The sequence below is a fragment of the Oncorhynchus masou genome, chromosome 13 (assembly GCF_036934945.1).
Source record: "Oncorhynchus masou masou isolate Uvic2021 chromosome 13, UVic_Omas_1.1, whole genome shotgun sequence".
Taxonomy (NCBI): Eukaryota; Metazoa; Chordata; class Actinopteri; order Salmoniformes; family Salmonidae; genus Oncorhynchus; species Oncorhynchus masou.
In genome coordinates, this window is record NC_088224.1 from 53,320,414 (window position 1) to 53,449,975 (window position 129,562).

At 42.5% G+C, this 129,562-nt stretch overlaps 3 protein-coding genes across 3 annotated transcripts; 2 read left to right on the forward strand and 1 right to left on the reverse strand.

Moving 5' to 3' along the window:
* Positions 1-23,807: 23,807 nt before the first annotated feature.
* Positions 23,808-25,250, reverse strand: LOC135551487 (gem-associated protein 7-like). The gene is made up of 2 exons (XM_064982701.1): positions 25,152-25,250; positions 23,808-24,895 (listed from the first exon to the last, which is right to left on the reverse strand). The coding sequence occupies exon 2, from the start codon at positions 24,874-24,876 to the stop codon at positions 24,490-24,492; it is 387 nt and encodes a 128-aa protein (XP_064838773.1). The 5' UTR covers positions 24,877-24,895; positions 25,152-25,250; the 3' UTR covers positions 23,808-24,489.
* Positions 25,251-57,065: 31,815 nt separating this feature from the next.
* LOC135551488 (keratin-associated protein 10-4-like) lies at positions 57,066-94,156 on the forward strand. Its single transcript, XM_064982702.1, has 13 exons — positions 57,066-57,287; positions 57,389-57,421; positions 58,220-58,277; positions 68,336-68,478; positions 68,633-68,767; positions 69,084-69,313; positions 76,084-76,115; positions 77,077-77,219; positions 83,484-83,584; positions 84,528-84,757; positions 92,619-92,947; positions 93,173-93,229; positions 93,385-94,156. Exons 1-13 carry the CDS (start codon positions 57,263-57,265, stop codon positions 93,654-93,656), a joined length of 1,788 nt encoding a protein of 595 aa, XP_064838774.1. The 5' UTR covers positions 57,066-57,262; the 3' UTR covers positions 93,657-94,156.
* Positions 94,157-98,719: 4,563 nt separating this feature from the next.
* On the forward strand, positions 98,720-121,541 carry LOC135552574 (calmodulin-1). Its single transcript, XM_064984277.1, has 6 exons — positions 98,720-98,917; positions 115,874-115,904; positions 116,330-116,473; positions 117,601-117,707; positions 118,624-118,759; positions 119,376-121,541. The coding sequence occupies exons 1-6, from the start codon at positions 98,915-98,917 to the stop codon at positions 119,402-119,404; spliced, it is 450 nt and encodes a 149-aa protein (XP_064840349.1). The 5' UTR covers positions 98,720-98,914; the 3' UTR covers positions 119,405-121,541.
* The last annotated feature ends 8,021 nt before the right edge of the window (positions 121,542-129,562 follow it).

The following is a 129,562-nucleotide window of genomic DNA, read 5'->3' on the forward strand; positions in this document are numbered from 1 at the left end:
TCTTTAATAAAGTGAAACCTTCACAAAAAAACAGGTAAACAGAAACTGAACGTGGCGCAACCGTGGCGCACACAAACAGAAAATAAACAATTACCCACAAACACAGGTGGGAAAAAGGCTACCTAAGTATGATTCCCATTCAGAGACGATAGACAGCTGCCTCTGATTGGGAACCATACCCGGCCAAAAACAAAGAAATAGAAAGCATAGAATGCCCACCCAAATCAGGGCGTGAGAGTATGTAGGGCGTGAGAGTATGTACCTTTCAGTGAGTAGGCTACTGTATGTACCTTTCAGTGAGTAGGCTACTGTATGTACCTTTCAGTGAGTAGGCTACTGTATGTACCTTTCAGTGAGTAGGCTACTGTATGTACCTTTCAGTGAGTAGGCTACTGTATGTACCTTTCAGTGAGTAGGCTACTGTATGTACCTTTCAGTGAGTAGGCTACTGTATGTACCTTTCAGTGAGTAGGCTACTGTGTGTACCTTTCAGTGAGTAGGCTACTGTATGCAACTTTCAGTGAGTAGGCTACTGTATGCACCTTTCAGTGAGTAGGCTACTGTATGTACCTTTCAGTGAGTAGGCTACTGTATGTACCTTTCAGTGAGTAGGCTACTGTATGTACCTTTCAGTGAGTAGGCTACTGTATGTACCTTTCAGTGAGTAGGCTACTGTATGTACCTTTCAGTGAGTAGGCTACTGTATGTACCTTTCAGTGAGTAGGCTACTGTAAGTGTAAAGCGAGTACGAGTACCGCTCCCCCTGATTCAGCTCTTACCAAGGCTCAAACCCAGGACCTCTGCCTTGCAAACACACGTGACCACCCTCCTGAAGTGTCTTACCCAATTGCGCCACCAAAATTACTCCAGGCTGAGGAGTGAGTTTCATAGACTCCCATCTGCTACATATGGAACCTTCAGTTAGAGTAGGCTACTGTAAGGACCCTTCATCACGGGAGCAGTGGTAACTCCACTTCTGCCCCCAGGTTTCCCGTCCTCTGGAAAAGACGTCCGCTGTCCCACGTTCCCCCCTCCACATTCCGACGGGGGCGGAGGAGCTTTTAAAGTAATATCTCACCGCTCTCTTAACAAGCCGACCGGAGTCTCCCCCCCCCCCCCCCACCACCCCTCGATCCTTTTCCTGTCCACTACACTGACTGGGGTCACATTTGGAGAAGAGGGGACAGAGACTAGGGCCCTTGATCCCTATGTACCCTTCACTTCAAATTGTTACCTATATCATCATCATGGCATACCTTAGTTTTCAGCACACACACTTTATGTACAAATATTGTACGGTATGAACATTGTTGCCCCTTTGTGTGTGTCTGACATAGGAAAAGTCATCAAAGAAATGGACCTTACACACAAGGGCTTAATTCTGTTATGGTTTGATGAATTGAACTTCAACACGCCTGACAACCATCCAGAGACATCGCATCCATGTCACTGCTCAATTAATCGCTGAATTAAAGACGTAATGGATTGTAGAGTCAGGTGGGACTGAAAATAGCATAGCCTAGGCGTGAAAGCAGGAAGTGAGGTGGGAGCAGTAAAACTGTATTGACGATGGCGTATCTTGGGTCTTAAGTGATCCTTGGCCTCAGCAATAACACAAACAGCTGAAGTAGAGCTGTTCAGCGTGAGTATAAATGCTTCTCAGGCGATAATGGGAGGATTTATGAGCCACTTTATACCTGTGACAAAGTTCCAAACTCCTTATCTGTTCCCAACTAAACATCTGTTTGTTCAGGTAACCTCATTAAACTGAGAACTGCACACACATGATGCAACACACACGTTCTTTTGATGTCACTCTGTCAGTATATGAGATGGCCGATGGTGTGCTCTAAAGCCTATTGTGCACTGGTATTTCTGTAGCGATATTGCCTGAAAAAAGTCCCATTGAAAATAGGCAACTTGTACGTACAGATGTAGGATCTTAATTTGATCACTCTTTTGTTGCTGAGAATTTTCCTGCACGGCAGGAAATGTAAATGTGTATTCGAGGTTTAAAAGGCTTCTAAAGTTTGTCATTTTCACTTTAAAATGTCAGACTTGATTTGCCCAAACAAAAAATGTCAACACAAGAAATGCCCATTAATTATAATACACATATTAATTCACATTTCCTGTTGCTGCAAGATAATTTTCCTGCTGTAGCAAACTTTACCATATGAATACCCTACATCTGTATCTTGTGAAATTTACCTTAATATGGTATTCAAAAATACATTGAAGATCAAAATTAAAGTATTCATCTTTAATCGTTTGAAGGAAAGATAATTGGAAGTGCACACAGTCGCTATTAAAATGTTGAGAACAAATGATACTGGGTTTGGCCTCTGAAGGAATGACACTGCGAGAGAAAAAAGTGGAGTGGATGATTTGTGAGTGTTGCGTGCTGGGAAGGACAATTTGATCTTGATGTCCGAGAGTGGACTGCAGTGTGAGGGATGAGGAGGAACAGAGGAAGACTTTAACATGAAAGATTTGGGGTAACTCATGGCCCACAAAACACAGACCATGCACAGACTCTCGTGCACACAAAACCACACACCAATAGGCACACACTCTCACACGCACATGGTTAGACAAACACATGCTCGCATGGTCAGACAAATGCGCTCACACACGCACACAAGGAGCTGATGTTTTGCATTCGCTGGTGATGAATTCCAAAGTGCATTTTTGCAGAGATAAGATTCCATTCTCCTGAGCTCACTGTTTTCAAGACAGAGTAAAGGAGAGGGAGATGGTGGCAGGAGGGGGTCACACATGGCAACACCCCGCTGGCCTCCCTCCCCCTCGTTCATTTAGACTTCCCCTCCACCACCACCTCACCGGGAGACTATGAGAGCCAACAGGTTTCCTCTCTGTGTCCTATTGACTGAAACCTTCCTGCAAATGCAGGACAAAACCTGCTGTACCAACACTTTCCTTTCAGGTTATATGATGACTCACTTTTACTTTCTCCCTTACACACACACACAGAAATACGTGCACACACACGTGCATGCACATGCACACACTGACTGTCCGACATCCTGCCCCTTTTCTCCCTCAGAAACACATTCCAATTATCATGCAAATGCTGAAGACAAGGTCGTTGAGCAGGCAAACGTGGACCAGGGTGTGTGTTGAAGATTGTGTGGGTGTGTGTATGCGTGTGGGGGAGTGTTCGTCCTTGTTATCAAGACAATAATTTTATAAATGTGTACGGAGGTTAGAGGAGTGGATGTGAGAGATAAACAGGGCACGTATCTCTCTCTCTCTTTTTCTCTCTCTCTCGGATCAAAGAGTTCTGATCACGGAATTCCGAATGCGTCGTACCTCTACATGTAAATGTGTCATACATCTACATTTAAATGTGTCTACCGTGTCCACAGTGTGGCCGGATTCCCCTTTCCCGCGCTATATTCAAATTGCAGCATATATTCTACAGACGGTGGAATAGGCAGAATATGATAATAACACAACAACAATTGAAGGAGGTATCTAACTACTGAAGCTAACTAGCCAGTTAACTTCTGTAGCTTGCCAGCTAGCTAGCTGGCAAGCAACGCCAAAGATATTGCAAACGGTTTAGCATATCTCTAGCCCCCCCCCAAAAAAACATATATTCTAAATATTAGCTAGCTGGCCAGCTCACACGTATTTCTTCCAACACTATACTGAAAAGGTGCCTCTGTCCCAAAACACACGTTTTCTGGAGACTTGTGGGGCAGCGCTGATGTCGTCGCCCACTGTGTGCGCTTTCGGTAGCCCGATTGCGTCCAGACAGAGGAGAAATCCGCATGCAATGCCTCCTTGAGTACCTCCTGAAGTGGTAAGCCAGATCTGAACACAATCAGATCACAAAGTGACTTTTGTGCATCTAGACCCGTCTTTTCAATGCGATCTTCGAGTCACGTGTAAGTGTCAAGTGTAGACACGACCTCTGTGATCCCCATGACCTCTCAGAAGCGTGGCAGTCAGACCGCACTAATTCCACCACAGGGGACTTCCCCACTAGCAGCATCCAAGCTGTCTAGAGCAAGCCAAGACTTTTTATCATCCATCTGGTCAAACTGTCTATGCAACACACACACACACACACACACACACACAAAATGACTGCCTGCATAGGACAGTGATCTCTGAGAGGAGTAAAGCTTTGGCTTGATCGACTTCTCCAAAACCTGTCCACTCTCATCAACAATCGTCAGCAAAATATCTCACAGAACATTGAAATAGCAGATAGCTTCTTCATTCAAGGTTATACACAGTTCTGTGTTGCCTTGACGACGACCCCAAAACTATGCCCTGTGTCTGGGGTGACAGGGCTGTGGTTCTTCCCCTTCCTGTGTCTACTGTAATACATACAGCTCTGAACCAAGGTCAGCTATTTATGTTTGAGGTATTTTCAGACTTCCAAGATCAACATGTGCATGTGTGAAGCAGTGCCAGAGAAGAGTGGGTGATGAACCATTGATACATTAGCTGTATACTTTTTAACGCAGGTGCCAACACCACCGTTGAGGCCAGACTACGTCTCCCTTCCTTGGCAAGCTGAGCACACAGTGAGTAGCGTTATCAACAGTGGTGTGTCTAAGAGTATTTTCAGAGTCAGTTTGACTCACCTCACCCATAGATGTTTTTTTCCCTTGGTCCTCTGTTCCATTCTCATTTTTAAGGGTAAATGGGCTATATTATATATCTATGATAATAATAGTGACACAACAATTGTGAGACAAAATGATAATATACATTTCAATTACACAAGATTAGTATGTGCTACTTTAATATTTTGTACATTTGGGTGTGCTAGCTTTTATTCTTCTGACGCATCTCCAGATACACAGTGTGGTCTTTGGCAGACCAGGCTCCGTATACACAAAGCGTCAAAGAGTAGGAGTGCTGATCTAGGATCTGTCCATAAAATCCTATTAATTATGATCTAAAAGTCAAAACTCATGCTAGATCAGCATTCCTCCCCTGAGACGCTTTGTGGAGACGGGCTCGGGACTATGTAAGCTTCGTCACCCTCCATTTCCATGGTGCCCATGATGTTTGTTCTCACAGACAACATTCAGCAGTCAGTCAGTCAGTCAGTCCGGCCATCAATGCAATCTCCCCATCTGTTTATCTGTAGTGGGAACGACAAGTACATAAGCCGTAAACATAACTGTCCTTAACAGACAACCAGGGATGAGGAGAGGGATGTTCGCATCTCTGTATGTTTGTGTTAACTGGTATGTGTATGTCTGTCTGTGTAGCTGTGTGTAACGTAATGCATGTTTCTCTCTGTGTGTGTGTAAGCACATGTAGAATGCGTGTTTGTGTGTGTGTGTGAGTGCTTGCGTTTGCACAGCCTATGTGTACAATGTGATGCCCATGCCTCAATTCATGGAGTTGTGTGTGCATTTCCTTATAGTATGTATTTCAGTAGTGTGTGTGTGTGGAGGGGCTGGAGGAAGTGGGGGGGTCTGTAATAACAGGAAGCTGGTCCTCTGTGTTGATATAAACCTGTCTGTTTGACGGGCCATCTGAAATAAATAAATAAGAGCCCAGAACCCAAACTAGCGGAATGTTCTTTAAAAAAAGAAACTTGAGGGCTCCCTCAAACCCAAACAGGAACACCTGCAACTCGCCCCGAGCCTGGTCCGTTGTCACGACAACCACTCGCATTGTGTGTAAACAGTTTACAGTAGAACAGGGTTGGGAGCAGGGAGAAGAATGTAGAGAAGTGGGGGGGATTGGGATGAGAGAAAACAGTGTGTGTGTGTGTGAGAGAGAGAGAGCGAGCGAGAGAAGCACAGGTTGAAGAGTTCTTTGAGTAGGAGTGGTGGTTGGGACTGAATCAGATGGCCTTGTAGCGGGACAAGGGAATCGCTATACAGTTCCAGTCAAAGGTTTTGACACACCCACTCATTCAAGGGTTTTTTCCTACATTTTGAAATAATAGTGAAGACATCAAAACTATGAATTAATACATATGGAATCATGTAGTAACCTAAAAAGTGTTCAACAAATGAAAAAATCATTTTAGATTCTTCAAAGTAGCCACCTTTTTCCTTGATGACAGCTTTGCACACTCTTGGCATTCTCTCAACCAGCTTCATGAGGAATGTTTTTCCAACAGTCTTGAAGGAGTTCCCACATATGCTGAGCACTTGTTGGCTTTTCCTTCACTCTGCGGTCCAACTTATCCCAAACATCTCAATTTGGTTGAGGTCGGGTGATTTTGGAGGCCAGGTCATCTGATGCAGCACCATCACTCTCCTTCTTGCTCAAACAGCCCTTACACAGCCTGTAGGTGTGTTTTGGGTCATTATCCTGTTGAAAAACAAATGATCGTCCCAATAAGCACAAACCAGATGGGATGGCATATCCCTGCAGAATGCGGTGGTAGCCATGCTGGTTAAGTGTGCCTTGAATTCTAAATAAATCACTTACAGTCTCACCAGCAAAGCACCCCCACACCATCACACCTCCTCCTACATGCTTCACTGTGGGAACCACACATGCACACACATGCAGAGATCATCCGTTCACCTACTCCGTGTCTCACAAAGACACAGTGGTTGGAACCAAAACCCTCAAATTTGGACTCATCAGACCAAAGGACACATTTCCACCGTTCTAATGTCCATGAACGCCTAGTTCACGCAGTCTCCTCTGAACAGTTGATGTTGAAATGTGTCGGTTACTTGACCTCTGTGAAGCATTTATTTGGGCTGCAATTTCTGAGGCTAATGAACTTATCCTCTGCAGCAGATGTAACTCTGGGTATTCCTTTCCTGTGGCGGTCCTCATAAGCGCCAGTTTCATCATAGTGCTTGATGGTTTTTGCGACTGCACTTGAAGAAACTTTCAAAGTTTTTAATGTCTTAAAGTAATGATGGACTGTCGTTTCTCTTTGATTATTTGAGCTGTTCTTGCCATAATATGGACTTGATCTTTTACCAAATAGGGCTATCTTCTGTATACCACCCCTAACTTGTCACAACACAACTGATTGGCTCAAATGCATAAAGAAGGAACATTTAACATATAACACCTGTTAAGTGAAATGCATTCCAGGTGACTTCCTCATGAATCTGTTTGAGAGAATGCCAACAGTGTGCAAAGCTGTCATCAAGTCAAAGGGTGGCTACTTTGAAGAATCTCAAATATAAAATATATTTTGATTTGTTTAAAACTATTTTGGTTACTACATGATTCCATGTGTTATTTCATAGTTTTGATGTCTTCACTACTATTCTACAACGACAACAAAAAAACATTGAATGAGTAGGTGTGTCCAAAAGTTTGACTGGTTCTGTATATAGACGAGAAGAATGCACAAATAAGAACAACAAGGTTCCCAAAAAGGCTAAATTAGCAGTTCTTTGGAAGATGGTTCGCCCCCTCATTTGACCTTTAAATGGTACAGAGGGCAAGGGAGGGGCGAGAGCTCACCTGAGTAGCGTCATCCATCCAACTCAGGGTTAGATGTAAGTTCAGCGGTGTCATAAAGTATGACCTTCCACATACAGTGCCAGTATAATTAGTTACAGACCCATAGATGTACAGTACAGCCAGATATCTGTTTTTTTCATTTGGGTGAACTATCCCTTTAACTCTATGGTTAGTTCTATGGTTGTGTAGTAGCCTGGTTGCCAGTCTGGAGCAAGACATGATATTCCTCTTGTCCTTGTCACATATGGGCTTCCTACACAATGGTTGTTCCATTTGATTTTAATCACTTTTTGACCATTTCACTTTTGATTTGAACGAAACCTTCCATACATATTTGCCCATGGTAGAAGTGTGGTCAGAAAGTAACTTTGTGGACCTGAATGCCAAAACATTCAGGAGATCAAAGTCCACCCATTTTGCATACCCCACCATACCATGAGACATCCATGTCTTCATCACTGGAAAAGATTAACGGGGGAGTTTGATATAATTTAAAAGTTTACAAACAGGGTTGTCAAACAATTAAATAATTTCTTTAAAAAATATGTTTTTTAATAAAAATTGCCATTTTTTTATACCTTTAACATCAATTATCTAAAAACGTATAAACTCAGATTGGTTTCATTTTCGCATATGTTGTAGCTTAAACCCTAATTTATAATCTGAGATGAATGTGTTGTGCCTGCCATCAGTTGAGACAGAGCATGCTCTTTAGTACAGGGTGGTTGTCATTTTAATTATAGAAATATAATTCACAGAATGGACCTAAACCTAAACCTGGACCTAAACCTTCAGATCACTGCAATTTAGCTTGTACACCATTGAAATTGTAATTTAATGTAAAATTGAACTTCCAATTACTACCACAAAGATGGCCGTCGGCCCACCCAACGTTGAATGTCAACTTAAATGCAAATATCTATTCTATTATCTATATTTCTATGATTTCAATAGGTTTCTATGGAAAATTGGCAGTGTAATTTAAAACTGATATTCCCATGAAAGTCAACATTCTCTGATGGGTGGACCTCCAACCAATTTTACATTTTATTCAACAGATGGTGGGCACAACAAAAACACCTCAGATTATGTAAATGGGACTAATCTACAACATATGCAAAAATTGTTTTTAAATAATTGCCATTAATGAAAAAATAACCATTTTCATTCCATAAAAAAAAATGATAAAATAGTATGACAACCCTTTTTTAAGCTTTTAAATTATTTCAAACTCAACCGTTTCCATTTTTCATTGACGGAGACATGGATGTCTCATGGTATGGCAGGGTATGCAAAAAGGGTCAACTTTGGGCACCTCTAGGTCCAAAAAGTCACTGTCTGACCACTTCTAACATGGGCAAACATGTATTGGAAGTTTTGTTCAAATTAAAATTATTGAAATCAAATGGAACGACCCCAAAGCTTCCCAGAGTAGGAGTACTGATCTAGGATCAGGTCTCCTCCACCTGTCCATATAATGGTATTCATCTTAGATCAGCACTTCTACTCAGAGGTTTCGTGGATATGGGCCATAACTCTATTAAAAATAATTTATTGTAATTGTATAGCTCTTTTCATTACAGAAAATAATCTCAAAGTGCATTAAAAGCAAACAAACAACACATTTAAATTGAGATGATGAAGATGGAGATGGAATGTCTCTAGTTGGGTTCGGATGACGGAAAGTCCGGGAGACAAACATTCCTGGAGCTCTTCATCAGTGCACCACACCAGACCTGCTTTTCTGACGGTCAGTTCCTCCAAACGTCGCTCCTCCTTAGATACTCCGCGACCGGGAGGTCCGTGGGGCGACGCACAATTGGCCTAGCGTCGCCCGGGTTCGGGAGGGCTTGGTCGGTAGGGATGTCCTTGTCTCATCGCGCACCAGCGACTCCTGTGGCGGGACGGGCGCAGTGCGTGCTAACCAAGGTTGCCAGGTACACAGTGTTTCCTCCGGCACATTGGTGCGGCTGGCTTCCGGGTTGGATGTGCGCTGTGTTAAGAAGCAGTGCGGCTGGTTGGGTTGTGTATCGGAGGACGCATGACTTTCAACCTTCGTCTCTCCCGAGCCCGTACGGAAGTTGTAGTGATGAGACAAGATAGTAGCTACTACAACAATTGGATACCACGAAATTGGGGAGAAAAAGGGGGGGGGGGGGGAAAGAACAGTCCCCGAGCCTCCTCTGCCATCACTGGACACAGCATACAGTCCTTGTTGTGGTTCATCCTGACAGATGAAACATAAAAAGCAACCGGGATGAAAATATACTTTTCACCCCAATTCTGCAAATTTGAGTCAAGAATGTCAGGATGTCTCTACTGACAGTGACATGCCTCTGCTGCCTGTAGGGAAGCTGCTGGGTCAGAGAGGACCAGGGGATGTATGCTCCTGCAGTATCAGTGGGGTCCAGTGGGTAGTAAAAGTGCCACTCAGAAAGACAGAGCAGGTGATTGTATTTCTCCCCCAGACTGTGGGATAAAACACAAGCCTCATCTGATCCATAAAATACAACAGCCAAGCTCACAACTCATGAGGCTGAAGGACACACTGGATACAGAGTGTCATTGTGTGTGAGTATGAGTGTACATGCCTGTCTGTGTGTCTGTATACAGTATGTGTGTGCGTCTCAGAATATGTGTTTCAGAATGTGTGTGTGTGTGTGTTATTTCACTCAGTCAGAGCCCTAGCTCCAGATGTGCGGGGGTCACAGGAGGAGTTTAGCTCTCCCAGATGTGGCCAGGTGTTGCCTGTGGCATCACGCCACCAGACCCATGGCTTCCCTCCACACCGGGCTTCATCTAGCGGTCACAGGGTCATGTCTGTCTGCCTGTCTGTCCAATCAGCACTCCAGAATGGGAGGAGAGGAGCACCAGGGTAGGACAGGGCCAGGCTGAGGTCCAGCTTCGCTGTGGCAGGAAAGGGACACTGAAGTTCTACACCACACACTAGGGCTGAGGAGGGAGGGAGGGAGAGCTGGGCAGGTTACGAGGAAAGGGAGTATTAGTAGAGGTTTGGGACCAGTCAAATCAAATCAAACTTTGTCACATGCGCCAAATACAACAGGTGTAGACCTTACCATGAAATGCTTACTTACAAGCCCTTAACCAACAATGCATTTTCCCGAAAGAGTTATGAAAATATTTACCAAATAAAAAATTATAAAAAGTAACACAAAATAACAAGGCTTATACAGGGGGTACCGGAACAGAGTCAATGTGCGGGGGTATAGGTTAGTCGAGGTAATTTGTACATGTAGTTAGTGGTAAAGTGCCTATGCATAGATAATAAAACAGCAAGTAGCAGCAGCGTAAAAACTAATTGGGGGGAGGTGTCAATGTAAATAGTTTGTGTCGGCATCCCGAGTGGTGCAGTGGTCTACTGCATCGCAGTGCTAGCTGTGCCACTAGAGATCCTGGTTTGAGTCCAGGCCGGCCGGCCACGACCGGAAGACCCATGGGATGGCGGACATTTGTCCCAACATCGTCCGGGTCAGGGGAGGGTTTGGCCGGCAAGGATGTTCTTGTCCCATGGTGCAATAGCGACTCCTGTAGCGGGCTGGGCGCAATGCACGCTGACATGGTTGCCAGGTGACACATTGGTGCGGCTGGCTTCTGGGTTAAGCGGCCATTATGTCAAGAAGCAGTGTGGCTCGGCGGGGTTGTGTTTCGGAGGACGCACGACTCTCAACCTTCGCTTCTCCCGAGTCCGTATGGGAGTTGCAGCGATGGGACAAGACTAACTACCAATTGGATACCACGAAATTGGGGAGGAAAGAAGACTTTTTGTCCTACAATTGGTGCTCCGGTCCTGCTTGCCGTGCAGTAGTAGAGAGAATAGTCTATGACTTGGGTGACTGGAGTCTTTGACAGTCTTTTAGGGCTTTCCTCTGACACCGCCTAGTATATACAGTAGGTCTTGGATGCTTGGTCCCAGTGATGTACTGGGCCGTACGCACTACACTCTGTACCGCCTTACAATCAGATGCTGAGCAATTTTTATTTTTATTTTACTAGGCAAGTCAGTTAAGAACAAATTCTTATTTTCAATGACGGCCTAGGAACAGTGGGTTAACTACCTGTTCAGGGGCAGAACGACAGATTTTGTACCTTGTCAGCTCGGGGGATTTGAACTTGCAACCTTTCGGTTACTAGTCCAATGCTCTAACCACTAGGCTACACTGCCACCCCATGTCATACCAGGTGGTGATGCAACCGGTCAGGACACTCTTGATGATGCAGCTGTAGAACTTTGAGGATCTGGGGACCAATGCCAAATCTTTATTAGTGTCCTGAGGGGGAAAAGGTGTTGTCGTGCCCTCTTCACAACTTCCTATAGTCCACGATAAGCTCCTTTGTCTTGTTCACATTGAGAGAGAGGTTGTTGTCCTGGCACCACACTGCCAGGTCTCTGACCTCCTCCCTATAGGCTGTCTCATCGTTGTCGGTAATCAGGCCTACCACTGTTGTGTCGTCAGCAAACTTAATGATGGCGTTGAAGTCGTGTTTGACCACACAGTTGTGGGTGAACAGTGAGTGTAGGAGGGGACTAAGCACACATCCCTGAGGGGCCCCAACGTTGAGGATCAGTGTGGCAGACATGTTGATGCCTACTCTTACCACCTCGGGGCGGCCTGTTAAGAAGTCCAGGATCCAGTTGCAGAGGGAGGTGTTTAGTCCAAGGGTCCTTAGCTTAGTGATGAGCTTTGTGGGCACTATGGTGTTGAATGCTGAGCTGTAGTCAATGAACAGCATTCTCACATGTTCTTTTTGTACAGGTGGGAAAGGGCAGTGTGGAGTGTGATTGAAATTGCGTCATCTGTGGATCTGTTGGGGCGGTATGCGAATTGGAGTGGGTCTAGGGTATCTGGGATGATGATGTTGATGTGAGCCATGACCAGCATTTCAAAGCACTTCATGGTTACTGTCGTAGGTGCTACGGGGCGGTAATCATTTAGGCAGGTTACCTTTGCTTCCTTGGGCACAGGGACTATGGTGGTCTGCTTGAAACATGTAGATACTACAGACTCGGTCAGGGACAGGTTGAAAATGTCAGTGAATACACTTGCCGGTTGGTCAGCACATGCATTGAGTACACGTCCTGGTAATCCGTCTGGCCCCGCGGCTTTGTGAATGTTGACCTGTTTAATGGTCTTGCTCACATAGGCTACAGAGTGTTATCACACAGTCGTCCGGAACAGCTGGTGCTCTCATGCATGCTTCAGTTTTGCTTGCCTTGAAGCGAGCATAAAATGCATTTAGCTCATCTGGTAGGCTCGCGTCACTGGGCAGCTTGAGGCTGGGTTTCCCTTTGTAGTCCGTAATAGTTTTCAAGCCCTGCCACATCCAACGAGCGTCAGTGCCAGTGTAGTAGGATTCAATCTTAATCCTGTATTGATGCTTTGCTTGTTTGATGTTTCGTCTGAGAGCGTAGCGGAATTTCTTATAAGCGTCCGGATTAGTGTCCCACTCCTTGAAAGCGGCAGCTCTAGTCTTTAGCTCAATGTGGATGTTGTCTGTAATCCATAGCTTCTGGTTGGGATATGTACGTACGGTCACTGTGGGGACGTCGTCAATACACTTAATGATGAAGCTGATGACTGAGGTGGTATACTCCTCAATCCGTCTGTGCTAGCAAAACAGTCCTGTAGCGTATTATCCATGTCATCTGACCACTTCCGTATTGAGCAAGTCACTGCTACTTCCTGCTTTAGTTTTTGCTTGTAAGCAGGAATCAGGAGGATAGAATTATGGTCAGATTTACCAAATGGTATGTGTCTCTGTGTGTGGAGTAAAGGTGGTCTAGAGTTTTTACCCCCCTCTGGTTGCACATGTGACATGCTGGTAGAAATAAGGTTAAATGGATTTAACTTTGCCTGCATTAAAGTCCCTGGCCACTAAGTGCACCACTTCTGGATTAATATTTTCCTGTTTGCTTGTGGCCTTATACAGTTCATTGAGTGCGGTCTTAGTGCCGGCATCGGTCTGTGGTGGTAAATAGACGGCTACGAATAATATAAATGAGAACTCTCTTGGTAGATAGAGTGGTCTACAGCTTATCATAAGGTACTCTACCTCAGGCGAGCAATACCTCGAGACTTCTTTAATATTAGACATTGTTCACCAGCTGTTATTGACAAATGGACACACACCCCCCGCCCCTCGTCTTACCAGACGTAGCTTCTCTGCCCTGCAGATGCATGGAAAATCCTGCCAGCTCTATATTATCCGTGTCATCGTTCAGCCACGACTCAGTGAAACATAAGATATTACAGTTTTTAATGTCACGTTGGTTGGATAGTCTTGACCGTATATCATCCAGTTTGTTTTCTAATGATTGCACGATGGCCAATAGAACGGATGGTAGTGGAGGTTTAATTTTCAGAAGGCAGCCCAACGAACAAAATAGCACAGTTGGATAGGAGCCCGTAAAACGGCAGCCATCCCCTCCGGCGACATTCTCAATTAGGAGGGTATTGGGGGGGGGGGGTGATTATGAGGGGGCGTGTAGGTGCAGAGGAGGTTGGCTGGAGGGTAGAAAGCAGTGGGGCTAGGATGGAGGAAGATGTCATCTCCTCGTTATCTAGGTTCAGTGTTTACCCAGATTCCAGCTCTAAGATACCATCAGTAAATAAGCGGCCAGGGAGACGTGCTCTGGGACCCCGCCAAAAATGACCCGCCCCCCTGCCCTCCCCTGTAAACACACACACACACACACACACACACACACACACACACACACACACACACACACGCTCTGACACACACACAAGCCGATGCCAAACTATGAGCTCTGAGTGACAGAGGTAGAAGACCATGGGGTGGGGGTTATGGGGGGCATTTCTTCTAGCACTAAACAGACCAGGCCAAGCAGCACAGAAAGCCTGGATAGGCCTGGACAGAGAAACAGCTGCTCTGAGTGGGATGAACAGAGTAATAGAATCAGCACTCACTTAGACATATAAAGGCGTACCACATTAAAACAGTATAACAATGATAGATCATGATCATATCAATTATAAAGACTCAATTATAAAGTCTCTTCCTCATTCTCCTTCCCACTCGTCCCTCTCTCTTTCTCCATTCTCTAGTGACGGACCACATTATCAACATAATGGCTCTTTCAAAATGACAGTGTAACGTGGTTTGATTCACTTCATATTGACCAAGTGGTTTTGAGTCTGCCCTCTCCCCATCTCTCCATCTCAGCCTCCCTCTATTAATCTCCCCATCTCAGCCTCACTCTCTCCATCTCTCCCTGCGACAGAATGATGAGACGGTAGAGAGCAGACAAGGTTGGGTTCCCCTGGTAATTTCGGAGGGGACGGAAGTAACCGCGGCGTCCCACCCTGGGCCCCGAATGAGCCCACTGATGATTGACCGGCCTGCGTGACGAAGGTTGGCAACCCCAATTTGAGAGAGGGAGGAGGAGGAGAAGGATGATAAGAAGAGGTGGAGGAGGGGACGGCGATACCTAAATCAGTCACTCGCTAATGGGCAGATGTCCTGGTCTTTGACAAGTAAATTAAGCCTCATGAAAAGAGGGAAAGAGAGAGAGAGAGGCCAGAGGAAGTGAACGAGAAAGACACACACTACATGACCAAAAGATTGAGGACACCGGCTCGTCGAACATCTCATTCCAAAATCATGGGCATTAATATGGAGTTGGTCCCCCTTTTGCTGCTATAGCAGCCTCCACTCTTCTGGGAAGGCTTTCCACCAGATGTTGGAACATTGCTGCGGGGACTTGCCTCCATTCAGCCACAAGAGCATTAGTGAGGTCTGGCACTGATGTTGGGCGATTACGCCTGGCTCACAGTCGGCATTCCAATTCATCCCAAAGGTGTTCAATGGGGTTCAGGTCAAGGCTCTTCCACACTGATCTCAACAAACTATTTCTGTTTGGACCTCGCTTGTGCACAGGGGCATTGTCATGCTGAAACAGGAAAGGGCCTTCCCCAAATTGTTGCCACAAAGTTGGAAGCACAGAATAATTTAGAATGTCATTGTATGCTGTAGCGTTAAGATTTCCCTTCTCTGAAACTAAGGGGCCAAACCCAAACCATGAAAAACAGCCCCGGACTATTATTCCTCCTCCTCCAAACATTACAGTTGGCACTGTGTATTAGGGCAGGTAGCGTTCTCCTGGCATCCGCCAAACCCAGATTTGTCCGTCTGACTGCCAGATGGGGAAGCATGATTCTTCATCACTCCATAGAACGTGTTTCCACTGCTCCAGAGTCCAATGGTGACGAGCTTTACACCGTTCCAGCCGGCGCTTGGCATTGCTCATGGTGATTTTAGGATTGTATGCTGCTGCTCGGCCATGGAAACCCATTTCATGAATCTCCCAATGAACAGTTCTTATGCTGACGTTGCTTCCAGTGGCAATTTGGAACTCAGTAGTAAGTGGTGCAACGGAGGACAGACGATTTTTACATGCTTATGCGCTTTAGTGGTCCCGTTCTGTGAGCTTCTGTGGTCTACCACTTTGCGGCTGAGCCATTGTTGCTCCTAGACGTTTCAACTTCACAATAACAGCACTTACACTTGACCGTGGCCGTGGCAGGTCTAGCAGGGCATACATTTGATGAACTGACTTGTTGGAAAGGTGTCATTCTATGACAGTGCCACATTGAACGTCACTGAGCTCTTCAGTAAGGCCATTCTACTGCCAGTGTTGGCTTATTTCTTATTTTTTTAATTGAACCTTTATTTAACTAGGCAGGTCAGTTAAGAACAAATTCTTATTTTCAAGGTCAGGCCTAGAAACAGTGGGTTAACTACCTTGTTCAGGGGCAGAACGACAGATTTTTACCTTGTCAGCTCAGGGATTCGATCTTGCAACCTTTCGGTTACTAGTCCAACGCTCCAACCACTAGGCTACCTGCCGCCCCCATACCATCTATGGAGATTGCATGGCTGTGTGTTCGAGTTTATACAGCTGTCAGCAACGAGTGTGGCTGAAATAGCCAAATCCACAAATCTTTAGGGGTGTCCACATACTTTTGTGTGTATATATATATATATTGTAGATTGAGATTGCAGTCTGGTCCGGGGAGGGGGCTGGTGGGCTTGAGTATGTGTGTGAGATAAATTATAAGCGATTATGTGCTTTTGATGATGTGTAAAAAAAAAAGATGAGTACAGGAAGCAGAGTAGAGGGGAGAATAACTCTCCTGTAGTGTAGCAAGTACTGGAAGATGAGGGGGCGTTGGAGGGAGGAGGAGGGACTGAGTGTCGGGAACCGTCCTCCCTTCCGTTCTTGTGGGATCGTCTGAAGATCAGTGCAGCGCTCCAGTCACAGACACAGCGTTAATGACCACAGGAAGAAAAACCTTTAAATGTATGTGATTCTGTCCCTGATAGTTTATGAGACTGCCACTTCTCAGTGCCAGGGCGCTTTCCCTTGGAGATAAATTAACACACATCTCCTTTGCACCTCTGTTAAAATAACCAGATTCAGTCATTTAAGGGAATGCAAGAATGTCTAATGCGTTCTTGCTCATCGAACAGGAATGTTATTCAACATAACAAGATGTTGAAATAAGAGGCCTTGGCATAGCAGGGTCCAGCCTGGGCCCTTGCCCACACCGAGCTCCAACAGGAAACTGCTTCTCAGATATTGCCTGTCTACTTCCTGTTATTGTCTAATTAAAGGATTATTGCAGTGAGATCCTAGCAGCCTGGAATGGTCCGTACTGTTGGACCTGTAGTTCTTTGGCCTGGACGTCTGCAATGAGGTTCAGGAGTGGTTGGGAGACCAAGGAAGGTCCCAACTTGACTCGAAATATGAAACATTTTTATCTTCCCTTGGCCTATGAACATCCTAAAAGCCTGTGTCGCTGATATCAATATGGATGACTCCATTTAACCCGTTTGGAGGGTTGGATGGACCCATTGACATCATGCTTATCCACAAACATACCAAAATGGCAGCTTTGCTTTCCTGCCTTCCCCTGATTGGCTGAGGAATGAACTTCATAGCTTGTGAAGCGATCCAATCATCAGTTGGGAGCTCTGTTGGTGGGTCATCAGCATCATAGTCATTAGCAGCATCTTCCTGTGTTTAGGCCTGTGGGAATGGGAGTGGGACAGTTAGGGCTCTTTAGGCTTTGATGTAGATAAAGTAAGATAACTTTAATCTCTGACTAATTAGCGAACCCCCTTCTTCGTGCTTTTCTGTCTAGACAGAGTACATGCGACCCCCCTTCCGTCCTTCCCTATTAAGTCACTCAGGAAGCAAAACTACGTTCCCCCACTTTACTATGATGTGTTGGAAAGCAGTCAACCAGCAGCTGATATGCTCAAACCATAGACTGTCTGTCAACACGTTCAAACCTAGGGAAGAAAGAAAAGTTGGAATTTTCATTTATGAACATGTTTCATATACATAGCAAACATACTCAGACAACACTAATAGATTAAATATTTCCCGGGATATGTTTGGTTCAGGAACACATATTTTACACAGATATAGTATTATATAGTATAATATAAATGAGCAGGCTTGAGGCCTCCTGGTATGAGCTAAGTGGGTTTGTTTGGGTTTGGGGCCCAGACGTCTACTTGCCTGGGTCTCTCTGCTGGCATGGTCCCCTGCCTTGGTCTTTATCTCCCTGGCCACTTGAGCCGGGGAAGTGAGCCTGCCACATGGAGCGCCTGGCCCTCACAATCACTGGAGCTCCTCCAACATTCCCTCACAGGCTAGTCAAACAAACCTGGGGCATGCCGCCTGCCCGTGACTCAGTCAGTCCCCCCTCGGTCTGCTCTGCTCTGACTGCTGCACAGCGCCACAATGGGCACATTCCAGTCAACATCCCCAGTGGCCCAAGGAGCCACCGTCTTAATCTCCTGTATGGAGAAACCAAACAACAACATGTCTGATGGAGGGTGCTGTGACCCAATCACCACTGTGTTTTCATATAAGTGCAGGGCTTTTTCCATGGAGAAACTGTTTTGCTTTCCATCCACATAGAGCACATGTTTTAGGTAGCACCTCTTCTCCAGTTGTTTGATCACAAACCGCTTGCCTCTCTAAAGACAAAACAATAGGCCGGAGACTGGAGAGAGCATGATCCAGGCCCCACAATAGGACAGGCTTTGGTCCTTTCAGAGCCAAGATTAACAGCACAATCGGAAAGTATTCAGATCCCTTTACTTTTCAACATTTCATTATGATACAGCCTTATTCTAAAATGGCCTCCATCATTCTTAAATGGAAGAAGTTTGGAACCACCAAGACTCTTCCTAGAGCTGCGCCGCCCAGCCAAACTCAGCATTCGGGAGAGATCGCCCTTGGTCAGGGAGCTGACAAGATTCTCTGGTCTGATAAATCCAAGATTGAAGTCTTTGGCCTGAATGCCAAGCATTACGCCTGGAGGAAACCTGGCACCATCCCTACGGTGTAGCATGGTGGTGGCAGCATCATGCTGGGGGGGGGGGGTGTTTTTCAGTAGCAGTGACTGGGAGACTAGTCAGGATCGAGGGACAGATGAACAGAGAAAAGTACAGAGACATTCTTGATGAAAACCTGCTCCAGAGCATTCAGGACCAAACTGGGGCAGAAGTTTCACCCTCCAACAGGACAATGGCCCTAAGCACACAGCCAAGACAACGCAGGAGTGGTGTTGGGACAAGTCTCTGAATGTCCTTGAGTGGCCCAGCCAGAGCCTGGACTTGACCACAGTCAAACATCTCTGGAAAGACCTGAAAATGGCTGTCCAGAGACGCTCTTCATCCAACCTGACAGAGCTTGAGAGGATCTGCAGAGAAGAATGGGAGAAACTCCCCAAAAACAAGTGTGCCAAGCTTGTAGCGTCATACCGAAGAAGACTTGAGGCTGTAATCTCTGCCAAATGTGCTTCAACTATGTACTGATTAACGGTCTGAATACTTATGTAAATGTCATATTTCAATTGTTATTTTATTTATACATTTGCAAGCATTTCTAAAAACCTTTTTTGCTTTGTTATTATGGGGTATTATGTGTGTCTAGATTGATGAGGAAAAAATACAATTTAATACATTTTAGAATAAGGCTGTGGATAAAGTAAAGGGGTCTGAATACTTTCCGAATGTTCTGTATACCCATGTATCTGCCTCTGTATTTTGAAGTGGGGAAAGAGGAAACAGATCCTTTCCCCCTCTCATGGTTGTATCATGTAGGACTGTTATACCAACGTGTTTCTTTCCACTACGACACTGATGTTATGTAGGTGAAGGAGCTCCTTTCTGATGAACTCATGGACACTCATTTATTGGACACAACACAACAGCGTCGATGTCCTAACAGCTTTAAAACAGCTACACAGCCCATTGCCAGTAATGGCTATAGGAATGTGTGGACAAAGAGCTGTGATGGGATGGTGAGGCTGCGGCTGCGGCACTGATGTGTTCCTGAAGCTGCTGAAAGGGTTTCACAAGAACCCAGCAAGGTGAAACCGATCTGTTTCAGGTTCCATTGACTCTTCAATTAGGTGTGTGAATTCCTCATCTGACTGCTGGCTCATTGGTAAAAGACCAAGTCCATATTATGGCAAGAACAGCTCAAATAAGCAAGGAGAAATGACAGTCCACCATTACTTTAAGTCTTAAAGTAAGTTTAAGACATGGTCAGCCAATCTGGAACATTTTAACTACTTTGAACGTTTCTTCAAGTGCAGTCGCAAAAACCATCAAGCGCTATGACGAAACTAGCTCTCATGAGGACCGCCACAGGAAAGGAAGACCCAGAGTTACATCTGGGTAAGTTCATTAGTTTCCAGCCTCATAAATTGCAGCCCAAATAAATGCTTTAGAGTTCAAGTAACAGACACATCTCAACATCAACTGTTTAGAGACTGCGTGAATCAGGCCTTCGTGGTCAAATTGTTGCAAAGAAACCACTACTAAAGGACACCAATAAGAAGAGACTTGCTTGGGCCAAGAAACACGAGCAATGAACATCTATCCTTTGGTCTGATGAGTCCAAATCTGATATTTTTGGTTCCAACTGCAGTGTCTTTGTGAGACGCAGAGTAGTTGAACGGATGATCTCCGCATGTGTAGTTCGCACTGGGAAACATGGAGGTTGTGTGATGGTGCTTTGCTGGTGACACTGTCGACTATTTATTTAGAATTCAAGCCACACTTAACCAGCATTGCTACCACAGCAATCGGCAGCAATACGCCATCCCATCTGATTTGCGTTTAGTGGGACTATCATTTGTTTTGTCAACAGGCTGTGTAAGGGCTATTTGACCAAGAAGGATAGTGATTTAGTGCTGCATCATATGACCTGGCCTTCACAATCACCCGACCTCAACACAATTGAGATGGTTTGGGATGAGTTGGACTGCAGAGTGAAGGAAAAGCAGCCAACAAGTGCTCAGCTTATAGTACCAGTCAAAAGTTTTAGAACACCTACTCATTCAAAGCTTTTTCTTTATTTTTACTATTTTCTACATTGTAGAATAGTGAAGATATCAAAACTATGAAATAACAAATATGGAATCATATAGTAACCAAAAGTGTATTTTATATTATTCAAATAGCCACCATTTTCCTTGATGAAAGCTTTGCACACTATTGGCATTCTCTCAACCAGCTTCACCTGGAATGCTTTTCCAACAGTCTTCAATGAGATCCCATATATGCTGAGCACTTGTTGGCTGCTTTTCCTTCACTCTGTGGTCCAACTCATCCCAAACCTTCTCAATTTGGTTGAGTTTGGGGGATTGTGTAGACCAGGTCATCTGATGAAGAACTCCATCACTCTCCTTTTGGTTAAATAGCCCGTACAGAGCCTGGAGGGGTGTTGGGTTATTGTCCTGTTGAAAAACAAATGATAGTCCCACCAAGCCTAAACCAGATGGGATGGCATATTGCTGCAGAATGCTGTAGTAGCCATGCTGGTTAAGAGTGCCTTGAATTCTAAATCACTGAGAGTGTCACCAGCAAAGCACCCCCACACCATAACACCTCCTCCACCATGCTTTACGGTGGGAAATACACATGCAGAGATAATCCATTCACCCACGCCGTGTCGCGGTTGAAACAAAAATCTAAAATTTTGACCCATCAGACCAAAGGACAGATTTCCACCAGTCTAATGTCCATTGCTTGTGTTTCTTGGCCCAAGCAAGTCTTCTTCTTATTGGTGTCCTTTAGTAGTGATTTCTTTTCAGCAATTCGACCATGGAGGCCTGATTTACAGTCTCCTCTGAACAGTAGATGTTGAGATACATCTGTTACTTGAACGCTTTGAAGCATTTATTTGGGCTGCAATTTTTGAGTCTGGGAACTCTAATGAACTTATCCTCTGCAGCAGTGAAAACTCTGGGTCTTCCGTTCCTGTGGCGTACCTCATGAGAGCCAGTTTCATCATAGCGCTTGATGGTTTTCGCCACTGCACTTGAAGAAACTTTCAAATTTCTTGAAATGTTACGTATTAACTGACCTTCATGTCATAAAGTAATGATGGACTGTAATTTCTCTTTGCTTATTTGAGCTGTTCTTGCCATAATATGGACTTGGTCTTTTACCAAATAGGGATATCTTCTGTATACCACCTACCTACCCCTACCTTGTCACAACACAAATGATTGGCTCAAACGCATTAAGAAAAGAAATTCCACAAATGAACTTTTAAGAAGGCACACCTGTTAATTGAAATGCATTCCAGGTGACTCCCTGATGAAGCTGTTTGAGAGAATGCCAAGAGTGTGCAAAGCTGTCATCAAGGCAAAAGGTGGCGATTTGAAGAATATAAAATATATTTTCATTTGTTGAACACTATTTTGGTTACTACATGATTCCATATATATTATTTCATAGTTTTGATGTCTTCACTATTATTCTACATTGTAGAAAATAGTAAAAAATAAAGAAAAATCATTGAATGAGTAGGGGTGTCCAAACTTTTGACTGGTACTGTACCTCATGCCTTATGTTAACCAGTAATGAGTAATAATTGCTATTTCTCAACCCCAGCTCTCCTAAACCAAAAACTGAATCCGTGAATCCCTTATGAGGCAGTCATAGAAGGAAAACACCTACATTCCCTAGAAGTAACTACACAACAGTTTTAATGGAGGAATATATAGGCAGGGGCAGGGTGTGACTAAGTGGATGTGGCCATGTATTTTTGTAAGTTATCACAGACACTTGACAGGAAATAAGAGAGGGCCACAAACAGGAAGGAGCGGAATGTGCTTCCTGTTGGATGGTGTTAGACAGGGCAGATTCCTTGTACCATCGTGACAGCCCCTCTCCTCTTGTACACTGCCGCACAGGGATGTTTTTCCACTGGAATCAGGGAGAAGCAGAATCCAGGAAAGAGAAACTCAATGGTAGATAACATTGAGAAACAGTGTGCCCACTATGCAACAAAAGAGGCAGACCAGACTCAGTCCATAACACAAAAATAGGATTATCATAAAGTGACCAATTACACTCTTCACACTCAAAGGAGACAGTAAACGAACTGTACACACAGCAACTAGCTGTATCATCGCTTAGTTGCCGATACACCACTGCAACGAGATTAACGGTCAGACCACTTGTTTTTCAGAGCTTGGACGGCACACACATCGAGAGTGCGGGCTGGGAGGGAGTTGAGCACTGCTGCCACTGCCTGGGAATATGAAATTATCATTGGTCGCCCTCGAGGGCTTCCTGATTTAATAACAAGGGCCCTATGACGTCACACGGTTTTACTCATACTTCCGGGGGGGGGGGGGGCTGGATGCCTGTGACTCACCCTCTCATTGATGATTGTCTCCACAAAGCGGTCAGTATCATTCAGGCACAACAGCAGAGGGACACTGCACTGCACACCGACCGCCTAATGCCATTCCAATAACAGTATTTATTGGAGACGCACACAAAACACACCTTTTAGGAAGATTAAATATTACTGATGCCTCTTCATAAGGGCAATTTGTGAGGATGACAAACTCTACACTATTGATCACTCATAAGGAGTTTCAACTGACAAATGTGTAAACTTAGATGTCACATTGATCCACACATAACATATGCAAAGAGCTTTGACCTTAAACACAGTCATTTATAGTGCATTAAACAAGTGTCTTAAAAGACTGGGCAGTCGAGATCAATTAGGCTAAGTCTACTTTCTTCTCATCCATATCAACTTAGAAAACCAGAGGTTGCAACAGCATCTGGGCTGACTGGCACAATACTGGAACGTAGGCCAACGTGTCAGGGTCCTATCAAAATAAAAAGATTAATTTGAAACTATAGGACAACCAGTGACCACTGAAAGTTAATATTTCATTCAGTGAAAGGAATATGATAACGTTGACATTACCAACACCTTCATCTACAACATATGGCCTACTTAATCAACACAGTCAAATTCAACGCAAGTGACAAAATGTTTATTCAAAGTAGAAAAAAAAACAAAGTGCATATGCCCGTTGACAATGTAATAGGCTTCAGTGGTAAACAAACATATCTCAGCAACAGATTTCATCAGAAGGAACAAGACAAGAACCACATTGTCCTATACTCAAGGAACAATGTCAAGATTTTCAGGTTGCCAGACTATTCAATCCAAATTCCACCTGCAGACATGCGTCCTCGTCTCTTCCTAATGAAATAGACTGGACAGTCGAGAACTGCTGAGTGTCAGATAACCTGGTGGTATAAGAGCCCCCTGACATGTCTGTTGCAAAGACAGTGCTGACATCTCCCTCCAGTGGAGGTTCAAAGAATTGGAAACGATGAAAAATCAAATCATAGACTGTATATCAGTGTTCTCAATACCTGGCTGGCCACATAAAAAAAACAACATATGGCAATGGCAAGTCTCCCTCATACTCAATGTAACAGAATAATACATGGAAACAGCTTGATACATATTCAGCCAGACAGAACACCCTGTGTAGCAATGGAACAGTTATCAGACTCCCCCAAAACACCCTGTATGTGAAACGAAATCATATTAAAAATAACAGTTCAAATCGGATTTCTTGGACATCTGTTCAAAAACATCATAATTAAGTGAACAGCACCTGAACATCACAAATCGGTGAACAGCACTGTTCAGAGATCAAAGGAATATGAAATGACATCCTGACATCTGAGCAGAGCTTCTTTCTGCACCCCAATGGGGGTATGCAGTTCCGAAACTTGGAAGTTGAGCACGTCAATGTCCGAAGCTCCAAACTTGGCCTCAACCTTGACTCTCTCGTACATGTGGAATTGCACCTGCTTGTTGGTCATGGCTATGAGCGTTCTCAGGAAGCTTTCTCTCAAAACCGACCGTGCACGCTGCTCTTCTTTAATTTGGACTGAGTCGGTCCCTGTTTCAGTCGAAGCTGAAATAGTAGTTGGACACAGCGCGATGAAACGGGGTGAGTTCGGGTCGAATCCGCGGCCATTCGGATCGGGTCCTCTCGGGAGGCGAAGCACAGATACGTGTGGTCTCATTTCGACTTTTTGTCACTCTCTGCAATCACAAAGTAGGACAGGGATGTTGGCATGATGTGCACAAAAAAGTTTGAAGAAATTGCAACTAGCTTCATAACGACACAAGTTAGCTACTGTAGCTGTGGTTGCTCTGCCATAGTTGGCTGTGTTGTCCCATTCGCTAACTAGCCAGCATGCTGTCTTATAAGAGTATGAGTACAATGCTGGAGAGCAAAACAAGCTAACATTAGCTAGTTTATGTTCATAGCTTGCAACGGGAAGTCACTCATACTTACCGACTGAAAAGTACGAAGATTATATTTGAAGTTGGCAAAGGAGTACGTTTTATGAGTGCCGTTTGAGTTGGTACGCGTACATTTTTGTTGTCCCTCTGACAAATGTGACCGGAAAATGTAGTGTATTTTTTGGTTCCGCAGGAGAACATCTCGACGCAATCTTTGCCACTGATGCCGCCTAGCGAATAAACAAGGGAGCACTCAAAAGGTTGATGTGCACCAAGGTGTTTGGCAGGCTGTGACTGTAGTTAGGCTGCTGCGGCCATGTGAAGCATTTAGCTATCCTGTTTACTGTAGTGTTTGTATAAAATATGTATTCCTCCTCCTACTTGATTGATTGATCAATGAGCTTGCTCCACTGAGAAATCATGAATCAAATTGAAACAATGTGAATTTCAGGTGACAATAAAAATGATGATACATTTGAATGTTAAGAATTGCACTTTCAAATAAAAAATGTTGTGTTTTTTTTGGCCTCACCCGTCTGAACAGTCGGCTGTGAATGCCCTCACGCATACACTTAAGATGATTCTTAGGTTCTGACCCTCTACTACAGGGTGTCTGGTAGGAAGAGGCGGATGTGCTTACTGTGCTTACTGTTTACACACAGTGCCAAACCAACCACATATTCCTACATTCCTATGTCAAACCTTAGGGTCAGATATACTGTTATACTGCTCAATAACTGCATTCAAGATTTTTCAATGTGCATGTTGTTACATATTTTAACATTGTTTTCCAGATTTATTTTATTTTTATCTAATGTTCTTTTTTTTCTTCTTCATTTTTTTTTTTTTTACAATGCAACCAATTTTGATTTTCAAGCTTGGCCATGTAGTGGGAACCATTTTTCAACACTCAAGAAGTTATATTTATTTTAAATAATGGATCTATGTCAGCAATGTTAACTTACATTGCATTATCCAGTAACCACATACACATTTAATACACATCTTAGTTTTCCACTAGCATTCCTCTAAATGAAAGACGATAGAAATTAACTTTTGACCATTGACAGCTGACAGTATTTGCTCTGACTTCTTCAGTTTGAGGTCTGGGATGTATGCCTTTTTCAACAGATTTTCTCCTTCTTTCTCCCCCTGTTTCTTTTCGTTATAGTTCCTTGCCATCTCGTCCAGGTGGGCCTTCACCCTCTCCTTTTTCTTCTTCACTTCTTCCCTACTTTCTGCTTTTCTAGATCTGAGCAGCTCTTTCACTTTGTTCTTCTCCAACATCTCTCTTTCTTTCCTCTTCTTCTTCTCTAGCTTTGCCCTGACTCTCTGGGAACTGTTTGTTTCATATGTTAGATAGTGATCTGGGATATTATTATTTGTCATTCTCTAGCATGCAGTCTACTTAATCTGATGAATCGGGCTAGTATAACCCTTCGGAGGTGATTTATGAACTCCCTGAACTGTGACTGGTTAAATGGAGTGCTGTACCAGAATGCTTTGTTCAACCTCTCCACCATATCTCTCTTCTCTATTGCCCATCTGTCTTTCTTCCATTTGCATTTTCTCAGTTTCTCTATTCTTTCTCTCCCGCTACTCTTCCTTTTCCATCTCTCCCTTTTCCATCTCCCATCCCTTCTTCTCTTGTCCATGCAGGCAAAGAATCCTCATCTTTTCTCTTTTCAGGGCCTCTATCGCTCTCTCCATTTCTCTCAGTTCAATCATCCACTCCTCTGCTGCCTGTGTGCTCCTTCTCTTAATCTCCTCCTTCTCCTTCTCCTTCATCCATCTTTCCCCCTGTTGATCCCAGATTCTTTGTAGGCCAGCCTTGGCCCATCTCCCCCTGTCCTCCTTCCAGCCTACTAAGGTCTGATTCCTCTCCAGGTCTGCTTTGGACAAATCTGTCTTCAAACCATCTCTTATGAGATTCCATCCATTCCTCTCTCACAGCCTCTCCTTCTCCACCCTTTCATTCCCAGCTCACAATCTCTTGTACTCCACTGTCACCTTTCTCATCTTGACTTCTAGATTTTCTTTCTCTGCCTCTAAGCTTTTTCTCTGTTTCTCCAACATCTCTCTCTTCCTTTCGTTCTCAGCTAACAGCTTAGTATTCTCCACTGTCACCTCTCCTATCTTGCCCAAGTTCAGTATGTTCTACACCTTCAGCTTTGCCATCTTGAGCTCCATCTTCTTTCTGTCTGACACTACGCGTTTAGCTTTTGTCATTCTTTTGTTCCTCCTTCACCTTGTTGCCTTTCTCAATCTCTTCATATTCAGTCGTCTCTTTCTCCATCTCACTGACTCCTCTCTGCATCCGATATACACTGCTAAAAAAAATAAAGGGAACACTTAAACAACACAATGTAACTCCAAGTCAATCACACTTCTGTGATATCAAACTGTCCACTTAGGAAGCAACACTGATTGACAATACATTTCACATGCTGTTGTGCAAATGGAATAGACAACAGGTGGAAATTATAGGCAATTAGCAAGACACCCCCAATAAAGGAGTGGTTCTGCAGGTGATAACCACAGACCACTTCTCAGTTCCTATGCTTCCTGGCTGATGTTTTAGTCACTTTTGAATGCTGGCAGTGCTTTCACTCTAGTGGTAGCATGAGACGGAGTCTACAACCCACACAAGTGGCCCAGGTAGTGCAGCTCATCCAGGATGGCACATCAATGCGAGCTGTGGCAAGAAGGTTTGCTGTGTCTGTCAGCGTAGTGTCCAGAGCATGGATGCGCTACCAGGAGACAGGCCAGTACATCAGGAGACGTGGAGGAGGCTGTAGGAGGGCAACAACCCAGCAGCAGGACCGCTACCTCCGCCTTCGTGCAAGGAGGAGCACTGCCAGAGCCCTGCAAAATGACCTCCAGCAGGCCACAAATGTGCATGTGTCTGCTCAAACGGACAGAAACAGACTCCATGAGGGTGGTATGAGTGCACGACGTCCACAGGTGGGGGTTGTGCTTACAGCCCAATACCGTGCAGGACGTTTGGCATTTGCCAAAGATTGGCTGATTCGCCACTGGCGCCCTGTGCTCTTCACAGATGAAAGCAGGTTCACACTGAGCACATGTGACAGATGTGACAGTCTGGAGATGCCGTGGAGAACGTTCTGCTGCCTGCAACATCCTCCAGCATGACCGGTTTGGCGGTGGGTCAGTCATGGTGTGGGGTGGCATTTCTTTGGGGGGCCGCACAGCCCTCCATGTGCTCGCCAGAGGTAGCCTGACTGCCATTAAGTACCGAGATGAGATCCGAAGACCCCCTGTGAAACCATATGACCATATGCTGCTGCGGTTGGCCCTGGGTTCCTCCTAATGCAAGACAATGCTAGACCTCATGTGGCTGGAGTGTGTCAGCAGTTCCTGCAAGAGGAAGGCATTGATGCTATGGACTGGCCCGCCTGTTCCCCAGACCTGAATCCAATTGAGCACATCTGGGACATCATGTCTCGCTCCATCCACCAACGCCACGTTGCACCCACAGACTGTCCTGGATGCTTTAGTCCAGGTCTGGGAGGAGATCCCTCAGGAGACCATCCGCCACCTCATCAGGAGCATGCCCAGGCATTGTAGGGAGGTCATACAGGCACGTGGAGGCCACACACACTACTGAGCCTCATTTTGACTTGTTTTAAGGACATTACATCGAAGTTGGATCAGCCTGTAGTGTGGGTTTCCACTTTAATTTGGAGTGTGACTCCAAATCCAGACCTCCATGGGTTGATACATTTGATTTCCATTGATAATTTTTGTGTGATTTTGTTGTCAGCACACTCAACTATGTAAAGAAAAAAGTATTTAATACGAATATTTCATTCATTCAGATCTAGGATGTGTTATTTTAGTGTTCCCTTTATTTTTTTGAGCAGTGTATATGGAGAAACATGTATTCCTAATAATATCTCAGCATATGAGGCTGCATGGACGTTTCGACTTTCCTACATGTATCTTACGCCTACAACGTCTTGCAGCGTTTTTAGAATCATTGTTTGGCCTACCTTGTCACAGGCGTAACAACATGTAAATTGACTGGTCTGGTTAGGTTCACCAAGTGTCCAGTAGAGGGCACAGCTACCCCAGGAATCCACTGAAGTCTATACAGTAGAAGACACTAAATAATGCATGCTATTGTCTGACTGGCCAAGCCTATATGGACATTAAGATCAACAATTGAGCCATCTTTATTGTCAAGGAGGTGTTATTAGCTGGGCTAGCGTATATCAACACCATTTTTGGACATGATAGCCTAACATTGGTTTAAATTGCTATTTAAACCAATGTTAGGCTTTCATATCCAAAAATGGTGTTGATATAGGCAAGCCTATTCTACTATAGGTTGAACTGAAAATTGCAGACATTCACATCAGATAGTGTCCTCCCACCCACTGGGGAGCCAGGCCCTGCCAGGCCCACCCCATCAGATTGAGCAAAAGCCAAAAAAGTATACATTATTATTTATTTTTTTAACTCCTCAATTTTTCAGGACAGGTTCTTTGAGTCACTCAGACCAAAACACAGGCTATAGGATAGGCCTAATACAGAAATATTAGTCACTACAATGAATATAGGGGAAATTATATAGACATGCAGTGGCGACACGTCATTCAGCGCAGAGCCCTACCTGTTTTGAGCCCCGCATGTTTAAGTATAAATACTTTTTTTGCCTGTTTTGTGTGTTATTTTGGCATTAATACGTGTCACATATCAGTTCGCAAACCATGTAAAACTAACACGGTCTCTTTTTTGCTGTCTTGAGTAAGGCAGCTCCAAAATGCAGGTGTTTCAGCTTAGCTCGGCTCTTTCTGTGGTTTTGGGGCAGCCAGCAGAAAATACAGAGCGTAGGAGTTGGTAATGTTCTTTATTTGCGCCGTGATTGGCTCAGTGTTCTGTCACTCAATCGGGCCACTACATCACCGCAACATCTACGCGGAGAGCAAGAAAGTTCAAGACCTTTGGGTGCTGCCATAGAGTTACATTAGAAGAGCTCATCCAAGAAGGCTCAAGGTCATTGGCCACAGATAAAACGACGTCAAATCACATTATATCTACTGTAGCTTTTATTGGACTGATCATGTCAACATCAACCTTTCAAAATCTTAGCTAGCAAGCTTGACAAGCAGTCATCATCATGCATCAAGTTGGCAATCTAATGGAAAATAATTTTCAATACTTATCGTTACTAAATAAAACTTATCGGTGCTCATCAGCCATTGGACATAAACATTAAACAACAAGTTATAAATCACAAATTGAACAAGCAGTGTGTCAAGAAGCAGTGCGGCTTGGCTCTCGACCTTCGCCGAGTCCGTAGCGGGGTGGCAGTGATGAGACAAGATCATAACTACCAATTGGATATCACGAAAACGGGGGTAACGCCATGGGACAGAAAAGTTTGAGTACATTGGCCATGCTGTCAATCCAGCATGACTTCTGTCGCGTTCAAAACAACTGGAAACTCGGACCTGGGAAATCTCAGCCTTCAGTGAGTTCAAGACAACTGGGAACTTTGATAAAACTAGCTCCGACGGGGAAAATACGGAAAATTATTTTGAACGGTCATCCTACTCGGAATTCGGGCCTTGTTCTAGAGCCCACAAGAAGGACCGCGGCGCCACCTTCCTGTTCAAGTGAGCACAGCACAACTAGGTGAGTCCAAAAATATATTGTATGCTGTTGCATAAATGATGTAATATGCCAGAGAGATATGCATACTTTAGCCAAGAAAGTAACACTAAGTGTACTGCATGTTGTGTAGTGAGCTGTTAGTAGCCCATGTGCCTCACCCTAATAATTTGTCCCCTTTCCTACCTCATAACTTCCCCTACTGTTCTGAGTTGATGGTGCACATGTAGCTTATAGCCTGTTTTAGAGAAATGTAAAAATTGAATATTGTAAGAGCTTTCATTGTCTGCGCCCTTTATTTATCCTACAATTCTGAATTGATGTACACAAGTAATACTGTAAGAATGGCAGATGTTCTGAATTCTGTCGCTGTTCTGAATTCTGTCGCTGTTCATTTCAAAAGTGCTGAACAAATAGTTATATTGACTACGTCCGTCCTAGCTCGCTCATTTAAGTCTCCATCGAAATTATGGACTATATTTTATTTGCTCGTCGTTCCTTTATGTCATAGTTTGTACATCTCAATTGTCAGTAGAAACCTGTTTATGCAAGTCAGCCATATCAGCTATGTTTTTTAAAAAGGCAGTAGATGAGGCTGAATGAACTGTTATCACTGCCAGACAAGGCTCTGCTGATAGCCAGGCATAGCAGTGGTAAGGATTCCCTCCATGGTGCTGAAGGAAAGCTCTGCTGCTGGGACAGCTTTATGTAAGCATTAACAGTTTGTGGACACCGTTTGTCACCGTTATAATGCAATTCATGTATTGTTTAGTGTTGTGTTGTGTATTGGCTTTGCTGGGACGCATCCCCACCACCCCCAAAAATAGTTTGCCACACCAAAATGTACATGCTAAAATTGCCACTGCTTATGTCTTATTCAGAGGAGCTGAGCCCACACTGGCTCCCCTGTAATTCACACACGGTGGTGTAATGAGATGAGCTTCAAACGTGGTCAATGAAACGCAGATCCTTCTTGGCCCAGAGAAACAGTAAGAGAAATACCCGGTGTTGTAATTGGCTGGTTGTAAAACTGATTTGCGCCAAATTGTGTTGATCCATTGCAGAACTAATCGAATATGAACGAGTCTATAACTTTCCTTTGTATAAATCGTTTGCTCTATGCTATTGTTGGTCTTCCCTGGGGGCTCCTCGGTAGGATTCTTCCTGGCTGCTCACCAGGTCCCTGAAGCCTATCCTACTGAAGGCCACGAAGCAGAAGTACAGGGACACAATGTAGCTCCAGCCCTCCATGGCAGAGTAAAACGCCACACACCAGGGTAGCAGCAACAAGTATGAGAGTGACAGAATACACAGAGGGCCTCCACCCATCTTTCCCACCCTCCATGTCTCTTTCCTCTCCTCCACCCTCGGGCTGGTTGCTGTTGCCCCGTTGCCTGCTGTTGTGTGTTCTCCTCCGGTGGCACCATCGCACGAGGAAGCCCAACATGGTGATGACCCTCTCCAGGAAGAGGTTGAAGAAGAGGATGGCAGAGCAGCCCAGCAGGCTGTAGATTACCAGGGGGTGTCACGAGTTCGACCGAGGGTGGCTCCCCTTCCCGTTCGGGTGGCACTCGGCGGCCGTCGTCGCCGGCCTATTAGCTGCCACTGATTTCCTTTTCCTCCCCCTCCTTGTATGTTTATTGTTAGCACCTGTATGTTATTAATTAGTTGGGCTTTATTAGACAGCCGGGCCCGCCTGTTTCTTTGTGCGGGATTAATTATTGTAACCTTTGTGTAGGTAGTAGACAAACGTGTTTGTTCCTGGTCATGTATTCTGCTGTACTGTTTTCATCCCCCGTGTTTGTTCCTGGTCATGTATTCTGCTGTACTGTTTTCGTCCCCCGTGTTTGTTCCTGGTCGTGTATTCTGCTGTACTGTTTTCGTCCCCCGTGTTTGTTCCTGGTCGTGTATTCTGCTGTACTGTTTTCGTCCCCCGTGTTTGTTCCTGGTCGTGTATTCTGCTGTACTGTTTTCGTCCCCGTGTTTGTTCCTGGTCGTGTATTCTGCTGTACTGTTTTCGTCCCCCGTGTTTGTTCCTGGTCGTGTATTCTGCTGTACTGTTTTCGTCCCCCGTGTTTGTTCCTGGTCGTGTATTCTGCTGTACTGTTTTCGTCCCCCGTGTTTGGGGCATTTGTTTTTGAGCACCCAGTGTTTCGTGAGTGCATTAAATAGCACAGTAGTGAACTCTCTGTTTCCTGCGTCTGACTCCACACCCACGACACCCGGAGCGTTACAGGAGGGCTTTGCCCTCTGCAGTGGATGGGGTCATCATCCCAAAACCTGACAGGTGTGGTATATCAGACCGTGTACCACAGGTATAACAAAACATGTATTTTTACTGCTCTAATTACATTGGTAACCAGTTTATAATAGCAATAAGGCACCTTGGTGGTTTGTGATATATGGCCAATATACCACGGCTAAGGGCTGTGTCCAGGCACTCTGCTTTGAGTTGTGTGTAAGAACAGCCATTAGCCGTGGTATATTGGCCATATATCACACGTCCTCGAACCTTATTGCTTAAACATGTCAGATCACTTTTATACGATTTTGAAATTTAATCTCAGAAACCACACTATTCCAATCATCCCTGAAAAGGCAATTGTTGAAAAAGTGCATCCCGAAGGATGTCGAGAAGAAGCGCAAATGCTGTGTTAAGTTTCTTTCTGTCAGCAAGTCAACCCAATCTCATTCTTCTGGATAGTCATTCCCAAGCTATGCTGAAGTTCCTGCTTTTATCAGATCATTTGGAGATCATTCATCCAAATTGAGTCTCTGTTATACTGTTTTCCTAATAGATGCTTTGACACACACCTTGCAAGTAGAATAATTAGACAGAGTCTTCGACAGCATCTGAGGTGTGTATGTCGACTGCTTTCCTATACACGCTTAGAAAACAAAAAGGTGCTATCTAGAACCAATAAGGGTTATTCGGCTGTCCCCATAGAAGAACCCTTTTTGGTTCCAGGTAGAACCGTTTTTGGGTTCCATGTAGAACCCTTTCCACTGAGGGTTCTCCTATGGGGACAGGCGAAGAACCCTTTTGTAACCCTTTTTTCTAAGAGTGTTGAGTAAGTAGACTGAGTCTTCGACAGCATTTGAGGTGTGTATGTTTATGACCTAACTCTCCAGCCTGCAGTCAGTGAACTTACTCCTTTATTAACATAGCTTCTCCGTGTTAATAATAATCACTTTATTGTCCGTTTATAACCCTCGCCAGCTCAAATTAGCCTCTTGTCCCTGAATTTATTCAAGGGATAGTGGCCCTATGCTTTCCCCCTACACACAGTAGTGATAGGATACAGTATTTTCATTAGTCTCTAAAATAGGATGAAATGACATTTGACATGTAAGCTTATGCATTTCTGTCTATGTTCTGTTTTAAACAATTTGTGTGAAACAAAAGATATGTGGTGCTCATAACATGACATTTTCTTTGTGTAGGCCATTAGAGAGCATAGATCTGCTGTGTTAGAACTGTTTCACAATAGTGCCACGTTTGGCTTACTTTGAGACACTTTCGGTCAGAGCTTCATACAGGAAGAGGATGTGGGGTCCACTTTAGTACGGTGTGGTTAACTGGGACTGTGTCCAAGGACTTGGACCATCTCCCACGACAAGATACTGGAAGGAAGCATATGAAAGATGCAATTTCTCGCTCACAGTTTCAAGCTGTGTCAACCTATTGTTTTGATATACAGTCATTTCATTGTGGTTTCTGAGGCTCCACTAAAATATCCTATCTGCTTTCTTCAATCCTTCCATTATTTTCAGCACAATGTTCAGGAACACTAAAATTATAACACTATGTGTTTGCAGTTTATACAGTTGTTTGCCCTGTAACTGGACAGCTTTGTTTGATGTTTTTTATATTTGGACTGGAACTGATCCAACTCTACTTTGTCTTTCATACAGTAGTTCTGTTGCCAGCATGGCTGTGGCCTCCCACCCAGCCTTGTACAATAGTCACAACTAAAAGAGAGGATCAGCAAGGATCTTATTTGTCCGTGGCAGGACAATGTTTTATGTGCTATATCTCAGTCAATATCTGAGTTTGGAGTATCTTCATTTATTAGAATAGTCCTTTATTATTCTTGTGACGGTTGCTATGTTGATAGATGCTCCTCTGTCTTCTCTGACAAGTGTGCCTTGTCAAAAAACCTACCGATTTCAGATGAAAAAGCGAATGAATGTTGACTGATAACAGCTGTCCGTCCAACCTGACAGAGCTCGAGAGGACCTGCGGAGAAGAATGGGAGAAACTCCCCAAATGCAGGTGTTCCAAGCTGGTAGCGTCATTACCCAACAAGTCTCGAGGCTGTAATCGCTCTGCCAAAGGTGCTTCAACAAAGTACTTAGTAAAGGGTCCGAGAACTTATGTAAATGTCATATTTAAGGGGAGGGGGGGGGGGGACAATTGAATGAATTTTAGAATAAGGCTGTAACGTAACACAATGTGGAAAAAGTCAGGAGGTCATGGTGAAGTCACACACCTACACACAATTGCTTGGTTAGAAAATAGGCTTATTTCCTGCCGTTTCACAATGTGGTGCAATCACTTCACAGACAGATTCACGCCAATGATGTTAGTGTTACATTGAACAAAGAGTTTCAGTGAGTAAATAGCTTCAGTATGGAATAGACATTATTAAGAAAATATTGCATTAACATTAAAGGAACGTTTGCGATAATATAACAGGAAACCACTACCCAGACAAACATAATAAAATATGACTTATCCTGAGATATGACTCATGAGATCTCATAAACATGGTTGGGGTTTTTTGTAAGCAAATAAAAATTGCTTAAAGATATACTGATATCTTAAATGGGTCATCATCCACGTACATTATTGTTTGAGTTTTAAATGAATTATATACAAAATGACTCTTGAAGAATATAACGTATGCCTCATGAGCTCAGTTAATCTGTCCTACTCCATCAGAACCCAAAATAGACGGATTTTGTTTTAAAGACATTTTTGTAAGCAATGTAAAATTGTGAACAAAACACTGTATTGCCTCAAAACATGGTTAAAAGTATCATTTTGGAGCACCTGGAGAGGATGGAATGGAAAGGGGAGGAATGATCAGAAATGAATCTTATGGTGTCTGAGAAGTCATTTTTCACCAAGATGTAAGTGTTGCCCGGCACCAGTTCAGGGAAGCTGCAGTGGTCGGGTAATGTGACGTAGTGAGGAGAAGGCACGGCGCTGACATGGCCACGCCAGGCCTGCATGTACATGGCGTTCACCATCACGATGGACCACTTATTCATCTTCACGGACACACTCTCCACTGTCCCTACCAGAACTGAGACACACACACACACACTTTAGATCCGTGTTGTGAAACCACTGTACATCCAAGAGTCAAAGAAGATTCTAGGGCTTCCCACTGTTCTTACTAAAGATCAAAGTAGTGAGTAATGTTTCCTGTTATCTTGTGCTTCAAACTGGAGGCCTTACCTCTGCTGTGACACAGGACTTCAGTCTTCAGATCCCCCAGTGGTAGAAGTCTGGGTCCTGAGGATAATGAACAACAGTTTCATCAAATGGACAGAGACAGACTCCAGGCAGGGACCCATAAAAAGACATCCCCTTTATCTTATGCATGTATGCCATTTAGGGGACGCTTTTATCCTAAAGAAACTTAGTCACAAGTGCATTTTTACATATGGGTTGTCCTAGGAATCAAACCCACTACCCCAGCATTACAAGCGCCACGCTCTACCAACTGAGCTACAAAGGACAACATGAATAACATATAGAATCTTCATATCACTCGTCTGCCCTGTAGGTAGGTCTTTCGGAGACCTTTCAGAGATCAATCATGTATGGATGAAAAATGGGTATCAAGTTTGGATTGTATCCGGTTCCCACTGACCTGGAATCATGTTCTTGATGGTGGTGTGTGGTTCAGGCCTTGGGTGCAGGACCCCCGCGCAGCAGGACCACAGGGATGAGTTGGGGTAGTGGTGCCCACAGCAGGTGAACCCTGGCTGGGTAGGATAGAGCAGGTCTAGCCCTGGGGCAGAGCAGCAGGTCTGGGTGGAGCCGGCCTCCATCAGGACACTCCCACAGCACTGGGCCTCCTCTGAGAGTCTGTCCTGAAACTGCAGGTCGTACAGAGTCCCTGCACAGCACTTCATCTGGTCACAGCTGGGGTCATAAGCCTTCCCTCCGCAGCAGGACTTGTTCCCCCACCTGCTGTGTCTGGGCAGAGAAAAATATTTGATCTCTCTATATCAAGAGTCCATATCATCTCTCAGAATTTGGTTCCGGTTGTGCTGTCAAGTTGGGTGAGATCAGAGCCATATGTACTGATGATCATTGATTAGATTTTACCCATTCTATTTCGATGGATAGCTCTCAAGGAAATGGGATCTGGAGAGTTCTAGCTATAAAAATACGCTGGCAGAAGAGGAGCGCTGACCAGCACCGCAGTGAGGCCCCCGTGTTTGCACCGGGGGACAGGGTCTGGCTCTCGACCCGAAACCTGCCCCTCCGCCTGCCCTGTTGGAAGCTGGGGCCGCAGTGTGTGGGGCCGTTCAAAGTCCTGAGGAGAATAAACGAGGTGTGTTACAGGTTACAACTTCCTAGGTATTACCGTATTAACCCCTCGTTTCATGTGTCTCTCCTCAGGCCGGTGGTGGCTGGACCCCTGCAAGAAGGTGAGGTGCCTGAGGTCCCTCCGCCCCCTCTGGACATCGAGGGGTCCCCGGCGTACACAGTTCGGGGCATTCTGAATTCGAGACGCCGGGTGGGGGGCCTACAGTACCTCGTGGACTGGGAGGGGTACGGTCCGGAGGAGAGATGCTGGGTTCCGGTGGGGGACATTTTGGACCCTTCTCTCCTGAGAGATTTCCACCGCCTCCACCCGGATCGCCCGGCACCTCGTCCTCCGGGTCGTCCTCGAGGCCGGTGGCGGCGCGCTGCGGGAGCCGCGCGTCGGGGGGGGTACTGTCACGACTTCCACCGAAGTTGGCTCCCCTGCCTGTTCGGGCAGTGCTCGGCGGTCGTCGTCACCGTCCTAATAGCCACTACCGATCCCTTTTTCGTTTGTCTGTTGGTTTTGTCTTATTAGTTTCACCTGTGTGTATTTTAGTTTAATTAGCGTCCTTATATTTAGTAGGTTGTCCCGCCCTTGTTTTGTGCGGGATTGTTTTTGTATTCCTGTTATTTGGTGGTGTTCATGAGTTTTATTCTCCGGACTATTTTGGTCCTGCGTTGGATTATTCACCCTGTGTGTTGGGTTGACCGTTGTTTTGTGCGCCGGAGAATAAACTGTCTAATAACTGAAACCTGCTCTCAGCGCCTGATTCCACCCACCTTAGTAATTCGTGACATGGGTCCAAAAACCCGTCTCGCATCCATCAACGCATGCACTTACAATGAACAATCCCACACAAAGACATGAGGGGAACAGAGGGTTTTATACACAACAAATGATTGAGGGAATTGAAACCAGGTGTCAGCCTGCCTCGCTGGAACTTCTGTAGAAGGAAAATGTTTTATTTCTACAATTTCCAAAAGCTAAACAAACAAAAACATCAGTTTTACGAGACGTGTTTACGAGACGTGTTTGTCCATTTGAAACTTATTTGCATTAGTTTTTACTTGTATGTTGACTCCATATTGACGTTGAGGTTTTGAGTTTTGGCAGACTTTTCTTAGTGGCTGTACTGTACAATCATTGCGAATTTAATTATGGGGCATTTCAGGCCCGAAGTGAACATAATTGTATACTCGCAAAGTCCACTAAAATGAGGGCTGAGGGGTTTACTTTGTAAACTTCCCTGGCGTGGCAAATCATTTGGACCGACGACAAATATAGCCGCAGAGATTACGCCAAGGACATAAGGCAAGGGTAAATTGACGAGCGTGTGTCTTTTATGAGTTTGAAACACAGCCATAGACAGAGTGGAGTCACAATGCTCACAAATACAGAGTCACATCATGATGACACATCTTAATTAAAGAAAGGTATTTAAAAAAAATATATATATTTCACCTTTATTTAACCAGGTAGGCTAGTTGAGAACAAGTTCTCATTTGCAACTGCGACCTGGCCAAGATAAAGCATAGCAATTCCACACATACAACAACACAGAGTTACCCGTGGAATAAACAAAACATACAGTCAATAATACATTAGAACAACAAAGGTAGTAGGATGAATTTGCCCCTAAACAATATCAGGTCAATTTTTCATATCCCCGCTTAAGATTTGAGCCCTAGGGCAGCTTCTACCCAGAGCACAGATAATAAGGGTACTTGCTATACTCACGTGTCATAGAACATCCCAGCATGGGCAGAGACTGGAACTCCTAAAGGATTGACTTGCCCTGTGAAACGTGGAACATCCTCACATCAAGACAAAGCGCTGGCTATTTGCAAAACGCTCACTAAGAGAATATTCCTACTGTCAATTGCTTTACAGTTAAAACAAATTAAAGCGATTCATAATTTTTTCTTTAAAAATGGCATTTTATAATTGCCAATCAGTGACTGAAGTTGATAGGATAAAACGCATAGAGATAATTCTATGATAAAATGTCTGAAAAACTGAGTAAGGTATACCTTACTCAATATATTGTCAGGAAACAATGGTATATCTATGGTTATCGCTCCCTAAAGTTATCCGCAGCTCAATAGAAGTCATTTGAATTAAAAAACCTTATTGGGCTTAATATCCCCAAAGCTCTATAAACCACACAGCCAGTAGTCTGCCATAGAAGGCTATACTGTTCAGAGCAGTTGTTTGCAACCAGGGTTACTAGGACCCCTGGGGGTACTTGGTCTATCCACAGGGGGTACTTGAGAAGACTCAGGAGACCATAGGACTACTGGTAAAATGCAAAAGAAGGGGTACTTCAGGGGTACACCTGGCAGAGCAACATTCAGTTGGTGGTACGGTAACCCGAAAAAGGTTGGGAACAACTGATGTAGAGCAGGGTTTCTTAAATTATGGTTTGGGAACCAAAGTGGACCCTGAGCATGTGAGCGGTGGGTCACGAGCTATTAGTAAACATTTATAATCGCACACTATTTCATCTTAATTTGAGTCGTTCAAGGACAATATTTTTCTCATTTGGGTCTTGAGCTGAAAAAGCATAAGAACCTTTGGCTTAGAGTAATGATGGGGCTCCTGAGTGGCTCAGCGGTCTAAGGCACTGCATTACATTGCTAGAGGTGTCACTACAGACCCTGGTTCGTTCCCAGGCTGTATCACAACCAGCCGTGACCGGGAGTCCCATAGGGCGACTCACAGTTGGCCCAGTGTCATCCTGGTTAGGATGAAGGCCGCCACGGTAAATCAGAATTTGTTCTTAACTGGCTTGCCAAGTGAAATAAATATATATATATATATATATATATATATTTTAAATGGTGACAACTAATTTCCCTGACCGATCATCTAGATTGCAGATATCCCTATACAAGTAGAACTATGTTTGGGTTTCTAAACCAACATGATCCACTGCATTCCCGATTGACATTTGTTTTTCAGAAGGCCTTTCAGGGGAATAAGGTACATAATGTATGAACTCTCAATTCCAAACCACAAAGCAATAATTTACAATGAATTCTGCTGTGGCTTTAATCTGAGAGGCAGAGTAGTAGCCTACACCTCTCAACAGCTGACCCGATTTCATTCATACAAACAGACGCAAGACATGATCTTTCCACTTACCAGGGTAGAGCCAGAAGAATTGCACAAATGAAACAAACAAATGTTCAGAAAAGTCCAGAAATTGTACAGACAAATTCTAGCGAATGTGCAGAGTTTGATAGGGATGCTCACATACCAAACATCAGTAGCAGAGTGGTCATGGTGACTCTTTCAATAAAGCAGTCTCATTCATAGATGAAATACTAAGATGCACAGAGATAAGTAGTCTATTTCAGCCACACTTTTTTATTTTATTTTATTTTTTTCACCTACAAGTACCACCCCTGACAACAATGTCCAATTGCCATCTCAAAATATTCTACAGTATGAACTCAAGTCGTTAATATGTTGTTTGAGTCATTGTTTTGCTGGGACCTCCTTTTCCAGTTACAGTTGGTGAATCGCAAAAGCTATCATTGCTACACTTCTGAAACATCAGCTATTTTTAAGAAAAAAAAAACGAATGGTAACACTTTCTAACAGCCACTACCGGTACTTCCTCGCTGTTTAGGATTTCTTCCTTAACTCAATTTAATAGCGAGAAGGTGGGTAAAAATAAAACAGGGGAAATAGCATGGTGTTGGAAAATTGTGTTTTAAAAAGAAAGTATGCATATTTCCCCTTTTTTTCCCCCCCACCTCCTCGTCATTAAATTGAGTAAAGGGGGGAACTGAGGCCTTTGCAGGCTGAATAGAGAATGTTTTATGCACGATCCAGTCTACGGTGAATACGAGTGTATAGTAGGTTGCATACATTCCCCTTGGACGGTATGATGAAACGACTCAGTAGAGCCATCTGCCGGTTCATTTGGCTGACACTGACAACGGTGTCCAGATCCCTGATCCAAAGTGTTCTCACTTTCAATATCACCTCCTAGCAATGGGAACCTCTCAGTCACAAACAGGCCAGCAAAACAATCTGCAGTAAATAGCCTCAACTCCAAGAACTGTACACACATAACATCACAAGGAAAGCACTCCCGGTCTTCAATGACAACACCCACACACAGCACGTATCCTTCCAAATGCTGCCGGAACATAATGTGAGCATGAGAGGGGGGTGACCTGGAGGAAAAAAATGCAACTTTACAATAGAGCATTTCGTGCATATCATCTAATTTGCAAAGTGGCATAGAGTTGTCATAGAGCAGAGGAGCTTACAGAAGGTGCACACAAACATTTTTGTATGCCTAGTTTCTGGAAAAACATGTGTCCTTTAATAAATGTAATTCATACAATTCTAAGTCATTTAACATGACGAGAGACTTAAGCAGAATATTTTTTTAATACAGCACACATTGAAAATGACAGGCTACTTTGACACTGACAAATCAACCTGGTCTCAGAGATTGTATCGTATTATTCAGTACATAAATCCAAGACACTCGTATGGCATGTATTCATTTGTGGATGTCTATTACACATTTCGTATGACATGTAATGAATTAAAATTCGTATTATATGTTACAAATTTGCAAAACCCACAATAAAATATGAACAGTTTGCAAAACGTACTATATGTTGCGAATTCGCTAAATGTACAGTAGTACCAGTCAAAAGTTTGGACACACCTACTCATTCAAGGATTTTTCTTTATTTTTTACTATTTTCTACATTGTAGAATAATAGTGAAGACATCAAAGCTATGAAATAACACATATGGAATCATGTAGTAACCAAAAAAGTGTTTAGTCGGGAAGTTAAAGCTTTGTCACAAATGGGTCTTCCAAATGGACAATGACCCCAAGCATACTTCCAAAGTTGTGGCAAAATGGCTTAAGGACAACAAAGTCAAGGTATTGGAGTGGCCATCACAAAGCCCTGACATCATCCTATAGAACATTTGTTGGCAGAACTGAAAAAGTGTGTGCGAGAAGGAGGCCTACAAACCTGACTCAGTTACACCAGCTTTGTCAGGAGGAATGGGCCAAAATTCACCCGACTTATTGTGGGGAGCTTGTGGAAGGCTATCTGAAAAGTTTGACTCAAGTTAAACACGTTAAAGGCAATGCTACAAAATACTAATTGAGTGTATGTGAACTTCTGACCCACTGGGAATGTGATGAAAGAAATAAAAGCTGAAATAAATCCTTCTCTCTATTATTCTGACATTTCACATTCTTAAAGTAAAGTGGTGATCCTAACTGACCGAAGACAGGAAATTTTTACAAAGATTAATAGTCAGGAATTGTGAAAAACTGAGTTGAATGTTTTTGGCTAAGGTGTATGTAAACTTCCGACTTCAACTGTATCTACACATACGCTATGGTCACAAGACGCAGGCGTCCTTATTGTCCCTAGAATTTTTAAGCAAACAGCTGGAGGCAGGACTTAGTCCTATTGTCACGATCGTTAGAATGAGTGGACCAAGGTGCAGCGTGGTAGGCATACATTTTCCTTTATTAAATGAACACCGAACAAAATACCAAACGAAACGTGACCCTAAATAATAGTGTTATCAGGCAACTATCCATAGTCAAGATCTCACAAAGCACAATGGGGAAATTGCTGCCTAAATATGATCCCCAATCAGAGACAATGATAAACAGCTGTCTCTGATTGGGAACCATACTAGGCCAACATAAATCACTAATCACCTAGATGACCCACCCGAGTCACTATCACGCCCCAACCAACATAGAGAATAAACAGCTCTCTATGGTCAGGGCGTGACACCTATAGAGCTCCATTTTTATGGAATGGTCAGTCTATCCATGTGAGAGACACAGACTCGGTCTCGACCTGTAAGTCTTTACTGAAGACTTATCTCTTCAGTAGTTCCTTTAATTGAGTGCAGTCTGGCCAAAGTGTGCAAAGGTGAACGGCAAGGCACTGAAGCAACGAACTGCCCTTGCTGTCTCTGCCTGGCCCGGGTCCCCTCTCTCCACTGGGATTCTCTGCCTCCTGGCCCAATTATGGGGGCTGAGTAGCTGGCTTACTAATGCTCTTCCATGCCGTCCCTAGGAGGGGTTGAGTCACTGGCATGATCTTCCTGTCCGGTTTTGCGGCCCCTCGGGCTTGTGCGGTGTAGGAGATCTTCGTCTTATCTGGTATCCTGTGTGAATTTAAGCATGCTTCCTCAAATTTTCTCTCTTCCTCTCTCCCTCCACTTCCGGAGGTCCTGAGCCCGTGCTGCTGTTCCAGTTTCAACTGTTCTGCCTGTGGTTGTGGAACCCTGAGGTGGACGTGCCACCTTGTCACGGACCTGCTGTTTTCGACTCTCTCACACTCTCTCTACCACACCTGCTGTCTCGACCTCTGAATGCTCGGCTATGAAAAGCCAACTGACATTTCCTCCTGAGACACAGACCTGTTGCACAATGATTTTTATTTGACCCTGCTGATCATCTACAAACGTTTGAACAGCTTGAATAACAATCTGGTCTTAAAATGGCCATGTACTCTTATAATCTCCACCTGGCATAGCCAGAAGTGGACTGGACACCCCTCAGCCTGGTTCCTCTCTAGGTTTCTTCATAGGTTCCTGCCTTTCTAAGGAGTTTTTCCTAGCCACCGTGCTTCAACATCTGCATTGCTTGCTGTTTGGGATTTTAGGCTGGGTTTCTGTACAGCACTTTGAGACATCTGCTGATGTAAAGAAGGCTTTATAAATACATTTTATTTGTCACATTCCCCGAATACGACAGTGACCTTACAGTGAATTGCTTTCTTACAAGTCCTTAATTAACCAACAACGCTGTAACGGCTTTCGTCTGGTGGAAGAGAAGCGGACCAAAATGCAGCGTGGTGGTTATTCATGTTCTTTAATAAAATGAACTCAACATAAAATAACTAAACAAAACAATAAATGTGTGAAAACCTATACAGCCTATCTGGTGAACATAAACACAGAGACAGGAACAATCACCCACGAAACACTCACAGAATATGGCTGCCTAAATATGGTTCCCAATCAGAGACAACGATAAACACCTGCCTCTGATTGAGAACCACTCCAGACAGCCATAGACTATGCTAGATACCACCACTAAGCCACACACCCAACACCTAACAACACCCCAAGACAAAACACACCACAATAAACCCATGTCACACCCCGGCCTGACCAAATAAATAAAGACAAACACAATATACTACGACCAGGGCGTGAAAACGCAGTTTTAAGAAAATATCTTTAAAAAAAAGCAAGAGATAAGAATAACAAATAATTGAAGAGCAGCAGTAAATAACATTAGTGGGGCTATACAGGGGGTACCGGTACAGAGTCAAATGTGTCAATGTACGGGGGCACTGGTGTCGAGGTAATTGAGGTAAGTATGTACATGTAGGTAGAGCTATTAAAGTGGCTATGCATAGATAATAACAGAAAGCAACAGCAGCGTGGGGGGGATCAATACAAATAGTCTTGGTAGCCATTTGATGAAAGAGTCATTGTTACAGGCATGCAAATCATGGGGCAGAGTTTCTCCCTGACAGACTTTTAGATCAAGCAGCCCTCTAGAAAATTGGCCTTGAGTATAGGACACCCTCTTCCCACGGGGCCCTGTGTAAACATTCTGAGTGGACTGAAATGGGTCTGTGGACAACGTATAGTGTCAGCCTTGCCTTAAAATGCCCATTTGTGTTATTTTGACCATTTAAAAATGTACAAATACACAGATACATCCATGTGCTGTACAGCATTGTCTTTATGCCTTGACAAACAACAACTCAACAAGCATATGGAAGATTTAGCTGTTTTACTTCAATTTGACTGAGATGAGGAGAACTGATTTTTATGTAGTGGAGGAGGTTCAGTGAACTAAGCTTCAGCTGTAGGCCTGTAAGCTCTGTGGGCTGCTGAACAATTTGTTAAAAAATGGACAGCTCTTTCACTTACATATTTGCAGTGGTGGAAAAAGTACAAAATTGTCATACTTGAGTAAAAGTAAAGATACCTTAATAGAAAATGATTCAAGTGAAAGTCACCCGGTAAAATACTACTTGACTAAACCCTGAAAGTATTTGGTTTTAAATATACTTTAGTATCAAAAGTATAAGTAAAAGTACAAATAATTTAAAATTCCTTATATTAAGCAAACCAAACAGCACAATTTTTAAAATATTTTTGATATTTTTATTCACGGATAGCCAGGGTCACACTCCAACACTCAGACATAATTTAAAAACAAAGAATTTGTGTTTAGTGATTCCGCCAGATCAGAGGCAGTAAGGATGCCTAGGGATGTTCTCTTGATAAGTATGTGAATCTGCCCATTTTCCTGTCCTGCTAATGTAACAAATACTTTTGGGTGTCAGGGAAAATGTTAAAAGTAAAAAAAATTATTTAGGAATGTAGTGAAGTAAAAGTAAAAGCTGTCAGAAATATAAATAGTAACGTAAAGTACACATACCCCAATAAAAACGACTTAAGTAGTACTTTATATTTTTATTTAAGTTACTTTACACAACTGGTGGTTAGCCCCCTAGAGTCGATATCCGCACCCCTGTGGAAATCTAATTAGCATAATATTTAAAAAAATCCCAATGAAAAACTGGGGTTTTGCATTGGATGTCGCAATTCCGCATCTGTGGTGAAAGTTGACAGAGTGAATGCGGTCTTCTTCTCACAAAATCGTCTGTAGCGTCTGAAAGGTTTGACCACTCTATTTAAAGATGAGACTCTCATGAACACGGTGGTGTTCTCCGCTTAGCTGTACCAACCCCACAAGCGTTTTGGGACTCGTCTGAAGTCGGTACAGCCAATATGCCAACTTCTGTCTGTAGCTTCTGAACAGTACACACTAATAAGGTGAGACTTTCACAAACACATACATGTTGGTTGTTTTGCTCTAGAATGGCCACAGGCCTCACAGCACTTGTCTGAAGGTCCCCCGGTACTAGTTGAAAACATGAATGGAAGTATATATAGAGACTGTTTAGTACCAAACATTAGGGGTTAAATACAACAGTTTCCTGATCTTTCTTATATCTCTCAGATATAGGACAAACATGTCAGAACAAACTTCCTTTAGATTTTTTTGGGGGGGGACTATCTGTTGTTCCATGTAGTGAATCTGTTGTTCAATGCATTTCTATGGGCTAGTAGCTTACACAGGGCTTAGACTGTAAGGGGCTAGACAATCATTCCATTTAAATTCCTCAACACTTTATTTCCCATCAAAACAGCTATTTTCCTTATATTCAGGAAGGGGACCACCTCTTATTCTTTAAAATTTTTATAATCATGATCAATGTTCCTTGACATTTTTTTCAGCACTGAGCAAATTTCAGGTCTGCTGAGCAAAAACTTGAACATTGTGAGAATACTGTGCAACTTCTGGCCCGCGTTTACTGTGAACACTGGGGCTGTACCCACTTGAAGTTAGTTTAAACAGTGGTCAAGTAGGATACTGTAGCTATTTGATCATAATGTAGACCTACCAGACTGGCCTACCATAAAAAAAACAGTAGCAACCAATGTGTGGTGTTCAATCTCGGCCTACATTCCATACGACTTTTGAAAAAAGATGTAGGGCTTGACATTAAGCTGTTTATCCACTTTTCCTTCAGACAATGATGTGGCTGAAACTGTTGTTGTGTTGTTTGATGCAAGAAACCACTTTGCAGAATAAAATGCATCATTATTCCCATACCATTATTACAGAGAATCAGACAAATTATGCTATCCTCTTACCTATTGGCTATTTAGCTTATTCAGGCCTGTCTCCAAATACAACACTACCCCAAAATACTACATGATTGTAGCGGGTTTACTAACAGGTTAGTTTTATTAGCTATGCTAACTATGAAGGTTACTTTAGCAAATATGGTGACAACAATGTAGCGGTTTGGCTTGGATTTTTTTCCCTGCCTGGTCACAAACAACTGTTGTGTTGTGCACTGAAGTCCACAACCGAAGGGAAGAGGTGAGAGGAGGAGAGCACATATAAGAAGGAATACAACGTGGCTACTATGAAAGTGAACTGTGTTTACACGTGATCAGGGGTGTATTCATTCTGGGGATTCTGTTAAAAAAACGTATTCAGGATCAGTGTCCCTTCCACGAGACGGTTGAGCTAACTTAGGCTAATGCGATTAGCATGTAGTTGTAAGTCAAAAGAAACTTTCCCAGGACATCGACACATCTGATATGGGCAGAAAGCTTAAATTCTTGGTATTCTAACTGCACTGTCCAATTACAGTGAAAGAATACCATGCTATTGTTTGAGGAGAGTGCACAATTTTGAATATGAAAAGTTATTAATAAACAAATTAGGCACATTTGGGCAGTCTTGATACAACATTTTGAACATAAATGCAATGGTTCATTGGATCAGTCTAAAACTTTGCACATACACTGATGCCATCTAGTGGCCAAGATCTAAATTGCACCTGGGCTGGAATAATACATTATGACCTTTCTCTTGCATTTCAAAGATGATGGTACAAAAAAATTACAAAAAATACAGTTTGTTTCTTCTTTGTATTATCTTTTAACAGATCTATTGTGTTACATTCTACAACATTCCTTTCACATTTCCATAAACTTCAAAGTGGTTCCTTTCAAATGGTACCAAGAATATGCATTTCGTTGCTTCAGGACCTGAGCTACAGGCAGTTAGATGTGGGTATGTCATTTTAAGCGGAAATTGAAAAAAAGGTGCTAATCCTTAAGAGGATTTCTTATACAGAAGAAAACAGAACAAAATGGGGATAAACATATATGAATTTGTCCAATAGAAACTCTCATTTGCAACTGTTGGACTAGTAAGTACACCCTATATCAACTAGATGCAGGCAAGAGTATGCAAGGCGGTATTGAATGTCAACGTCAGTCCATGTGTCACTGACTGTCAACTCAAATTTGTCTCTTGACCTGTGTGCATCTACGTTGTAAACTTCATTTATTGGCTAGTTTGTAATAATGACATGATGGGTATAGGGAAAATGTTAGTATCATGTAGTAGCCTAAACCTTAAACATCTTAAACGGCACTGACCGCAACTGACATGCATATAGTATGAGTCACACACTGGCACCTGGAGAAGGACTAAACAGACTGAGTCCCAGTTGTCCCAGATTTAGACGCAAACCACTGGCACCTTGAAGATCTAAACTCAGCAAAAAAAGAAACGTCCCTTTTTCAGATAATTCGTAAAAATCCAAATAACTTCACACATCTTCATTGTAAAGGGTTTAAAACACTGTTTCCCATGCTTGTTCAATGAACCATAAACAATTAATGAACATGCAACTGTGGAACGGTCGTTAAAGACACTGAGCTTACAGACGGTAGGCAGTTAAGGTCACAGTTATGAAAACTTAAGCCACTAAAGAGGCCTTTCTACTGGCTCTGAAAAACACCAAAAGAAAGATGCCCAGGGTCCCTGCTCATCTGCGTGAACGTGACTTAGGCATGCTGCAAGGAGACATGAGGACTGCAGATGTGGCCAGGGCAATGAATTGAAATTTCCGTACTGTGAGATGCCTAAGACAGCACTACAGGGAGACAGGACGTACAGCTGATCATCCTCTCAGTGGCAGACCACGTGTAACAACACCTGCACAGGATCAGTACATCCGAACATCACACCTGCGGGACAGGTACAGGATGGCAACAACAACTTCCCGAGTTACACCAGGAACGCACAATCCCTCCATCAGTGCTCAGACTGTCCGCAGTAGGCTGAGAGAGGCTGGACTGAGAGCTTGTAGGGCTGTAGTAAGGCAGGTTCTCACCAGACATCACCGGCAACAACGTCGCCTATGGGCACAACCCACCGTCGCTGGACCAGACAGGACTGGCAAAAAGTGCTCTTCACTGACGAGTCGCGGTTTTGTCTCACCAGGGGTGATTGTCGGGTTCTCGTTTATCATTGAAGGAATGAGCTTTACACTGAGGCCTGTACTCTGGAGCGGGATCGATTTGGAGGTGGAGGTTCCGTCATGGTCTGGGGCGGTGTTTCACAGCATCATCGGACTGAGCTTGTCGTCAATTGCTGGCAAACTCAACGCTGTGGATTACAGGGAAGATGTCCTCCGCCCTCATGTGGTAGCCTTCCTGCAGGCTCATCCTGACATGACCCTCCAGCATGACAATGCCACCAGCAATACTGCTCGTTCTATGCGTGATTTCCTGCAAGACAGGAATATCAGTGTTCTGCCATGGCCAGTGAAGAGCCCGGATCTCAATACCATTGAGCACATCTGGGACCTGTTGGATCGGAGGGTGATGTGCCATTCCCCCCAGAAATCTCTGGGAACTTACAGGTGCCTTGGTGGAAGAGTGCGGTAACATCTCACAGCAAGAACTGGAATATCTGGTGCAGTCCATGAGGAAGAGATTCACTGCAATACTTAATGCAGCTGGTGGCCACACCAGATACTGACTGTTACTTTTGATTTTGACCCCCTCTCCCTTTGTTCAGGGACATATTATTCAAATTCTGTTAGTCACATGTCTGTGGAACTTGTCCAGTTTATGTCTCAGTTGTTGAATCTAGTTATGTTCATACAAATATTTACACGTTAAGGTTGCTGAAAATATACGAAGCTGACAGTGAGAGGACGTTTCTTTTTTTGCTGAGTTTATTTCGTTGACTAAGGTCAACACACAGCAGCTACTTAGGATACTGATTACAAGGACTGGAGAGACATACAAAACCGAGTGGGGAGGTTCTGAGATCACCTTTGCAGGAAGTGTAACTCAGAGCAAGGAAATGCACAGGAAGTGTATATACTGGGAAAGTTAAACTATTTGTTTTTCCTTATATCCACCTCCACAGTTTACCAGAGGGAGCATTAATTTCAAAGGATCCATTTGCACAGTGCACACATACACACACACACAAACAGTGTGAATGTAATTCCTCAACTGGTCATTGATTGTTTTAATGGAGATCTGTTGAAGGGAGTAAGATGCAACGTCTTTGTTTGTTCTGGAGGGGAGTTTTCTGATGGATATTTTATTTATTTTTATTTTGCCTTTATTTAACTAGGCAAGTCAGTTAAGAACACATTTTTATTTTCAATGACAGCCTAGGAACAGTGGGTTAACTGTCTGTTCAGGGGCAGAAAGACAGATTTGTACCTTGTCAGCTCGGGGGTTTTGAACTTGCAACCTTCCGGTTACTAGTCCAATGCTCTAACCACTAGGCTACCCTGCCGATATCTTGTCGCCAAGCTGTTAAAAAAGCATGTAGCAAGATAATAGATTCATTTGACGCTCTATGATAAAACACCTGTGCCAATATACTATATCCTCCAGACACAGACTTTCTGGGCATTATTAATTAATTGTATAACAGGATATCACATTGTGTTTTTATAGAATCCATTTTAAAAGGAAATAGGAAGAATGACAGGAAAATTTGAGAAGGATCAGGGGACCGGAGACTGAGAGGGCGATTCTTTGATTTAATGAGATGTTACTCATAACCGGTGTCACAATCGTTTGTAGAATTAACGGACCAAAGTGCAGCATGGTATGTTTCCAAACACACAGAAAACAATAAAGCACAAATTGAAACGTGAAGCTAATGTAGTGCTCGCAGACAACTATACATAAACAAGATCCCACAAGAAACAGGTGGGAAAAAGCTGCCTAAATATGATCCCCAACCAGAGACAGCAATAGACAGCTGCCTCTGATTGGGAACCATAGCAAGCCAACCTAGAAATAAAGAAACTAGAATGCCCACCCGAGTCACACCCCGACCTAACCAAAATAGAGAATAAAGGATCTCTAAGGTCAGGGCGTGATAACCGGTCCGTTTCATTTCATTGCATTTGTCTTGGCAGTCTTGGCTGCATACGTGCTGCATATTATCCTTAAAATTCTCTTTTTGTCAAGGTTGGAAACATTCCTATTTTGTGAGTTGCTTGAGACAACCAGTAGTGTAGAATGGTTGTGTAGGTGCAAACTGTGGTAGTTTCTGAGTAGTCCCACAGATGAGTAAGGCTTACTACGTCAATAATAGGGTGATTCCGTGGGAAATTTGGGGGCTTCATCATGTTTCATCGAAATGTACAGCTGTGTGTCATCAGTACTGCCTCCACAGCCCCCACCCAACCCACTTTGCCAAAGCACAGCCCCCACACCAGTAGAGGGATATCTTCAACCACCAACTTACCATCCTGAAACAAGGCCGGGTATTGCCCACGAAGATCTTGGGGGAGATCCCACCAGCCACGGTTCTTCTAATTAGAGCACCCCTTCTTGTTTCTTTTCTTTTCTTTCTGCAACCATAATCACAAAACTCTCATTCCATTGTTGCCCACTCTGTTATCTTCAATTAACAGAGTGAGCTACTCGACCTCGCACTCTCGGATAACAAACTATTTGTCGAGAGCAATCAGTCAATGACTGATCAATAGGCTCGTTTAGTGGACTCATGGATGCGACTAATGATTGGTGACGGTTCGGGGTAAAAAGGCCAAGACCATTCACAACTTTGTTCAGTGATCAGTGTAGGCTGCTATTTTTCTATTGTTTCTACAACAGACATGAATAGAATCTCTACCAGGCCTGGTGGAACGAAATTAAATAAAATGTGCGCACAAGTTAATTAAAAGTGTGTGCATGAGAGAACTCCAATTCTCTTGCTCATCATTAACTTATATAATTAGACTATACTTATTTATATGATTATTCAGCTACAGCAATTGAATATTCCGTTTTGACCACATTTTCACATGCATTCCCATGGGCATGAGAAAATGTCATTCTTCCTGATCTCAATCAACCAACCAACCAACCCAGCATGACTCATGAGTAGGCTACAGACTCGACTCCTTTCACTAAAAGGGCCAGACAATGACATGATGATGCTAATCTATTTGTCCATTACAGTTGCCTTGTGTTCTGTGTGCTTATGTAGATTTTCGGATGTTTACACTTACCTGAATCTCCAAACATCTCTCAGCAAAGTGATCGTAGAGGCAGATGTTTCGCTGATTGGATCACTGTTGCAAGGGCACATTTTCCCGTAAAAAGTACAATGGTGGAAAAAGTACTAAATGTTTTAACTTGAGTAAAAGTACAAAGTAAAACTAAATGCTATACATAAAATTCCTTATATTAAGCAAACCAGACCTCATGATTTAAATGTATTTACAGACAGACGGGCACACTCCAACAATCAGACATCATTTACAAACGCAGTACACAGATCAGAAGCAGTAAGGATGATAATGCATTATATTGATTGGTGCGTGAATTGGACCATAATTTTGTCCTGCCTCAACATTCAAAATGTAATGAGTACTTTTTGGTGTCAGGGAAAATGTATGGGAGTAAAAAGTGCATATTTTCTTTAGGAGTGTAGTGGAGTAAAAGTAGTAAAAAAATATAAATTGTAAACTAAAGTACAGATACCCAAAAAAACTACTTAAGTAGTACTTTAAAGTACTACTGGAAAAGGATGTGTATAAACTAAAATATTACAATACGAAAACCAGTAAATCAATGATAAACCAAACAATATTATAAATGAGCTCTTGAACCCAAGAAATGTGTCCCAAATGGCACCCTATTCCCTGCATTGTGATTATAGGCCATGGTCAAAAGAAGTGCACTATATAGAAAATAGGGTGCCATTTGGAGGCATCTCTCAGACACATGCTCCATGCATCCTGTAGGACCTGTAGAGTATACAGAGTAGACGTCCAAAGTGTCTTTTGATCTCCGGGGTCCTTGAGGACATGTTTAAGAAAACATAAAACACTGCAGAAGAGCGGTGAGGGATTTTCAGATCTGACCCGGGAGAAATCATTTGCTCCTAGCACGCAGCACCCCTGGTCCTGATGCAGAGATTAACATAGCAGATGAATTTAGACTAACAAAGTTTGTTATGATGAACGGAGTGCAGGTCCTAGCCGGGGCCTGAGACTAAACCAGCCAGTTCTTCTAAAAACATACAATCCTCTCACACAACCCCGGGTTAAGCACGGCGAGAAACAGTCACAACAGCTGACAGGGAGATAGTGCACATACAGACATAGGCCTTGATTCAATCATATTCACGCAAGCCGACACCTGCATAGCTGGTATTTTGATGTGTTAGAGGTGGAACCGCGTTCGAACTGTCAAATCCACAAGTGGCTCCCGGCATAGCTATTGCGGACATTGGCTGCACGGTCACGTTAATAGGGGCTATCTAGTACCTAAAAGGATTCTTCGGCTGTTCCCATTTGAGAAGCCTTTGAAGAACCCTTTTTCGTTCCAGGTAAAACCCTTTTGGGTTCCATGTAGAACCCTTTCCCCAGGGGGAACCCAAACAAGTTATACAAGTTTGGAACCCAAACAAGTTATACCTGGAACCAAAAATAGTTCTCCTATGGGGACAGCCTAAGAACTCTTTTGGAAGCCTTTTTGCAGTGATGGAAAAAGTACCCAATTGTCATACTTAACTACAAGTAAATATACTTCAATAGAAAATGACTTAAGTAGAAGTGAAAATCAACCAGGAAAATACTGCTCGGGTAAAAGTCTAAAAGTATTTGGTTTTAAATATACTAAGTATAAGTATAAAAAATAAATGTCATTGTTAAATTATATACTTAAGTATCAAAAGTAAAAGTATAAATCATTTCTAATTCCTTATATTAAGCAAATTTACAGTCAGTCAGGAGCACACTCCAACACTTTTTTTCTTGTTAACGCTAGAGGCTGACATCATATACATTTTGACTATCCAAACCCATTTCAAACCACCTTTGGATGCAGATACTCACAGCTTTTAAGAACGTTTTACATTTGAAAAATAAAAATACATATAATCCTCTTTTTAAAATATGTATACTTACCTGCAGTGGCCTTTTAAATCATTCATAGGCCTACTTACCCAAAGTGGCCTTTTAACATGCATACCTGCCTAATGACTTACCTGAATATTTACCTGAGATCCAGACCACAATGTAGACGGTATGTTGCTGCAGAAGACATGCGCATAATCCTCTTTGCCTCTCCTGTTGAATGATGGAAACACCCCCAGTAATCTGAAGAACACGCTTCCATCCCCTACTTTATATTTTTTAGAAAGCCATTACACCTCCCCCAACCCCCTTGCCCTAAACCAACCCTACCCCTTAACACTTTACCCTAAACCGGGTTGGTACCCTCTACCCAACCCCTCCTTCTCTATTTTATTTTATTATTTTCTTTACTTTACTTCTTTTAACATTTTTTTTTATCCATTAAAGTTTGTTTTAATCAAATCAAGTTGAGGAAGAAAACAATAATAATTACACCACCCCCCGTTGTACCTTGCCAAACATGACCTCCACCAGACAGATACATGGAGAAGAGGGATAGAAGAGGGCATGAAACTCTGAGTTGTCCCTACCAATCCCAAAGTTCATATTTCTTTCTTGTGTTTGTCAATCTGTTCAGATTTTTGTTCACTGGATATACTGTATGGTAATATTCTTAAACGTGAGGCGCAAGAGGACAGTTGGCAAGAGAAGACTGGTTACTAACTTGGTTAGGTAAATGCCCTTAAGTCTTCTAAATAAAAAATGAGCACTTCTAGCTAACTTGAATGACTTTCTCTTTTTATTGGTAGATTGTTTTATTTTCCTGGCTTTTGAAATGGCACTGTTACTATGGGAGATGATGCTGTCATAGAGCATTTGATCTGGAGAATGACGAGTCCTGTCAATCATAATGCTCATTGACTGGACATTCAAAATGACCATGGCAATTATGCATCAATTATGCAACAGTAATATTCATTTTTGCAACACGCGGCAATCCACTCACAGTACCTATTAACTGGCTGCTGCGAATATAGTCTGGGGGGCCCGTGTGTAAAATATTCAACAGACGTTATGACACCCTGCCCTGTCAACTCTTAAACTAATCCTAAAATCCCTTCAAATAATCCTGTCAAATAAACACAAGGCCTAAAACATAGGAAGGAAACGTGAGTTCGGAGAGAAACAAGAGAGGTGGAAGTTAAGCCAACTTCCACCCTTGGATGTTGTTGTTAAAGTTAATTTGTGACATTTTTTTCCTTCTTAAAGCGTTTGAGCCAATCAGTTGTGTTGTGACAAGGTAGGGGTGGTATATAGAAGACAGCCCTGTTTGGTAAAAGACCAAATCCATGTTATGGCAAGAACAGCTCAAATAAGCAAAGAGAAACGACAGTCCATCCTTACACTAAGACAATGAAGGTCAGTCAATCCAGTAAATGTCAAGACCTTTGAAAGTGTCTTAAAGTGCAGTCGCAAAAACCATCAAGCACTATGATGAAACTGTCTCTCATGAGGACCGCCACAGACCCAAAGTTACATCTGCTGCAGAGCATATGTTCATTAGAGTTACCAGCCCAAATAAATGTTCAAGTAACAGACACATCTCAACATAAACTGTTCAGAGGAGACTGTATGAATCAGGCCTTCATGGTTGAATTGCTGCAAAGAAACAACAAACACAAATAATAATAAGAAACTTGCTTGGGCCAAGAAACACAAGCAATGGACATTAGACCGGTGGAAATATGTCCTTCGATCTGATGAATCCAAATTTTAGATTTTTGGTTCCAACCAAAATAGTTGAACAGATGATCTCAGCATGTGTGCTTCCCATCATGAAGTTTGGAGGAGGAGGAGGTGTGACAGTGTGGGAGGTGATTTGCTGATGAAACTGTCTGTGAGTTATTTAGAATTCAAGGCACACTTAACCAGCATGGCTACCACAGCGTTCTGCAGCGATACACTATCCCATCTGGTTTGCACTTAGTGGGACTGTCAACAGGACATTGACCCAACACACCTCGACTGTGTAAGGGCTATTTGACCAAGAAAGAGAGTGATGGAGTGCTGCATCAGATGACCTGGCCTCCACAATTACCCGACCTAAACCCAATTGAGATGGTTTGGGATGAGTTGGACCACAGAATGAAGGAAAAACAGCCAACAAGTGCACAGCATATGTTGGAACTCTTTCAAGACTGTTGGAAAAACATTCCAGGTGAAGCTGTATTACTTATAGTTGATGTAATGATCACGTGTTTATAAAGAAAAAACAGGCGCAAGAACTCTATTGAGTGGAGGCCACATCCAAGACTATTAATGTTGCAAGATGTGAGTCTTTGAATAGCTCAATACAGCTTGATTTGTCTCGTTTGGTTTGGCTCAGTAGTGTGAAATGTCCCTGAGTACAGGAAACAACATATTGTTGGGTGTTTGCGTAAGAACCTTATCTCTTTTAGATGATGCAATTTTATCTAAATGTGATGATGCTGCCCATGCAAAATAAAGTTTTAGTTCAATCAGTAGCACACATAATCTACATTTCTCATTATGTGTGTGTGTGTGTGTGTGCGTGTGCGTGTGCGTGTGCGTGTGCGTGTGCGTGTGTGTGTGTGTATGTGTGGTTTTGTGGTGTGCAAATTATTTTATAACTGCCCGGTCAAAAATGACTCTAAGGCAATCTTTGTACCCTTTTGTACTGCTTTCATGGAAATATGAACAAAGGCCATGTTTCACTTTATCTAATGTTGGGGTCACTCAGGGAAAAGTCATCAAATTTTAAGTTGAGAAAATATCATTTAGCGGGGTTTCTCTGTTGTTAAACATAGTGGTTGGTCATTTTTCACCCTTAAGATAACACAAGGGTTAAAACAATGATGCGTAATGATGGGTAGCCTGGCACCCTTGAGCGCCAGGGAGGGTGAGCAACAGGCGTGACAAGTCAGGGGGAGCGGGAGCAGGCGTGACATCTTTTAGGTGTGGCTGAAGTACAGAAGAGAAGAGATAGCAAAAGCTCAGGTTGCCCAGCCCGGTGGTGATACAATCTTCGGCAGAATCATTTGCAAGGAGATTCCTGCAAAAATATTATTTGAAGTTGAGTGTTTATTGTAGAGTCTTTCATTGTAGAGTGAGACTGCTTTATTGAAAGAGTCACCATGACCACTCCACTACTGATGTTTGGTATGTGAGCGTCCCTATCAAACTCTGCCTGCACATTCGCTAGAATTTGTCTGTACAATCCTCTGGACTTTTCTTAACATTTGTTTGTTTCATTTGTGCAGTTATTCTCGCTCTACCCTGCTACAGCGCACCTGGTAAGTGGAAAGCTCTATCATGTTATTCATCTGTTTGCATGAACGAAATGGAGCCAACTGTTGAGAGGTGTAGGGCTGTGTGGGCTACTACTCTTCCACCCAGGTTGATGTGTGTACGGTATGTCGTAAAAATGTGGGCATAGTGGCTGTGTGGTTTCACAGAGCTCTGTGATGTTTCACCCCTAACTACGAAGCGAAGCCAGTTGAAGCAGGAGGTCGGTTTACACCAGTCGCTATCAAATTCCTCCAACCTTATGTCTGTAGTCTATTTAAGTTTACCCTTTCTGCCCACACATTCTCTTCTCCTGCATTGCTGTTGCGCTAAGCTATGTGATAGGCTTTTCTTGCTGCTTAATGTTGCTGCTGTAACATTTCTGCCACTCCGCTATGCGTTGTTTGGTTCCCACCAGCCCGGCCTCCATCTGTTTTGGCTCTGCTTTCTTTTCCTGTCAGATTGGTATATATATCTCGCTCACTGCCTGAAGTTGATCAATAAGGGTAATAATTGACTCATTGCTCGTACGATGAGCTCTCCTGAAGGAGCTTGACGCCAAGATCAAATGTACTGTCATCTCTTTTGTAATACATGGTTAAAGGAATTGTGGGTTTCATTTCTGAATTGAAACAAGTAATGATTCAATTCTTTATTTGAAAAAAATTCTAAGCCACTGTCATTGACAATATTTTGCATAGGACATTTACATAGGATATTTTTCAGTTAGCGTTAGAGCTTCTCACAGAACACGTAGCCAGGTTATTGTCTTAATGTGTGGATGTTCCTATTGTTCCATCTCACAGGGCAAATCAATCGTTTTGGACTTCCAGTCTCTGCCCATAGTAGGGATTTCTATGTCAGGTAGGTGTAGTGAGTATATATTCCCTCATCTGTGCTCTGTGTAGAAGTTGCCTAAAACTGACCTTAGATCAGTGTTAAGTGGGGTTATTTGTATTTTTGTTGGCCTACTACGCTGCATACTCTCATGTACTCAACTTGGCAGAAAAACTATGAAGCCAGCTATAGCCTGTTGCCTGTTTATGAGTCTTGTGGTAAACCATGGGGTGTGGGGTTGAGTGTGCAGAGATTAACACGGAGACAGGGAGGTTCTAGTCAGAAAACACGACTTTACTAGGAAACAAAATAAACACAACAACAAAATAACTTAGGTTTGGCTCGGTCCTTCTTCTCAGATTCTGCTCCGTGTCTGTTTCTCGGTCTTCCCTCGCAGTGTGTCATGGTGCTCCCTTTGTGGCGTGCACAGCTGGTTGGCACTCTCCCCTAATTGCCCAGCCCATGTACTCCCAGCAGAGGGAGCCTTGGGGTAGACCTCCCGGGATACCCTTGGGGTAGAGAGGCGTGCTCAGGGCTAGGTTTGCGTCACTCCTGGAGAAGGCATCCGGATTGCCTGTGGATTACAGAGCATCGCTGTAAGGACAGGAACCAGCGGGTCATTTGTGTTCTTACCTCTCACACAAGGGGGACATGGTCAGTGATCAGGGTGAACTTCCTCCCGAGTAGGTAATACTTGAGGGTGTCCAGTGCCCACTTCACGGCGAGGCACTCCTTGACAATCGAGTATTTCTTCTCCCTAGGGAGGAGCTTCCTGCTGACAGACATGATGGGGTGCTCCTCGCCTTCCTGCTCTTGGGACAAGGTTTTTCGAGAAGATTTTGTGAAGACAAGATTTTTTGAGAAGTCCGGGGTGACGAGTACCGGGTGCAAACATGACACGTCCTTCAGGGCCTGGAATGCCGAGTCTGTGTCCTGACAATCGCACCGTCTGGGGTCGGCGTGCCTTCGTTATGTCTGTGAGGGGAAAAGCTATTACGGCAAAGTTAGGTACAAATTGACTGTAGTAGCCTGCTAACCCCAGGAACAACTTAAACCTCCTCTTGGTTCGGGGGACAGGCCATTACCTAATTGCAGCGGGATATTTTTCTTAGGGCTTCACATTTCCCTGCCCGATTTGATAGCCCAGGTACTCCACCTCAGAGTAGCCCAATGTTGTGTCTCTGACTGTGATTAACTTGTTGACGCACCCCATTCCGGTAGCGGGATAATTGTCATCAGCAACACTGAATAGCATAGCGCGACAGTCAAATAATATTAATAAAAAATATTAGTATTCATGAAATCACACATGCAATATTGCAAAACACAGTTTAGCCTTTGTTAATCCACCTGTCATCTCAGATTTTGAAATTATGCTTTACAGTGAAAGCAATCCAAGCGCTTGTGTAAGTTTATTGATCGCATGACAAAACATTAAGTACACTTAGCATCAGGTAGCTTGGTCACGAAAATCAGAAAAGCAATCAAATTAATTGTTTACCTTTGATCATCTTCGGATGTTTTCGCTCACGAGACTCCCAGTTACACAAAAAATGTTCCTTTTGTTCCATAAAGATTCTTTTCATATCCAAAATACCTCAGTTTGTTTGTCGCGTTATGTTCAGAAATCCACAGGAAAGAGCGGTCACGACAACATAGACGGAATTCCAAATAATATCCATAATGTCCACAGAAACAGGTCAAACATTTTTTATAATCCATCCTCAGGTTGTTTTAAAAATATATATTCGATAATATATCACCCGGGAGTGTAGGTTTTTCAATAGGACCGGGAGAAACAATGGCTGCTTTACTCTGTTACGCAAAACTTACTCTGAGAGCCCCCACCTATCCACTTACGCAATGTGATCTCTCTCGCTCATTTTTCTAAACAAAAGCCTGAAACTATGTCTAAAAAGACTGTTGACACCTTAGGGAAGCCATAGAAAAAGGAATCTGGTTGATATTCCTTTAAATGGACGATAGGCATGCATAGGAACGGAGGGGTTTCAAAATAGGAGGCACTTCCTGATTGGATTTTCCTCAGGTTTTTGCCTGTAATATCAGTTCTGTTATACTCACATACAATATTTTGACAGTTTTGGAAACTTTTGAGTGTTTTCTATCCTAATCTGACAATTATATGCATATTCTAGTTTCTGGGGCTGAGAAATAGGCAGTTTGAAATGGGTACGTTTTTTAGCCAAAAACAAAAATACTGCCCCCTACACGCAAACGGTTAAATTATATGACATGCTATTTTATCAAATCAATTACCTAATATGATTGAATTAAATCATGCAACAATTAAATCATTAATAACCTGGGGCACGATGGAAGCATTCATTTATATAGAGCTGTTATCTCCTGAATCCACTCTCTTAAAGATCTGAAGATCTTTAATATCAATAGCAGTCAATTATTAATCGTCACCTTATTCAGTCTGATTGTTGTAAAGTACTTGGTCATCTGCACAAACCCTGGCTAACAAGTTGAATCAGCAATACACAAATTGGCTTAATTATTTATATAAAAAATACCAAAATAATCACACAGAATTACATATATATATGCCGCCAATGGGACTCCCGATCACGGCCGGTTGTGATACAGCCCGGGATCGAACCAGGGTCTGTAGTGATGCCTCTAGCACTGAGATGCAGTGCCTTAGACCGCTGCGTCACTCGGGAGCATTCACTGACATCAGTAAGGGGAGACGCATTGCATCTAACAACAATAGATCTTGGACAATGATTTAATATTTATTTGTCATGACATTTCATAAACTGATTGGAGGGGGGGGGGGGGGGATTTTTGAAAGAGTATGGCCCCACACCCCCAGTTTTATTGTCCTTACCCTTTAAAGGGAGTTTGTGAAACCATTCAGTCATGGATGTTTGTAAAACATATTTAACACGTATTGCAGGTTTCAGAAGACTCCTGTTGTACTATGAATCACCACTCATCCCTGTTAGATCTTGATGGGTTGGCTCTCTATGTATGTACATGTTTACAATCCACAGTGTGATTATTGTTTTCCATAAAGTTAATAACCCCCTAAACCGAAATATGAAATTACCTTTAGGATCTCTTACCCCCCTAGTACTTTGTGGTTCTCACCTCCCTCTTTCAAAATCGCCGCTGTGACCAAATCTCTAACATTCCTGATCCTTCCCATATATTTGAACCCTAAACCTCCCACAATAACTATTGTCTATTGTTAGTCTCAGTGACCTTACTGACAATATTGACGTTTTATACAGATCGAAATACATTGTTGGATAGTTTTCATGTCTTTCATTATGCAGACATTTGTTTATTAGACTATATTTCTCATTAAGAATACGGTTGTCAGCCACTTGGAGGCTTGGTGCATGTACAAAGAAAAAGTACCAAATTCAACCATTGGTGGATGGTAACTAAAATAATGGCAATGCGTGTAGTCGTGTTAAGGTTTTCATTGTTTTCTTGTCAGAGTTTTATGGTTTTGCATATGACTGTGCATTATATGCTGTCGTAATAGGGTTGAGGATCAGATCAAGCTGTCACGATTGTCGTAAGAAGCGGACCAAAGCGCAGCGTGGTGTGAATGCATCGTTTTAATGGATGACGAAAACACGAAGTAAACTGAACAAAACAATAAATGAACAACGACCGTGACGCTATATACCAAATATGCTGACACAAGCAACTAACATAGACAATCACCCACAATGACAAAACAGGCTACCTAAATATGGTTCCCAATCAGAGACAATGACTAACACCTGCCTCTGATTGAGAACCATATCAGGCCAAACACAGAAACAGACAAACTAGACATACAACATAGAATTCCCACTCAGATCACACCCTGACCAAACAAAACCTATAAACATACAAAGCAAACTATGGTCAGGGCGTGACATAAGCCTATTGGGAATTATTGATCAATTATTGATCCAAAAAAAGACACACACCTGTTATGGGTTAATTCCATAGCTGTTTGCATGGCTTGGTATTGTATTAGCCGAGTATGAAACATGATAAATAATACAATTGAAGTAAAGTATAAAATAAACAGTATTATCCTAAATTGAGAGATTCATTAAAAATCACATCAACATCATAATCTTTCAAAATGTACCTGTTTTCCGTGTAGAATGACATGTATACAGCTTATATTACAACATTCTGTGTTTTGTCTTAGTGGTTGTTTCTTTACTAAATAGGAACCTTAACAGTGTGTTAGTCTGATAAACATTATTGAGATGGTTGGTTTATTGTTGTTGAAAGCTTGAAATGTACACATTGAGAAGTGATATTGCAGCAACAGTTTTAAAGGGGGTAATTGTATCAAATATATATCCTTGCATGTTTGAATTAGAGCTCCTTTAAAGTGTTTTCATCACAGCCTGGTAAACACATTCTTGTAAATTGTCTATGTCTCACATGTAACATAATAATACTAAAGATGATGATAATAATGTTATATTATTTTTATAATAATACATATCTGCAAACCAAATGTATTTCTGAAAACCCATGTTTGCATCTTCAATATTTGTAGATGTTCCAACGTTTGTAGATGACCCTCAGGGTCATAAAACAACCAGGGTTGTTGTAGAGTGGCATAAGTTCAACACTCAGGAGTCAATGTCCTATCTTTTGTCTTTTTCATAGCCTGAGAGAGAGAGCGAATATATTCCACACTTAAATAATAGGTCATCATTCACGCATACACCGCCCTGTCTTCATAGTTGTTTATAGTTTATTATCATAGTTTTGTCATAGCTTCTGATTATCGTTTCTAATCACAGATTGAATATAGTTGGCCTTGGTTTCTAATCATACTTTCTAATCAATAAGCGGGTCAAGTTGACCCTAAGAGGGCAGAAGCTATCGTTTACAAACAGTGTGAATAAAAAACATTGTTTCATTGTATAAATAGTCTTCATTTTTAAAAACATACATGTAAATGCCTAGAATTAATACCTATCATTCTTAAATATTATATTTCTATACACACACATCCCCTTGAATATTCAACTCCCCTTCAAAAGAGTTCCATGAGGAAGGAAGGATTCCCCGATTATCGTTTTATCTGTCCTGGGACTGCTGCCTGGTGTTTGGAGTTAGGGTAAGGCCGTTAGTACAAAAACGTAGAATAGCATCTGTTTCATCTGCTCTTCCGAAGTCGTTCAGAGTGCACACTTTTCGTTTTTTAATATCTAAATATTCTTGGATATGTGGTTATTTGGGTTTACGCCGAAAATTGTGTGATCGTGAAGGGCTACTTAAAGGACAGGGCGCAGTTTGCTTCTGAGAATCCCCGTCTAACAGTCGCTTCCCAATCACTTATGTCCAGTAGCCTTCAGAAATATCCATTAGGAGGGATTCACAGACTCTTTTTTTATCTGTCCTAGCTGCTAAATATTCTGGGGCTATTGGTCTGTGGGCTTGAAGCTAAAGCTGTGCTAACATAGTGTTAAAGTATGCTCCACTAGACTCGCTCCGCGTTCGTGTCCCTAACTAGAGAAAGTACGGAATGAGTTTACAGGGCCGTGGTGGGGATTTTTTCGGGAGATATCATGTATGCAACACCCTGTATATTTGGTTTAGAGAACAAAGGCAGTGAATTCAAACAACAGGAGGGGATGTCGAGACATTTTGTCTACAACAGGGGAGGGGGCACCGGGCGCTGATTAGAAATATCAATGTTTAACCCCTGGGGGGTCGGCAGATATCTGGACATGCTGTATGCATGATAGTGCAAACCTTGGTTTCAAACGATTCCCTACAGAGAGAAAGTGCCTTGAGTGCAGATGCGCGCACACACACACACACACACACACATACACATACACATACACATACATACATACATACATACATACATACATACATACATACATACATACATACATACATACATACATACATACATACATACATACATACATACATACATACATACACACACACACACACACACACACACACACACATACACACATATACACACATACACACACACTCCTACTGGCCCGTTACATGCACACTCACACCCTGATTTTCAGTGTCTTTTTTCTTCAGGACAGACCGGGGTGATGATGTAAAATACATTTTCCTATCGTTAAAGGGTGAGATACTGTTTTAGATTCCTTTTATTTAATTCCAAAATATTTAGTACAAACTTTTTTAAGACATGTTAGAATTAATTACCAAATTTTACTAATATTTAAACATGCATCACAAGTGTTTTATGTAAAAACATTGGAGGCCTACAGTTGTACATCATTACAAACTTTAATAACCAGTAATGTTTATAACATACCATTGTAGGAAAGACTATAAAATAATACATTGTTTTTTTAAGACTTTGCATTTCTCTGCGACAGACCAGGGCGTGAGAGAAAATACAGCTTCCCCTTTCGTTAAAGGGTGAGATACATTTTTAAAACCAATGATTTAATTCAAAATATTTAGTACATACATTTTAACACACATTATAATTCAACATTTGTACTATTTCTTACAGATAATTCTTACAGATAAACACTAACCCAAAATATTAGTATTACACAAACATGAATGTTTAACATTCTTTTAATGTATTTGATCATTTTCCATTTTAAACCATTTTGTTGACCACGGTGCTCAATTCACCAGCAGTAACTAGAGAGGAAATACAAGTATTTCAGTGTGCTGTATTTGCCGACATCTGTAAGGGTAGTGATGGTGTGAATGCGTTGTCTCATCATTGAATGTCAATTTGCCTGACTGTTTTGACATCCGTTCATCATGATCCATTACACCTCAGGGCACAACAAGCTGCTTAATACTAATATGGAAATATACTTTTTTTTCTTCAAACATGCATACAGCACTGTGTAAAATAATCACAGAGTAAAACATTTGGAATTTCCCAGAATCGGAGTCACGTAGCAAGTTGTTGCAAGAGTTCACAATTATTAAGGAGTAAATTATAATCACGTAAAAAAGTATTTAAATTTGTTGGAAAAATGAAATGAACAAACCATTGAAAGTACTTGCACACATTTTTATTAAAACTTCTTAGGGCTGAAATCTCATTAACGGGATCGATATGACAACAGCCAGTGAAAGTGCAGGGTGCCAAATTCAAAACAACAGAAATCTCATAATTAAAATTCCTCAAACATACATGTATATCATACCATTTTAAAGCTAATCTTGTTGTTAATCCCACCACAGTGCCCGATACAGCGAAAGCACCACAAATGATTATGTTAGGTCACCACCAAGCCACAGAAAAACACAGCCATTTTTCCAGCCAAAGATAGGATTCACAAAAAGCACAAATAGAGATAAAATTAATCACTAACCTTTGATGATCTTCATCAGATGACACTCATAGGACTTCATGTTACACAATACATGTATGTTTTGTTTGATAAAGTTCATATTTATATTTAAAAAAATCTGAGTTTACATTGGCACATTACGTTTAGTAGTTCCAAAAACATCCAGTGATTTTGCATAGCCACATCGATTGTACAGAAATACTCACCATAAATGTTGATGAAAATACAAGTGTTACACATGGAATTAGATACACCTCTCCTTATTAATGGAACCGCTGTGTCAGAAAAAAAAAAGATTTACAGAAAAAGCAAACCATGCAATAGTCTGAGAACGGCGCTCAGAAAAAAAATGTATCCGCCATGTTGGAGTCAACAGAAATCAGAAATAACATTATAAATATTCCCGTACCTTTGATGATCTTCATCAGAATGCACTCCCAGGAATCCTAGTTCCACAATACATGTTTGATTTGTTTGATAATGTCCATTATTTATGTCCAAATAGATACTTTTGTTAGGGTGTTTAGTACACAAATCCAAACGCTCGTGCAGGTCCAGCCAAACGTCGGATGAAAAGTTCAAAAAGTTATATTACAGGTCATAGAAACATTTCATCCTAAATATAGAATCAATCTTTTGGATGTTTTTGTCATAAATCTTCAATAAAGTTCCAACTGGAAATTTCCGTTGTCTGTAGAAAAGCCATGGAATGCAGGTCCCTCTCATGTGAAATGCGCATGACCAGGACCTGGCTCTCTGCCAGACCACTCACTCAAAGAGCTCTCATCCGGCCCCATATCACAGTTGAAGCCTCATTCAAGTTTCTAAAGACGGTTGACATCTAGTCCTAGGAAGTGCAACTTCACCCATATCCCACTGTGTATTTGATAGGGCTGAAACTTCAGAGTTTTTTTCACATCCAAATGTACTAATAATATGCATATATTAGCAACTGGGACTGAGGAGCAGGCCGTTTACTCTGGGCACCTTATTCATCCAAGCTACTCAACACTGCCCCCAGCCATAAGAAGTTTAAATACAGTACCAGTCAAAAGTTTGGACACAACCTCACTGTTTTCTTTTTTGTGTGTTTTTTTTGTTTGAATTTTACCCCTTTGGTATGATGCGATGAGACAAGGACATCCCTATCTTGTCTCATCGCTACAACTCCTGTACGGGCTCAGGAGAGACAAAGGTTGAAAGTCATGCGTCCTCCGATACACAACCCAAACTGCTTCTTAACACAGCGCGCATCCAACCTGGAAGCCAGCCCGCACCAATATGTCGGAGAAAACACTGTGCACCTGGCAACCTTGGTTAGCACTGCGCCCAGCGCGCCACAGGAGTCGCTGGTGTGCGATGAGACAAGGACATCACTACCGACCAAGCCCAATTGTGCGTCGCCCCAAGGACCTGAGCCTGGGCGCGAACCCAGAGTCTCTGATGGCACAGCTGGCACTGCAGTACAGCGCCCTTAACCACTGCACCACCCTTGAGGCCCTATTGTTTTTCATTGTTTTCTACATTGTAAAATAATAATGAAGACATCAAAACTATGAAAAAACACATGGAATGATTTAGTAATCAAAAAAGTGTGAAACAAATCAAAATATATTTTATAGTTAGAAGCCACCCTTTGCCTTCACGACAGCTTTGCACACTTTTGGCATTATCTCAACCAGCTTCACCTGGAATGCTTTTCTTGAAGAAGTTCCCACATATGCTGAGTACTTGTTGGCTGCTTTTCCTTCACTCTGCGGTCCAACTCATCCCAAACCATCTGAATTGGGTGGAGTCGGATGATTGTGGAAGCCAGGTCATCTGATGCAGCACTCCATCACTCTCCTTCTTGGTTCAAAAGCCCTTACACAGCCTGGAGCTGCGTTGGGTCATTGTCCTGTTGAAAAACAAGTCCCACTAAGCGCAATCCAGATGGGATGGCGTATCGCTGCAGAATGCTGTGGTAGCCATGCTGGTTAAGTGTGCCTTGAATTCTAAATAAATCAGACAGTGTCACCAGCGAAGCACCCCCACACCATGGCACCTCCTCCTCCATGACCAGAAAGCATGCTTCAGTTTGTTTTCTTCCTGTATTGAACACAGATCACCCTGTCTTCAATTTGATCAATTATTTACTTTTAAAAAATACCTAAAGTTGTATTACAAAAGTAGTTTGAAATGTTTTGGCAAAGTTTACAGGTAACCTTTGAGATATTTTGTAGTCACATTGCGCAAGTTGGAACCTGTGTTTTTCTGGAACAAACTCGCCAAATAAATGGACATTTTGGATATATATGGACAGAATTAATCGAACAAAAGGACCATTTGTGATGTTTATGGGACATATTGGAGTGCCAACAGAAGAAGCTCGTCAAAGGTAAGGCATGTTTTATATTTTTATTTCTGCGTTTTTGTGTCGCGCCTACAGGGTTGAAATGTTTTCTCTCTTTTTTTACGGAGGTGCTATCCTCAGATAATCGTTTGCTTTCGCCGAAAAGCCTTTTTGAAATCTGACATGTTGGCTGGATTCACAACATGTGTAGCTTTAATTTGGTATCTTACATGTGTGATTTCATGAAAGTTTGATTTTTATAGGAAATTATTTGAATTTGGCGCTCTGCATTTCGTCTGGCTTCTGGCCAAGTGGGACGCTACCGTCCCACATATCCCAGAGAGGTTCTAGATAACGCTGTTTTTTTAAAGAGTGTATGTGCTGCACATAATGCCTTATAGACATGAAGATGAGCCTCTGCCTTGCAGATCTCCCAGAGATCAAGTATGCGCCAGTGTGAACATTGACATTCTAGAGTTCACCTGCTGTGAAGGAGAACGGCACGAGGGGGCTGGGCAGTCCTGCTGTGGAAAGAGGTCCTTCAACCTCATCCAGGCTTCATGTTGTGATGGTGAGATAGACAGAGTCATGTCTCCTAGCAGTATCCAACTACATCTATTCACTATAACCTGATAACTGTGAAAACATTATTTTCTCAGCACCTTCCAAGTTTTGTTTTGATATGCTTGATATGTGTTTATCTGTGATTCAACCATTTCTTGCAGGTCAGCTGACTCCGCATGTGAGCCAGCTGGTGTCAGATTGCTGTGGCTCTAGGGCCTATGATCCACTCAACCAGCTATGCTGTGACTTACAGATTCTAACCAGGACCCAACCCCATTCCAAGTGTTGTGGAAAAGGTAAGCGAGATCAGGTCTAATCACATCTATTGACGTCTTTGCTGTCATCATCGATTACGTAGTTGTGTTTTTTTACAATTCTTCCCAAAACCATAAAAACAGGTGCTGTTGTTTTACTGTTTTTACCATAGAGGTCTGTCTACTCCGAAAGCTGTTTGTGAGATGTTTCCCAATTCTCTCATGCTAAGTCTTTGTGACAGCCTAATTTCCCACCTGCACCTCATGGCTCTTATGTTCACTTTCACATTGTCAACCTTGTAACACTTGACCTGAACGCTTGAAAGCACTTGATCAATCCTTATTACCTGTTCCACAGAGCTTTACAATAACGACCACCAGCTCTGCTGTGGACATATCATTAAAGGAAGGAAGGTCCTGACCAAAATGTCCCGTCACCACCTGTGCTGTGGAGACCACCAGTTTGATCCGCGAAGCCACTGCTGCTGCCACATCACTTACCCATTAAACCCTCAGCCTCTCAATGCAAGCTGCTGTGCTCCTGCCATCCAGAAAGGGCCACATCCTCCCCCAGCGCAAACTGTTCAGGTACAAAACACATTTGTGCCATACGCACTGAACCTTCTGAACATATAAGAACATTAGGGGCATCAAATCAAAATCAATATATATTGGTCACATACACATATTTAGCAGATGTTATTGCGGGTGTAGTGAAATGCTTGTGTTCCTAGCTCCAACAGTGAGGTGGTATCACAACAATACACACAAATCTAAAAGTAAAAGAATGGAATTAAGCAATGTCTGAGTGGCATTGAATAAAATACAGTAGAATACAGTATACACCTATGAAGTGAGTAAAGCAGTATGTAAACATTATTAAAGTGACTAGTGTTCCATTTAAAGTGACCAGTGATTCCATGTCTATGTACATAGGGAAGCAGCCTCTAAGGTGCAGGGTTGAGTAACTGGGTGGTAGCTGGCAAGTGATGGCTATTTAACAGTCTGAGGGCCTTGAGATCGAAGCTGTTTTTCAGTCTCTCGGTCCCAGCTTTGATGCACCTGTACTGAGCTTGCCTTCTGGATGATAGCGGGTTGAACAGGCCGTGGCTCGGGTAGGAGATGGCCTTGGTGATCTGTTGTGCATTGATATTCTAGATGTGAGGAGGCCTTCAAGAAAGTGAAAACAGCCTTAGCTCAGTCAGAGGCCCTAACCCACATCAACCCCAACTTACCATTACAGTTGGCATGTGATGCATCGTCTTATGGCGTTGGCGCGGTTGTCTCACACATCATGCCATCAGGTGAAGAAAAGCCAATCGCTTTCACATCACGGACCTTAAGTAAAGCCGAGAGCAATTATGCACAGATAGAGCGTGAAGCACTCGCCATTGTGTTTGGAGTTAAGACATTTCATCAGTTTCTGTTTGGCCGACGATTCACACTGCTGACGGAACAAAGACCCCTCACCTCTATCTTTGGTCCCCACACCGGCATTCCATCGCTTGCAGCCAGCTGCGTGCAGCGATGGGCATCAATGTTATCTGCTCACCACTACGATATCAAGTTCAGAAGGTCTGAGCAGCACTGCAGTGCAGAAGGCCTCTAAAGGCTCCCCTTACCTGTTGCACACACTGAGCACTCCCAGGCTCAAATCTTCTACTTCAAGGAAGTGACGAATGCCCAAGTTACCTGTCCAAGTGAAAAAGGTCACCCACACTGATCCAGTGATGTCTGAGGTCGTTGATATTGTCACTCGTGGAGAAGGACAGATGTCGGACAGCCTACAACCTTACCTAGTGAGGAGAAACGAGCTCACAGTTCAGTTTGGATGCTTGCTATGGGGTTTTCGAGTTATCATACCGCCTCCACTGAGAAGGCAGGTGCTTGAAGAACTCCATTCAGGGCACTGTGGCATGGTGCGAATGAAGTAGATTGCATGAAGCTATCGAAGACAAGGTCAAGTCATGTTCTGCATGTCAAAAGATGAGGAACATGCTTCACCTGGCGCCACTACACCCATGGGACATCCCAGAGGAGCCTTGGCAGCAAGTCCACATAGACTATGCAGGCCCACTGGAGGATCGTAATATCCTTAGTCGTAGTTGACGCACACAGCAAATGGCCTGAGGTCACAGTGATGAAGAGCACGTCAGCGGAGAGAACCATCGAAGAGCTACGGTCAATCTTCAGTCGCTTCGGCTTGCCAACGCAACTCGTTTGTGATAATGGCCCCCAACTGGTGTCTGAAGCGTTCCGGTCATTCATGGCATATGGAACTCAGCACATCAAGTCAGCGCCGTATCACCCTGCAACAAACGGCCTCACTGAAAGGTTTGTCCAAACGATGAAGCAAGCTTTAAAATCATCACAAGACTCAGAGACAATGTGACTGTAGACTCATCTGTACGTCGTCACTACCCTGCAAGAGAAAGACGACCCCCTGACAGGTTGACTATATAGTTCAGACTAACCTCCGACATTGTGGCAGAATTACACCCCAGGGTTAAGTCTGGGACGTGAGGCAGTCTACCCTCTTTCCCTAGTTTAGAAAAGGTTATTCAGAAAAGTTCATTTATTTACATTAAGAGAACTTATGTTAAAAAGAAAACAATAGGAAAAACAGTGAATATTTACTTTTTCCTTATGAGTCATCAAAGGTAAAGGGGAGGAATATGTTGTGTATTGATATTCTAGTTTTGTCCCTTTAGGGCACCTGTAACCCCCCCTTGCTTACCTACATTAAAATGCTTGGAATGTTCTTCCTGTGAAACGCATTAAACAATGTCCACTTTAATTTCTACTCCCGTCTCATGTCCTGTCCTTATATTAGTTGTATAAGTAATACAGTGTGCTATACAACATGATATTTTTGGCCTCCTGAGGTTGAAGAGGCGCTGTTGAGCCATCTTCACCACACTGTCTGTGTGGGTGGACCATTTCAGATTGTCAATGATGTGTACAGCAAGGAACGTGAAACTTTTCACCTTCTCCACTGCGGTCCCGTTGATGTGAATAGGGGCGTGCTCTCCATGACGTCCACGATCAGCTCCTTAATTTTGTTGAGGTAGAGGTTATTTTCCTGGCACCACTCTCCCAGGGCCCTCACCTCCTCCCTGTGGGCTCTGTTGTCATTATTGGTAATCAGGCCTACTACTGTTGTGTCGTCTGCAAACGTGATGATTGTGTGTGTGGCAACACAGTCAAATCAAATGTTATTTGTCACATGCGTCAAATACAACAGTTGTAGACTTTACCGTCAAATACTTATTTAAAAGCTCTTAAACAACAATGCAGTTTTAAGACGTTTGTAATATTTTTAAGTAAGAGATAAGAATAACAAATAATTTAAGAGCAGCGGTAAATAACAATAGCGGGGCTATATACAGGGGGTACTGGTATAGAGTCAAAGTCAATTTGCGGGGGCACCGATGTCGAGGTGATCGAGGTAATATGTACAAGTAGGTAAAGTTATTAAAGTAACTATGCATAGATAATAACAGAGAGTAGCAGGGGGGGGGCAATGCAAATAGTCTGGGTAGCCATTTGATTAGCTGTTCAGGAGTCTTATGGCTTCAGGGTAGAAGCTATTTAGAATAGGAATAGGTTATATCGTGGCCTCTTCACAACTGTCTTGGTGTGCTTGGACCATGTTAGTTTGTTGGTGATGTGGATGCCAAGGAACTTGAAGCTCTCAACCTGCTCCACCACAGCACAGTCGACAAGAATGGGGACATGTTCGGTCCTCCTTTTCCTGTAGTCCACAATCATCTCCTTTGTCTTGATCACATTGAGTGAGAGGTTGTTGTCCTTGCACCACATGGTCAGGTCTCTGACCACCTCCTTATAGGCTGTCTCATTGTTGTCGGTGATCAGGCCTGCCACTGTTGTGTCATCAGCAAACTTAATGATGGTGTTGGAGTCGTGCCTGGCCGTGCCATCATGAGTAAACAGGAAGTACAGGAGGGAGCTGAGCACACACCCCTGAGGGGCCCCCGTGTTGATGATCAGCATGGCAGATGTCTTGTTACCTATCCTTACCACCTGGGGGCGGCCCATCAGGAAGTACAGGATCCAGTTGCAGATGGAGGTGTTTAGTCCCAGGGTCCTTAGCTTAGTGATGAGCTTTGAGGGCACTATGGTGTTGAACGCTGAGCTGTAATCAATGAATAGCATTCTCACATACAGTACCTTTTGTCCAGGTGTGAAAGGGCAGTGTGGAGTGCAATAGAGATTGCATCATCTGTGGATCTGTTTGGGCGTTATGCAAATTGGAGTAGGTCTAGGGTTTCTGGGATAATGGTGTTGATGTGAGTCATGACCAGCCTTTCTTAATGTCGTCGTTCAGTCATGACTCAGTGAAATGTAAGATATTACAGTTTTTATTGTACCGTTGGTAGGACATACATGCTTTCAGCTCATCCCATTTATTTTCCATCGATTGAACATCAGCTCACAGGATCAAAGGCAAGGGCAGATTAGCTACTCTTTGCCTGTTCCTCCCAAGGCACCCTGATCTTTTTCCATGAAATCTCTGTTTCCTTCTTCAGCGAATCACGGGGATCTGGGCCTGGTCAGGTGTCTGTAGTAGTATATCCCTCTCGCCCGACTCTTTGAAGAAGAACTCTTTGTCCAGCGTGAGGTGAGCAATCGCAATTCTGATGTCCAGAAACTCTTTTCGGTCATAAGAGACGGTAGCAGCAACATTATGTACAAAACAAGTTACGAACAAAGCGAAAAAACAAACAAAATAGCATGGTTGGTTAAGAGCCAATAAGTTGGCAGCCCTCTCCTCCGGCGCCATCGTGTAATGGGTCATGGGTGTCCTGAGAGTGCAGGAGGGGGCTGATCATGCACCCTTGTGGGGTCCCTGTGTTGAGGATCAGCATAGTGGAGGTATTGTTTCCTACCTTCACCACCTGGAGGATGCCCGTCAGGAAGTCCAGTACCTAGTTGCAAAGGGCGGGGCTCAGACCCAGGGCCCCGAGCTTAATGATGAGCTTGGAGGGTACTATGGTGTTGATGGCTGAGGTTCAGTCAACGAACAGTATTCTTACACATGTATTCCTCTTGTCCAGATGGGAAAGGGCAGTGTGCAGTACAATGGTGAGTGCATCATCTGTGAATCTATTGGGGCGGTATGCAAATTGAAGTGGGTCAAGGGTGTCAGGTAAGATGGAGGTGATATGATCCTTAACTAGCCTCTCAAAACACTTAATGATAACAGAAGTGAGTGCTACGGGGCAATAGTAATTTAGTTCAGTTACCTTTGCTTTCTTGGGTACAGGAGCAATGGTGAACATCTTGACGCAAGTGGGGACAGCAGACTGGGATCGGGAGAGATTGAATATGTCCGTAAACACTCCAGCCAGCTGAAAACGCATGCTCTGAGGACACGGCTAGGGATACCTTCTGGGCTGGCAAAATTTGCTAGTTAACACTCCTAAATGTCTTACTCACGTCGGCGACGAAGAACGAGAGCCCACAGTCCTTGGAAGCGGACCACGTTGGTGGCACTGTGTTATCCTCAAAGTGGGCAATGAAGGTGTTTAGCTTGTTCAGAAGCAAGACGTATGTGTCCGCAACGTGCCTGGCTTTCCCTTTGTAATCCGTGATTGTCTGTAGACCCTGCCACATACGTCTCGTGTCTGAGCCGTTGAATTGCCAATAATAAATGTGGCCTCAGGATATGTGGTTTCCACTTTGCACAAAGTTCAGTGAGGGCCGTTATGGTATCGGCTCGAGGGGGAATATACATGGCTGTGACTATAACCGAAGCGAATGCTCTTGGGAGATAATATGGTGAACATTTGATTGGGAGATATTCTAGGCTGGGAGAACAAACAGACTTAGGTTCCTGTACATTATCACAAGCACACCATGATTAGCTAATCATGAAACATAAACAACCGCCTTTCATCTTCGAGGAGAGGTCTTTATTCCTGTCTGCGCGATGTACTGAGAACCCAGCTGGCTGTATGGACGGTGACAGTATATCTGGAAGGAGCCATGATTCCGTGAAGCAGAGTATGTTACAGTCCCTGATGTCTCTCTGGAAGGAGATCCTCGCCCTGAGCTCATTTACTTTATTGTCCAGGGACTAAACAGTAGTGAGTAAAATACTCGGAAGCGGTGGCTGGTCGCACTGGACTAGAAGTACATCTCTGAATATCTCTTCTCCGCTGGTGGCGTCTTGGAGCAGCCTGTGGGATAAGTTCATTGCCCTGGGGTGTACGAACAAAGGATCCAATTCGGGAAAGTCATATTTCTGGTCATAATGTTGGTGAGTTACCGCCGCTCTGATATCCAAAAGTTATTTCTGGCAGTATGTAATAACACAAAAAACCTTCTGGGTTAATAATGTAAGAAATAACACACAAAAAAATGAAATACTGAAAAGTTGCTTAGGAGCTAGAAGCAGAGCTGCCATGTCTGTTGGCGCCATCTTCACCCTACATTTGGACTTACTCATTAGTGAACATGCGATGTAACCAAGTGTGTAATATAAGTTATAGGGATGTGCAATATTCAGGTATTTTGGATATTAAGGGGATGTGTAATATTGAGTATATGGGGGGGTTATGTAATGTGGAAGGGTGTTAAAAGTCCTTAAAGGGGCAATCAGCAGTTGCTACATCCATTTTTGGACATATAAACGAATAATATGTACCCATTTGATTCTTTCTATGAATTAGAGAGTGATTACATTTCTCCAGCCCCGTCCCTCAGCTGGGGAGGGTGGGGAGGCTGTTTTGTTTGATGTTATCTCTAGCCTATGTCACGCTCGTCTGAAGAAGAGGAACAAAGCGCAGCGTGCTACGTGTTCATGATTTATTTTCAAAACACTTGACCACTGAAACAAAATAACAAAGTGCAAAACGACAACGAACAGTTCTGTCAGGTGCAGAAACACAAAACAGAAAATAACTACCCACAAAACACAGGTGTGGAAAAAGCTGCCTAAGTATGATTCTCAATCAGAGACAACAATAGACAGCTGCCTCTGATTGAGAACCACACCCGGCCAAACACAAAGAAATAGAAATAAAGAAACTAAAAAGCCCACCCCAGTCACACCCTGTCCTCACCAAAATAGAGAATAAAAGCCTCTCTATGGCCAGGGATTTGTGACAGCCTATGCCATGCCTCTCTTTTTTGTGTGAACCTTTTCCTACCACAATGCCTTTACTTGTACATGAAGCAAATATCAGTGAAAAACTGACCGTTAAGAAATATCTCATCTGAAAGGACAATGTTTAATGTTAGTAACAACCTACTTGTTTTGTATGGTTGTAATGAAACTTCACATTATGATGGTTTGTCATCTTTGTGTGTATTTTGTTCTTTCTATTTTTCAGAACAAAATAATTGCTCAGAGTTCTCCAAACTGGTAAGGTTCCCTTCAACCATACACTGAACCTCATGTCTAACTTTCTTTATTCAATGTTCAATTCAGCCATTTACATTCAGGTTATAAAATCATAAGTGGTCCTTTTGGGTCAAAGCCACAATGGGAATGACACCTGTTTTAAATGAGGCAATATATATATATTTTTTTTTTTTAAACATGTCAGCTTTTTTGAAGGTTCTTTGTAGGTGTTACTGTCATGTCTTGTTATGTCTGTTCCTGTCCTTTCTCTTCACTCTGTCTCTCTCTGCTGGTCTTTTTAGGTTACCTTCTCTGTCTCTCATTCTTCAGCTGTTCTACATCTCCCCTAACTAGCTCATTCACTCTTTCTCACCTGTTCTCTCTTCCCCCTCTGATTAGGTCTCTATTTCTCTCTCTGTTCCTGCTACTTTCAGTGTCTGATTCTTGTTTGTGTTTTTGATGCCAGAAGCAAGCTGTCGTCTCGTTTGCTTCCACCTTGTCCTATCCTGTCGGAGTCTGCCTGGCAGGTGCATCCTGCACTATACTACGTTCTTTTTGTTCCATTGTCAACGTTGGAAGAGGATTTATGCCATTCCTGTTTTTCATTAAAGAACTCTGTTTTCTGTTAAAACCGCTTTTGGGTCTTCACTCAAGTACATAACAGTTACAAATAGTTTTATTTTCCTTGTGGGTTTAGGTTCTTGGTCTTGGCCCGAGACATTGGAATGGTCTGCCGACAAGCACATTGATATTATGATAACCTCAACCTTTAACTGTCAACCTTTTGTCTGAGAGGGGTGGAATAATTAAAAACATGCTTATGGATTATTTAAAAAATAAATAAAAGAGTAACTGAGCATGTGTATTTGTGTACATTTAATTATGTTTATGGTTTGTTTATGTGTGTCTTTATGTACATGTTTATTATGCATCTAATTGTGTGTGTGTGTGTCTGTGTGTGCGTCTGTTTCTCCACATGCAGTATGCCTGGGGAGAAGCCTTGTGGTCAAAGTGCCTGCTTTAACCCAATAACAGAACGTTGCTGTGTGAACCCTACATGTCTCCAGGGACAAAGTTACTCACATGACCAGACCTGCTGTGAGGGAACACTCAGCCATACTCCAGGTAAGACAGCACAAGGTTTACTACGTGTGTGTGTGTGTGTGTGTGTGTGTGTGTGTGTGTGTGTGTGTGTGTGTGTGTGTGTGTGTGTGTGTGTGTGTGTGTGTGTGTGTGTGTGTGTTTGTGCGTTTCCACTATAATAAACAGTGGAAAATATTTTCCCTATCGTTCGGACTCGGGGTGCATCTTTGCGAGTCTGAGTCCGAGAGCAGTGCCAATCTTAGCATGTAAATCTTGGTGGGGGGGAAAAAATAACAAGTGGGATGCATGCCAGCAAAGCCACTACACAACACTAAACAATACATTAATTGCACTATAACGGTGACAAACGGTGCCCACAAACGGCCTACATAAAGCTGTCCCAACAGCAGCCTCAACATCTTACCACTGCTACACCTGGCAACACCTGGCAATCAGCGGAGCCTTGTCTGGCAGCGATAAGATTTAGCCTCATTTAATGCCTTTAAAAGAAACATAGCTGATATGGCTGACTTGTTTAAATGTGGTTTCTAATGACAATTGAGATCCACAAACTATGGCGTAAGTATGGCATTCGATTAAGACATTAATGATAGAGCTAGGACGGACGTAGTCAATATAACAATTTGTTTAGCACTTTTGAAATGCACAGTGACAGAATTCAGAACATGGGCATTCTTACAGTGTTCTCCCTGTATACCAAGTCAGAACCGTAAGATAAATAAAGGGAGCATATAAGCAGACAATGAAAGCTCTTACAATATTCGATGATTACATTTCTCTAAAACAGGTTACTCTCACTTATAATTTGCACACGAACCACTGGCTGCTTGGAGTAAGAAATATTGAATGTAGTTACGTGGAAATGCCTTGGTTTGCCGTGTATCCCTCCTAACCGGGCCTTTTTTGAAAGGGGGTTGGTTGGGCCTTTTTGCTCCATGCTTGTTAGGCTCTGATTGTCCAAAAGGGGCCCCCACCACCCATCTTCTACTGTTCTCCTTTGCAGTCGTCCGGTATCCGGTGACTTGTCGTGTAGTCCTGAACAGAACTACAAGTTTATTCTCCTTCAATTCACCCTGAAAGATGCTTCTTTGAAGGTAGGCTAGCCAGCCGTGTCGATGGTTCCCAGTGGGGTGATGAGAGTAGCGTACCACGGGGGTTTGAGAAGAGTAGTAGAATGGTTCCACTTCAATTCACTTTCTAGATACTTTACTTCAGACAGCTAATCAGCCGTACCAGTGATTGTCCAGGAGGTGACTTTATTGTCCCTACCTCGTGTTGAGATAAAAAGTTTTGAATCCACTTTAAACGTGAGCTGCAGCTCTACGTCTCTCTTGTATGTTAATTTCTTAACAGATAATTTATACAGTTTGCAGGAAAGGGGCGGTTCCGGCAGGCTGACATGCTCTCTGACCTCACTCAAGGGGGAGGTGACTACTTACTGTGTACAGTTATAGAAAAATGTCCTCTTATAGAAAAATGTTTCTAAAATCCCATCCCTCTCTTAACCAAAACACTTTCATAATATTTCAGATTTCATACACAATGCATCGGATGGACCTCACACATATACAGTGGGGCAAAAAAGTATTTAGTCAGGCACCAATTGTTTAAGTTCTCCCACTTAAAAAGATGAGAGAGGCCTGTAATTTTCATCATAGGTACACTTCAACTATGACAGACAAAATGAGAAAAAAAATCCAGAAAATCACATTGTAGGATTTTTAATGAATTTATTTGCAAATTATTGTGGAAAATAAGTATTTGGTCACCTACAAACAAGCAAGATTTCTGGCTCTCACAGACCTGTAACATCAGAATAAAAGACACCTGTCCACAACCTCAAACAGTCACACTCCAAACTCCACTATGGCCAAGACCAAAGAGCTGTCAGTGGACACCAGAAACAAAATTGTAGACCTGCACCAGGCTGGGAAGACTGAATCTGCAATAGGTAAGCAGCTTGGTTTGAAGAAATCAACTGTGGGAGCAATTATTAGGAAATGGAAGACATACAAGACCACTGATAATCTCCCTCGATCTGGGGCTCCACGCAAGATCTCACCCCGTGGGGCAAAATGATCGCAAGAACGGTGAGCAAAAATCCCAGAACCACACGGGGTGACCTAGTGAATGACCTGCAGAGAGCTGGGACCAAAGTAACAAAGCCTACCATCAGTAACACACTACGCCGCCAGGTACTCAAATCCTGCAGTGCCAGACGTGTCCCCCTGCTTAAGCCAGTACATGTCCAGGCCGGTCTGAAGTTTGCTAGAGAGCATTTAGATGATCCAGAAGAAGATTGGGAGAATGTCATATGGTCAGATGAAACCAAAATATAACTTTTTGGTAAACTCAACTCGTCGTGTTTGGAGGACAAAGAATGCTGAGTTGCATCCAAAGAACACCATACCTACTGTGAAGCATGGGGGTGGAAACATCATGTTTTGGGGCTGTTTTTCTGCAAAGGGACCAGGACGACTGATCCGTGTAAAGGAAAGAATGAATGGTGCCATGTATTGTGAGATTTTGAGTGAAAACCTCTTTCCATCAGCAAGGGCATTGAAGATAACGTGGCTGGGTCTTTCAGCATGACAATGATCCCAAACACACCACCCGGGCAACGAAGGAGTGGCTTCGTAAGAAGCATTTCAAGGTCCTGGAGTGGCCTAGCCAGTCTCCAGATCTCAACCCCATAGAAAATCTTTGGAGGGAGTTGAAAGTCCGTGTTGCCCAGCAACAGCCCCAAAACATCACTGCTTTAGAGGAGATCTGCATGGAGGAATGGGCCAAACTAACAGTAACAGTGTGTGAAAACCTTGTAAAGACTTACAGAAAACGTTTGACCTCTGTCATTGCCAAAAAAAGGGTATATAACAAAGTATTGAGATAAACTTTTGTTATTGACCAAATACTTATTTTCCACCATAATTTGCAAATAAATTCATTAAAAATCCTACAATGTGATTTTTCTGGATTTTTTTTCTCATTTTGTCTGTCATAGTTGAAGTGCACCTATGATGAAAAGTGGGAGAACTTAAACAATTGGTGCCTGACTAAATACTTTTTTGCCCCACTGTAGAGTGTATACTTTTCACCCTAAATGGATGAGAGAGGGTCTGGTTGGTGTTATTTAGTGCAAAGCTGATCTGACCGATTTGGATCCTGTGTGCAGTCAATTTTCCGGCCAGTTCTTGACTACAGTGTCACCATTTATCAACATTCAGCAGCCGCTACTCTTATACCATTGGATGTCATCTACCAATAGCGTCCTTCGCTTTATAACAGGTGACAGTTTCAATATTCATCACTGCGTCTTGTATCAGAAGATCGACTGGACCTAGACGAAAGTCGCTTTGATCACTTCATTACTCCTTTCATGTTTACCTGTTTGCAGGGCTGGTTAACTCTTGAGGACTCGCTTGTCTCGACAAAGTTTTGTAAATACACCTTTTAGTTTTAACGCACCACAGTTATGCAATACCTTACAAAACAAAGTACACCCGATTCCCTTGTGCCGATAGGGCAGTTTAAAACTCTGTTGTAAATGAGTTTACTGAAGTGTGCAATTGTTTCAATTCACTATTATAACTTGTTGTATTATCCTGATGTAATGTATTCATAGCTGACTAGTTTGTATCTTCTGTGTTGATGGAATGTTTGTTCTCAGGGCACCATTGCAAATGAGATGCTGGTCTCAATTGGGCTCCCCAGAATAAATTAAAGTCAATTAAAAAATAAAATAAAACATGGTCGTTACCAAGATGGGTACTACCAACGCATCAGCGCCATTCATGTACAGAGTTAATAGGAGGAGATTACTGGACTACATAGGTCACATATTTTTTATTTATTTATTTATTTCACCTTTATTTAACCAGGTAGACAAGTTGAGAACAAGTTCTCATTTACAATTGCGACCTGGCCAAGATAAAGCAAAGCAGTTCGACACATACAACGACACAGAGTTACACATGGAGTAAAACAAACATACAGTCAATAATACAGTATAAACAAGTCTATATACGATGTGAGGAAATGAGGTGAGATAAGGGAGGTAAAGGCAAAAAAAGGCCATGGTGGCAAAGTAAATACAATATAGCAAGTAAAACACTGGAATGGTAGATTTGCAATGGAAGAATGTGCAAAGTAGAAATAAAAATAATGGGGGGTACAAAGGAGCAAAATAAATAAATTAATTAAATACAGTAGGGAAAGAGGTAGTTGTTTGGGCTAAAATATAGGTGGGCTATGTACAGGTGCAGTAATCTGTAAGCTGCTCTGACAGTTGGTGCTTAAAGCTAGTGAGGGAGATAAGTGTTTCCAGTTTCAGTGCTTTTTGTAGTTTGTTCCAGTCATTGGCAGCAGAGAACTGGAAGGAGAGGCGGCCAAAGAAAGAATTGGTTTTGGGGATGACTAGAGAGATATACCTGCTGGAGCGTGTGCTACAAGTGGGAGATGCTATGGTGACCAGCGAGCTGAGATAAGGGGGGACTTTACCTAGCAGGGTCTTGTAGATGACATGGAGATGACATATAACCAGTGATGGGAAAAGTACCCATACTTGAGTAAAAGTAAAGATACCTTAATAGAAAATGACTCAAGTAAAAGTGAAAGTCACCAAGTAAAATACTACTTGACTAAAAGTCTAAAAGTATTTTGGTTTTTAATATACTTTTAATATACGCTGTCCTTTCCGGCAGTATATGCCCAGTAAGCCAGCAAAGTATGGCATCAAGATATGGATGGCCCTGTGATGCACAATCCAGCTACTCTTGGAAGATGCAAGTCTACACAGGGAAGCCGACTAGTGGAGACCCGGAGAAGAACCAGGGGATGCGGGTTGATGGGTTGAGGGGGCACAATGTCACGTGACAATTTCTTCACCTCTTAACCCAGCCAGCAGCTCCTGAAGAGGAAGATCACCATGGTGGGCACAATTAGAAAGAACCAGCCTGGGCTCCCCCCTGCACTCCTCACAACAAGGGGGAGAAAGGCCTTCTCATAAAAGTTTGCCTTCACCACCACTCTAGTTTCTTACCTCCCAAAGAGGAACAAGAATGTGGTCCTCCTGAGCACACTGCACAAAACGGCTGAGATCAGTGCTTGTGAGGACAGGAAGCCAGCCATCATCCTGGACTACAACCACAACAAAGGAGGTGTGGACAACCTGGACAAGGTGATTGGAACTTACAGCTGCAGGATGATGACAGCCCGCTGGCTCCTGGTCATCTTCCATAACATCACTGATGTGTCCTCATACAATGCCTTCATGATATAGAACAAGATCAACCCTACCTGGATGCCTGATAAGCGGAACATGAGGATGTTCCTGGAGCAGCTGGGAAAGGTACTTGTAACCCCACACATTCAAAGAAGGGAGCGCCTCCCTCGTACAGCAGCCTCTGCAGCGCTTGTGAAAGCTGTTCAGGGGGCTGAATCTTGTCCTGATCCACCTGAGTCTGCAGCTGGGGCAGGCAAGAGGAGGAAACTGTAAAACAAATACTATGTGCTGCACTTGTGAGAAATACATCTGTAAAGTCCATGCACACACACTTGCATACTGTCCTACATGTGCTAATTAGAGTTGTTTGACTTATGTTCTTCACGTATTTGTTTTGTATCTATTATTTTATTCTTATTTATTGCTGTTGTTTATACACCTTGTGGGTGGGGGGCAATGGTTCAAAAAATGGGAGAAGACTAGTATTTTGTAGTTGAATTCCTCATTGTACAGTATATAATAATATATCACGATGTTGCCAAAAAAGGTTCAAGACTGTTATTGTTTCCCTTCAATAAAATGCATTCAAAACTTCTTTCTGCACATTTCTGCTACTTTCTTAGGCTGTACAAGTGCTATGTCTTGCTAAAAAAAAATGTTTACACCTATGCAGTAACTTTAGAAATAATAATGATAAACCTCTACTTTAGTAAAGAAAACAATTATGACAGGTGTGTTAGATTTGGGGTTTAAAATTTAATTAAGCTGCCTTATTTTAGGGGTTTAGTGAAAGCGGGTCATTTTTTTACCCTTAGGACAAGGGGAGTATTCAGAATGTTAAGACTACACAAGGTTAAGTACTTTACACCACTGCATATAACAACCAGAACCTCTTTCATGTGGCCCTCTTAAGCAACAGTACATTGTTTCGCATCTTCCTGGCAGCTGCTGGAAACAATGTAGATTGTGTTGGGTAATTTATTGTGTTGGGTAATTACAAATTAGTTCATGATCTCCCTTTCTTGAACATCACGGTCCTCCCTCCTTCCCATCTGTCTGCCCAGGTCACTACCATAGTGCTAGCTGTGGCTCTAAGGTGTACAATCCAGACATCAAAACCTGCTGTTGCGGGAAGCTGTCCAATAAGGTGCTTGGAGTAAACCTGGTGAGTCCAATAGACCTAAGGCCTACAGCTAATGCCTAGTTCACTGATCCTCCGCCACTACATTATGTTCAGTTCTCCTCATGTCAGTCAAAGTCAAGTAAAACAGCTTAATCATCCATCTACCTGTTGAGTTGTTGTTGGTCGAGGCATAAAGACAATGCAGTTAAAGTATTTGTCTAAAATGGCCGAAATATCTCAAAGTGGCAATGTAAGACAAGGCTGACACTATAAGTTTTCAACAGACCGATTTAAATCCACTCAGAATGTTTAGACAGGGCCCCATTGGGAAGTGGGTGTCCCATACTCATTGCCAATGTTCTAGAGTGCTGTCTATCAAGGAGAAAATCCGCCCCGTGATTTCTTTTTTTTTTTTTTTTTTTTTTACCTTTATTTAACCAGGCAAGTCAGTTAAGAACACATTCTTATTTTCAATGACGAACAGTGGGTTAACTGCCTGTTCAGGGGCAGAATGACAGATTTGTACCTTGTCAGCTCGGGGGTTTGAACTCGCAACCTTCCGGTTACTAGTCCAACGCTCTAACCACTAGGCTACCCTGCCGCCCCAGTAACAATAACTATTTATGGTGTTTGCTTTACTTGGGCTCCGTTTGCTTTACTTGGTACCATGTCAGTTCTGACAGCACATTTAGTTCTGTAAGCCCCACCCTGCAACCAGTTGAGAGTAGAGCAGCTCCTCTTTTGTGTGAGAGTGTGTCAGATGACAGATAACTAGAGGTCTCTTTTCTAACGCTTAGCACTCTGTTGGTAGAGGATGAGTGCACAGGTCCCTTGGTAAGAAAGTTAGACTCTCTTTTATAGCATGTGAACTTTTGTGATTGTGTTTGAGTTTTGGGTATGTGCATGCCACGGTGTGTCTGCATGTCTGTTATTCATGTTGTGTGTGTGTGTTGTTACCCTGCTAACTGGTGTGTCTCTCTCCCAGTGCTGCGGTACAACTCCGTATGGTGTAGAGGACCGAAGGGTGCTGTGCTGTAAACAGACCTTGCACCATGTGGTGGTGGATGGGTACCAGTGCTCCCCAGGTGGCCTCTTGTATCGGCCATCCCATGAGATAGTGTGTGGCTCACAAGTTCATCGGAGCGATCCAGGCAAACATTGCTGTGGGGAGGAGACATACTACCCTCAATATGAAATCTGCTGCAACGGACACAAGTGAGTTGCACTGTAGTGTGGAAACTGTAGGGAGTTGAACCTAGTCAGGTAAGTTTATCCCAAAGATGTGGGGTTATCACTGTCTGCAAGCACAGTTCAGAGTGCCTAAGGGCTAATAATTAGATCACTTCATCTTCAGCAGAATGTATCCAGCCTCCCTGTCTAAGTGTTTTTATTTATAGTTGACTCGGCAAGTCAGTTAAGAACAAATACTTATTTGCAATGATGGCCTACCCTGGCCAAACCTGGACGAGGCTGGGCCAATTGTGCGCCGCCCTATGGGACTCCCAATCACTGCCGGGTTGTGATTCAGCCTGGAATCGAACTGGGGTCTGTAGTGACGCTTCTAGCACTGAGATGCAGTGCCTTAGACCACTGCGCCACTCGGGAGCCCAAATAGAAGATGCAATGTCTTGAAAATGTGTGCCGTGCGTGCTTGCACTATAACTAACTGTGTCAAATATTTTCCCACACACCGTCTGAGACTTGGTGTGCATCTTTGTATGTTTATGTCTGAGAGACATTGATGCATGCAATTCTGATAAAATAACATACCCACATTCCCAGTCCCACTACCTCAGATGTTGGAGAATTCTTAATGGAATGCACCATGTCTTCCAAACTCCCAGACATATTTCAACAGGGTGTCAACCGCAGAAGCCACAGGTCTAAGGGTATCCTCCCTTTCTTTCCTTCACTTCACCTTTTCCAGCCAGTGGCATTCAGACAGTTAGACAGCCAGACTGGAGAGGTGGTATGTCTGCTTTTGGGTGCCGTTTAATATTAGAGGGGATGATTTATTTTTATTTTTATGAACATGGTGGTGGTGTAAAGAACTTAAGTAAAAATACTTGAAAGTACTACTTAAGTAGTTTTTTTGAGTATCTGTACTTTACTTTACTATTTATATTTTTGACAACTTTTACTTTTACTTCACTACATTCCTAAAGACAATTATGTACTTTTTACTCCATTCATTTTCCCTGACACCCAAAAGCATTTGATACATTTTGAATGCTTAGCAGGACAGGAAAATGGTTCAATTCACACACTCAAAAGAACATCCCTGGTCATCCCTACTGCCTCTTATCTGGCGGACTCACAAAAGACATTTGTAAATAATGTCTGAGCGTTGGAGTGTGCCCCTAGCTATCCCTAAAAAAAAAAAACACGACAATTGTGCCGTCTGGTTTGCTTAATGTAAGGAATTTTTTATTATTTATACTTGTACTTATACCTTTGATACTTAAGTACATTTTAGCAATTACATTTACTTTTAATACTTAAGTATGTTTAAAACCAAATACTTTTAGACTTTTACTCAAGTAGTATTTTATTGGGTGACTTTCACTTTTACTTGAGTCATTTTCTATTAAGGTATCTTTACTTTTACTCAAGTATGACAATTGGATACTTCTTCCACCACTGCTTATTTCTATGACAGCATATTGGATGACTGTCATTCATATTCCACCCAGCTCAATGTAACATCGATGGTTTAAGGCTAGAACATGATTCTCAAATTTGCCCTATACCCATCATGAGGTTGCTAAAACCTAACCTACAAATGAAAGTTTATAATGTAGGGGCACAAGTCGAGAGACAAATTGGAGTAATCAGGGTGAGTAATCTCTTGCCTCCATCAAGATGACCTGTGGTGTAATCATTAGTACAAACAGTTGCAAAACATTCCATTTAAATGTGGAAAATGAATTGTATCATTCAAGTTAGGAGTGTCCTGAAGTTGATGGGTTTATCGATCCCCTCGCCACTCTTGAAGTCACATTTTGAGTTTCAGGTATCATAGTAAGATTCTGTATTGTCTTTAACCCTTTGACACATACAAACACACTTGTGTGATCAATATACAGTGGTACCTGTAGCGTAAGCTCAAACCGGTGTGATTTGAACTCTTATTTAAAACGTCCAGTTACGATTGACGCAACAGTCAGCATTTAAGCTGGCTACACTGTTTTTTTTTTCACCAAAACATTTTGCACAGTCTTTACAACGTTATGTCCTCAACATGACCAGTTTATTTTTGGATGCAATTTTCAGACATTCACAGAAGTAGCTACAGCATATCAAAATTCTTATCCAAACCGGAAAATGTAGATTACATTAGTCATAGTGCTGAGGAAGAGTGATCTAACATAAGCGGTCATATTTTGCTAACTCCTGGCTGATAAAAAGCATAATATGAATTAGCTAATTGCAATTACTATTTACAATTTATCACATCACGGGTGAGCTCACCATTGATCTAAATATACTTTCTATATATACAAAAGCATGTGGATACACCTTTAAATTAATAGAGTTGGCTATTTCAGCCACACGCTTTGCTGACTGGTGTATAAACTCGAGCACACAGCCATTCAAACTCCCTAGACAAACATTGGCAGTAGAATGGCCTTACTGAAAAGCTCACTGACTTTTAACGTGGCACTGTCATAGGATGCCACATTTCCAACAAGTCAGTTTCGTCAAATATCTGCTCTGCTAGAGTGGAAACATCTAGGAGCAACAACGGCTCAGTCACGAAGTGGTAGGCCACACAATCTCACAGAATGGGACTGCCGAATGTAGAATAGTGCGTAAAAATCACCTGCCCTAAGTTGCAACACTCACTATTGAGTTCCAAACTGCCTCTCGAAGCAACGTCAGCACAAGAACTGTTCGTCAGGAGCTTCATGAAATGGGTTTCCATGGCCGAACAGCCGCACACAAGCCTAAGATCACCACACACAATGCCAAGTGTCGGCTGGAGTGGTGTAAAGCTTGCCGCCATTGAACTCTGGAGCAGTGGAAACAGGTTCTCTGGAATGATGAATCACACTTCACTATCTGTCAGTCTGATGGATGAATCTGGGTTTGGTGGATGCCAGGAGAACGCTACCTGCCCCAAGGCATAGTGGCAACTGTAAAGTTTGGTGGATATGGAATAATGGTCTGGGTCTGTTTTTCATGGTTCGTGCTAGGCTCCTTAGTTCCAGTAAAGGGATATCTTAACACTACAGCATGCCCTGTAAACAAAGTGAGGTCCATACAGAAATGGATTGTTGAAATTGGTGTGGAAGAACTTGACTGGCCTGCACAGAGACCTGACCTCAACCCCATCGAACACCTTTGGAATGAATTGGAACGCCGACTGCGAGCCAGGCCTAATCGCCCAACATCAGTGCCCGACCTCACTAATGCTCTTGTGGCTGAATGGAAGCAAGTCCCCGCAGCAAAGTTCCAACATCTAGTGGAAAGCCTTCCCAGAAGAGTGAAGGATGTTATAGCAGCAAGATGGGACCAACTCCATGTTAATGCCAATGATTTTGGAATGGGATGTTAGACAAGCAGGTGTCTACATACTTTTGGTAATGTAGTGCATGTGTCCGTTACAATCTATACAAGAATCGGAATGCATGACTTGTCACCAGTACTTGAAAACGTGAATAAAACAGTAAAAACATTATGCTCCATACATGCGGTGTCCTACAGCAGAAATTACAACATAATATACAGAAACTATCATGATAACGTAATAAGGCACTTACTTTGATAGGAACGCACACATGTCCGAAGTTATTATTAGTAAGGAAAAAACAAGGAAGGCAATGCGGGCGCCAGCCGGAAAATATGCCAGGTGGGAAATGTTAGTGCAAGTTCTGTTCTGACTGGAGTTGCGCAAATGTCTACTTACTTGATGTGGGGAAGTGGTCTCTCGTCAAAGAGAGAACTTTGTCGACATAGTAATACCTCCAAAAAAAAGTCTGCAACAGTGAAATGGGCTACTTATATGTAAATGAATGAGGATGCGGAACACACCTCAATTCAAAATGTTGTTGGAATATAAAAGTTGTTAGAAAATAATTTGGAATTGACAGGTTGCAACATAGCCTATAGATAATTAGCAGGCAGCGTGGGTCAACAATCACATTTGGGAATAAAATGGGTGCATTCTGGACATAAAAACACTCATGCTGGGGTGGCCATAAGAGATATTTGGAACACATTTGTGAAAAGGTTGAGGGATGCAGTAAGATATTTTAGGAAGGAGTGGTCAGTTTGCAGATTGAGTCAGTGCAGTATATACAGAGTTTTATTCCATCTTTCCAGTTTTGTAGTATCATTTTTTTGTGTGAAGGGAAGGTAATATAGAGTTTATTTGTTGAGGGGTATTTTTAATGGACAATTCACCAAGGAGGGAGAGGGCAGGGGAGACAAGGATGCTGAGGCCAAGGGTCTTAGACAGCTTTCTCATGTCCCCTGACCAGAATGATTGTATAGGTGTGCAGGCCCGAAAGGCATGGGATTGACTGTGATTGGGGCAGAGCTTACACTTATTGGTTTCTAAGAACCCCATGAGATGTAATTTACAATTAGTGATATGTGAACAGCAAAGAACTTCGTACTGTATGAGTTGGGTTCTCGAATTGCCAGTCATAGAAAATTTATTTTTTACAGATTGTTTGAGAAAGCTTACATTTTTGAAAAAGCGAGGATAGATGATTTTTGTAATGATTGATATAAAAGGTTCTTTCCTGCTTCTCTTAACTGAAGATTTTGAAAATGGTATTTGTTTGGAATATTATATACACTGAACAAAGATAAAAATGCAACAATTTCTATGAGTTTACTGAGTTACAGTTCCTATAAGGAAATCAGTCCATTGAAATAAATTCATTAGGCCATAATCTATGGATGTCTGGGAATACAGATATGCATTAGTTGGTCACAGATACCTTTGAAAAAATCAGGGGTGTGGATCAGAAAACCAGTCAGTATTTGGTGTGATCACCATTTGCCTCATGCATCGCGACACGTCTCTTTCACATAGAGTTGATCAGGCTGTAGATTGTGGCCTCTGGAATGTTTTCCCACTCAAATCGCTTTGCGAAGTTGGTGGGAACTGGAACAAGCTGTCGTACACGTTGATCCAGAGCATCCCAAACATGCTCAATGGGTGACATGTCTAGTAAGTATGCAGGTGTTGGAAGAACTGGGACATTTTCAGCTTCCAGGAATTGTGTACAGATCCCTGTGACATGGGGCTGTGCATTATCATGCTGAAACACGAGGGGATGGCGGCAGATGAATGGCACAACAATGGGCCTCAGGATCTCGTCATGGTATCTCTGTGCATTCAAACTGCCATCAATAAAGTGCAATTATGGGCCTCCCGAGTGGCGCAGTGGTCTGTATGTGCCACTAGAGATTCTGGGTTCGAGTCCAGGCTCTGTCCCAGCCGACCGCGACATGGAAACCAATGGGGCGACGCACTATTGGCCGCTCGCCCAATTGGCATGCAAACAGCATGCTCCCTCAATAATTGAGACATCTGTGGCATTGTGGTGTGACAAAACTGCAAATTTTATGGTGGCCTTTTATTGTTCCCATGCTGTTTAATCAGCTTCTTGATATGCCCCACCTGTCAGGTGGATGGATTATCTTGGCAAAGGAGAAATACTCACTACCAGGGGTGTAAATTAATTTGTGCACAACATTTTACAGACATTTCTCGGGATCTTTTATTTCAGCTCATGAAACGTGGGACAAACACTTTACATGTTGCATATATATTATTGTTCAGTATAGTTTGTATGGGTCGTGAACAAGCTGTCTCCAGGTGTTACTCCTCTTTGTTTCCAAATGGGGAATACATTTATTTATTTATTTTGATTTGGAACATGGGGTTATGCCAGATTGGAGTAAGGGGTAAGAAGGGCATCCACCTCCAGGTGTCACTTATTTTCCCCAGTGTATTTATCCCCGTGTTTCCTGACTCTCTGTGCCAGTTTGTCTTGTATGCTTTCAAGTAAACCAGCTTGTTTTTCACGTGCTCCTGTTTTCTATTGTCTGTTTCTAGTCTTCCCGGTTTTGACCTTTGCCTGTTTTTTCTGGACTCCGTACCCACCTGCCTGACTCTTCTGCCTGCCCTGACATCGAGCCTGTCTGCCACTCTTTACCTCTTGCCTACTCCTTTTGGATTATAAACAAAATACAAAGACTCTAACCATCTGCCTCATGTGTCTGCATCTGGGTCTCGCCTTGTGCCCTTATATTGGCAGCGATTACAGCCTCAAGTCTTCTTGGGTGTGACACTACAAGCTTGGCACATCTGATTTGGGGAGTTTCTCCCATTCTTCTCTGCAGATCCTCTCAAGCTCTGTCAGGTTGGATGGGGACTGTCGCTGCACATCAATTTTCAGGTCTCTCCAGAGATGTTCAATCGGGTTCAAGTCTGGGCTCTGGCTGGGCCACTCAAGGATATTCAGAGACTTGTCCCGAAGCCACTCCTGCGTTGTCCTGGCTGTGTGCTTTGGGTCGTTGTCCTGTTGGAAAGTATACCAAAAGGATAAAGTAAACCTCTCTGAAGCAGGTTTTCATCAATGATCTCTCTGTACTTTGCTTCATTCATCTTTCCCTCGATCCTGACTAGACTCCCAGTCCCTGCCTCTGAAAAACATCCCCACAGCATGATGCTGCCGCCATCATGCTTCACCGTAGGGATGGTGCCAGGTTTCCACCAGACGTGGTGCTTGGCATTCAGGCCAAAGAGTTCTTAGTTTCATCAGACCAGAGAATCTTGTTTCTCATAGTCAGAGTCCTTTAGGTGCCTTTTGGCAAACTCCAAGCAGGCTTTCATATGCTTTTTACTGAGGAGTGGCTTCCGTCTGGCCACTCTAGCATAAAAGCCTGATTGGTGGAGTGCTGCATAGATGGGAAAACCTTCCTGAAGGACAACCATCTCCACAGAGGAACTCTGGAGGTCTGTCAGAGCGACCATCGGGTTCTTGGTCACCTCCCTGACCAAGGACCTTCTCCTCTGATTGCTCAGTTTGGCGGGGCGGCCAGCTCTTGGAAGAGTCTTTGTGTTCTAATCTTCTTCCATTTAAGAAGGATGGAGGCCACTGTGTTCTTGAGGACCTTCAATGCTGCAGACATTTTTTGTTACCCTTCCCCAGATCTGTGCGTTGACTCAATCCTGTCTCGGAGCTCTCCGTACAATTCCTTCGATGTCATGGCTTGGTTTTTGCTCTATCATGCACTGTCAACTGTGGGACCTTATATAGACTGGGGTGTGCCTTTCCAAATCATGTCCAATCAATTGAATTTAGAACAGGTGGACTCCAATCAAGTTGTAGAAACATATCAAGGATCATCAATGGAAACTGGATGCTATGTTTCATAGCAAAGGGTCTGAATACTTATGTAAATAAGGTATTTCTGTTTTTGATTTTGTATACATTTGCAAACATTTCTAAAACCCTGTTTTTGCTTTGTCATTATGAGGATGTTTCCTTTATATACAATTTAGAATAAGGCTTCAACGTAACATAATGTGGAAAAAGGAAAGGGGTCTGAACACTTTCCGAATGCATTGTAAATGGTTGAAAGCACAGTAATAACACATGTAGATGACAACTAAACAAAAAATCGGACATGTGGTGGGCCGGGCGCAGTGCACGCTGACACAGTCGCCAGGTGTACGGTGTTTCCTCCGACACGATGCTGCAGCCGGCTTCCGGGTTAAGTGGGCATTGTGTCAAGAAGCAGTGTGGTTTCATTGGGTTGTGTTTTCTGAGGACGCACGGCTCTCGACCTTCGCCTCTCCTGAGTCCTTACGGGAGTTGCAGCGATGAGATAAGACTGTGACTACCAATTGGATACCACGAAATTGGGAAGAAAAAAGGGAAAAAATAAAAAGACAAAAAAAATTCAATAGAATCAAATCCATAACATTTTTAATGATCATTACATATGGTGATCACCCAACAGGACAGCACAATAGCATTAAAGAAAGGCACCAAATTATGAGATGATGTTCTCTTGGTTTTGGGAAGTAAAGTATTTTTTCTCTTCAAAGACACCACAGGTTGAGAAATGTTTCCTGCTGCGGATGGAAGGCCTACGACCCCAGCAGTGGACAGATGAAGTGCTGTGCAGGGACTCTGTACAACCTGCAGGTTCAGGACAGGCTCTCAGGTGAGGCCCAGTGCTGTGGGAGTGTCCTGATGGAGGCCGGCTCCACCCAGACCTGCTGTTCTGCCCCAGGCCTAGACCTGCTCTACCCTACCCAGCCAGGGTTCGCCTGCTGTGGGCACCGCTATGCCAATGCCTCCCTGTGGTCTTGCTGCGCCGGGGTCCTGCACCCAAGGCCTGAACCACACAACACCACCAAGAACGTGATTCCAGGTCAGTGGGAACAGGATACAATCGATCCGTGATTTATGCCGCAGCTTGAGTTGCGTCTGTTTATCTCTGAAAGGTCTCTGAAAGACCAACCTACAAGTCAGACAAGTGATATGAATATTTAATTCTATATCTAGTTCATATAAGATAAAGGGGAAGTCTTCTGATGTGTCCCTGCCTGGAGTCTGTCTCTGTCCATTTGATTAAACTGTTGTTCATTATCCTCAGGACCCAGACTTCTACCACTGGGGGATCTGAAGACTGAAGTCCTGTGTCACAGCAGAGGTAAGGCCTCCAGTTTGAAGCACAAGATGACAGGAAACATTACTCACTACTTTGATCTTTAGTAAAAACAGTGGGAAGCACTAGAATCTTCTTTGACTCTTGGATGTACAGTGGTTTCACAACACGGATCTAAAGTGTGTGTGTGTGTGTCTCAGTTCTGGTAGGGACAGTGGAGAGTGTGTCCATGAATTTGAATGAGTGGTCCATCACGATGGTGAACGCCATGTACATGCAGGCCTCGCGTGGCCATGTCAGCGCCGTGCCTTCTCCTCACTACGTCACATTACCGGACCACTGCAGCTTCCCTGAACTGGTGCCGGGCAACACTTACATCTTGGTGAAAAATTACTTCTCAGACACCATAAGATTCATTTCTGATCTCAGCGATGATTCCTACCCTCTCCGTTCCATCCTTACCATGTGCTGAACCTTTTTCTTGCCCAGAGTAAAGCTCTAAATAATGGTTGAAAGCTTTACAGTGTTTGTTTGCAAGTACATTGTTAACAATCAACGGTGTAATAAAAAGCTCATCTTGGGTTCAGATGGGGTTCGACAAGTAGACAATGTGTGTGAAGTGAATATCACATAGTGCAGGAAAAAAAGCCTATTTTAACCAAGCATTTGTGTAGGTGTATGACTTCACCATGCATCAATTCAGGTGGTTTTGTGGGGAGTGGTTGCCTTTATCCCATCATCATACACGTACCACATAATCTGACACTTGATCACATTTTTGTTTGATTATTTCACTGCCATACTGTGTTTGATCTTGCCTAGCCAACTTGTCTCAAGTCCCATACTTTATTGTGTTATCCTTTCGTAATTATCCTGTTTTTATTCATTTTATTCAGATTTTATGAATTTTATCTTGCTGCTTTTTGTTCCAGGTTGCTCTGCGTGTGCTGAAACATTGATTAATGTGCACTGTCCCTGTAAAAAAATAAAAAAAATAAACTTAATGTGCATGCATGGCTTTTAAGTTTTATGTGTGCTTGTCTTTTTAAATGGTCAAATTAATAAACTAAACTAAAGAATGTTGTTTAAGATTAAAGGATCAACAGGAATTGAAAGGTTGTTACATGCTCACCCACTCCTACAACTTGCCTCTGAGACTTGAATGAAGCAATGCATAAACATCCTAGGGCACTGAGTCTTTGGCTGCATTTATGAGCAAAGTCAAATTATGAATAAAATACTGTAAAACTGATATATACTGAACAAAAATATAAACACAACATGTAAAGTGTTGGTCCCATGCTTTATGAGCTGAAATAAAAGATCCCAGAAATGATTCCATATGCACAAAAAGCTTATTTCTCTCTAATGTTGTCCACAACTTTTGTTTACATCTCCTGTTAATAATCATTTCTCCTTTGCCAAGATAATCCATCCACCTGACAAGTGTGGCACATCAAGAAGTTGATTACACAGTATGATTGTTACACAGGTGCACCTTTTGCTGGGGACAATAAAAGGACACAACACAATGCCACAGATGTCTCAACTTTTGAGGGAGTGCGCAATTGGCATGGTGACTGCAGGAATGTCCATCAGAGATGTTGCCAGATAATTTAATGTTAATTTCTCTACCATAAGCTGCCTCCAGCGTCGTTTTAGAGAATTTGGCAGTACGTCCAACCGGCCTGACAACCGCAAACCATGTGTATGGCATTGTTTGGGCGAACGGTTTGCTGATGTCAACGTGGTGAACAGAGTGCCCCATGGTGACGGTGAGGTTATGGTATGGGCAGTCACAAGCTACGGACAACAAACAAAATTGCATTTTATCAACGGTAATTTGAATTCACAGAGATACCGTGACGAGATCCTGAGGCCCATTGTCGTGCCATTAATCCGCTGCCATCACCTCATGTTTCAGCATGATAATGCACGGCCCTGTCGCAAGGATCTGTACACAATTCCTGGAAGCTGAAAATGTCCCAGTTATTCCATGGCCTGCCGACTCACCAGACATGTCACCCATTGAGCATGTTTGGGATGCTCTGGATCAATGTGTACTACAGCATGTTCCAGTTCAAGCCAATATCCAGCAGCTTCACACAACCACTGAAGAGGAGTGGGACAACATTCCACAGGTCACAATCAACAGCCTGATCAACTCTATATGAAGGAGATGTGTAGTGCTGCATGATGCAAATTGTGGTCACGCCAGATACTGACTGGTTTTCTGTTCCACTCCCTTACTTTTTTTAAAGGTATCTTTGACAAACAGGTCTATATCTTTATCCCCAGTCATATGAAATCCATAGATTAGGGCATGATTACTTTATTTCAATTGATTGGTTTCCTTATATGAACGGCAACTCAGTAAATCTTTGAAATTGTTACTTGTTGCATTTCTGTTTTTGTTCAGTATACTCTATATACATTTTACTTACAGGTGGTCTCAGGAATCAAACCTGCTGTCTTGGCATAGCATGGCCATGCTCTACCAATTTAGCTACAAAGGACCACTCTTGGTAAAAATGAAAGCGAATGCTCATTACGGAGTTGATAACCATCAGATGACGTAATCGAAAGAAGATTACGTTGCCTGAACAAGCACCCTTTTTTAGCCAAGAGCCATGCTTTTCCTCAGGGTACTCCTTCACACACAGAGGTCAAAAAGGCATCTGTGATTTTGAGCCTTTTATCTGAAATCTGTATTTTTTTTTTACATGTATTTTTTACAAAGCACACTTGTCAGAGAGGACAGAGGAACATCAATCAACAGGTTGTACTGCTGACAACGTCTGAACATAAGGGCAATAATGCGCTGCACTTTCAGAAACACTCTGTAGTACAATGGACATGTTTACCATCCTTTTTACATACCACATAAATGGACTGAAATTCACAATCTAAAAGGATAAACATTCATATCGAGAATATTAATTTATCGGACTTACATAGAGACATACTGTGTCCTGACAATACTTGCTTTGTGTGTTTGGTATGCTATGTGACACTACATCACTATTGTTTGACCTCTTAAGGATCTGACCATTTTTGTATATTTTTTTTGTCTAAAATGACATAAACAAATCTAACTGCCTGTAGCTCAGGACCTAAATCAAGGATATGCATATTATTGATACCATTTGAAAGGAAACACTGACACATTTGTGGAAATGTGAAACTATTGTAAGAGAATATAACACATTAGATCTGGTAAAAGATAATGCAAAGAAAAAAAAAACGTTTTTTTGGTTGTTTTTTTGTTCCATTATGTTTGAAATGCAAGAGAAAGGCCAATATATGACTTAGGAATCTAGGCGCAATTTAGATTTGGGCCACTTGTTTCAGCAGTGTATGTGCAAAGTTTTAGACTGATCCAAAGGACCATTGCATTTCTGTTCAAACTGTATCAAGACTGCCCAAAATGTGCCTAATTGGTTTATTAATAAATGTTCAAGTTCATAACTGCGCACTCTCAAACAATAGCATGGTATTCTTTTCTTGGAGAGGGTCATGTTGGGCTTCCTATTGCGATGGTGCCACCGGAGGAGAACACACAACAGCAGGCAACGGGACAACAGCAACCAACCCGAGGGTGGAGGAGAGGAAAGAGACATGGAGGGTGGGAAATATGGGTGGAGGCCCTCTGTGTATTCTGTCACTCTCATACTTTTTGATGCTACACTGGTGTGTGGCGTGTGGTGCTTCCACGCTTTACTCTGCCATGGAGGGCTGGAGCTACATCGTGTCCCTGTAATTCTGCTTTGTGGCCTTCAGTACGGTGGGCTTCGGGGGACCTGGTAAACAGCCAGGTAGAGTCCTACGGAGGAGCACCCAGTGGAGGGGAAGAGCCCCCAGTGGCGGGGTGGCTAACTGCTTCCTCGTGTTCCTAGGGTTATGCTGTACCTACAACCTCTTCAATGCTCTCTTTGTCATCATAAACAGGGCCTGAACTGGATCCTGGGTCAGCTGATCCATCTGTGTAGCTGCCTGTGCCATGGGAGACCTCTACGATGCCCACTGTTGCCCATGTTCTTGCCAAACCCGGCAGGTAGATGCTTGTGTGCTGATGCCACAGTGGAAACCCTGTGCTACAGGAACATGGGTTTGAGCACCACCAAAGACAGAGAAATGGGGAAACATGGATGCAGGCTTCCCGGAGGGGATGTCACACAAGTCGGACTACCATGACTAGTATGATATCTCCTAACTGGAGGGACACTGGCTACAAAATAGCCGGCATTTACCTGAATATAGACAACACTGATAACTGAAGGTATAATCTTTCGTAATTAAGTTACTTGGAACCTTTTTTTCATCTTTTTATGCTGTATCCTTAATGTACTCAATGTATCATGGAACCAGTTTTACTCTCCCCATAAAGTGCATTAGGCCTGTGATGCTGGTTGTAGGACAGTACTTAGAGTTTAGCATGTACACTTGTTTGTGGTTTCATGATGCAGTTTGTCTCCACAAGAGGGAGCACGTTGATAAAGCCATGTGGATTTTGTTATGATGGACTGCATATTCTACTGTTCCAACTTTTTTCAACTACTGTCCTGACTTTTTATTGTGTGCAAATAAATGAAGGACAGAAAAGACTAGACACTCCAGCAAATTCCCTCTGACATTTCCTCCTCCTTGCCTCTCAATAACTGGTCCAGGGTCTGTTATGTCGATGACTATGATACAGATCCACAAACAGAAAAGTGTGAGTGAGGTCTGACTAAATATTGTTACCACCTTCATATGACACACAAACACAATTAAGAATTATTGCTATATCTCTACTTGTATGTACACAAAGGAGCAGTTATTATAGACCCATGGCATGGTTCCATTTAAATGTCATTAGTACTGAGGTGAAAAATATGATCAACATCATACATTTGTTCTTATCATATAGACCTACATGATGTCAGACTACTATACTACTACCAGACTAGGCTACTGCAAACGGTTTACATATTGACCAATTAGTCATATCTGAAATCAGAATATTCAAAACCTATATTAGCACACAGTGAACGATTTATACAACAGCAAATTATAAAGTCATTAGTTCTGCATTGTATAGATCCAATTTGGCGCAATGCAGTTTATAACCAGCCAATTACAAAACCGGGTACTTTTCTGCCCGTTTCTCTGGACCAATACGGATCTGCGTTACATTGACCAAGTTGAAGCTCATTTCATTGCCCTACTGTGGCCATACTTGATCAAAAATAATACATATCAAATTACAATGTGCAGAATATCCATTTCAAATATTGGCTATTGTTCACCGCTTCGATAAACTTAAATAACGAGCGCGTCTGCTTCTCGTCAATGCATGAGCGTAGCGCAAGCAAATAGCGCAAATAGTACAATTACTTTCTTTTTTTTAATGAGTAACGGGACGTTCTAGGCAATGAGTGAATCCAGTGGTCAATATAAAGTGAATAAATTATTATTCTGACGCATTTGGTGTGCAGTTAAGATTGGCAGGTTCGTGGGAGGGGGAGAAATATGTCACTTCGCGGAGCGATATAGTGCAAATGAGGCCACATCGGCAGTGACGCGGTCCCTAGTGTTTCCGGGCAACTTCGCAGAGAAGAGACTAGCGAATAATATTTCAGGACTAAACAACGATACATACGTTGACTACAGGTAGTTTGCCAGCCACGAGGGGAACATTGACTATTTAGTACTTCATATTTTCCAAGTTTGAAGACCTAACATAATAAAATGGTGAGTATAGCCACACACATCCAAGCGAATGCTATAGCCAGCTAGCTAACTTTACCTGACTGTCATAAATTCGCTAGCTAGTTATCTAGCTAACATGAATTCGAGCAACGTCTATGTAGTTAACTAGCGATATGTTCGTAAACTAGCTAGTTAAATAAGATGTGACTGACAAAGTTTATCGGTTTGGCAGCACACTGTTCATATCACCACCTGGCCGGGCTGTTGGCTCGGCGTTGCAATAACCACGAAATGGCAGTTGGAAAAGCTTATAAGGACTCAGATGATTACGGACAATAAGACAACTCTTGATTGTGGGCACGTATTGTTTGTCGAGGCGTTAGCCATGGCTAATTTTACATACGGCTAGCTAAGGTCATTTGTTTCACTCGTATCGGAGTTAACGTTATCTAGTTAATGTTGGTGTACGAATGGTGAGTGGGCGTTGTGCTTGTGGTTAGCGCTGTTTGATGTTATAACCTAACACTGCCAATTGAATGAACTTACTCGATCGTATTAGTTGGCAAGTGAACTTGTGTTGTGTCATGTTTTCAATAACATAGCTAGCTGGCAATATGATCTAGCTAGTAATACGTGTTGCGAAAATTTCGTTTTCAATACCTACGCGACATTTGAGCCTTTCCCGGTGGTGTTGTTGCGTATTGCACTACATTGATCCGCAGTCTGCTGTTCGTGAATGATCTTCGTTACCACCCCTCCTTCCTTGCCCCCCTCTACCACACGCCTTCCGCCCCCTGCATTGAACCATATCATGGTTGGTGCAGTATACTGACACGGGATCCGCAGTGCATGCTTTGCAAAAATGAGACTAAAATACCTTGCGTGACAAACGAAGGCATGTGCTCTGCTTTATCCCTCGAAATTGCTGTTTTGGGGGATGAAAGTGAGGCCTTGGTGCTAAGTCTGTATTATTCATGGTGGTTTGTTTTGCCCTAAAGGATAAAACGCAATTGACAATCTGAAGATCTTGCCATCTGCCCGCCAAAAACCGAGACCGCACCAATTCACCACCTCACAGTGAATAAGATATTAACAGCCTTTAACCAGGACTGTACAGTATGGCACATGGGATCTCAGTACTTCTCAAAGACAACTGTTTTCCTGAGTCATTTGGTGCTTGACACTAGCTTATTAATGCTCACACCCAGGAGTACACTAACTGAATCCTTAACCACTGCTTGCTTCCTCATCCAGCTGCGTGGACAGAATAAGCTGCAGTCTGCTTGCTGCCCTTTCCTTCTTCCTCTCCTGATACGACTCACTGAGAGAGCAGAGTACATGTCCTGGGCTAAATTCTTTCTAAACTGTACTGAACTTCAGCTAAATGCAGAATCATATAATGCAAAATGCATCATATGGGGATGAAATTCATATTTTGAGTGCTGACAAGCAAAACATTAAGACTTTCTCAACAATGGACTAATAACTATTTTTTTAATTTTTTTAAATTTGTTTAAACTGTAATGAACATGTCTTGATTAAAATCAGTGTGCCCCTGGCTTTGTCGGTTGTGCACACTAACCTATTCCCTTGGTGTTTTATTTTCTGAAGTGCATGCATACTTTCCCTCTCAAGCAATTAATGCTATACATGTGGTGACAAATCTAAAGACCCACAAAAAGCAACAGAGATGGTAATAGACACTGTGCTACATTGGCGACCCTGTTCGTGCCACTCTAATTATAGCAGGCGTACTGAGGTGTATTTATACCCATCCCTGATCACACTTCCTCAGCCCAAAGTGTGCTGGCTGACTGACTGAGACAGGCCTCATAAGACCTCGCCCTCAACTGATGGGAGGGAGAATAAGGCCTCCGAGCACGCTCCGGGTGGAAATCTCGATGGAGCAGACACATGGTCGCCCAGTTTCTTACACCATTTTATATACTGTGTATGTATATATTTATTTTTAATCTTTAACTAGGCAGTTAAGTCAGTTAAGAACAAATTCTTATTTTCAATGATGGCCTAGGACCAGTGGGTTAACTGCCTGTTCAGGGGCAGAACGACAGATTTTTACCTTGTCAGCTTGGTGATTCGATCTTGGACCTTTCGGTCCAATGCTCTAACCCAGGGGTGTCAAAGTCAAATGGACGGAGGGCCAAATAAAAAATGTAGCTACAAGCCGAGGGCCGGACTGTTCGAATGTTCATTGAAAAATTTTTAAATGACGCATATAGTCTAGTGAACCTAATTGAACCTACTGAAAACCTAACAAATATATTCCAATATGATCAGATAAATAAAGCAATATTTTCTTATGGCTCTGTCAGTAATCTTTAATTTTCAACAGACACAAAAGACAAATTTCCTTTATATAAAAATCCCCATAACATGAACATTAAATGAAAGAAACCGGTATTCAAGGCACCATCAGTAGCCTATATTTTCTATTTTAGCAAAAGTGGGCTAAATTTACTTCAAAGAAAAAAACAATAATAGCAATTTTCTATCATCCACTCAACTGAAATATTTTTAAAATATAATTGGATTGAAATACAATAAAATAAAGTGCAAAAATCTATTAATCAAAAACAACACTTTGTTTAAGGAGAAGTAACATGCAGTGAAAACAAATATTAAACTTTAACTTTTAAACTTGAACTGAGTAAAAACTCTAAATATGTGATTGCACAGTAATGTTCACTTGTTTGAGGTTGAGGGTGATACTTGGTGGTGTCCCATCTTTTCCACAAGTTCATCAATGTTCGGGGTAAGGCTCTGAGCTGAGGAAATCCTCAGAATTGAGTGGAGGTGTTCAGCAGTAAGTCGACTTCTGTGTGATGTTTTGTTCAGGTTCATCAAAGAAAAAAGTTGTTCACACAGGTATGTGCTGCCAAACATAGACAACGTTTGAGCAGCCTGGATGCGCAGCTGGGGCATTGTGTCGGGGAGGAAACGGGCGAACTCCGCAGCACCCACTGCCGCATATTTTGCCCTCAGTGCATCATTGCATTGGAGGTCAATCAACTCCATTTGGAGGTTTGGTGGTGAGCTTTCCACGTCAACAGCAAATGGGTTACCGAGCAGTTCCAACCTGCTTTTTTGTGCTTCAAAGTCAGCAAATCGGCGTCGAAAGTCAGCGGCAAGCATACCTATTTTATCAGCCAACTGTGCGCTCGGGAACGCACTGGTAGAGAGCTTCTCTTTCATGGTCTGGCAGCTGGGAAAGTGGCTCAAATTTTCTTTCCGCATCTGCGTCTCCCACAGAGTCAGTTTGGTTTTAAATGCCTTCACTGTACTGTACATATCAGAGATGACATGATCCCGACCCTGCAGCTGCAAGTTCATTGCATTCAGATGACTCGTAATGTCACACAGAAAAGCCATTTCACACAGAAACATTTCGTCTCGGAGTTGTGTTGTGTCTTTCCCTTTGCTGTCCAAGAACAGACAAATCTCCTCACGAAGCTCGAAACATCTTTGAAGCACCTTTCCCTGGCTTAGCCATCGCACCTCTGTGTGATAAGGCAAATCACCATGCTCCGTTTCTAACTCCGTCAGAAATGCCTTGAACTGGCGGTGATTCAAACCTTTGGCTCTGATAAAGTTAACTGTGCGCGTGATGATGCTCATTACATGCTCCATTTTCAAGGCTTTACCGCACAACGCTTCCTGGTGTATGATACAATGATAAGCTGTCAGCTCACCTGTCGCGTTTTCCTCTTGCATCTTTTCCCGTATCTTCGCCACCAGTCCGCTCCTGTGTCCACACATCGCAGGTGCTCCGTCGGTTGTCAAACCCACGAGTTTTTCCCAAGGCAGCTCCATCTCATTTACACATCTTGACACCTCTTCATACAAATCATGCCCCGTAGTTGTGCCATGCATAGGACGTAAAGCCAAAAACTCCTCTGTCACGCTTAGGCTGGAGTCCACTCCGCGGATGAAAATTGACAACTGGGCAATGTCAGAAATGTCGGTGCTCTCATCCACAGCCAAGGAATATGCAATGAAATCTTTTCCCTTTTTCACAAGCTGCTCTTTTAGATTGATGGACAACTGGTCTACTCTCTCGGCAATGGTGTTTCTGCTCAGACTCACATTTAAAAAGAGTTGCCTTTTTTCTGGGCAAACTTCGTCACAAACTTTAATCATGCAGTTTTTGATGAAATCCCCCTCCGTAAATGGCCGGGCTGATTTAGCGATCTCTTCTGCCAAAATAAAACTGGCCTTGACAGCAGCCTGGCCTTGTGATTTGGCTTTTTTGAACAGAGCCTGTCGAGATTTGAGGCCTCGTTTTAATTCCTCTGCCTTTTGTAGCCTTTGTTCCATGTCCATATTCTTGTTTTTGTCCGCGTGTTTCGTTTCATAATGTCGTCTCAGATTATACTCTTTCAGTACCGCCACACTTTCTCCACACAGAAGACACACAGGTTTTCCAGCTACCTCCGTGAACATATACTCCGACTCCCACCTTGTTTGAAACCCCGGTTCTCAGTGTCCACCTTCCGTTTTGCCATTTTTGATGGGTATCTGAAAGTTAATTTTACTGTGATGCTGACGACTGCTGTGCCAATAAATATTGAAATGAAGCAGCCTACTGCTCGGTGCGTCACCGTTGCATTGTGGGAAATGTAGTATTGGTGCGTGTAAAAGATCTGCGGGCTGCCGGCTTGCTGCGGTCTGCGGGCCGGTTCTAATAATAAATCAAGATCATCCCAGGGGCCGTAAAAAACCTTCTCGCGGGCCGGATGTGGCCCGCGGGCCTTGACTCTGACATATGTGCTCTAACCACTAGGATACCATATATATTTTTATTTATTTATTTATTGTGTGTGTCTAAGCGCCGCAGTCCCAGACAAGAGTTTGGACACCTACTCATTCAAGGGGTTTTCTTTTATTTTTACTATTTTCTACATTATAGCATAATATTGAAGACATCAAATTATGAAATAACACAGAATAATATAGTAACCAAACAAGTGTTAAAACAAATGAAGAGATTTTATGTTTGAGTTTCTTCGAAGTAGCCTTGATTAGAGGTCGACCGATTTTATGATTTTTCAATACCGATTATTGGAGGACCAAAAAGGCAGATACCGATTAATCGGACAATTTTATTTTTAATGACAATTACAACAATCCTGAATGAACACTTATTTTTAACTTAATATAATACATCAATAAAATCAATTTAGTCAAGTAAATAATTAAACATGTTCAATTTGGTTTAAATAATACAAAAACAAAGTGTTGGAGAAGAAAGTAAAAGTGCACTAACGTTTCAGTTCCTTGCTCAGAACATGAGAACATACGAAAGCTGGTGGTTTCTTTTAACATGAGTCTTCAATATTCCCAGGTAAGATGTTTTAGGTTGTAGTTTATTATAGCACTATTTCCCTCTGTACCATTTGTATTTCATTAACCTTTGACTATTGGATGTTCTTATAGGCACTTTAGTATTGCCAGTGTAGTAACAGTATAGCTTCCGTCCCTCTCCTCGCTCCTCCCTGGGCTCGAACCAACAACACAACGACAACAGCCACCCTCGAAGCAGCGTTATCCATGCAGAGCAAGGGAAACAACCACCCCAAGGCTCAGAGCGAGTGAAGTTTGAAACACTATTAGCGTGTGCTAACTAGCTAGCCATTTCACATTGGTTACACCAGCCTCATCTCGGGAGTTGATAGGCTTGAAGTCATAAACAGTGCAATGCTTGACACACAATGAAGAGCTGCTGGCAAAACACACAAAAGTGCTGTTTGTATGAATCTTTACGTGCCTGCTTCTGCCTACCACCGCTCAGTCAGATACTTAGATGCTTGTATGCTCAGTCAGATTATATGCAACGCAGGACACGCTAGATAATATCTAATAATATCATCAACCATGTGTAGTTAACTAGTGATTATGATTGATTGTTTTTTATAAGATAAGTTTAACTTCTTGAAACTCCCCATCCCGGATCCGGGTTTGTGACTAAAGCCACAGGCTCATTAGCATAACGCAACGTTAACGATTTCTGAAAATCGCAAATAAAATGAAAATAATGCGTCTGCTCTCAAGCTTAGCCTTTTCTTAACAACACTGTCATCTCAGATTTTCAAAATATGCTTTTGAACCATAGAAATTGACTAATTTGTGTAAGAGTATGCAAAGCTAGCATAGCATTTTGAGTAGCATTTAGCACGCAACATTTTCACAAAAACCAGATAACCAAATAAATAAAATCATTTACCTTTGAAGAGCTTCTGATGTTTTCAATGAGGAGACTCTCAGTTACATACCAAATGTGCAGTTTTTCCTGAAAGCGTCTGTGTGTAGGAGAAATCGTTCTGTTTTCTACATTGCGTCTGGCTACCGAAACGAACCGAAAATTCAGTCACCTACAACGTAAAACTTTTTCCGGATTAACTACATAATATCGACCGAAACATGGCAAACGTTGTTTGGAATCAATCCTCAAGGTGTTTTTTCACATATCTCTTCATTGATATGCAGTTCGTGGAAGCTTGCTTTCCTCTCTGTATCCCAAGGAAAAATACTGGCAGGTGACTTTTGCGCACCAATTTCGGCGCAGGACACCGGGCGGACACCTGGTAAATGTGGTCTCTTATGGTCAATCTTCCAATGATCTGCCTACAAATACGTCACAATGCTGCAGACACCTTGGGGAAACGACAGAAAGGGCAGGCTCATTCCTCTCGCATTCACAGCCATATAAGGAGACAATGGAAAACAGAGCCTCAAAAATCCTGTTCATTTCCTGGATGCCATCTCATCTTGGTTTTGCCTGAAGCTCACGTTCTAGGGCACGCACAGATAATATCTTGGTAGTTTTGGACACGTCAGAGTGTTTTCTTTCGAAAGCTATCAATTATGTGCATAGTCGAGCATCTTTTTGTGACAAAATATCTTTAAAACGGGAACGTTTTTCATCCAAAAATGAAATAGCGCTTTACAGCCAAAGCTAGACAAGCATTTGTGTAAGTTTATCGATAGCCTAGCATAGCATTTTGTCCAGCTAGCAGCAGGTAACTTGGTCACGGAAATCAGAAAAGCAATCAAATTAAATCGTTTACCTTTTGAGCGTTGGATGTTTTCACTCACGAGACTCCCAGTTAGGTAGCCAATGTTCCTTTTTTCCAAAAATATTATTTTTGTAGGTGAAATAGCTCCGTTTGTTCTTCACGTTTGGCTGAGAAATCGGCCAGTAATTGCAGTCACGAAAACGCCGAAAAATATTCAAAATTAGCTCCATAATATCGACAGAAACATGGCAAATGTTGTTTATAATCAATCCTCAAGGTGTTTTTCAAATATCTATTCGATAATATATCCACCGGGGCAATTGGTTTTTCAGTAGGACCGATTGGAATAATGGCTACCTCCTGTATTTTACGCGAGAATCACTCTGGGAGCCATCAGGTGACCAGTTGCGCAATGTAGCCACTTACGGGTATTCTTCAACATAAATGCGTATATGTAATACGGAGAAAAAGTAATCTGGTTGATAGCCCTTTCGCTGCTCAATAGGGATGCATTGGAACGCAGAGATTTCAAAAGATGAGTCACTTCCGGATTGGATTTTTCTCAGGCTTTCGCCTGCAATATCAGTTCTGTTATACTCAGACTATTTTTACAGTTTTGGAAACTTTAGTGTTTTCTATCCTAAGCTGTCAATTATATGCATATTCTAGCATCTTGTCCTGACGATATCGCGTTTACTACGGGAACGTTGTTTTAACAAAAATGAAAATACTGCCCCCTAGTCACAAGGTTCATGCTAACTAGCAACTTACCGTGGCTTACTGCATTCACGTAACAGGCAGTCTCCTTGTGGAGTGCAACGAGAGAGAGGCAGGTTGTTATTGCATTGGACTAGTTAACTGTAAGGTTGGAAGATTGGATCCCCCGAGCTGACAAGGTGAAAATCTGTCATTCTGCCCCCGAACAAGGCAGTTAAACCACCGTTCCTAGGCCGTCAATGAAAATTAGAATGTGTTCTTAATTTAACTTGCCGAGTTAAATAAAGGTATAAAAAAAAATTACAAATCGGCGCCCAAAAATACCGATTTCCGATTGAGGTAGTCACCTGGAATGTATTTCAATTAACAGGTGTGCCTTGTTAATTTGTGGATTTTTTTTTCCTTAATGCATTTGAGCCAATCAGTTGTGTTGTGACAAGGTAGGGGTGGTATTCAGAAGACAGTATGGACTTGGTCTTTTACCAAACAGGGCTATGACAAGAACAGCTCAAATAAGCAAAGAGAAACGACAGTTCATTCTTACTTCAAGACATGAAGGTCAGTCAATGTGGAGCATTTCAAGAACTTTGAACGTTTCTGCAGTTGCAAAAACCATAAAGCGTATGATGAAACTGGCTCTCATAAGGACCGCCACAGGAAAGGAATACCCAGAGTTACATCTGCTGCAGAGGATACGTTCATTAGTTACCAGCCTCAGAAATTGCATCTCAAATATCAGACACATCTCAACATCAACTGTTCAGAGGAGACCGCATGAATCAGGCCTTCATAGTCAAATTGCTGCAAGGAAACTACTAAAGGAGACCAATAAAAATAATACTTGCTTGGGCCAAGAAACACGAGCAATGGACATTAGACCGGTGGAAAGTAGTCCTTTGGTCTGATGACTCCAAGTTTTGAGTTTTTTTTTTTTTTTGGTTCTAACCGCTGTGTCTTTTGTGAGATGCAGAACAGGTGAATGGATGATCCACGCATGTGTGGTTCGTACTGTGAAGCATGGAGGAGAAGGTGTGATTGTGTGGGGGTGCTTTGCTGGTGACACTCTCTGTGATTTAGAATTCAAGGCACACTTAACCAGCATGGCTACTACAGCATTCTGCAGCAATACGCCATCCCATCTCGTTTGCGCTTAGTGGGACTATCATTTCTTTTTTTCAACAGGACATTGACTCAACACAGCTCCAGGCTGTAGAAAGGGCTATTTTACCAAGAAGGAGAGTGATGGAGTGCTGCATCAGATGACCTGGCTGCCACAATCACCTGACCTCAACCCATTTTGAGATGGTTTGGGATGAGTTGGACCGCAAAGTGATAGAAAAGCAACCAACAAGTGCTCAGCATATGTGGGAACTCCTTCAAAATGGTTGGAAACGCATTTCTCATGAAGATTGCCAAGAGTGTGCAAAGGGTGGCTGCTTTGAGGAATATAAAATATATTTAGATTTTTACCTTTTTTTTGTTGGTTACTACATGCATATATGTTATTTCATAGTTCTGATGTCTTCAAAGGAAAGACCCTTGAATGAGTAGGTGTGTCCATAATTCTGAATTGTACTGTATATATCAAATTGTATTGGTCACATACATGGTTAGCAGATGTTAATGCGAGTGTAGCAAAATGCTTGTGCTTCTAGTTCCGACAGTGCAGTAATGTCTAACAATTCCCCAACAACTACCTAATACACACACACACACAAGTAAAGGGATATAATAAGAATATTTAAATATATGGATGAGCAATGACCGAGCGGCATAGGCAAGACGCAATAGATGGTGTAAAATACATTTGAAGTTGGAAGTTTACATACACTTAGGTTGGAATCATTAACTTGTTTTTCAACCACTCCACAAATTTCTTGTTAACAAACTATAGTTTTGGCAAGTCGGTTAGAACATCAACTTTGCAAGACACAAGTCATTTTCCAACAACTGTTTACAGACAGATTATTCACTTAATTCAATGTATCATCATTCCAGTCGGTCAGAAGTTTACATACACTAAGTTGACTGTGCCTTTTAACAGCTTGGAAAATTCCAGAAAATGATGTCATGGCTTTAGAAGCTTCTGATAGGCTAATTGATATACTTTGAGTCAATTGGAGGTGTACCTGTGGATGTATTTCAAGGCCAACCTTCAAACTCAGTGCCTCTTTGCTTGACATCATGTGGAAATCAAAAAAAATCAGGCAAGACCTCAGAATTTATTTTTTTAGACCTCCACAAGTCTGGTTAATCCTTGGGAGAAATTTCCAAACGCCTGAAGGTACCACGTTCATCTGTACAAACAATAGTACGCAAGTATAAACACCATGGGACCACGCAGCCATCATACCGCTCAGGAAGGATACGCATTCTGCCTCCAAGATTTGAACGTACTTTGGTGCGAAAAGTGCAAATCAATCCCAGAACAACAGCAAAGGACCTTGTGAAGATGCTGGAGGAAACCGGTACAAAAGTACCTATATCCACAGTCAAATAAGTCCTATATCGACATAACCTGAAAGGCCGCTCAGCAAGGAAGAAGCCACTGCTCTAAAACCGCCATAAAAAGCCAGACTACGGTTTGCAACTGCACATGTGGACAAAGATCATACTTTTTGGAGAAATGTCCTCTGGACTGATGAAACAAAAATAGAACTGTTTGGCCATAATGACCATGGTTATGTTTGGAGGAAAGCGGGTCAGGCTTGCAAGCCGAAGAACACCATCCCAAACAACCCCAAGCGCACTTCCAAAGTTGTGGCAAAATGACTTAAGGACAACGAAGTTAACCTATTGGAGTGGCCAATCACAAAGCCCTGATCTCAATCCTATAAAACATTTGTGGGAAGAACTGAAAAAGCGTGTGCAAGCAAGGAGGCCTACAAACCTGACTCAGTTACACGAGGTCTGTCAGGAGGAATGGGCCAAAATTCACCCAGTTTATTGTGGGAAGCTTCTGGAAGGCTACCTGAAATGTTTAACCCAAGTTTTTAACATTTTTAAATGTGATGAAAGAAATAAAAGCTGAAATAAATCATTCTCTCTACTATTATTCTGAGTGCAATTTTCTTCAGCCTCCTGAGGTTGACGAGGCACTGTTGTGCCTTCTTCACCACGCTGTCTGTGTGGGTGGACCAGTTTGTCTGTGACATGTATGCCAAGGAACTTAACTTTCCACCTTCTCCTTTCGATGTGGAATATGACAACAGCCAGTGAAAGTGCAGGGCACCAATTTCAAAACATCAAATCTCATAATTTAAAGTTCCTCATACATGTATCGCATACCATTTTAAAGCTAATCTTGTTAATCCCACCACAGTGTCGGATTTTTCAAATATGCTTTACAGCAAAAGCACCACAAACGATTGTTAGGTCACCACATAGCCACAGAAAAACAGCCATTTTCAAGCCAAAGATTTTCCAGCCAGAGTCAAACACAAATAGAGTTGAAAATGAATCACTCACCTTTGATCATCTTCATCAGATGACACTCATAGGACTTCATGTTACACAATACATGTATGTTTTGTTTGATAAAGTTCATATTTATCAAAATATGAGTTTACATTGGCGCGTTACATTCACTAGTTCCAAAAACATCCGATGATTTTGCATAGCCACATCATTCAACAGAAATACTCATCATAAATGTAGATGATAATACAAGTGTTACACATGGAATTATAGATATAACTCCTTAATGCATCCGCTGTGTCAGATTTCAAAAAAACTTTACGGAAAAAGAAACCCATACAATAATCTGAGACGGCGTCACCAATAAATCACCAATAGCCGCAATGATGGCGTCAACATAAACAAGAAATTACATGATAAATATTCCCTTTGATCTACATCAGAAAGCACTCCAGGAATCCCAGGTCCACAATAAATGTTTGTTTTGTTCGATAATGTCCGTTATTTATGTCCAAATACCTTTTGTTAGCACATTTGGTATATACACTGCTCAAAAAAATAAAGGGAGCACTAAAATAACACATCCTAGATCTGAATGAATGAAATATTCTTATTAAATACTTTTTTCTTTACATAGTTGAATGTGCTGACAACAAAATCACACAAATTATCAATGGAAATCAAATTTATCAACCCATGGAGTTCTGGATTTGGAGTCACACTCAAAATTAAACACTACAGGCTGATCCAACTTTGATGTAATGTCCTTAAAACAAGTCAAAATGAGGCTCAGTAGTGTGTGTGGCCTCCACGTGCCTGTATGACCGCCCTACAACGCCTGGGCATGCTCCTAATGAGGTGGCGGATGGTCTCCTGAGGGATCTCCTCCCAGACCTGGACTAAAGCATCCGCCAACTCCTGGACAGTCTGTGGTGAAACGTGGCGTTGGTGGATGGAGCGAGACATGATGTCCCAGATGTGCTCAATTGGATTCAGGTCTGGGGAACAGGCGGACCAGTCCATAGCATCAATGCCTTCCTCTTGCAGGAACTGCTGACACACTCCAGCCACATGAGGTCTAGCATTGTCTTGCATTAGGAGGAACCCAGGGCCAACTGCACCAGCATATGGTCTCACAAGGGGTCTGAGGATCTCAACTCGGTACCTAATTGCAGTCAGGCGAGCACATGGAGGGCTGTGCGGCCCCCCCCAAAAAATGCCACCCCACAACATGACTGACCGACCGCCAAACCGGTCATGCTGGAGGATGTTGCAGGCAGCAGAACGTTCTCCACCGCGTCTCCAGACTGTCACGTGCTCAGTGTGAAGCTGCTTTCATCTGTGAAGAGCACATGGCGCCAGTGGCGAATTTGCCACTCTTGGTGTTCTCTGGCAAATGCCAAACGTCCTGCACGGTGTTGGGCTGTAAGCACAACCCCCACCTGTGGACGTCGGGCCCTCATACCACCCTCATGGAGTCTGTTTCTGACCGTTTGAGCAGACACATGCACATTTGTGGCCTGCTGGAGGTCATTTTGCAGGGCTCTGGCATTGCTCCTCCTTGCACAAAGGCGGAGGTAGCGGTCCTTCTGCTGGGTCGTTGCCCTCCTACGGCCTCCACGTCTCCTGATGTACTGGCCTGTCTCCTGGTAGCGCCTCCATGCTCTGGACACTACGCTGACAGACACAGCAAACCTTCTTGCCACAGCTCGCTTTGATGTGTCATCCTGGATGAGCTGCACTACCTGAGCCACTTGTGTGGGTTGCAGACTCCGTCTCATGCTACCACTAGATTGAAAGCACCGCCAGCATTCAAAAGTGACCAACATCAGCCAGGAAGCATAGGAACTGCGAAGTGGTCTGTGGTCCCCACCTGCAGAACCACTCCTTTATTGGGGGTGTCTTGCTAATTGCCTATAATTTCCACCTGTTGTCTATTCCATTTGCACAACAACATGTGAAATTTATTGTCAATCAGTGTTACTTCCTAAGTGGACAGTTTTGATTTCACAGAAGTGTGATTGACTTGGAGTTACATTGTGTTGTTTAAGTGTTCCCTTTATTTTTGTTGAGCAGTGTATATCCAAACGCTCATTCTGGTCAGCGTTACGTCGGACAAAAACTTCAAAGTTTATATTACAGGTCGAAGAAACATTTCAAAGTAAGTCCAGAATCAATCATTAGGGTGTTTTTAACATATAGCTTCAATAAAGTTCCAACCGGAGTATTCCTTTGTCTTCATGAGCAATGGAACGTAAGTGGATACCATGAGGAATAAGCGTGATCAGAAAATGGCTGACTGCCAGACACCTGATAGATTCTGCTCTCTTCACTCCCACAACACCGTAGAAGTCTCATTCAAATTTCTATAGATGGTTGACATCTAGTGGAACCCCTAGGCAGTGCAACATCATTACCTCAAGGGGATTTCATTGGGGACTGGTGAATACATACAAAGCTCAGATTTCTCACTTCCTGTTTTGATTTCTCAGGATTTTGCCTGCCATATAAGTTCTGTTATCACAGACATCATTCAAACAGTTTTAGAAACTTTAGTGTTTTCTATCCAATACTAATAATACTATGCATGTATTAGCAACTGAGACTGAGGAGCAGACCGTTTACTTTGGGCAACTTATTCATCCAAGCTACTCAATACTGCCCCCCCCAGCCATGAGAATTTAAGGCCATTTAAGGCTGTCGTCTGCGAACTTGATGATTTTAGTTGGAGGCATGGCCACACGGTCATGGGTGAACAGGGAGTACAGGAGGGGGCTAAGCACGCACCCTTGTGGGGTCCCAGTGTTGAAAGTCAGCAAAGTGGAGATGTCGTTTCCTACCATCACCACCTGGGGGAGGACCGTCAAAGTCCAGGACCCAGTTGCATAGGGCGAGCTTGTGACCCAGTGCCTCCAGTTTAATGATGAGCTTGGAGGATACTATGTTGTTGAATGCTGAGCTGTAGTCAATGAATAGCATTCTTACATAGGTATTCCTCTTGTCTAGATTGGATTGTGCAGTGTGATGGCGATTGCATCTTTGGACCTATTTGGGCGGTATGCAAACTGAAGTGGGTCTAGGGTGAGGGTGATATGATCCTTGACTACTCTCTCAATGCACTTCATGATGACAGAAGTGAGTGCTACGGGGTGATAGTAATTTAGTTCAATTTGGGTACAGGAACAATGGTGGCCATCTTGAAGCAAGTGGGGACAGCAGACTGGGATCGGGAGCAACTGAATATGTCTGTAAACACACCAGCCAACTGGTCTGCGCATGGTCTGAGGATGTGGCTAGGGATGCCAGCAGCCTTGCGAGGGTTAACATCTCTGGTACCAGGGGACGCTAGCATCCCACCTCGACAACAGCCAGTGAAATTGCAGGGCGCCAAATTCAAAACAGAAATCCCATAATTCAAATTCCTCAAACATACAAGTATTATCCACCATTTTAAAGATAATCTTCTTGTAAATCCAACCACAGTGTCAGATTTCAAAAGGCTTTACTGCGAAAGCACAGCAAACGATTATGTTAGGTCAATACCTAGTCACAGAAAAATACATTTTTCCAGCCGAAGAGGAGAGTCACAAAAAGCAGAAATAGAGAGAATGAATCACTAACCTTTGATCTTCATCAGATGGCACTCATAGGATTTTCCTGTTACACAATACATGCATGTTTTTTCCCCCGCTAAAGTTCATATTTGTATCCAAAAATCTCAGTTTACATTGGCGCGTTATGGTCAAATGCATTGTCTCAAACAAACATCCGGTAAAAGTGCAGAGTCACATCAAATAACAGAAATACTCATCATAAACATTGATAAACGATACAAGTGTTAAGCATGGAAATATAGATAAACTTCTCCTTAAAGCAACCGCTGAGTCAGATTTCAAAAATGCTTTACCGCGAAAGCACACTTTGCGATTATGTTAGGTCAGCTCCTAGCCACAAACCCATACAGCCATTTTCCAAACAAGGAGAGGTGTCACAAAAGTCAGAAATAGCATTAAAATGAATCCCTTACCTTTGATCTATATTTGGTGACACTCCCAGGTCTCCATGTCAGACAATAAATGTTTGCTTTGTTCGATAATGTCCCTCTTTATGAGCAAAACCCTCCTTTTTTGTTCGTCTTTTGTCCAGTAATCCGAATGCAGAAGGCGTGTGCACTTATTCCAGGACTAAACATTTTTTTTATAAGTACAATAAAAGTTAGTAGAAACATGCCAAACGATGTTTTAAAATCAATCCTCCTGTTTTTGTCATAAATAATCAATAATATTTCAACCGGACAAAAGCTTTGTCGATAGGAAAGGAGAAACAAGGCGCGTTCACGATCAGGGCGCATGGCTGATGAATGGAAATTTCCACTGGCCACTGATTGAAAGTGGTGTATCTCCCTAATTTTTCAGAGTAAAAGCCTGAAACGATGCCTAAAGACTGGTCACATGTTGAGGAAGCCACGGAGCTCGTGAACTGGGTCGGTCCTAAGTCTTTGTATGGTGTATAGGCTTTCAATGGAAAAACAGCCTTTCAAAATAATAGTACTCCCTGGTTGGATTTCTCGGGTTTTCGCCTGACATATCAGGTCTGTTATACTCGCATACATTATTTTAACAGTTTTGGAAACTTTAGTGTTTTCTATCCAAATCTACTAATTATATGCATATCCTATCCTTTGGGACTGAGTAGCAGGCAGTTTAATTTGGACACGCTTTTCATCCAAAATTCCGAATGCTGCCCCCTACCCTAGAGAAGTTAAAACGTTTAAATGTCTTACTCATGTCGACCACAGAGTGGGAGGACAGTCCTTGTTAGCGGGCCGCGACGGTGGCACTGTATTATCCTCAAAGCGGGCAAAGGTGTTTAGTTTGTCTGGAAGTGAGACGTCGTTTCCTGTAGACCCTGCCACATACGTCTCGTGTCTGAGCCGTTGAATTGCGACTACTGTGTCCCTATACTGACATTTCGCATGTTTGATTGCCTTGCGGAGGGAATAACTACACTGTTCATATTCGGCCATGTTCACAGTCCTCTTGCAGTGGTTAAATGCAGTGGTTCGTGCTTTGTTTTGCTTGTGCTGATATTTCTTTATTTTTCTGCGTTGTGGTTTTAAATTAATTTGCTAGGTATTACTACACTGTTGTAGCTATAAACAAGCAATTGTTGCACCTGCAAAACTGAGACCAATTAAGTTTGATTTGAAATTGCAAGTACTAGAAACGGATCTAATTGGAGGGAATCTGCTAACTGGCCTGAGATCAGTGACCACATTTTACAAATATTCTGGAAAGTATCCTGTGTTAACTAGATTACTAATGTGTTGATTCTAGCCATGTAAGGCATTCTGGTGAGCACTACTGTATTTATGGTTCTGGGACAACAAGTTAGGCTATGAAAGAAGAGAAGCTGTATGTATCTAACTAGTTGACAAACGTGGCCTACCAAATGTCAGGATATTGTAAGCAGAAATGTAGGGGTGAAAGTAGCCAGTAGGCTATGTGGTCCAATACAGAATATCAGATTGACTGCGGAGAAAAAAAGTAAACTGGGTAAGATGTTTACATGCCACATTATCCCGTCTAAAATCAGCATATCCCAGGCATCTTATCTGGGTTTCTCATAACCAGGGTACACGCTTTTTCGGGTTATTGTAAACCGGAAATGCTTATATGCGTCAACTCAAAACAGAATACTTGAGTATTCCAAATAATAATGGGGTATCAGTGTGCATGTGAACATTGTCCTACTCCTGTGAGCACTGAGGTTATATGGGTGAGCGTAGGCAGTGGGCAACTCTCACTCTTGCTTCCTCTCGTCTTCACAGGCTGACCAACTGACTGAGGAGCAGATTGCTGGTGAGTACTATCCCTAACCCTGAACAGTGAGGTTCTTTCTGTCCATTTGCAAAGCTCTTCAATCCAATCCCAGTTAGTAGACGTGACTGAGTTCACGTCGGTTGGCAGATAATGTGGGTCCTTAGGCTCTTGGCTCCAAGGTAGTACTAGTGACCAACATTGTAGGCTGCTCTGCCTGTTTTTATTTTGTACAACTGCTGCTAATCTTGTACAAACCATTCTTTAGTATTTGTATGTTTTTTTTTTCTTCATCTGCACAGATCTGAACAATTGTGTGAAATCAATATGTTTGAATGCATTCTGGGAATTTGCCCTTACCTGTCCAGTTCTCTCACATCAGTGCAGATGAAGAATAGGAAGACCATTTAGACTGGACATAGCCAATATAGTCATTTCCACCAATCCCACACTGTTCCCGTAATCAGAGTTCAAGGAGGCGTTCTCACTGTTTGACAAGGACGGTGACGGCACCATCACCACCAAGGAGCTGGGCACTGTCATGCGCTCTCTGGGACAGAACCCTACTGAGGCAGAACTACAGGACATGATCAACGAGGTAGACGCTGATGGTAAGATTAGAGAGATGTGTACAATGACACACACACACTGACTTACTCATTCACACTTGCTGACGCACACGTATGGTCAGAACCCAACAAGGCTGACCCTTGTACATTATTGACGTGGTGGATGAATAGGAACGCACACACAAACACTGCATAATTACTGGCCCAACGCTCTTAACCACTTGGCTACCTGCCACCCTCCCTGGATGCCACCATGGCTCTGGTTTCATGGTGGATCACATTTCAAATATCCAATGTTCCCACACAAGAGGCTCACCCGCAGAGTTGGAGGACTCTAGAAGGATAAAACATGTCTTTGGCATGGACATGCAGCTCGTCAGCTTGTAGTCCTAAAACCGGAAAAGATTTACCTTTTTTGGCTCGTTCAGCCATTCCTATGGGGGAAATGAATGGGGTTTTGGTATAAAAGCCGATAAGGTCTGAGGTTAACACTGGCTTAGGAGATCTTTCACGTTGTGTTCTATAAAATATCAGTCCGTTAACATTCCGTTTATAAATGATGAAGCCTGCATGTGCTTGTATTGATTACATAAGTGTTTCATAATTCACAAAGTGACGTTGTCTGATGAACATTCTCATAGAACAAAGCGTGTAAGTTCTAAGCTTGTGTTTATCCAAAAACCCTCAAAACTCAAAATTTTGGGTCAATAAGCAATGGTAAAGTTGGTACCTACAAAAAGACTCCATTACTATTGCTCTCTATTGCCATTTAGGGCTTCCACCATTTTGAAAGTAGTAAACTAGGTGGGATTTCCTATGGGTTAAGGAAGGATCACATGATTCCACCCGGGTCATCAGCAGGGATCAGCCAATGAATTATACTTGTGAGGTGGCAGAAATGCGCCAACCTTGGCTTTTATCTGTTCAAACAACACACTAGGTGGTGTCTTGCACCCTTTCAGTTTTTGTCAACTCATAGAAGAAGAAAATGGACTACTTAAAAATGGAGATTGAGTCAATGGTGCTGCCCTTGCAATCGGATGCAAAGAGGATATTTTTGAGCTCATTCCTAAATGTCCCAACAAGATCTCAACACTGCTCATTCTGAAATAAAATGAGTCTTTGTCTGTGCACACAAACGTAAAATCAAGACTCTTGTTTGTCCTTAGGTAATGGAACGATCGATTTCCCAGAGTTCCTGACAATGATGGCAAGGAAGATGAAGGACACAGACAGCGAGGAGGAGATCAGAGAAGCCTTCAGAGTCTTTGATAAGGTACTCGCGCTCCACACCATCTCCTTTTGATTGTTGTACTCAGTCAATTGGAAATGTGCTTAGTGTTTTGGAACATGAGCCATTTTGAGGATCTGTTTTAGTTTTTTTTGCGTGGAGTTGTGAATATTGGACCAAAGGGATTGTAGGGGGGAGAGAGAGACTAACACTTCATGTTTTAGGAATGTGATGTTGAACGTGTCATGGACAATGGCGCCACTGCGCATGCCTCTGCAATCCTGATGTGTTAGTCATCATGGTTGTGTCTCCTTAACTGTGTTGCTGAGAGGAGGGCTTTGTTTGTGGACAGGGAGCGGAGTATAACGTTACCCGCAGGCAGATTATTGCAGTGCAGAAATCTGAGTCACAAGCTAATAGGGAGGGCTCACTGGCTGGGTTTATATTGCTTTGTGCAGCCTGGAACAATGCAACCCCTTTAAACAGAGCCTTGTGATTTTGGGAGTTTGTATTGCGGTTGTTTGTTTGCAGCCTATTTGACGGATCGATGTGATTGTAAGGTTTGTTTCCTTGGGACATTTGTGCAACTGTCCTGAAGAACCTTGGTTACTGCTACGGTGCCAGTCTGCTAGGATGCCAGTCTGTGTCAGCATTCCCCTGCTCTGTTTATCATCTCTCCCTTTGCGGCTCTTGAGACTTGGCAGAGCTAGAGCCAGAGAACGCCAGGCTGAGGCTGTGTGAGCAGATGGACCAGAGCCATGCAGGTCTCTGGCTGTCACACAGATGTGGCAGCCAGGGACCATTTTAATTTACCAGCAAACCAGATAAGCCCGGGCTGTGTTCAGGAGAGGGAGATGTCACTGATTGTTCAGATAGGAAACTCTTGTTTAGACCTAATCTCATTCTGACAGGTCAAAGTACTGTATGTAGAGCCTTTGCTCTTTGCCTGTTCTCCCTGTAGGATGGGAACGGCTACATCAGCGCGGCAGAGCTGCGGCACGTCATGACCAACCTCGGGGAGAAGCTCACAGACGAGGAGGTGGACGAGATGATCCGCGAGGCCGACATTGATGGAGACGGACAGGTCAACTATGAGGGTGAGCTCAACGTCCTTCCGCTTTCCCGCTCGTGTGTTTGCAGATCTAAAGGAAATGGATAGGTGGAAACAATGGTGGAAGCTCCCCTTAGTAAGCCCATTGCAAGCCAAGGTGGAGCTATCACTGTATTTCTTAAACTTCCCTGGTACCTTAAGATTTGAAAAAAAGCTCCCCTAAGGGCTAAAGATTATCTTAAAACCGGGCATTTTTCTCTCTCCTCCTTTTTTCCTCCCTCTTCCTGCTCATCCTCATATCTACTGTGAGTTTTTTGAAGTCTGTGTCTTTCCACTGTTGCCCCTGTCAGTTAAGCCAGGACAAGGCTTGTATTTACACTGAAGCGACGCTTCAGGCTTTCCTCTAGTCCTCGGGTAGGGACCAACTGGTTTTGTGCGCTTTATTTCTATTTGCTTTGATGCAAAAAAGAAAGGCAAAAAGATTGGTTTATACATGACATGCTCACTCACAGCTTAATAAAGAATCACTGTTCATTGTATTGAAGACATTGATTCCTCATGTTCCAATCTTATATGCCTTGGGATGTAATCATTGTTAACTGAATGCCCTTTATTCTTGTGGATTTCTTATTTCTTTCTCCCTGTTTTGTTCTGCCTTCCAGAGTTTGTGCAGATGATGACAGCCAAGTGAAGTGGACTGTGTTCTCACACATTTCTCTCTCTCACATTGCTTGTCCTCCTAAGATCACTCTGTCTTTAAGAAAACAAACCAATAATCAAGCCAAAATGTAAAACAAAAAAATGATTCAATGTACAAAATTCTTTTAATCAAAAAAAATCCAACTACTTCTATGGGATCTGTTTTAAGAGCGACTGCAGATGAATCCCTAACAGATGTTAATGGACCAAGCTTTAACGAGGCGTGAGGCCCTTACTCCAGAGTAAGATCCTTCGGAGGCTCCCAGATGCCGACTAAATTTGAGGAAAGGGCAACACGGACGAGGCAGAGGGATAGGAATCCATACCAGATATGGCTGTCTTTCCTCATAGAGAGAAGCTTACTATTTTGAGCCTTTTTCCTAACCTGAAAACAATTTAGGCGAACGGTGCAGTCACAAATCGCAGTGCTGATTTCTTACATTGAATTGGGTAACTGCCTTCTTGCATGCACCCCTTCTGAGACAGTCATGTCACAACAAGGTGGTTCTGATCCCATTGTGGATTGTATACACACTGGAGGTATATACATAAATATATTGCTATACACTGAGTGTACAGAACATTGGGAACGCCTTCCTAATATTGAGTTGCAACCCCCCCCCCCCCCCCACTTGGCCTCCGAACAGCCTCAATTTGTCCGGGCATGGACTCTACAAGGTGTCGAAAGCGTTCCACAGGGATGCTGGCCCATGTTGACTCTAATACGTCCCATCGTCAAAGTTGGCTTGATGTGCTTTGGGTGGTGGCCCATTCTTGAAATACACAGGAAACTGTTGTGTGAAAAACCCAGTTGTGTTGCAGTTCTTGACACACACTCAAACTGGTACGCCTGGCACCTACTACCATGCCCCGTTTAAAGGCACTTAAAACTTTTGTCTTGCCCATTTAACCTCAATGGCACACATACACAACCCATGTCTCAAGGCTTAAAAATCATTATTTAACCTGTCTCCTCCCCTTTAAGAAGTGACCTCAATAAGGGATCGTAATTTTTACCTGGTCAGTCTATCATGGAAGAGCAGGTGTCCCTAATGTTTTGTACACTGTTATATATTATATATAATTTGTAAAATACATGTCACTAACGGTTGGTGCACGAAATACAGTAGAAGGAGTTTCATTGGTGCTAGGTTGAAAGAATTCTCCCATCCCTAAGGGGTTGTAGGGAGTTGATTTAGAAAAGCACTGGTTGGTTGGTTTTAATATGCTTTTTTTATTTGTTTGGGCAGGCTGTTGTCTTTCATTCTCATACAAGGCTTTTAATTTCCCAGCACCACTGACCTTTGGCATAGGAGTATGTAGATGTGCAGTTTCAGATCGTTGATTATGGTAACACACTTTGAGAGCATTGCTGTAAATATATTTTATCTGCTAACATATATCCTGATACAAATATTAATGTTCTGCTTTTTAAATGTGTTATCAAATATTAATATATAAATTAAACATTTTGGTCACAAATATTACTATCTAAAACTTTGCATGACCTATTGTTGATCTCGTATATGACCTGTGATGTTTTGAAATGTGCCATAATACTCGAAAGCCTCAATCTTCTTGCAAGAGCGCTTCTTGCAAGAGCAAATTAGAGCATATGAATATACAATATAAACTATATACAGTACATACCTATTTGCACTTTGGTGGAAATCGTATATTTGGAAATGTTCTGAAAAAGTCAACGTTGCTGCTGCTGGAATAACTAATTTTGTCTCTTGCTCCTATGGATTTGTCAGATCCTCATGTTGTCAAGTGTTCACATCTTTTATCTGTGCTCTGCTTGCTGTTCTACTGAACAGAGTATATATTCACTAATATATTTATTTTTGTCAGTGAGTTGAAAACATACATTTCAGGCTGGTATAAATTAAGGGTTTAAAATGTATTTAGGGTTGAATGGCAGGAATGCTAGCGTAGGTATTGAATTGTTGCTTAAAAGACAACTTTGGGACTAAAACTTTCTGGCTAGCTTTTACTGGTTGGTTAACTTTTGATTGAAAGGTTGGAAAAGACACATGGTTAAGGACTGTTAATCTTCTGGAGATAGCGTACAAATTTAAAGATGTGAAATATTGTTTGCCATGAATAAATAAAGTGACTGTACTTCACTATATGACTCTCCTTGTCTTGCGTAATACTTAAATTGCCATTTTCATTGCTCACTTGTTTGTGTAAAATGCGCTGACTTTAGCATGTACTCATGGCAGTTATTTGTAGTATGGATGGAACTACAACTCAGTTCCGTTAGCGTGTGTATCCCAGGCTGCCAGTCTCCTTGCAGTCTTCATAATATCCTTTACAAGACACCCTCTGAGATTGGGTCAGAGGAGGTCACCCCGGCCTCTGTAAGAAGAGCTATCCCTGGCTGCACCAGGCTATATTTGGTGGCTCCTGGGATTGCCACAGGAGCCTCTGGTAATCCGGGTCAGTCCGGTTCGTTACATCTCACCCCTGTAACTCCAAGTCCGACCCACACGTGACGGACAGGGACAGCCAATGAGACCCATCATTTCTGGGGCCGGTTGGATGTGATAGATTATTTTATAGTACAGTAAGTAGCTCCGGTACATTAATTAGGAACCTGAGGACATCACTCAGCTGGAAAGCTATGACCCCCTTTATTGTACTTCAACTGCCTAAATATAGTCGATGGTGGTTGCAAAAAATATATATATTTTTTTTTAAACACATGATCGTGACTGGGCAAGGTGCCTGTGTAAGGGGAGTAAACTACAATTTATGTAGAGATATTACGTTACTGCACTAGTGTAAGAAATTCAATATAATCTGAAATTTAGGAGTAAACTTGTTCAGTGAATATACGAGGTATTGGCCTGTTGCATTAGAGTGCCTACCCTACTGGTAGTAGACAAGAATAGCCTCTGTTCACATAATATGCTTCCAACTACAGCAGATCTGAAGGAACCAAATAACTGACAGGTCGCTGGTTCGAGTACCCGAGCCGACAAGGTGTAATAATAAACTAAACATTTTTTTACTGCCACCTAGTGTTTGCTCACAAGTGTAATTCATTGGCTGATCTCTCCTGAAGGTGGAATTATGTGATCCTTCCTTAACACAGGAATTCCCACTCAGTTAACTACTTTCAAATGGTGGAAGCCCTCAATGGCAATGTCCATAAATGCCAAAGCGGGTTTTATCCATATAGAGTCCTCTAACTCTTATGTGTTGTCCTCACCTTTTCATAGTTGTGTGGAGGACAAAATGGCCTTATGTGATGCTCTGCTCTGGGTGTAGTTTCACATACCCTCACTAGATGATGCTGTATCATTGTCTTGGAATCTGCTCAGAAGCCTTTGTCAGCTGACCTTTTATAGAATTTTTATACAATGGGTGGGTGTAATCCTGAATGCTGATTGGTTAAAACTGTTCCAGCCGGTGTCCATTCCATAAATTGCCACCGGCCAAATCTATGACGTTAAAATGCCTATTTACTCTGTTCCATCTGACTGCACAATCCACTGTCTCATCAGCCCAGCCAGGCAATGTATAAACTTGATCTCCACTAGACTAACATTTTGTTTTCAACAGCAGAGATTTGTGTAAAACTTGTCTGTCTCTGACATTTGCACCGTTGTTTCAATATTGAAATTTGATCTCCTGCTGTCTCATAGTAATGAACGTGTCGGGAGTTGGGACGAGACAGCGTTTCTCAGGCAGTCGAAATCATGAATCGGCTGGCATCCTTTTTATGGATATATACAAAAATAATTAAATAGAAAAAGTTCAAACAACACACAGCCAATTTGCAGTCTTTCTAGCTTCTGTTTGAAGTGATTGTGTTCCTGTAGCTGTGTTGTTGGCTAGCTCCTCTGAACAAGTGTCCTGACGAGGGAGCACATTTTCTATGCCAGACAAAATCACGCCTCATTAGCTCAATGTTATGGATATATCCAAATAAATGTCACTAGAAAACAGCTTAAACGAAAGGGATAACGTTTCCAGCCAGTATGGCAATGAAACTCTTAGAACAAACGACTGGGTTGCGTCCATAGTTACAGAACAAAAAGACTGAACAACTGGGTCGCGTCTCCAGTAACCCTAGATTTCTGTCAGGATTATATCTTGTGGAAGGATGAAATAATATGAATAAATTAATCAAAATAACGATTTTAACGAAAATAAATCAATCATTATTTGAATATGTTGATAACCCGTTGTATACAAGTGAAAATGCCCTCAAAGCCAGTGTTTGTAGGATATATTGGCACAGATTGCCAGCCCTCTACTTTACCTTGTTTTATTTATTTTACTAGGCAAGTCCGTTAAGAACAAGTTCTTATTTACAATGACGGGCTAGGAACAGTGGGTTAACTTCCTTGTTCACGGGCAGAACGACAGGTTTTTTTACTTTGTCAGCTCGGGGATTCTATCTTGCAACCTTTCGTTACTGGCCCCACGCTCTAACCACTAGGCTACCTGCGGCCTAACAACACCTGTGCCAATATACCCTCCAAACACCGGCTTCTCGGGCATTATCGTTTAAGTAGACATTACATTTGATTTTTAAATCACCACCGTGTGTTTATTGCATGAAAATAACTCAACATATATTTTTATAATGTGTTTCCCTGATCCTCCTTTTGCCATTGATACGCTCAGTCTGATTTTGTGGCTGTGTTGATACCAATGGAAATATATTGACATACACAGCCCTGATTTGCGGATAGGATTGTCTATAATCCAGAGTTTATCCGCTTACCCCGTCACAGTAGGAGGATGAATATGCAAATACAAGATGACTGGTCATTGGTCAGAATAATCAGATCAGATTGTGATGTCATGTTGTACAGGCTGAAATTCCAGGCTTATTTTGTTTTAAAGCTCCCACACTAAAATGGAATTATCACAATTTTCACAATTTCAGAGTGTTATTTCGACCTCATAGTGTGGAAATATAAAAAGCGACTGAACTTTTAACATTTCAATGAGGTGAGACTGATTTAATGCTTGAGATTGGTTCAGCAGACCTCAAGGTCTGGAAGGTATTGGTCTAACGTAAGCCTTATTATACATTTAGGTGTTTGTTGCTCTGTCTCATTGATAATATAATTATCCCCTGACATTAATCTAAGTAGGGAAATATAACACAATCGATATAGCCTTTCTAATTATCTCGCATTTCATGACTCAGTTATTGTTTGCCACCCATAATTTTTTTCCCAGACACCTGGTCACCACTGAAAAATGTTTTTTTCATCAAATCAAAAGTTATTCAAGTTGAGAGTTCAGGCCATTTGATGTGTTACTACTGTACCACATATCAAATGTAGCAGAACTGGTTTGAATTGTGTAGAATTAGCTTTAAAAATGCTAAATGATTTCAGACTCATTGCAAAATGTGTAGAATAATATGTGATTAGTTATTAAACTGCACATTTTCTCTCTGCCCCATGGCAATATGTGTAGAATAGCAGTAAATGGGCTTTAAACCAGCAACATTTTGTCTCAGCCTCATGGCACAATATGTAGAGTAGCATGAGTTTAGCTATAAAATTGCACATTTTTCTCTGGTGAAATGAGTAGAATTGTAGGAAGTGAACTTTTTCCTCCCCCCAAAAAGAGCACTGCTCTTTCCTGTGGTCCACCACTGCTCCCTCCGCTAAAGCTACTGACTGCCTTTCCAAACTGCCTTTACGACCAGACGTATGAAGTTGTGAAAGACCAAAGATCAACCACGGCCTGCTAGATCACTAGATTTGTTTTGGTTTTCAAAGCGACTTTGATATACTTGTTTGTAATGAAAAACACTATACAAAATACACACATATATATATATATATATATATATATATATATATATATATATATATATATATACAATAATATTATTATTATTATAACCTGGAAGGTATAGAGACCCACTGGGCACACACTGAATCAATTTTGTTTCCACATCATTTCAATGAAATTACGTTGAACCAACGTGGAATTGACGTCTGTGCCCATTGGGGAGCAATAGCAATTGCCTATTTTTTAAGTCAATAACTACGCCATCGCTGATTGGTCAAAGCCTATGGGGAAATGAATGTGTTTTGCGGGATAAATGCCACAAATAAGGTCTGTGGTAAACACAGGCCTAGGAGATTTTATACATTTTCTTCTATGAAATAATCTTAATCCGCTAACATAACGTTTGGGAATTCTGTCGTTCGATGATCAAAACAAGCACCTAAGCGCATAAAGGCTTCATAAATCATGAAGTCATGTTAACTGGCTGATATTATCTCACATAGAACAAAATGTATCTCCTTAGGGCGGTAACACTGACTGTGTCTCCCTTACTTCGTTTAACCTTTCGATTTGTAATGGCAAACTAAGGCATGGAAGTCATGACCTTTTATAATGAGGTGTTGGATTCTGTTCTGCAGTCATGAACAGGCCCAACTGGACAGACATGCACTTCTGGAAAAGTGGGATAGCTGTGGTCAGATGGGATCAATCCATCTGCAGAAACTCATTAATTACTTTCCCTTTAACCAAAAAGCCCTTGGTCAAGGGAAGTGTCTAGCCTCTATGCACCACAAGGAGTGATGTCCTCTGTTCCAAGTTACAGAAAACAGATGCCTACCTTTCACTGGAGGTTGACATATTAATCGCTGATGGTCATTATAATTACTCCATGGGGAGTCATTGCCAGGAGTCCTTGACGGAATTTCCTGGAGTGGAACACCATCTCTGTTAAACACATCACCTTAAGGTAAACTAGGTAACACGAAGCATGCTGCACAGAGAGCAAAAGTGTATTGTCCCTCAAGTCAGGATATCAATCTTTGATTTTGCTTTGTGTGTTCTCGATCGAAAGTGTCCAATCAGTAATAAGGTATGATATCTATGTAGAAAACTAGAAGGATTGTCATTCCTGTAAAATAGCCACCAAAATAAAAAATAACAATCATTCTGGTGTTATTAGAACACAGGATGTTCCCTCTGAAAATGCAGATCGTATTTGAAATCAGATGAAATGTGAGTCATACTCGGAGGATCATGGCCTTTTTATCAATAAAAGACAGACAGGGGGCTCCCCATGTAATAACACTTAGAAAACTGCTGTTTGAAAATCGCACTTTGGTTCATGTTCTTTCAACATAAATTTCCTGTAAGATCAATAAGTCAATGGATTGATTTTAGATGAGAATTCCCCATAGACTCTATCGTTGTACTTAAAACCCTTCTCAAACTCTCCAAGGCTTTCCTTTGCAATGTCACACAATTACGCATTAGGGCGCGATTCAATCCATATTGCCAAAGTTCAGCGCTATAGCATGCCTGAAATTTAAAGGTAATTTCCAATTGACCCGACATATGCAGCGTTTACCATGAATGCCGTCTCCGCGAACGCGGAAACATAGCCTTTAAATTTCCATCGCTCTGTAGGGCGGATCTTCAGTGCAACAGATTGAATCAAGCCCTTAGTCTTTGTATCTCTCAACACACCCCCAAGCTGAGGAGGTCAGAGTTCAAAGGATGATCACTGTTTCACAATATCATTTATCAGGAGTTAAGGAAAAGATGTCGACTGAGGGTCTCAGGTGAGGGTCATGGTTACCCCCCCTGTAATTAGAATTTGGGAAAGACTTGAGTTCTGAGGAAGAAAGAAAAAATGAAAGACAATGAAAGAACAAGAAAATACTCACGTCGAAGTGTGTGTATACTGCTACGTATCAGTCTGGTTCATCTCAGTTCATCACTCCCTGTTCTGTTCGTCCATTCTATTTCCATCTGGTTAATCAAGTAACACTTTTAATTACAACCTCAGTGAGGGCCAGGACTGCTGTTCATTAGTGCTCTGCTTCAGATAAAGATTCATCACTGTCAAGACTCTGGTGAATCACAGATAACCAGGGTGATGGGCTTCCTGTCCGTGAAACAGACCAGGGCGCTGTTCCAAAACTAGAGCAAAGCATCCTTCCATGCTTCTGATTCTCTGTAGCCCAGTTGGTAAAGCTTGCAATGCCAAGATAGTGGGTTCAATTCCTGGGACCACCTATATGGATACACACGTCTGCTAAATGGCATATAATATATTGCATTATTCATAATCGACTTGTCATGACTAAATTAACAAAAGTATTGTGATACATTAGCAATGACTTCAATGAAGGAAGGACGCATTTAGAAAATATTGTCACACTGCCGAACGACCCGGGCACGGCATTTCAGATACAGATTTGTTTATAGGACCGTTTTATTATGTTAATGATGTTCCTGAGATGTAAAACACTTCTCCAGACATCGCAAGATATAATCATCAGTAATGACCTGCGCCAAATGTGTATCTGGAATGCTACTGTCTCAAAAGACAGGCCTGCTGGTTTTACAGTCTTGAGCCCACATAATACAAAACCATGAGTGATTACATGAGGAATCAGCTATGTGACTAGCCTGCACAAAATGACATTCACCTCGCTCGACAAAAGTATTTGTGATAACGGTGACGATGATGAAAGACCATGAAGACAGGCAGAGGGCTTTTTGATGGTATCAGAGCGCCTGTTTCTGTATTGGCTCTTAGTGATGAATAAATCTATTGTTATCCCAGGAAATATCATCTTGCAAATGAAGGACCATCTTCAACCACTTAGTGGAATCCCATTACCGGAAAATATGACATATGGAATTTGTTGCGTCATTATGAATAAATGTTTTTGGCTTGTAATCTTGCTCACATCCTCTTACACGCGCGGGCGCCCACACACAAACACTGCTGTGAAATGAAGCATCTACAGTTTAATATGCCAGTAAAGCTGCTCTACTTTTTATATGTGTTAAAGTTTTTTTTTTCGGTAAGTCTTTGCTAAAGGAGCAGGCTTTATTTTTTTGCAGTCTACAGTATGTCTTGGTTATGGTTTCCTGCCCTCATTCAGATGATAGTCCCTCTGGTGAGGGATGCTGGGGTCCGTGCCAACTCTATACTGTCAGTTGTCGTTCGATGACCTCTTTTCTTTTTTTGTAGGTTAGATGCTGCGTCGTTGTTATTCTGCAACTACCTTTCCTATATGCTCTACCTGCGTCTGATATGATCTTTCGAGATGTAATATGGGGAAGTGAAGTTTTATGAATACTTTATGACTGCATATGTATACTTACTGTAAAACCATAGATGTTGATCTAGTCAATAAACCAACAGTTTTTTTCTATATATTTCTAAGAATCGTAAACGTTCATGTCATCTCCCAGATGCAATTGTTTTGTGTGTTGACTGACTGGCATGTTTCAAGCAGCTATGTTGTCTAAATCCCAACTAAACAATTGTCCTATTTATCTTGTCTTGTTTTATACTTTATCTGTAAACACACAGGCAATGTCTTAAAGCTCTGTGAATTCTACAAGACATACAGTATATTTTCCACGTTTCATTTCTGTATAGTCACACATTAATAAGACAAACACTACAGGTCAAAAGTTATTGAACACCTACTCATTCAAGGGATTTGCTTTATTTTCTACATTGTAGAATAATAGTAAAGACAAACTATGAGGCGGCAGGTAGCCTAGTGGGTAGAGCGCTGGACTAGTAACCGGAAGGTTGCAAGTTCAAACCCCCAAGCTGACAATTCTGTCGTTCTGAACAGGCAGTTAACCCACTGTTCCTAGGCCGTCATTGAAAATAAGAATTTGTTCTTAACTGACTTGCCTGGTTAATTAAAAAATAAAAATGAACATACACATATGGAATCATGTAGTAACCCAAAAAAGTGTTAAACATCAAAATATATTTGAGATTGTTCAGATAGCCACCCTTTGCCTTGATGACAGCTTTGCTCACTCTTGGCATTCTCTCAACCAGCCTCATGAGGTAGTCACCTGGAATGCATATCAATTAACAGGTGTGCCTTGTTAATTTGTGGAATTTCTTTCCCTCTTAATGCGTTTCAGCCAATCAGTTGTGTTGTGACAAGGTAAGGGTGGTATACAGAAGATAGTCCTATTTGTTAAAAGACCAAGTCCATGTTATGGCAAGAACAGCTCAAAAAGGCAAAGAGAAAAACAGTGCATCATTACTTTAAGACATGAAGGTCAGTCAATGCGGAACATTTCAAGAACTTTGAACGTTTCTTCAAGTGCAGTCGCAAAAACAATCAAGCGCTATGATGAAACTGGCTCT

What these genes read in the sequence shown, in the direction of transcription:
- LOC135551487 (XM_064982701.1), bottom strand. Translation starts at nt 24,876, where the DNA reads ATGAGACCACACGTATCTGTGCTTCGCCTCCCGAGAGGACCCGATCCG.
- LOC135552574 (XM_064984277.1), top strand. An exon ending in GACTGAGGAGCAGATTGCTG is followed by an intron (nt 115,905 to 116,329) that starts GTGAGTACTATC and finishes TCCCGTAATCAG; the next exon opens with AGTTCAAGGAGGCGTTCTCA. An exon ending in CAACGAGGTAGACGCTGATG is followed by an intron (nt 116,474 to 117,600) that starts GTAAGATTAGAG and finishes GTTTGTCCTTAG; the next exon opens with GTAATGGAACGATCGATTTC.
- LOC135551488 (XM_064982702.1), top strand. Translation starts at nt 57,263, where the DNA reads ATGACCACTCCACTACTGATGTTTG. An exon ending in CACTCCACTACTGATGTTTG is followed by an intron (nt 57,288 to 57,388) that starts GTATGTGAGCGT and finishes TCATTTGTGCAG; the next exon opens with TTATTCTCGCTCTACCCTGC. An exon ending in CACCAAGAACGTGATTCCAG is followed by an intron (nt 92,948 to 93,172) that starts GTCAGTGGGAAC and finishes CATTATCCTCAG; the next exon opens with GACCCAGACTTCTACCACTG.